The sequence below is a fragment of the Poecilia mexicana genome, unplaced genomic scaffold (genome assembly GCF_051168715.1).
Source record: "Poecilia mexicana isolate PSO_F unplaced genomic scaffold, ASM5116871v1 scaffold_10, whole genome shotgun sequence".
In the NCBI taxonomy this organism is placed as follows: domain Eukaryota; kingdom Metazoa; phylum Chordata; class Actinopteri; order Cyprinodontiformes; family Poeciliidae; genus Poecilia; species Poecilia mexicana.
The window spans coordinates 24,521,826-24,630,865 of NW_028263379.1; the positions used below are offsets into that span (position 1 = coordinate 24,521,826).

The 109,040-nt window shown below is 41.4% G+C and overlaps 5 protein-coding genes across 8 annotated transcripts; 1 reads left to right on the plus strand and 4 right to left on the minus strand.

Moving 5' to 3' along the window:
- Positions 1–41,767: 41,767 nt before the first annotated feature.
- On the minus strand, positions 41,768–51,772 carry LOC148157123 (uncharacterized). The gene is made up of 2 exons (XM_088009702.1): positions 50,911–51,772; positions 41,768–50,476 (listed from the first exon to the last, which is right to left on the minus strand). Exon 2 carries the CDS (start codon positions 50,400–50,402, stop codon positions 42,264–42,266), a length of 8,139 nt encoding a protein of 2,712 aa, XP_087865828.1. The 5' UTR covers positions 50,403–50,476; positions 50,911–51,772; the 3' UTR covers positions 41,768–42,263.
- Positions 51,773–52,842: 1,070 nt separating this feature from the next.
- Positions 52,843–60,025, plus strand: rmnd5b (required for meiotic nuclear division 5 homolog B). 2 transcript variants are annotated; one of them, XM_014972341.2, is made up of 10 exons: positions 52,843–52,940; positions 54,549–54,720; positions 54,883–55,028; positions 55,107–55,244; positions 56,724–56,824; positions 56,914–57,080; positions 57,273–57,438; positions 57,663–57,765; positions 57,851–58,005; positions 59,092–60,025. In XM_014972341.2, exons 2-10 carry the CDS (start codon positions 54,582–54,584, stop codon positions 59,153–59,155), a joined length of 1,179 nt encoding a protein of 392 aa, XP_014827827.1. In that variant the 5' UTR covers positions 52,843–52,940; positions 54,549–54,581; the 3' UTR covers positions 59,156–60,025. The 2 variants fall into 2 exon arrangements, with proteins under 2 accessions (XP_014827827.1, XP_014827828.1); XM_014972342.2 differs by having other exon boundaries at positions 54,886–55,028.
- Positions 60,026–61,845: 1,820 nt separating this feature from the next.
- n4bp3 (NEDD4 binding protein 3) lies at positions 61,846–91,376 on the minus strand. 3 transcript variants are annotated; one of them, XM_088009704.1, is made up of 10 exons: positions 91,152–91,376; positions 69,377–69,657; positions 69,142–69,295; positions 67,971–68,183; positions 67,657–67,778; positions 67,322–67,517; positions 66,003–66,095; positions 65,653–65,904; positions 64,772–65,015; positions 61,846–64,574 (listed from the first exon to the last, which is right to left on the minus strand). In XM_088009704.1, exons 2-10 carry the CDS (start codon positions 69,622–69,624, stop codon positions 64,189–64,191), a joined length of 1,908 nt encoding a protein of 635 aa, XP_087865830.1. In that variant the 5' UTR covers positions 69,625–69,657; positions 91,152–91,376; the 3' UTR covers positions 61,846–64,188. The 3 variants fall into 3 exon arrangements, with proteins under 3 accessions (XP_087865830.1, XP_087865829.1, XP_014827825.2); XM_088009703.1 differs by lacking the exon at positions 91,152–91,376 and adding an exon at positions 81,625–83,067; XM_014972339.2 differs by lacking the exon at positions 91,152–91,376 and adding an exon at positions 71,210–71,883.
- A 1,100-nt stretch (positions 91,377–92,476) lies between these two features.
- LOC106933371 (platelet-derived growth factor receptor-like protein) lies at positions 92,477–96,930 on the minus strand. The gene is made up of 7 exons (XM_015012571.2): positions 96,707–96,930; positions 96,381–96,517; positions 96,146–96,285; positions 95,919–96,070; positions 95,231–95,524; positions 94,700–94,839; positions 92,477–92,911 (listed from the first exon to the last, which is right to left on the minus strand). Exons 1-7 carry the CDS (start codon positions 96,786–96,788, stop codon positions 92,705–92,707), a joined length of 1,152 nt encoding a protein of 383 aa, XP_014868057.2. The 5' UTR covers positions 96,789–96,930; the 3' UTR covers positions 92,477–92,704.
- Positions 96,931–97,960: 1,030 nt separating this feature from the next.
- On the minus strand, positions 97,961–105,909 carry LOC106933380 (cationic amino acid transporter 2-like). The gene is made up of 11 exons (XM_015012585.2): positions 104,751–105,909; positions 104,091–104,246; positions 103,839–104,004; positions 102,108–102,244; positions 101,507–101,729; positions 100,465–100,601; positions 100,267–100,369; positions 99,740–99,873; positions 99,487–99,653; positions 99,033–99,141; positions 97,961–98,929 (listed from the first exon to the last, which is right to left on the minus strand). The coding sequence occupies exons 1-11, from the start codon at positions 105,118–105,120 to the stop codon at positions 98,799–98,801; spliced, it is 1,833 nt and encodes a 610-aa protein (XP_014868071.2). The 5' UTR covers positions 105,121–105,909; the 3' UTR covers positions 97,961–98,798.
- Between the last annotated feature and the right edge of the window lie 3,131 nt (positions 105,910–109,040).

Sequence of the window (109,040 nt, forward strand, 5' to 3'; positions counted from 1 at the left end):
GCTTCACGCACTTCATTACTCACACAGGCAAACAGCTGGTGTGTTCAAAGAGTTGCATAGCGTAACATCAGGAGGCCCAGAACGCCAAATCGGTTCAGAAAGACCGCGGAGGGCAAGTACCAGCAGCCGGTGTAGCTTTTTTCGCTTGCCTGCATTTAACAGAGGTAGGGATGGAAAAAAAAAAAAAAAAAGAAAGAAAGAAAGAAAAAAGCCCCAGCTGGACTCAAACGAAGCCAAAGTTTAGTCATCCCTTGAAGTCAAGTCATCTCCTACACGGATGTTGTTACACCGGTGCTGCTGTGTGTGCGTAATTTTGTGTGTGAGCGGGAATGCCTCAGCTCTGACTCTGTGTGGTTTGCTTGGGTTAACCAAATCATTAAAGGCAAAAAGAATTCACCGTAAAGCATGCATGTTTACCAGCTGATGCTCTTCAGGCCTGTTTGTTGGTTGGTTTGACTGCATGCTTTCTATGTTTTAGTGAATAAACAAGACACTCAACCCCAATGGTTGCTCTGGTTGTTGTAGTTAAAAGCAGACGTTCAGCCTGACCGAGGGTGTGGCACCTGATTTAAGATGTAACTTTCGTCATAGCATCTGTTGAGAAATCAAAAAATAGAAGTTCGGCTTGGTTTCTTTCCTGGGAAAAAAAAAATAGCCCAAAAGCTTTTGAGTTTTGTTTTTTTTGAAAACACATGGAAAAAAAAGCACATATGTCTTTGCCAGTACTTTTAGGTTGGATAGAACTTCTCAAAATGATTCACACCCCCTTCAACCTGTTTGAAATCCATCACATTTCATCCACAACCTTTCAATGTCACAATGTTTTTTATTTTACATCTTATGCAATAGACCAGCAGAAAGTAGTGCATACTGCAATCCAAAAGGTAAAGTATAAGTTTTGAATTTTCTATTTTCAGAAGATTGAAGATAAGACAAAGCTTGGTATACTGTTCTAACAAATTATACTTATAAAGTGCTTTTTAGGACACTCAAAAACATTTTCCGAGGCAAGGAAATTACAAACAAGATAAACAAATTGCTGCAAAGTAAATGTGGGAATTCTGCTTTATCACATGAAATAAAAAAGAAAGACCCTGATGTTTTTGTTTTTTAAAAGTTGCACTGTGACAGTTGCCTTTTGCACAGGACTGTATGTGTGTATTTACAAGGCACACACGCACCCACGCATGCACACGCACGCACACACACACACACACACGCACACACACACACACACACACACACGCACGCACGCACGCACGCATTTTACAGTAGTGAAGCCACCTAATCCAGGCCTCTCAATGTCAAGTAGCAGAACGCCCAGAAATAGTGATGTAGAGTCATGCTCACATAGCTGCTATTCCCGGGGCTGATGGTCACTGAAGAGCTAGAATGCTGAGCGAAAACTGGGAGTTCACTGCCCACTCTTCCTGGGACGACTGGTGACTCTGAGCCAGGAAATCAAGCCGGACACAATATGCCATTTTCCTACTTGTAGGTTTGGCTCCACGGAGTCTAAATATGTGGTTTGCACTCACCTTCTTGGTGTTTTCCAGCGTTCCTAGAGAGAGAGAGAGAGAGAGAGAGAGAGAGAGAGAGAGAGAGAGAGAGAGAGAGAGAGAGAGAGAGAGAGGCTCAGAGGGGATATTTTCTCAGCTTGGGAGGCATTTCCTTACAGGTTGTCCAAAATTCATTGGAAAGAGCGAGATTCATTGTGTGCCTGAAGCCTTTGGGACGTAACAGTCAAACTGGCATCGGTTCATTTCTGTTTCAGGATGGTAAACAATATGCTACCAACAGAAAGACTACAGGGAAATGTAAAAATAGTAAACAAAAGACATTTAGAAAAGCCGCATCTCTTTACCACCATCTGAATCCATTAGTGTTCAATTGATATAATGGCAAATAGAGTGCAGTGGTCAGGCCCAGCAGCACTTGTAATACGTTGCATTAGTGTAAGGAGGTTGTGCTTGTTGTGAAAGGTGCTTCCTGTCCCGCTGAGAAGCAACAATGGGTAGTTTCCACCCTGACACGGAAGTGCGCACGCCAACAGTTGCAAATATAATCATGCCTTTACCGGATCTCATAAACGGGAGCGCGTTATTACCTGGAATCAACAAATGTGTGTGTATGTAGATGTGTGTGTTTCAGAATCAGCCTGAAAAGCTCAAGGATACAGTTTAGTACTCAAGTGAGTCAAGTGAGTTTGTGTGATGCGCCCACAAGCTATGATCGGCCTTTGCGACAGTTAACGTCGGTGCACCACTGAGGCCTGATTGATGAGGTGGTGACAGAAACTCAAACATTGTCGCATGACAACTGGGAGGCTACGATGGATGAGTGTGTTGCGTGGCATCTGTGCGACCCCCGTTTGCACAAAGGCAAACCGCAGGGGAGGAGGGCGGGGTGCGGAGGGCGACAGGACCCCGCCGAATGAGTGAAAGGTCAAAAAGGTAACACGAGAGGGAGGAGAGCCAGATGAAGAGAGGAGGATGGAGAAGGGGTCAAGGTGAGAACCTCTAGTTTGTGGGGTGCTGACTTGTCTTCACTCACGTTAAATAAAAAAGAGATTAAAGTGTCAGAGCACTCTGTCGGTAGCTATTATAGCCCTCCGTCTTCCGCTTTCTGGCCTTTACCCTCCTCTTTCCTGTGAATTAGCTGCTCGCTTTCCTCATTCCGGCCCTGAATGACTCCCGTATTCTCTCCCCATTTCCACATCCGTTTCCTGTCTTCTCTCACTTTACCTTTTCTACAACTGAAGAGACAGTATGGTCATAGTAGTGCATGAGGAAGTTATGAAAGGCTAAATCGGCTACTGAATTGAAATGAAAAGATGCATCTCATTCAGTTTTGTGGTTCCTCTATTCACCACCAAACCATCTTCCTTACCACAGCGTCAACTGCTTCAAAGACACGAACTGCTGTTCATTGCCATTGCTTCAGAGTAATAACAACAAGGCTTCTGTTTTTAGTACTCAAGACTTTAAGTTGATGATCTCTTATTTCTCAAATGGTCAAAATGTTGTTTATTATAGTAAATTAGAAGCTTTCTGCTGTTTTTTGTTCTTTCTTAATTTCTTGCACACCTTGGTTAACAGTAGGACTTGTGAAAAAGCACTCGTTTACTTTATGAAGTTAATTTAAGAATTCAGTAATTGTTCCCTGTGTTGGCCTCAAATGTAATTCATCATTTTAGTGATCTCCTACAACTTCTTCATGAGCTTCAATGTTTATAGTTTATTGTATACATCCCACAGCTCTGTTTTTAGATCATTTGTCTACTAAATATATTTATCTGCAAAAGTAAATGGCAAAAGCACTTTTGATTTTGATCGGAGTATTTGTCGCCTGCTCTCAACAACACATCAGAGTCGAAGGCAAGAGGAGGGCATGTTCTCTTTTATTACGCGGTCTCACTGATTTGAAGACCAGCAGATAAAGGCCCTTCGGTTTCTGTTTGTAAAAACAGGTCAATAAAGGCGATTGCAGTTCTCTGTGCGTGTGGTGCAGCCGCTCTCACTGCGTGAGCAGAACAGAGTCCAGTATCAAATGCGCAGCGGCAGCAACTGGGTGTGAGAACGAGGGGAGCCGGTTCTGTGTGATGAAAGTAAAAGTGTTTTACCTTCTTTCCGTCTTATTTTCTTTAACATATTATTAAGTTTGTGAAAAGTAGAAATAGGTAACGTTGAAGAACTGTGATAAAAATACTAATCAATTTCACAAAAAAAAAGAGAAGCATTTTAACTATGGTGGCTAGAACCAAGAGTTGGGAAAATAAAAGTAACCTAAACAGAAGAATATGAGTTTATTTTATCCCAAGTCTACTAGAATGAGTAAGTGACTTGTATCCAGAAACAAACAAGAAAGAACCTGCAGCTTCACAAGGAAAGGATCCCCTGCAAATGTGCTTCATCACTGCGCAGTTTTGAACGAGTTTTACACACGTCAAGACCTTTCAAGTGGACATTTTTACGATTTCAAGCGAAACGCAAAGCAAGGCTGTCAAAGCTCAGGTTTTTGCCCGAGTCCCCTCGCTTTTCTGATGGCTGTGTTGTGTCTGACGGCGTTGCTGAAAAAGCATCTCCGCTTGCTCCCGAAGCCAAGAGCAGCTGGGCCGGGATGCCAACAGATTCCCCGTTGCTGATGTCACCCTGCTGGGCAGACACTTGTTATGTATCATGGTCACACTATTAAATTCTCACTGGAGTCTATTTAGGCCCTACTGAGCCCGACGGCTGCATCATGTTACTTACTCTGTAAAACGAGAGGACCGAGGGACTGGAGCTGGGTTTAAAAGGGAAAGCAGGCAGGTGATCAGAGGGCAAGGGAGAAGAAAAAAAAATAAACTGAGAGGACAGAGAGAACTTATTTAGCCAATCTGGTCTGACATGCACTCAAACACAATGAAGAAAATCATTTAAACTACAATATCCCGGAAAGTAGACAGGAAGGTGTGATGACTCTACGCTTGACTCATCTGTTTTCCCCACTCCTTACAATATAGCCTGCGGTTCTGTGTTAAAAAAAAATCCTCTCATATCCGCCCAGGGTGCACATGCGTGTGGAGGAGCAGGGGGATTCTGGTGGTTTTAGAGGATCAGCCGAACGCGTGCAGGCCGGCTGAGTTGGCCGACACCGCAGCTTATGACAAAGGAGGGGCCGTCGGATGTGAGGGGCAGGCAGCAGGCTCCGGTTACCTCAAGGAACGAGCTTCACGCTTGTTCCTCTTCATTGTGTTTCCTTTGCGGTTGAGCTGTGTTTGTAACTCCGTAACTCTTTGACACCGTTCCTCACTCCCACGGCAAACACTCTTAAGAAATCTTCATTGTCTTGCTTTGATCCCGAGAGGACTGCAGAAAAACAAAAAGTTCAGGGATTTTCCCTGTGGAGAAATACATCTTCATACCTGAGCTGTGACTTTACCAAAAGGCAAACTCAACTTGCCTCGTTCCATGCAAAACAATGATTAGCTAGACTACTTGGAAGGCTTATACTTCTTACCCTTGTTCATTAAAATACTTATTTCTTCTGCGTAATAGGCTGACCTTTTGACTTCAGTTGCATTTTCACATGTAAAGTTGACAGTTTGGGGTAAAATAGTAGCACCACAACAGATATAGCCTTAAGAACATATTTATTCAACCAATAAGTTTGTTTCCTACAGGAAATGAAATGGGCATTTGTGGTTTTTTTTTCTTATGTGCCTTTAGATGACACATGTTGTATTTTAGAACCATATAAATAAACTTAATTGAATTGAAATGTAACCAGCTTATTTAAAAAGGTAAGCTATTGAAAAATAGTATTGCTTAGTTTTAGTACTTTATTTGAAAATGTCATGTCTAAATTTAATATTTACAAATTTTTCAATCAGAAATCAAATCCTTCTTTTGGCACTAGCAGCCTTTATTTGACAGGTAAGTGGATAATGAGAGAGGGGGGAAGATATGCAGCAAGGGTCACCAAGGCTGGGAATCGAGCCTGCGATGGCTGTGTCAGGGACTAGGGCCTCCATATGTGGGATGTGCTTGACCCCTGCACCACCACAGCACACCCCAAAATAAAATGCTTTTAATAACTTCTGATCAACTTGGGTGATGATTTCCAAGTCTGAGGTTGGAAGACGTTCTGGCCGCCATCTGAGTAATGTTGGTCTTAACTATAATTGTAAAAAAACAAAACAGTCAATTTTGGTTAAATGACACTAAACAGGAGTAGCAATGCTTCAAAATTCACATTTGGCTCAGTATTTTCAAACTACTGAAAGTTTTTCTTCTTTTTCTTTTTAAAAAAAAAAAAAATAATACAAAATACAATTTGTTATTCTGATTAAATTACATGCATCCCTCATAGATGAAAAGTAAACAATTCAAAATATTGTCCCAGGAGGATTATAATTATTTAATAAAAGTAACTTACTGACAACATCTGGTAATTGTGGGAAGTTATATCAAAACTTTTATAAATCATCTTCCTCAGGTAACGATTGAGGACACAAATGAAAGGTTTGAACAGTTTATTAAATTTGCTCTGTGTTGTGGGTGCGACTCCAGATCTCTAAAGACAAGAGGTAAGTGGTTATTGAAGACACAGTGATGTGTTCGGCACATGGACATATGCTGGCAGAGTTTCCAAGAAGGAAGTGTCAATCAGAGCTGCAGATTTACCCGACATGCTAAAACTTAGAGAGTGAGGGGAGAAAGTAGTCAACGTTGTCATCTCAGTGTTCACCTATTGTATATCACAAGCACAGGTTTCCTGAATAGCACACAGCGCTGGTCAGTGCTCTTATATTTCCAAAGAACCGTTAAAATCTGCAGTGTTGTGTCATTGCTTCTCAAAACAAACTACGTCACTGCAGAGAGTCTGACAATTCTCAAAAAACAAGAAAAAGTGCACTTGACAGATTTGCTGGATGTTCGGCTGACTTTTGCTCATTACGTGATTGAACCAAGAGCCAGCCACATGATTTTAAGCTCTTTGAACTTCTCATCCATTTGCATTCATCCCTCTGACTCTGACAGATTTATACTCCCCCCCTAACCCGCCTAAGCGGCCCACAGACTATTAGAGGTCTGTGACCTCAGCGAGACTTCTCCCTCTGCTGCTCCCTGTCTAAACATCTACTCACTGAAACTCTGTGTGCTGCTTCTTTCTCGCTGTGGCCTTGGGACAGTGTGGGAGCTGTTCAGAGAGCTGGAATGCAGAAGGAGTGCTCAGCTTCTGGAGCAGAGAAAGGCTGAAAAGGGGGATTTTCTTTTTCCCTTGGATGAGATCATGGATGATGGCGCTCCCAGAGTGGGAGCTGAGCTTGTGGCAGACGCGCCCCTGACCTCCCTCTGCACACACACACACACACGCACAGAAGGAACACACACATACACATTATTACATGTCCTCACAGGGAATATGCAGCGACTCCCATTCATGTTTAGTTAATTTCCACTAACCCTATCTAACACTTAAACTCAATTCATATCTCACTCCTAAACCTAACCCATAACCCCCCAAAAAGCACTTTTTCTTTGGGGCCTATAACGGGCAGTCAGTTCTCACAAAGTATATATTAGGAAAATGGTCCTTACGCTGTGGCAACACACACACACGGACACACACACACACACACGGACACACACGTATAGAGGGGATGAGCACGGTTCATGGAAGCAGAGAGACGACATCTAGTTTTCATCTCTGCCCATTACACCCACAGCTAATCTCAAAATCCAGATTGTCCTGTCTTTATCAACACACCACACACTGCGGCTTTGCAAAAGTCCCCAGTGGACCACTTTAGTGGGCTCAGCCATGCGAGGAGCTCTGCTATAATCTACCCCATTACTGGCAGAGAGATGGAGGTGATTAGTAAACCACGACAATTAGCCCGCTCAGCACCCATATGCTGACACAGCGGAGTCGACGGCAGCACTGTCTCATCTTGAGGAGTGGTCTGTTATGTGGTGCTAAACTAAGTGGATGAGGAGTCTGTGTTCACGCAACGGCAGTCGAGACGGCAGGATGATGCTTATTGTGATTCGTCAGTCCCTTGTTACCCGTGTGTGAGTCACGGAGACCGGCACTCATGGCTTTGTACCTCGGTGTGAAAAATATCTCTCTTTCCTGAGCCCTTCTCTCTCTCTCTCCCTCTCCCTCTCTCTCCAAACGTGACTTTTGGGAATTTGACAAACCAAAGCTCTGACAGGGGACATGAGCCTTGGTCTAATTGTGACACATCGCTGTGGGAGCATTTGTTGTTTTTATAGATCCTCTAATCATTCCTCTATGAGCTGGAATAACTGGAACCAGTGTTAGTGCTTGATTACAGCACCGAAGAGGAATAAGCTCAGTGTCTAAGCTGACACATAAAAAAGCAACAGTTTACTCTTCTGCAGTATGTTGTTGACTCGCCGCGGTCCTGATTGTTGACAGTTAGCGAGGTTTGTCTGTCACTGCTCTGTGGCCACAGAGGACTGGCGTTATGATGACAAATCCTTTTCGCACGACAGTGGATTTCACTGAAAAGTCCATGGTTGGATAAACGACCCAGTCATTTTCTGTTGAACTCCTCTGTGATGCAATGCCACTCGAAACACAGGAGTAAGCATCACATGTGGCGCTGGCCAACCAACGTAAGTGAGCCTCTATGCAGATGATAACGCACTGAACCAGAAAAATCAGACTAGATTGCTACGTGGCGTGTAGTTGACGCCTGCATATTTTTTTTTATGTAAGAAAACTGAGTCTACATTTTAACAAACAGCAATGTGATTATGTTCATGTTTTTTTGCTTTTTCAGCTTTCAGTATTGTTTTCGATCTCACCTCGCCGCTAACTCTTCGTTGGAAAACTGTTTCCTGATAACAACAACAAAACAAAGCCACCAAAAGCAGTTTCATCAGATTATTTGTTTGCCAAACAAGTTTGTGTTTTATTAAATTTGTCTATTTGACATCAGCTAAAGCCAGCTGTGCTGCTCTGATTGACATTATCAAGATTGGCCTTTCGGGCTTCAGTTGAAGGCAAACAAACAAGACAGTACTTTGCATTGTATTTTTTCCTGGCATTTGAATCTTCTCTCTCACACTCCTCAGACACCTGCCTTGGTTTCTTCTTCTGTAAGACAGCTAAATGACTGGTTCACAATGCAGGTTTGTTGGCTGCCGTGTGAGTTCCTTTGCACTAATTATAGACGCCAGCCTGACATCTTTATCGTCACTAAATTCTGTTCCGCCTGAAATGCCCCGATGGTATTTCTGTTGTTGTCTAAATTTGCTCTCAGCTCAGAGGCTGTGGAGCAGCTATGCGTCAGTGCAGGAAAGGCCTGGGAAAAGAATGAGTTTGGTAAACCACTGAGCTGCGGCCCAACTGACCTTAACATCCTCCTGCTTCTGTGCGCATTAAAGTTGTGCTTTCCAACTTGCAGTGGGGTACAGCGTCACCCTCTTGGCTACCAACAAAGACCCCACATCAGTCAGAAGGAAAGGCTGCCAGGAAGTGACGCCACCACATCAGTAGTCCTTGTTTTAAAAGCATTAGATCACCGTGAGCCCGTTTCAGTAGGAGTTGAGATTAATGAGAAGGAGAATAATGCAAAGTGAGTAAGTATTAACTGCTGTCCACAGCGAATTTCCTGTAACAGACAGGAACTGTGGGTTTGAGAGGCTACAAAGAGGCTTCACTGCAACTCCTTATATAGTGACACATAAAGGGAAACTTGAAGTTTACAACGGTCAAAGTTTTCGTCCTTTACTGTAACACATGAGCTCAATGTTTTTCTCTAGAATTAGTGCCCGGCCGCTCTGTCCATCTCTATAGTAACTGCAAGCAATGCCAGGCGGGGAAAACAACATCATAAAAGCTGACTGCAGTGCTTCACAGTCATTATTGGATACTATAGTGGCGTTGGGTGGGAGTAATTGATTACAGATGTTAGTGAGAGAATGTTTGTGTGCATGTATGTTGTCGGTGTTGTTATATAGCTGACAGTAGAGATGCGTTATGGGTTTTTACTCAAAGTTAGTCCATCGTCCTCTGGAGCTCCAACATCATAGTTCCAGCAGTTTTCATTTTCTTGTTGATGTTATGAGGGGGGAAAAAAGTCTACTATTACTAGCACAGATAGTTTTTGGTATACATTTTGTATTGTTATTGCACAGTGACAAAAACATTGCAATACCTAGGTACAAAAATTGAAACTGTTCCAGAGAAGAAGCACTAATCTTCTTGACACTCTTCTTGACAATTATACAATTATACATAATAAATCTGTGAATACATACATTTAGTCAAGAGGTTCCGGCTCCAAAAGGTCTTCAACAACCTTTATCTCTAGTGAGAAAACACTGAGAAATACATTCTCAGCCAACAGATCTAGACCCAGAGCTGTTAGGCTCTGACCACAGAGCAAATTATGCTAACTTGATGCTAACTTGATGCTAATTGATGCTAACTTATTTTCAGACATGCAACGAGTAAGTTACCAAAATGTTTGGTTTGGCATGCAAGTGTACCCAGTGATTATAACAACTTTAATGATTAGTTGAGCGGACCCCAGCTATTTGCAGGTTCAATGTTTGCAGATTAACCTATTTGCAGATTTTTTCCTGTGGAATTTAACACAAAATAATTGTGAAAAAAGTATTCGAAAGAAAATGCAGCTTGGGAAGCTGCAGTAAAGCACAGCGCTACGTGGCATGCTTATTTGCTGGCCTTTGCGAAGCTGCCAATTCTCTGCACTGATTGGCTGCATTCTCAAAAGTGGAGATGTGAAAGTGATGTGATCCGTTTTAACTCAGTAAAATTGGAAAGCTTTCTAATCAACCCTCCTCTCAAAGTTACGGCTGTTGTACGTATAAAATGAGATGATGCCTGCAGGAATTACATGTTTTTATGAAATTCAACTTTATAATCTTCAGTAGTTTAATTCCATAAAATGCAGTGAAGTATTTTAATATCTTCTTTTTGGTTGATGTTCGAGGTTAGCTGTGAACATATTCACTCATATTGTAAATTAACATCAGTGCAGGGTTCATCTCAGCTCCAGCTGAAGGAGTCAAATGTTTCCTAATGATTGAGCTTTAGAAGACATGTTGTATTTTTGGATAATTAGACATGTTCTTTAAAATGACACTTAACTACCTAAATAGTGTCACTGACTATCATAAATGAATGTGAAGTTGCTGATTTATTAAAACAATTCATGACACAGTTGCTATAACGATACCTTCAAATTTATTTATTTTTTTGTTTCGTGACATTTGCGTTGCCCCTCTGCACTTCTTGACTTGCACATTCCTACATTTTGTCTTTTTTTTTTTTACATAGTTTTCCATTCTCTTATCTTGGCATCCAGTTCTCTAAAAATAACCCTTTTATCGAGACCATTGTGCCTATTTATGTCACAGAAAGGAGCCCAACAATGTGTCTCACACTTACTCCTTTCTTTTGCTTTTTATTAGCTTCTTCCTGGTATTTTTTTCTGCTTTTGCAATCTAAACTCTGCACATTGTTGTCTGTGAGCTGTAAATGACACAGCAAAAGAGAAAAAAAGGGAAAGATCTATGTTTATGTGATTTGGAAGCTTTCGTATGCGACACTGGGTGGATCCTCAGGCAACGGGAGATACGCTGTCTGCACTTAAACAGACTTTTCCCCCTGGCTGATTACCCCAGAGTCATAAACGGAAACCCAGAGCGGGACACCAATGCACAGACAGACACAGACGGAAGCCTACAAACTTGACGACACACCGCTGACCCTCACACACCCAAGAAAAGGCCGGTCTTGCATAAACACTAAGATTGTTCATTGTTTTCCTTATTTTTCCAGCCGGCCTTGTCGTCACTCAGGGTTTTCTTCCACTTGTCTGTCAGTTTGGTTATTTTCAGAAACTTTCTGCTGAAATGGGTGTTTGTGGCCTCAACTTTGTTGAACACGCTAAATATATAATTTTCTCATAGAGTTAAAAATAAGTAAAAAAAAAAAAAAAAAGGGGGAAGCAGAAGAAAATGAGGATGTGCAGGAATAGCAACAAATGTCTGAACATTGCTTAGAATTAGTGGTACAAGATGCCGTCTAGGTTTGCATGCAACGAAGCACACAGGACTCTTTAAGCGATAAAAGCTGCCGCCTTCAGTAGTTTAAACTTTTTAAAGGATTTCTCTAATATGCATGTAAGAACCAAGGCGACGCTCAACATATGTTTTGATGAGGGAATAACATTCTAACATGACATAAAGCTCTGTTTACAGTCATAAACTTTGCGTTATTTAACTGAGATTTTATGTTAGTTACTAGTGAAATGCTTAAGTGAAAGAAAAATGGCACAAGTTCTTCAACATTAAGCGATTGAAAATCTAAAAATGTGCGGCTCTGACACCACTAAATAAAATCCAGCACAACCGATTGCATTTAGAGGTAAATTATTTATTTAACAGAGGTCAACCACATGTAATTTATTCTCAGCGTGTACACAGCTCTTATGAGAAGTCCTCTGGTGTTTGTTCAGAAATATAAGGTGAGAAAAAGCATCTTGAAGACCAATCAACACAGCTGATAAGTAGGAAGAAAGTTGTGGAGAAGTGTAAGTGTTTTAGATTCTGAAACAATTTCCCAAGAGTGGCAAGATTACAGCTCTTAAGCTCACAAGACATCTTCTTGTTTTATGCTGCCACTGACCATGTAGGAAGAAGGTACTCTGTGACCAGAATGTTTCCCTGCAACACGATAATGTAATTAGTTAAAGGAAAAAGACTTTGAAGAGCTGTATCAACATTTCCTTCCTTCTTGGTTACAACATTAAAATAACTGCCGTTGTATAATTTTTTTTTTTTGCCAAACTCTAGAGGTGTTGTAAGATTGCTATTTAGAAATAGTAACCAACTCTCAGCACTTCTGAGACAACACTGCTTTTTGACATACGGTAGTCCCCTCTCCCTCTCTCTCTCAGCCAGTGGAGCTGAGGAATGAATTATGGGCCTCTTTACGAGCTCCGTTTTTATTGAGGTAGGAGGCCAGTTCCTGTAGACGTTTCAATAGAGATTTATCGTCTGTAAATTGATCAGCTTTTATCTTCCACACATTCTTTCCAGGTGCAAACACAGGGTGTGTCAGTATTTGTTAACAGGGTCAGCCAGAGTTCCCGTGGTGATAATAGGATAGTTTACTTTAATATTTATATTATATAACTGAACATGTTCGTGTATTACAATTTAACATGTTAAGCAGTGTGACCACCAACAGGAGTACGCGAGGATACATTTTTGAACTTTTTTTATTTTTTTGCTGCAAAAGGGCAATATTTCGTAAACTACACAACAGCTTTGAGAAAGAGGATGAGATTTACAGAAAATGAATTTGTTTACACTCAATGTAGGTGAAAAAAAGTCAGTGTTTTTCTGGCTTAAAAATGATGTCAATGTTTTGTAGGAATAATTTTGGCAACTGCGACAGGGTTGCTCATGAGAGTACATCCTGACCAATGTTTACTGTAAACTTTCAAACTTGCACATGTTGACCTCTCAGACTGACGAGTCTGAGAGGTCAACTGAATGAAATCAGCTTCCTCTTGGCTCATGACACACCGGTTTCTGGACAGGAAGAGGTTTGTACCTGCAGATTTCTTGATTATGTTCCTGTTCATGAGTAACTGCGTTGAGGTTTAAAATATTACAACTCTGAACTCTCACACCATCCGTCTCAAACGGTGCATGAGTCCAGACTGCAAAAAAAAAACAAAAAAAAAAACTTCAAAACTGATTCACTGTGCCACCTTCTGACCTATATTACTCAGAAAAATGACATCTGGGAATGGACAACACATTGACCACTTCCCTTCTTTATTTGAAGCACTGCGGTCAGATCACCATCTTGATTTTCTTTGCAGCGATGATGTCTGTAGCTAATGTGGTTTTCTCTTTTTAATTCTTTCGTATTTTGATGTCAAAAGTCCCCCCACTGACACATTTCTGCCTCCGCTGCAATTATTTCTCACAGCTTTCTTTTTTGTCTGATTTGGCTGAGTGTGTGTGGGCGCTCTCGGCTTTGTCACCGCATTCCTCCCAGACCAGGACCTGGAACGATGCCCTCAAAGCAGAAAAGAAGAGCTGAAGGCTGAAAGCGGCCAAAGTGACAAAACGGAGCGACGTCAGGGTGGCCCTGTGAGGTCACCCCTTCCAGTGATGGCATGGGGAACGTGGCAGACCACCCCAACAAGGTGCTGCAGGAAAATTCAGACCTACAAAAGCACACAAACGTGACACGGTCAGTGTTTACAGTCTCTCTGAGTTAATAGCAGAGTGCGGTTTGAGAGGATGTGGCCTCGCCAGCTCACGAGTAAACAGTGGATCTTCAGGTCGTCCTCGACAAACAGCGAGAAGCTGAAACAACAGTGTTTGAAGCTCATGAGGAAACGCGTTGAGAGGACGAAAGGGAAGCGAAGAGGCGGGGAGGAGAGGGGGGGCGGAGGAAGATGCTTCAGATTTTTCTCCGCTGGGTCACTTTCAGAAGACGTTTGTGTGAGAGTCCGGTCAAATAAATAAGTGGGGGAAAATGAAAGACGTGCAGCAAAACAAAACCACGCTGAGAATGCCACTGTGGTGAACGTTTCACATTTTCACATTACTATCTTGGGTTTGGTCACACCTGACGGAAATTAGGCTGTGATGAGGCTACCTCAGCTTTATATCTGTTCTCACCAAACATACTTCCTGCTTGCTCCTGGATTACAAAAAAATAAATAAATAAAGTGAATAAATAAAAGCTATTTTCCCACCTTCATGTTTATGAGCCGGGCCTGTTTCTAAAACATGTCTTGGTTTTTTTATGACCTGCTTTGTTTCTGTGGAATGCTTATAAAACCTCACAACAAGTTTACTATACTCTGAAGTATGCGCCCGCCTCATCTGCTGACATGGAAGCTCTTACTAAGCTGCATCGCTATTTACCATTTCAACGGGAGACATTTGGGCACCTGGCCTTTTAAAGACAGATAAAAATGATTTGCAGTGGTCGATCACTCGTGCATTTGGAAGCAGTTATGGAGGAGCTTTAGAGACCAGGCAGTGGAAGAAATGTAATGGACAGCATTAAGCAGCAGCATCAGAGGTGAAGCAACGCTCCCCATTAGTGTTTCGTGACTTATAGATTTAAAAGCGTATTTTGATGCTCCGCTTAGAAGAATGAGAAATAAATAAGTAGAAAGTGTGTGGGTTTTGTTTACTCAAGAAACTAAAGTCTTTTTCCTTTAACTACTCGAGCTGGGCCGGGCAGAAAAGCTTGTTCTTCAAGTGGTTGACGGGGAAAAGAGAAATCTAGTTTTGCTGCCCATCAATCCCAATGCTTTTACGCCTAATAACATCCACTCTAAAGACAGATTGGGATCTTTGGTTTGTTTTCTGTAATTAGCTGCTGGAAAGTCTGTTTCTCAAGAAATGTTTGTGAAGAGATGAGGCTGTTCCAGTAAAAAGCTTTCATTTGATGCAAAAAACAAACAAACAAAGGATGCAACAAAAAAATCTTAAAATCCATTTAAATACAGTTCATAATAAAAATGTGAAAATAGTAATAGAAATTAAATAGCATAATAGCGAAATAGCTATACAACTTATGTATTTTTTTCTCAGCATATGCTGTTGGAATATATCTGTTAAAATAAATAATCTTTTTTTTTATTTAAAATTAAATCTGCTTAGGTCTCTTGTTGGTATGTATCAATCAATAAATCAGTCAGTCAAGTTTATTACCATACTACACTTCAACAACAAGGTATTTCAAAGTGTTTTACATCATGAAAACATAAAAACATCAAATTGTCACCAATTGTGAAAACCAGTAACAGACATTTCATTTTGTCAAAACCATCAATACACATCAAGGTGCAATCAGAGGAGTAATTCTAAGCAGGCGGGTTTTTGTCTAGATGTAAAGGAAGTCAGTGTTTCAGATGTTTTACAGGTTTCTGGAAGTTTGTTCCAGATGTGTGATGCATTAGAAGCTGAATGCTGCTTCTCAGTGGTTCTGGGGATGCAGAGCAGAACCAGAACCAGAAGACCTTAGGGGTCTGGAAAATTGTCACAACAACAAATCTTTAATGTGTTTTGGTAGTAAGCCATCCAGTGATTTATAAACTAACAACAGTATGTCCTGTCTATTTTCAGTCTATTTTCTGAGCTGCAGGGAGTCAGGGTAGGGACTTTAGAGCTGGGCTTTAGTGGTTTTAGTGAGAACGCAGAGTTCTGGAACAGTTGCAGCTGTTGGATTTGTTAGACAGACCTATGAAGATGATGTTGCAAGAATCTGCTTGGGTTTATAATTCTCTAGATCTTTCTGGGACATTTGTCCTTTAATCCTGAAAATGTTCTTCATGCGATAGAAGGCTGACTTTGTGACTATCTTTATGTGTCCCTTAAGGTTCAGGACTGAGTCCATCAGTAAACCCAGACTTCAGGTCCTGGCTGTAATAACAGATGTGCTTCATAAAGCACATCAAGTCTCTCTGTGTTTCAATTAAGTCGTCAGGAAAGCACAAGATGGAGCTGAGGCGTGTGGTGGTGGTTGTGCACCAATCGGAGGAAGGGCAGCAGGCGAAGTGTGCCAAGTGTAGCCTGGAGCCACCTTCTGCTGTCTATATTGAGTCAAAGCGTGCTTTACAAAAGCAGGTCTGACTCACAGACATGATACTGTATTACAACAATTTGTGCTCTCTCTTCACCGAGGGCCCGGTAGAGCCAGCTGGAGGAACCTGAGTAAACCTATAAAAAGGCAACAGCGCTCAGGTGACTTCAAAGCGCCGTTAACAAAGGTATCACTTAGCACTGATGGAATGCTTCTCTTCCAAAGAAAAGCTTTCATGAGCTTTCAGGCTGAAGATGACAGAGAAACGTTTGATCGCTGCTTAAACGTTGGATGCGGACTGAAACAAAGGTCAGAGCAGGAGTCTGTTGTCCTTATGCTGAGATTTACAAAGACCTGATCTCAAGGTCGCCACAAAATTTCCATACAAAATCCCCTACCTTTCCTGTGTCAGTTTTCTTCCCCCTCCCCCCACTTTCTTTTTATGACATACTTGACATTCCCAGACAAAAATCTTCATCTTGTTTCATTTTTAGCCAAGTGAAACATGGAAGATATTAAGTTATCTGAGATAAATGGAGATCCTTTAAATCGTACGGGTCCAGTTTGAAACTTAGAACTTTTCAATTTTTAATGAGTCAGTATTTATCTAAGAAGCAAAAATAATCATTCATTTGACTGAAGATTTGATGAGGCAAAGCAAAAATGCTCTCAGCATATAAATCAAACTACCAACACAGATTTTTTTTTTTAAATAACTGAATAATAAGACATAAAGTCTTAGAAATCAATCCCCCCCTCCCCCGTTCATTTTCTTTTTTCTATTACTATCCAGATGTGGAAAAAAAATGATTAAATGCTTTTCCATACTTTTCAAGACTCTCAACTCTGTGATCTCCCTCTGCAGCACCTGGTTAGTGTGGAAGGAGCCTGCAGTTAACCACACCGTTCACATGCACTCCCAGCGAGAAACCACTGACGTTTTTTTTTTTTTTTTAAATGGTTGGAATGTTTAGGCAGTTTCACATCATTCCCGTATGCAAGAGCAGGAGAATCCGTAAATTATCCAGATGGTTTCCAGTCTACGCGTTTGCCTTGTCATTACAAATGTATGTCAAAAATGACAGATACTCGCAACACTGAACCATGAACCCTGGTCGCGCTTGCAAACAGCGTGTCGTTACACAACCGGAGAGAGAGGGAAAGTGAAGATGATGCAAGGCTGTGACATCTTGGCTTCTACTGACTTTGCAATAAAACTAATCTGATGCAAACCTGTGAAACTGAAAATGTTCAATAATGCTTCCTGCTTTCTGAAACAGAGTGATGCAAATATCTGACAAATACTTTTAACTGTTGAATTTTGCAACATTGTTATGGTACAGGCATTTAGTTAAAATATTTGGAGACCCACACAGAGATATGGACACGATGCTCACGTTCTCTTTAAAACAAATTAAATTTTACCTTAGAATAAACTGCTTTAAACACAAACTTAAAAGAGTTAACTTTCTTTCTATAAGTCAAAAATCCTTCTGAAGATTCGCAGTAAATCCCTTGCATTTTATTTTCTAAAGCGAATGGAGGTCGTACAATTGTGAATGGCATGTTCATGCTGACTAGCAGGTCGAAGCGCTGATTTGACTCTGACAGCTGGCGCATAAAGCTGTCTTCACCTTGTGTTTTATAAGGTTTCCGTTTAGGGTTGGGCCCAGCTGAGCAGGATGGCCCAGTGCTGCAGGTAACTTACACAAATCAAAACTTGTTCAAGAACCATTTATCATCTATACCTAGAAAAATGAGAGGAAAAATAGTCACGATAAGAAGCATAGACAAAGCTACAATAGCAGCAAAAGTATTCATAAACTTTAGACTTTCACACTTTGCCACTAGCCTTTGTCCATTTTCTTGGAAGTCGACATAATATTTCAACAAAAAAGTAACCCACAATATGAGGTGAATAGAAATTCTGTGAAAATGTTTGGCATTCTTTTAAATTCAGCCTATTTTACACCAACATCATTAAATAAAATCAGAGCAACTGAATTAGAGTGTAGTGTGTACATTTAAACTAAATCCTGCAGCTCTGTGAAGACCTCGGTGATCTGTGGTTGTGCCGAAATGGACACAGCAAACATGGGGAAGAGATCGGTCTGGTCAGATGAGACCAACAGAAAAAAAAAAAAAAAAAAAGGTGAAGAGTGTGACTTTAAATTGCCATGTGGGAGAAAACATATGCATTGCTTTACTGTTTACTGGTGTGCATTTGTATTTAGCTCCAAAAGTCAATGTTTGTGGAACCTTCTTTTGCTGCAACCATTTTTTTTAAGGGATGATGGGAGTTGTAGGCTTTGTCGGCTAACATCAGTGACTCGAATTTGATGCTAGCAGCAAATGGTAGCCAGTTGAGCTTAATACGTGAAGAGAATTAATGACATTTATTTTATTTAGGGTTTCCATTTGACTATTATCCACTATCTTTGTGGGTTCTTCATACAGGTTCCCATTGAAAGTTGTGGATGTAGTGTTACGAAATGCGAAAAAAGTTCAAGGAATATCACTGGTTCTGCTCGGCAGACTAGAATAATTTTCGTCATTCACAATATTTTGATATAAATTCTAGTCAGTGATTTACACAGACTCTGCCTCTCTCTGCAATATCATGGGTACCGGCTGCTTTTATGACCTGTTATCTGATCTCCGGTCAGTTGTCTAAGTTGATGGTAGATTTCCTCATGGTTTCCACTCTTGGAAGTTGAGTTTCGGGTCACGCAAGCCTCCCACCCTTTCACTTTAATTGAAAAGGATAATAGGCAGTTTGTGTTTGCTGTGCATGGGTGGGCCATTTTGAGAAGATGTGCCCTGCGTAAAGGAGTCATTGTTAAACTGTGTCCCAGCCGTTTATCTTTGATCAGCATGTAGTCTCAGAACGATGAGGACCCATGTAGTCACCGTCTACCCAGCAGCTCCACACAGAGGCACACACCCATCATGAAACGCAGCGTCACACTCTCTGGCTTTATCTCAAGTTTCTCTGTAACAGGATCTGTCTGTTTACCGCTTTTGGGGAAAAGGTGAGCAGCACAAAAGTAGACATCCGTATTGAAGCCTCTGCTGAGCTTTCAACAATACTCCTTTTGAAACTAAAGTTCTAGGAGGACCAGTGGATATGTGTGTGATTGTGCATGTTTTTTTTTTGTTTTTTTTTGTGGTCTAATAGGGGGACAAGACACTTTTTTGAACAACCTCAGCAATTTACTGGTGGATTTTTCCAACAATCAGCTGGTTTTATTTACTCCTTCACAAACTTATTATAGAACAGTGTGTGTGTGTGTGTGTGCGTGTGTGTGTTTGTGTGTGTTCTGATGAACCTTGCATGCATTTGAAAGGAAAAATGAGTAAAAAAGCATAAAGTCTGAGGTCTGTCTGCCTCAGTTTCCCTGACGAAGCGTTGCCTGCCGTGATGAAAGGCCTTGTTTATTTTTCTGTCACGTACCGCACTCCCGTCCTACAGGGAGGGAATATGCAGACGGCCCTCAGCTGCGCCTCATGGATTATGTGAAATATGCAGGGGATGTGTGGGAGACAGACACATTCAGTCTGATACTGGAAATAAAACCAATCTGAGCAGACAGGCAGTCTGATGACACCGCTGACACACAGCATCTGAGCGGCAACATGGCTTTCCTGCGAGTGAGTGAGAGTTCAGTCAAATCTCAGATCACATCAGGACTTGTGTTTGTCTATCCGGACATGTAGACTTTTGTGGCTTTGGCGTGTTAGGTGGAACAAGAGCTCTTTCGAGAAGTGAAAAGGTAGTTTGAACTTTTGTCGTACATCTACAAACCAGCAGCCAGGCGCTTCACCGCTTTGCAACCTGAATATAAGAAGAGTTAAACTGCTGCTGCCTAAATTGTATGCAGCATTGATTTAGGAATCAAATCTTCCCCCAAAAAACACAACAATACGGCCAAAACAAAGATCCAGTCCCGGCCGTCTATTTTTGGGTTTGCTTACAACAAATACTCTTTTATAGTGAGGTGAAAAAAAATGATGCGAGGATTAACTCCACAAAACGTTGGGCGTCCTTTGGGTGCTTTTACAATACTTTGACTTACTTCTCATTTTTCTATGCAAATACCTACGTCAAATCAGGGAAAAAGGCAAATTTAAGGGATGTGCATGCAAACTGAGGAGGAACACACGTGGCGAAATGCAGGAGAAAGGAACTAGTGGAGACCAAAGGAACAAATGCAGACAATTCAACAAATAACAAGGGGACGGAAAGACACCAGAAAGGAAGCGACTGGCCTCCAAAGCAAACAAATATGTAAACGATCAAGACAGTGCCTTCGGGAAAAATGGTACCAAATATATTCTGCTGGTTTTGGAGAGAAAAATAACACTATTCGTCGACACAAACACTAAAATGAATTCCAACTGTGAAGCACGGTGGAGGAAGCATCAGCTGAGGGTCTTTCTGTGATGAATTTGAACATTCTGCCTGTCTGTGTCGCCTCTCTTCCATTTTGCTCATGTCTTTTGAGATTGCACAGCTTTGATTACTGAATATTGTTCAAGTAAACACCCCTTGAGACATGTCATCACTTCCTCTCTTACAGCAGATAAGAGCGGAATGAAATAGTTTGTTCCCCTCAACTCTTTCAATTCCTTTATTTGCAGTTCATTCAGGGATAAAGTACTGATTCTTCTTTTGTGCAACGCCACAGAAAAAAAAAAAATATAATAAAAGCACACCACTGGAGTAAAATCACAGTAAACTGCCTGGTCATTGATTGTCTTCATCTCCACAAATTCTTGGCTCGCGTGAAGTTTTTATTTAGGGAATGTTGTTTACATGCTCACCATTTAATCAGTGTTCATAACCTGCTTAGAAACTTCCTGTTTGCTATCTGTGCTGCATTCACTGTCTAAAAGAAATGTTCGTCTTAATTGTGTGGAAAATAAGAACAAAAACAAACAAAAATCAACAGCAAGTGGTTGGATTTCTAAATTAGAAAAGATATGCTCTATCTTTACATATACATATTCTACTGATAGAGCATATCTTTTAATTAAAGCAATTTGTTTATAAGAAAAAGCTCTCAGGAAGGCAAAATACGCCAGCAAAAGAGTTTCAGGATCCCATTTCTGAGTTAGAGTGGATATGCAGCACACATAGTCAGCAAATCAAGGATAGATTTTTCTCTTGGTAAACATCATCGCAGTTCTCTATTGTGCAGTTTTGCAACAGAACTTCTGTTTCTGAGCGGAAGGATGGGAGTGTAACGTAAAGGACGATTAGTAACAATAACTGAAGGAGGAAGAGAGGAAAACAGAAAGCCTCCATGATTTCGAAACTGCCTCCAATCTGGGCATTATGCTGCAGAGCTGCCCAATGAAAGACAAAAAAAAAACAGTTGAGGGCTATATTATTATATTATTTTATTTTTTTTAAGTCTGTGCCATGAGTTTGCTGGAAAGAAAACGGGGACAGTTCTAGAGATGAATCTTATTTGTTTTTCATTCATTATCTACAAAAAACAACAAACCTGAGATTTATTATTGTGTTACTTCCGAGACAGTTTCTACCTTATGATACGAGTCAGTGGCCTTGAAGTGCCTTGCAAAATCGTTTTTTTCTCCCAGACCTTTCCCACATGTTGCAACAGTGTATCTTATTGGTATTTGTGCGTGAATCTAACACACACCAGGATGTGAGTATGAAGTAGAAGGAAATGTTGCAAGGTTTTCAAAATTTAAAAAGTGTTTCTTGTATTTGTATTCAACTGCACTCAACTGCTTTCAGAAATCTCTTATTTAGAAAAAAAAAAGGATTTGCTTATTTTAATTTAATCTCGGCATGAATACATCTGTTTTGCCAAGACCTCACATGTATGAAAGCATGAAAATAGTTCCGAATCTACTAGTTTCGCTTGTCCAGCTAAAGTGACCAGCTGGAGGTGGGCTCCCCGGCTCCCCTGTGGCTCAAACACACCCCCAGCCAGTCTTGTCTGCATCGTCAGGGAGGTGGAGCATGAGTGTGTGTGGCACGACCCCATAGATGGTAAACTATGCATAATGGAGAGCATAATGCAGACGAGCAACCAGGAGACTCATGCCAGCTCCTAAGGAGCTGCAGAAATGCACAACTCAGGTTGGTGAGTAGTTGTCACTTGCAGACCAAATATTTTTAATCAAGACAACAATGAACCTTATGCAAGAGTAACAGGGCCATTGTTGAAGGTAAGCGGTGAGAAGTCTAGTTTGTGGTTTTCTATGAGTCACATCGAGGAAACAGCAAAAACCAGACAGAATTTGCTGTGGAACCAAAACTGAGGTTTGTGGCTGCCAGAAAAAGACAGAAGCCACAGGAAGCTAACCGCTATTAACATGCCCTTTCTAAAACATGGCGGTGGCAGCATCATGCTTTGAGAAAGCAATTCTGTAAAAAAAAAAAAAAGAAAAAAAAGAAAGACTATGATGTAAAAAAAGGAGTGAGATGTTAGAAAAGACTTAAGACGGGGGGAAGAAGTTTGCTGTCCAGCAGGAGAACGACCCCGAGCATTCAACCAGAGCTGCAATGGATATAAATCAGAGTGTGGTAAAATAGTCAAGAAACATACTAAGAGACATTCATACTCACAGGTGCTACACGTCCATTTCGACTGCATTTGAGCTACTTTGAAGAATGTGCAAAACATTTTCCCTCTGGATGTGCAAAGATGTTGGAATCATAATAATTCAATGCCCTACCTGCAATGAAAGGTAGATGAATAACAGTTTCTAGATTTTCATCCCAATAAATGTTGAAAATCATGTAAATGGGTTAAATCTTATGCTTCACATTCATATTCTACCATCTGTTTGTCTATCGCATAACATCCCTGTAAAACATAGTGAAATTGTGATTGTAACATTAAAAAAAAAATACTAAAAAAGTTGAATGAACGTGAAAATGTCTGCAGGCACCGTCTCTGTTGCATTTACAAACCAGCAGGTTTCAAACTCATCACTCCCTCAGGATAAAGGTTGCCCTGCAACCCTAACCCTCCCGGTCATGAATATGTGTGAATAATGGATGTGATACTGTAAAACATCCGATTTCTGCAGCGAAGCAGTTGAATGTTATTCCAAACTGAGAAGCTGTTTCACAAAATATTCAGCAGCGAAACTGGAACCAATTCAACTGATGTGAAAGATTAAAAAAAAAAAAAAAAAAATGATTCAGACACACGGAGAGAAAAACACTGAAGTTATGAGTGTCAAGTGGTTTACACCTTAAACGCAGAATAAGATCTTTTTGAGTGGTCAAACATAACTGGACTTGTTATGTATGTCAAATCTAGACTTGTTTATTGCCCTTCCACGTGAAAATGTTGACTAAATCTGAGAAGTCGCAGTCACAGATTTGCTTCTTTCCTAACCATGGCCGTAAGGGAGTTGAGAAACAGTGGTCTTATCACATAGCGGATGTAAAGAGAATAAAATGTACCTGCCAGGTAAAGGTGTGCTGTCAAAATGTCGACACCGCTCTCCGCCTGGACATGTACCTGAGCCGATTATGACATCACGCCAAGTGATTACACTCAGGAATGCGACGCAGGCTTTCCTGACTTGCCAGAGGCTGCTTGTGGTAGTTTTCCAAAAGAGAAGTGGAGTGCTTTTCCAAAATAACAAACTTAATACTGATCTATTTTTACGTGTCAGTTGGTTTTGTGGTGGAACCTTGTGCTTCTTCTCCCCCTTTTGGTTTTGTTGTGAGATAGTGTGGCTTCATCAATATTGCACAAACCTTACACACCTCACAGGTTACAGCTATCAGTGCTTGCATGATTTATGGCACCTCTCTCTCTCTCTGTGCCACTGCATCTGCAGTCTATGTGCGCAGCACAGAGGTCATTAAACTCAGAGTGAGGAGACTAGTGCGTACGTGATCTCAGTTTACTGCCTTGGGTATTTGTTGTCTTGGACTTGTATCCAGGAAACGCTGAAAATCAGGTGTTCACCAAGGGTCCTACATTGTTTGATATCTAAGTGTTCATAATCCACCAGAGCACTTAAACTTTTTCTTTTGAAAACGCTGAAATTATGAATGGAAAATTTGCATAAAATCTAGAGAGATTTCTACCGAAATCAGGCTTCAATACACAATTAGCTAAAAGCAACTGTAAGGTGTACGATGCGCACAACTCACAAAAGGTTAGGGATATTTGATTTCCTGTGTGATTTCCTCATCTCAACCAATGTAATGAGGCAAAAGCCAACAGCAGTGGCGGATATGCCACAACAAAACAATATCAGTGTCTCAATAATGTGTCATGTGCCCTGGAGCATCAATCACAGCTCACCAACGATGCCTCATGCTGTTCACAAGTTGACTTATTGTCTGCTGAGGCAGAGCGTCCCACTTTTCTTGAAGTGTGGCCCTCAGGACGTTGGTGTTCTGGGGTGCAAAACTACAAGCCTCAGCTGAACTCCGGAGGTTTTCAATGGGATTCAAGTCGCCACTCCATTCGAGGCGCCCCAGTCTCCAGCAGCCATCCCCTAACGACACAACATCGATGAGCCGGAGCATTTCTGTTCGTGAAGATGAAATTAGAACGCAGACCATGTTGTTGTAAATGGTTTGGAATGGTCCAATTTTTATGTGCTCAGACAGCAACCTTTACATTTTTGCACCTGCCTGCAGACATTAATACTTTTCAAGTATTAATGTCTGCAGACAAAGTTTGGTGGGCTCTCTGTGAACGTTACTTAAAAGCGAAATAGAAAATCCAGGGAGGGAGTGGAAACCCCGGTGGGTGAGACGTGATGAATACTGAAGTCCCCCCAGGTGGTCTGCAGCGTTGTATGAAAGGTGTGTGTGCGTGCGTGTGTGTGTGTGAAAACAAATGATCTGCAACCTCACGATGGAGGGTTGACTGTTCAGCTTGTTACCTTTGAGCAAAAGCACAGAGTAAGAAGGCAAACGTACAGGAATTAAAAATAGTATACATTGCAGTGAGTATGCATTGCCAGCATTCTGCCCATCCTTCCTCTCTATATAGCAGCTGACGACCCCTGCACCCTCAACTCCATGACAAGGATCTTCAGATCAACATGACCTCATCATTTAAGAAGCTCTTGTGTCCACATGATTGGGGTGACGGTTGGGTAGCCAGGGGTGTTCATTTACAATTTTGCATGATGTCATTAAACTAGTCACAGACACAATCTTTTCGTGGCTCAGTATTAACACCCATCTGTCTAAGAACTGTTTTTATTATTATTATTCAGAGGTAAGTGAAAATGATACTTTACAACTTTCATCGACCCGAGAGCTTGCTTGAACTCACAGCTTTTTAATACGTGGCTTGCTGTCAGTCCTTATTATTTGTTGGATGTGGAAGTGTTTATGGGTTTGTGTTATTTATACCCCAAAGGGAGTGAGATGGGGAGATTTGGGAGGCTTCTAGTGTTTCAGAGCTCACAGGCAAATATCCCTACATGGAGAGTTTCATTGAACAAGTTAAGAACTGGACCGTCTTAACTAAAAATGCAACCCCAGTGCACCATGGCCATCAGTGCAACCTGCAGAATCCTTATCAAGGGTAAGTACACACGGACATATTCGGCGGCTGGCTCTCGTTGCAGATGTTGGACAAAATCTAGGAGCTGAATATAAAGCAAACTTGTGACTGGAGTGTCAAGAGTTTGCTATGAACATGCTGCAGGTCCCCAGAGAGGCCATTAAACTCAACATAGAGTGGATGACAACAACTGTCAACCACCTCAACAATGTGGTAAACAAAGTACCTAACCTTGGACTAGCATACTAAGACGAAAGTTCAATCAGCAGCAAATTCAGCATCGTTTGGCGGTTCATTGAAATGAAGCAAAAACAAAGAGCGCTTCTTTAGACTTTCTTTGACCAAGTAAATGAATTGCAAGAATATTAGCTCTAAATATGCACAAAAGGCACGGCTTTGTTAAACAGAGCTGTTGCAGGCAGCTAGTTCTACAAGATATTCAATGTGCAAAAATGCTTTTTTTTCCTGCAAAATTGATTAGATGCATGCACGCTTTGGTTTGCTGAACTGAATACGCAACACCACAGTCTTGAGCAGTGATGCAGCAGGTCTGTTTATCTGCCACTCCCTGACCTTGTCCATCTGTCTGTCTGCTTGAACTTGCTCGTCTGGTCAGCTATTTGCAGAAACGGACTGTCTATGCCACTTGTATTGACAGTTGACATGATGTCATTCAGGTGTAGGGTGCCAATACAGAAAGCCCAGGAGTCACCATCAGCTGTTTCTTCTCCATCTTTTTCTATTCTGTTGCTGGACAAACTGGACAACTGCGCGACCTGCATGACTTGTTTTGAGTCTCTGCTGTTTTGAAAAAAAAAAAATCGGTGCACAAAGAGACACTTTACAGTATTTTGCAAAAGCATTTATACCCTTTGAACATTTCTACTGTGTTCAATGTATTTTTGGTGGGAATTTATGTGATAACTAACTCAAGCATCTGGAAGCAATAGGTATCCAGCTCCCTCTAGTCTGTTACCCTTAGATAAAATTCAATACAACCAATTACCTTTTTAACGGTAATGCTATTCAGGATGTTAACCCTGCAAATCACCCTGAACACAGCATCCCCGGTCCCCAAAGTGAAGCATGGCAATGGCACCATTATGCAGAGGGAAGTCAGTTTTACATAAATAGTCTCTGGATGATTATTTTACAATATTTAGAAACAAACCGCATTTTTTCTGCATGTGTCTCGCATCTTTTCCCTGTACATGCCCGGGTTTGGTTCAGGTCCTCCGTCTTCCTCTCATGCTTGAAAAACATGCAGGTGAGGTCAGTTAGTCTCTCCCAGGTGGAAGTGAGTGTGTTCACGCACAGTTGTTTGTCCCGTGTGTCTCTGTGTTGCAAAATTGTGTTGGGTTTTTAAATAGGCAACCCCTGAGACCGGACTGTGGTGACGGATGGGCTACACGTTCCCTTCCTCGCGCTCTGGCTGTCTATGTGCTTTCACACCACCGTGATGGATACCCATCCTTCTGTAAATATAGCCTTACCCCAGCTAGTTAGCATGGCTGGCATGTTCCAGGGCTGTGGTCACTAGCTAAATATACGTCCAAAAATAAATACTTCCAGATTTGATTCTCAACGGTTGTTTAGACTGCCCGTTGCATAAATCCCAAAGAAAACGAGCAAAAAGAACAATTCAGAAAGAGGCGAAATCCTTGGTCCAGTGCTCCAAAACCACAGAGCGATGCATTTTTAGAGACCGTTGGAGGGTTCTGTAAAAGCCGACTGGAGCTTTGCCCGGTGCTGTGGTGACTGTGGCAGCGAGTCACTGCTGCGGTCACAAGTCATTACCATGGTTTCCATCCAAACTCAACGTTTGCCCTTCAAATGCACTGATGCTGCGGCGTGGATGCTGTGGGCCTGCAAACGAAAACGGCCACCATGCAGCGAACCACATGCGGTGACGCAAATCCGGAGGCCGTGATGTTTGTTTGTCGCTGAAGTTTTCAATCAGGTATGAACAGAAAGGGACAACCACTCCCCTCACAAAGCTGTCCCATGATGCCGAAGCAATTATGACAAAAACAACTAAATGTAACAGATGACTTTAGAAAATGTATTAAGTTTTATCATTTATCCAAATGCTTGTCATGAACTTTGATGTGTCCTACTGAAATTTTTACAGCATAGAGCTCTGCTAATATAACTGCACATTTTTTTCCTGTGGTTTCTCTATCAGCTTTGTAAATGTAGAGCCTGAAGGGTTTATTTGCCCATTCGTCTCAGTTAAAAAGTTCAAGCTCACTCAGGTTAGATGGAGGTCGTCTGTGTGAGGAGCAATTTTCAAATTTTCCATTTACTTTCAAATTGATTCATGTCTGTGAATCAGTTTGACTGGAAAATACTGTAATCCAGCCAATTTTAATGCAAAAACTGAAAGCGTGGGATATCGCTTACCACGAAGCCCTGCCTTAAAACTCACAGGTAGTGGCGCAAAAAGTGGGTATGCGCTGTATGCAACGCAAAGGGGCGCTGCACTAGAGGAGGCGCAAAAACAATGAGGGGAATTTTTTTTCTCATCAGCATTTTATGTACTTAACAGCAGTTTGTGTATGAAATGATCGATAACAGAGGAACAGCACTGACTAGGCGCCGCTCCCCTCCTGCCAGCCGCTCTGCCCTCCCATACAGGTAGCCTGGTTCTCCCTTCGAGATCCAAACTCTTCCGTTTTCTTTCTTTTAAATTTGAATTGCAGCGCACTCGACAACAGGGAGCTAAAGATGGGGCGGCAGAAAACGGAAGAGGGGGAGAATAAAGATGTTGGAGAGACGAAGAAAAGATTTTCAAAGTGGTTGAAAGGTGTATATTTTACTACGGAGCCCCCCAGGGGACATGGGGAATTTTTTTTCTTTTGCGTTCCCTCGCAAAACTTTTGCGTTCCCTCGCAATAATCTACTGATCAGTTCATGCGGCATAATTGATACTATAAGCCTTTTTTACGGTGGAAGCCGTACTTTCTGCTTTAATACAAGCTTATAAGGTTTTTCCATGGACTATTGAGTTATTATCGCGGGGTAATAAGTCATCTGATTGTGTCTCTATTGTGTTCGTGTCTGAATGGTTTAAAGGGCTGCTTTCTGTGCCGTTCCATCTGAGCCTTAACAGACATAAACATGCAGTAAATAAATCGATTTTCAATCAGTTTTTTGCACCAAAGCGTTAATAATAATAAACACGTTTTCACTGAGGCTCTATAAGAGCAATATGAATGAAATAAGTAATTATTGATATGACAGGAGCAGCGGCTTTGACACCTGGTGGTGGGCGTGTCGATGTGGGAGTGACTGTCATGAAGTATGAATGGGAAGGTGACGCTGCTGGCTCGGTGTGTGAGGCAGCGGGTGAGCTGGGGGGTCAGTCCTCGCAAAGTTTGGAGCATAATAAAAATTTAAAAAATCGATAATTGTGACAGAACAAAGAAGAGGTTAGGAGTTGATTGATACACGGACAGATGAGATTCCCCGAGTTAATCCAGTGCGGCCGTCTACCACCATTAGTTTGCTGTGTTTTATAATAATAAAACGTGTTTATTATTATTAACGCTTTGGTGCAAAAAACTGATTGAAAATCGATTTATTTACTGCATGTTTATGTCTGTTAAGGCTCAGATGGAACGGCACAGAAAGCAGCCCCTTAAACCATTCAGACACGAACACAATAGAGACACAATCAGATGACTTATTACCCCCCCGATAATAACTCAATAGTCCATGGAAAAACCTTATAAGCTTGTATTAAAGCAGAAAGTACGGCTTCCACCGTAAAAAAGGCTTATAGTATCAATTATGCCGCATGAACTGATCAGTAGATTATTGCGAGGGAACGCAAAAGTTTTGCGAGGGAACGCAAAAGTATTGCGAGGGAACGCAAAACCTTTTGCGAGGGAACGCAAAACCTTTTGCGAGGGAACGCAAAAGTATTGCGAGTGAACGCAAAAGTTTTGCGAGGGAACGCAAAAGAAAAAAAATTCCCCATGTCCCCTGGGGGGCTCCGTAGTAATATTTGGCACTATTACAAGTTTTATAATAATTTAATACAGAAATCCTCATTAGCTCATCGGAGCCACCTGCTTTCCTCCCGCTGCAAGGCGGAGATCAGCTCCTCACCACCACAATCGCAGCTTTCCTCCCACCGCGCATTTTCTTGAAGTCTCAGAAAAAAAAACAATCAGGCCATAAAAAAAAAAAAAAAAAAAAAAAAAAAGCTCAAAAGAAGAAGAAATACGTCTGTAGTTGAAAAGCCCATTTCCGCCTCCTGCTCTTATCTGCAGTCGCTCCAACTCACGTGACATGGCGTTCCAGCTTCAGCCTGTCATGTGATTCACCTTGCTGACGTCAGCTGGCTTGGGCCTACGCAACATACGCAGTGGCGTGGCTAGATAAGTAAACTGTCCTATGACGTCACAGAGGGGTATGTAAGATCTCTGTTGTTTCTATTCAGCTTCCTTCACCAAGTGCGAGCCTCTGGTACGTTTCAGACATTTTTTGAGAAAAAATTAACAAAATGAGTTTTTTACAAAGAGTTACCACCTGGATCGGAGCTGGATTGGGACTCCATGATCTTAATAGACAAGTCTTGAGAAAAAGCTATAAGATAGAGACCTTCAGAGACAACAGAACTCTGCAAAAAACTGGAATACTGTCCTCCTTCTGCCCCAAACTGGATCTGGTGAAGAAAACCAGCAGATTCTGCACAGGAGTCCCATTGTCGGCCGCAGAGCTTATGAAGTCATTACATCTCCCAACTGAAGTTGAGTCGTCGGCAACACAAACACCCGATAGCGAATTCAGATATGGCAACATACCTTTGCTGCCGCTGCCAGACTTTGGGGGAGGGAGGCCCAGAAGTCCTTAATAATGCCCTGGAAAGGACTGTTAAAACATCTATCCTCTTGAACTTTGTGAGGCTTTCTCTAAGGTTTTCACAGAAAAAATTGTAGCTCTTAGAGGCTCGAATACCCCGATAGATTCAGATTCCCATGAAATGCCACAATGCATAGCTATTCTTGAGCATTTTTAGCCAGTTTCTTTAGATGAACTGACCTCAGTTATTAAGCATCTGCGGCCGTCAAATTGCACCACAAATTTGGAACAAACTTCCAGAAAACTGTAAAACAGCTGAAACACTGAGAACCTTTGAATCTCAACTTAAAACCCACCTGTTTAGAGTTTCTTATGGCTAAATTAAGATTAGAGTGTGGGTTTTGATGTCTTTGATGTTTTTAATGTTTTTATCTTTACTTTTCATCTAGTTATTAACTTTTTATTTCTCTGTCACACTGTCTATGTAAAGCCCCCCTCACCCCCTCCCGGAAAACGTCCCAGGTCAACGAATCTATATCTAGGGGTGTGAGAATCCTTGTTAAATGACGTTTAACTAAAGTCCTACGGGGTTTAGAGTCCCAGTTGACGGCGTTTCAACTAAAAACCTAGAGGTTGGAGTCCTTGTCAAACGGTGTTTTTGACTAAAGTCCCAGAGGGTTAGAGCCGCAGTTAAACGACATTTAACTGAAGTCCTAAAAGGGGTTTTAATGTTTTTATCTTTTTTAATCTTTTTCAAAATGTCTTTCTCTTTCTCACTGTTTATTCAATGTCACATGCTGTTTTTATTTTAATTATGTAAAGCACTTTGAAATGCCTTGCTGCTGAAATGTGCTATACAAATAAAATTTGATTGATTGATTGATTGATTGATTGATTGATTGATTGATAAAATATTGGCCTTTTTTGTTTCACTCATTTTTAATTGCTGCAATTTATCCATACATCAGGAAGGAATAGGAACATTAGGAAGGCAACAAAAACCTAAAAACCATGATGGTTTGAATTGAATTTCTGTATTTTATAAGTGCACGATTAGGGGAGAGCTGTATGGACATATTCAACCAGGGGGGGGGGGGGGGGGGCGCCGATGACATGTTCGCATACACCTCAGAAAGCATGCGGTTGCACCCCTGATCACAGGTTTTCTATATTTACTCATTAGGTGACATCTGCTGGCAGCTGAACGATTAGACTGATGGAAAACAGCAGAGGGAGACTTTGTTATGACTAAAAACAAGACAAGTTCACACAGGTATAGAGGGAGACTGAAGGGGGGGAAAAAGAACCTGTAGAAATAGAAAACAAACCTAGAAGCGCGGAATAAACCGAACCTGAACGCCAAATTTTATTTAAATAAAATAAAATCACAGTCTAGGATTCAATGCGTTGCCGCTATCATCTGAAACTCGTTTCTCGATGAAGCCAATTAATGTGTCACACACACGAGGGTGTGCAGTAATTGTCTCTTAATGGACTGACAGAGGCGGTGATGCGATGGATAAAGTTTTCTCAGCGGTGCTGTGTGAAATCTGCCAGAACTAAAAACCGATGTATCACATTTGCCTGCTGTCAGCAGTTGATCATAATCACCTCAACAACAGCTGTTTCTGTATTGTAAAGTAATCTGACGACCTGTCGACACAGATTCCCGTCACGTCAAGCTGCAGTTGCTGCATTGCATTCGCGGGGCCTTGGACTCTGTGCCTCCACCGGCTCTGTGTGAGCCGTTTGTCTGGAAGCACGCCACGGCGGTATTGGGGAAGTAACTTCAATCTATCAGGCCAGGACAACGGATTCTTTGAGATTGGTTCGGAGGAAGCTTATCAGAGCGCTGCCTGTGTGACCACACTGGAATCTGCCACTGTGAGACTATTCTCCGCGCAACAATAGAGGGCCTTCTCTGTCTGCTAGCTCAGGCTGACACTCAGAGCTATAATCATCCAAGCATGCCTTCTGTGATTCACCCTTTTGGTTTTCTACTAAGGTTAGACATTAATCATTATGAATAGCTGATGGGGCCTCTCTTCCTACGTCAGCTCAGTGGTTCATTTTGTGCCTGGTTTTGGCCATATGTTTTCATCATTATCCTGTGGAGCGACTCGTTAACAACTCAGCTTTGGTCCATTGATAAAGTCCAGCAGATTTGAAAATTCGAGTTTAGGTATCTTGAAGAGCTATGCTGCGCTCTAGCAAGGTTTCCACGACTCTTATGATTTGTTGATCTTTAAAGTCAAAGTTGTGTTTTGCAAACGCAACACGTTAATAGTTGAATTAGGACAGAAAGCATTTGTTTTTTTTTTTACTGAATTACCTCTGAGAGAACCAGTTGGCAAATAGGTGGCGTCTCTTTATTATGGACACATGGCGACCTTGACATGTTAATCTTTGATGCAGTTGTCTAACAGTGACATTTGATCAATTTCAACCCTCCTTCAGCTTTTCAGCAAAAGAGATTATGAACGAGGATTCTGTATCCCTTAATATTTGTAGCCAAAGAAAACAGGAAATAGTAGAAAAATAATTAAAGTTTCCTACATAAAAAAGGCAGAAAAAAAATATATATCAAAATTAGGATTATGCTACTACAATAAAAGTGGATTTATTTTAACAGTTTTTGAACATCTTTACTAATAATTGAGGGCGACGACGTATTTGAGAATATGTAATGTAGGTCTGCCTTCATGCTAATCTGTGCTACGTAGCTTTTCTGCTGCTTCAGTAGTTCAGATATCATCTCCCAATTAGCAGAATGATGTCAGAAAGTGCTATGTGTCAGACTTGAAGCATCTCTGGACTGTAGGAGGAACTCCATGTAGCTCTGACAAACGTTTTAGCTCCGCTAATAAAGAGGATAGCTTGTTCTTACAGCTACCACTTAGTGACACTTAATGTAGTTACCAGTGTACGTTGTCCAGATAAAAGCCTTTGGCCTTTATCTGGTTATTTCTTGTTGGAGGACAATACGTTCTGCAAGAAAGGTATTTTGAAAATATTTGTGTTGACTGGTAACTATCAGTTGTAAGTAGTTTTTTTTCTTTTTTTTTTTTTGGACTTGGTGTTTGTTTTCCTTAGCTGGCAACGAACGTTTTGTGTCATTTCCCAGCGATGCAAGACTGCATCCATGATAAAAGTTTATCTGTTATCAAAACGCTCCCCCGCCCATTAACGTCTGAACTGTGTTAGTCTCCGCGTGTTTATTGGTTCTTGGAAAAAAAAAATAAAAATACTGATAAGTCAAGTGGAATGCTTTGGTTGATGGAGAATAAAGGAATAACAAAACAGGCTTTTCTTTGTTTTTCTTCAACAGCACCAGCATGGACTTGGATGAAAAATGTCACATAGCAACTGCCTGCATTTTTCACAAGCAATCGGGGAGCAAAGACCTTTATGATAAATGATAAATGACAAGTCACTGAATGGACAAAACCATTAAGTTGCACTGACTGTTTGCACCTCTTCCCACTTGTCTAGTCTCGTCTTTGTCATGGTCGCCGTGATGGATGGGATCACACCTCTGTGAGCTGATTCAAATAACTCACACCTGCAATTTGTTCTAAATAAGACGCACCAAGCAAAGGCAATGACTCACGCAGGTGGTTATTGTGAAAGAATATAATTATTTATTGCATGGTGCACGTCAAAGTGTTTTCCAAAACAACAACATTTTTCAGTGCTATTTCCGTCCTGTATTCTGAAAGTAAAGATTGTGGCTTCTTAGAGATTATCAGCATTAGATGTCTTATCTAAAGCGCATCTGTGTGCCTCACAAAACTGCAAAAAGTGCTTCTGACCAAACTGCCCCTTACCAACACAAAACCTGAAAGCTTTCCAGATGTCTTCATCATTTTCTCTACCATGTAGGTCTTCATCTTCTCTGTCTGACTTGTAAGAGTAGTACAATAACAGGTTTTATTGTGGGACAGATGTGTGGTTATAACATCTGCTGCCTTTGTACATTGAGAATCGGTCAACATCTGCTTGTTTTGAAAGTAGGAACTGTACTCCACAAAACTGTCATGGTGAGCTGTGCACATGGCGCTTTTGGTCTGAAAAGCGGCATGTGCTGCTGACACTTTTGCCTTTAGATTCTTATTGACATGCAACGCTGTGGTTTTTAGTAGAATAGCTCATGTGGGCCCACAGTCAGTGACCACAAATGCACCACTAAAAACCCATGTTAGATCACAGAAAGTGTTGACTTTTCTTGGTAATTGACTGATCGTTATCAAGTACAACTGATAACAATCTGGTTTGACTCAGATTGTTACCATTGCAAAGTAGTTTCAATTTCCATTACGTGTGGAATAATTTCTTAAAATGGACTGTGGCTCAATGTGCTGTGTTCTGTGTAAATAACCACATTTCCATGTCATTTGACCCCTAAGATGCAACTGCGATGGAAGTGTTTGAATGAGGAGTGAGGAAAATCATTTGCAACAATCATTTGTAAGTAATTAACTGTTTCTAAAAATAGCTAAATAGCAGAGGTAAGACACTGATGGCTGATGACTACAAAATCCAGGTCGGATTTCAAAATATCCAACCTCTTCTTCTATTTCTTCAGTTTTGGTTCCCACAAATTAACCAACACACGGATCTGCTGTGGTGGCGCAGGGGTTAAAGCACAACCCACATATGGAGGCCTTAGTCCTCGACGTGGCCGTCGCAGGTTCAATTTCCGACCTGGCGACCTTTGCCGCATCCCTTCTCTCATTTCACACTTTTCTGTCAATTAACCATCAAATAAAGGTCACCAGAGCCAATAAAAGCCTTAAAAAAAAACATGGATCTCCTTGACAACAAAACAATGTTATTGTTTTGCCTGATTAGAATAAAATTCATCCCATTTTGGAAGTCATTCACAACCCCATCAGTGCTGTTAACAGCTCTTCTATCAATAACCACTGACAGGATTTCCCAGACTGGCAAAAGTCCACGAGTTTCATAGTTTATTGCATATGCCTGATTAAGATAATTATCTGTACGCCGAGTTGGTCATGCAAACCTTTAATAGCATCACATCATGGAGGTGCAAGGTCCACACAAACTAATTTACCAACTTTGAATTTATGCAAATTCAGAAGGACTAATTTAAAAAAAAATCAAAGGAAACTGAGTGAGAAGCAGAAGGCATACTTTTGTATCTAAATCAAATTATTAAAAGTCCATAAAAAAAAGAGCTGTTAAATATACAAAGCCTTGCAAGTATTCACACGTCTTAAACATTTTAGAGCGTTTATCGCACAAACTTTACACCTTACATTTAGATTTTTTTGATGCACACAACTCCCCATTCATAGCATATAGCTGTCAATAGGAAGTGACATACATTTATAAGTCATTTTAAATCCACTTCAACACAAAAATATTTTGATCAAAACCATCCTGTTGGAACTCTGAGTGTAGATTTGGAGTTTTTTGAACCTTCCTGCAGCCTGCATTTAACTCCACTCATCTTTCCACCAACCCTGACCAGCTTCCCTTTCTCTGTTGAAAAAGAACACAACAACCATATTTCTTTTAGCTCCAGCAGCCTTTATTTGATAATTAATTGACAGGAAAGTGGGTAATGAAAGACATGCAGCAAAGGTCGCCAAGGCCGGGAATCAAACCTGCAACAAGGACCAAGGCCTCTAATGTGGGTTGTGCTTAACCCCTGCACCACCACAGCACACCCCACAACAACCATATTTCACGTGCAGGTTAATGATTTTAAAACAATTGTTTTGCATTTCAGTCTTTCCAAGCAGAGTATCATCCACAAATCCCCTACGTTGTCAGGAGTCAACTGCAGAGGGGACATCCTGCATCACTCTGTTCACAGATAACAGAATAGAATCAGCAAAAACCATTAAGCAAACACACAACAGGAAGTGGATTCCTAAATTCAAAACACAGAATTCAGCTCAGATATTGGAACGGTCTCACTTTGAGTTGATTGACAGTCAGGTCAAAGCAATGTCCAGAAGTCCAAAAATTGATGAAAAAGAAAAAAAAAAAAAAAAAACTTGCTCTTTAAGCAGAACCTGTTGGTACTGTTCACTGAAAAACCAAAATGTACCTTCTCATCGACAGGTGCAGAGACCCAGCTTCAGCAGGGCTCTGGAAATGGACGGCAAAAAGATTTTGTACAGCCAGGTTCCTTTCCCAGGGGTACTCAAACTCTGCAAAGAAGAGTCTTTACAGATTTTAAAATATTTTTATAAACCTCATCTGAATTAATTAAAATGTGCCTTGTTACGGTTTGAAGTAAGTCTAGTTTCCTGAAATAAAGGAGTCGTGGGCGTCCTCTCATTTAGGAAAAAATACGGAAAAAAAAAAGAATATATATATATATATATATATATATACATATATATATATATATATATATATATATATATATATATATATATATATATATATATATATATATATATATATATATATATTAAGCTCCACTGTCAGTAGACATTTAATTCAACTCTCTTAACTTGTAGGTTACTCTTAAGTTTCAGCTTCCAATAATCAGTATTACGTTCAGTCTGATGTAATTGATTGTAGAAATGACAATTAAACTTCTACAACAGAGAAATTTGCTCTGTTGTAGCTTTTAAATACTTGAACCATTTATGGAATCAGGTTCACCGGCTGCTGCTGAAGTCTGTAAACTTTCACCCACATAATCGTCAAATACCACATGTACAAAGTCCACGGCTAACACTTACCTGACCTGTTAATATTTGCATGATAAAGTATCGCCATGTGTCCGTGGTGCTTGGTGCTATGTCCAGGTCAGCTGTTTGACACTTCTTTGGAGTTGACCGGGTAACAATGACATTGGCTGTCTTGGCAATGGGATTCCACACACACACAGTGATGTAGCCACCAATGAGACTCATTAGGAGTGGAAGATAAAAACAAGTCTGCTTTCAACATGGAGAAATAAGGAGAGTAATACATTATATTTGCAGGCTCTAAATTTACAAGGTGTAATGACCAATGTCTGTGTGGTCAGGGCTGTCCTAATTTGACTCATAGCTTTGCATCATGCCATTCAGTGCATACCACCTCGGAGCGAACACGTGGACTGAAACCAAACTGAAGGCGGATTCTCTGGAGATTCCCTCCTGTTAATGTTTGCCAGACCTCTCTGCAGGCGATCCGAGCCCTTATTGGGCCGGCCGCCAAAATACGAAGAGAATATTTGACACGGCGCGGCATCAATAAAAGTTCAGACATGTAATCAGCAACGAGCGACTCAGGATCGGAGACAGCCAAGAACTTGATCCTGCCAATAACTGTTGTCGTCTCAGTAGCCACACACACACACACACCCCTCACACACACACCCATAAACACAGAAGTTTGTATTTCTACCCATATTAGGACATGTGTTGACTTCCATTCATTTTAGTAGCTGGATTCATGTCTAACACAGATATTCTCCCTAACCCTATTCATTACTATTGTGTACCGAGCCCCTAACTTTTACTAAAGCCTAATTCACACCTTAACCCAGCGGTTTATTGGTACTACCAGTCCAAACCTAACCCTAAGCCTAACCTAAACTCAATAGATTGATAGATAGAAACTTTATTAATTCCTTTGGGACTTTCCCTCAGGGAAATTGTAGAAACTGTAGTACTAATGTGCTTCAATCTAACCCTTAATGACAAAAACAGCACTTCTTCTTATGGGGCCCAGGCTTTGGGACCTATAAGGAACAGTTGGCCCTTGCAATGTGGTAGTTGTTGTAAAAAATGGGGGGAAAAAAATTGCTAAACACACACACAGACACACACAGACTCCTGTCATTCCTTCCATTCCCATTGATCCACAGCCCAGCTCCTTGTTGGAAGAGGTGAAGGACAGCGGGTAAAGTGATCCGGCTATGACATCACTCCCAGACTGCTTCATTTTCAAACTCTCATAACTTTTGTAGAAAGGATGACAGACTCATAGCATAAAGCAACAATTTCCTGCCTGGACATGAGGGGTCCTGGGACACTCGGATGACTAGACAGGTCTAGATGAATAATTTCCACTATTAACAAAAAAAAAAACCCAACAAACAACCCTTTTTGAGCTGGCTTCAGGTTTGCTTCATGCTCTCTGCATAATGTAGCACCCGGTAAAGATCAATAACCTTGAAGACGTTTGCCGATTTCTAAACAGATGAGTCAGGCTGCGCTTGCTGGACGAAAAGGATGAAGCAACTACCGGGGCGTGACAGGTAGGCACGCACCACCTGGTGGAGGGAAGGAAGTCTGTATGACACACGAGTGTAAACACAGTTGTAAGGATTTTTACAACCCTCGGCAGTTATTGTGCCCTGGTGTTGCCAGGCAACAAAATGAACGCACGGTCTCAGGTGTTCCCTCGCGTCTCAGATAGCTGCTGGCTGTTGCTTCTGTCGTTCTCCTCCCCCAGTCGGGATGAGCTCACAACACGCAGACAAACACCCACTCGCAGTTTGTCCGCCTCTGCTGGGTCGAAAGGAAAGCCTTTTAAGGGTATGGGCGTGAGTGTTCAGGTGACTCCACCGAAGGTGCAAGAGTGACATTTTATTCTGCTTTTTTCCCCCCCTTTAATATACATCTTCACCAAATGTTATAAGGTTTAAGAGGGGGTGACAGAGAGATCAATAAAAATAATAAAAAAAAATGTTTTTGCCGAAGGCCTGAAATCACATTGTGTCATAGTTCAAAGTTATGAAAAAGCAACACAAATATAGTCCTTTTCAATAAATTAGAAGATCATTGGAATGCTTGTTAATTTCAACATAAAGTGAAACATATATATAAATAAAATAAAACTAATTAAAATGCAACTTATAATGAACTGATGTGCTTGTTTAATTGTTTTTTTGGGGGGGGGTTTTAAAGTCAGGGATAAACATGAGGCAGCAGTAGTTCTGAGCTGACGCCGCATGGTGAGAAGTAGCATTTTTATTGTAAAAGAGTGGGTTTTATTTTAATACTAAATCTTACTATTGGTGTTCTTAGATAACTCAAACTTTCTTGGAGCCCTCCCATCAAAGGAGGCCATTCAGGCAGGAGTTATGAGCACGAATGTCTGGCAGGGGACTGAAATGCCCCCATGACCTAACTTCTTCCCCTTTTAATACATGCACTTACAGTCAAAGGGATAATAAAATCAGCCTTTCACTTCTGAGCAACACAGCCGTTAAAGCCAACAATTTCACTTTTACAGACAATGGAGATCTAATCTCTTGTAGCACAAGTTACTGGAAAATGTAAGGAAGCATCTATCCAGCCTACTGTTACCTAAAGGTCTGTCCTATCTAGCTGCCAAGCCCATGCCACCCACTCCTCTTTTTCAACAGTCCTGATATTGAACAATGCGGAGAGGAGTTTTTTCCAGTGAATAATCAGCTGTGCTGTTGGTCCACATCAAACGTGGCTCCAGGGTGGGTCGATCTCTCACCCACACGTTCCTGGGCGTGCCGTGCCTTACAGACCTCCTGGGGTCGACACCTTTCAATACAGAGAACAGAAACAGAGCGAAAAACAGACACTGATGGAAAGAGACCAGTGGCCAACTGATGATCTCATGGTGTGTTTTGTGTGTTTGATTGAAATGTGATGTGGAGGATGTGCATGGAAACTACGTGTCCTCCACATGACAGCCTTTCTTTTTAAAAACTCAATCTTATAAACATTACTGTTGTCATGATATCTTCCGGAAAGTACTGGGTTCTTTAAAGACAGTTCGCAAACTTCTTGAAAGAAAAAAAAAAAAAAGCGTTTGTTGGATAATCTGGAAAGAAAATGCTGCAGAGCTGGTTGTTTCAGCTCAGATTTAATTGGATTATAGGACACACTACACTGTAAAAACTACTGGGGCAGATCAAAGTCAAATGGAAACATGTGGATTTGTCTAATAGTCATTTTGAAAAAAGGCGTGTCAAGAGGTTTACACAGATTAGTGTGCTTTTCCAAGGTGTGCCTTTCATCATTCTACAGGTTGTGAAAATGTAGGTGTATGACAATAAACGTAGAAATTTAATTGACACTTGCAGAAGTTAAAAGATGCAAGTCTAGGCGGGGGCTTGTGTTCTGTCAATGATTAATATATATTGTGAATGTTGCTATGTAGTCATAACACACTTATTAGTTTGCCAGACAGCTATTAAAAGTTGTCACATTTACATAATCATTAGTTAATTTATACTACTCTGTGGTGATAATGGTAGTTTCCGGTTCAGTTGTTATAATCAAGCTAACTCTCATGCTATTTCGTCTCCATATGAGAATGTGTATGCTTTAATCTTATCCCCCCCCCAACCTGGCAGTCACGTGTACACAAGAAGCCACCTGCAGACCATAAACTTGATCGTCGACCACATTAAAGAATGTGGTGGGTACTTACAAGTGAGCTCCTGGACATAGTTAATGGGTGCAGGTTTAAGAAGCGAAGTCGTAAAACTGTCTTCATGTGGTTGGTTCTACTTACACAGAGTAAGTAGGTTCTGTGTAACTTCCTGGCATGATCTGTTTTTCTACCTCCGGTCAAGGGGTCCCCCTTGTGGTCACACTGTGCTTCTGCAGAACATTGCATGCTTGTTTTTCTTTGTTTAAATAAAATCTGACAGCTTAAAGTTATAATTTCCTTTCAATAAGCACTATATTATCAGACTCAAAAGTAACTCATGGGTCTTCAAATCTAGTCCTCGAAATCTACTGCCCGGAAGGTTTTGGATAGATATACATCTGAATCAAATGAATGTTACCAGACGTTTGCCAAACTGCGGCATGGTGAAGAGGTAATTCAGTCATTACATTAAGACAGGTTGGTGCAAGGATGCATCTACAACCTGCAGGACAGTAGACGTAGAGGACAAGGTTTTGAGACCCCTTACTTAACCACTCTCAACATTATGTCGTTATTTGGTGTTGCACAGTGACCTCTAGTGGTTTAAAATGAAATACGTTTCATATCGACAAAAAATATGTTTCTGCGGTCATCTTCAGAACTTAAGAAGAAACCACTAGTAATCATCATATTTAAGCAATTATTAGAGATCATACATGTTTTCATATATCCATTTATAATTTTCTAGAGTATTTAACTAGTTTTATGACGTAAACAAATTTTCTTTAATAATTAAAGTGTCATGCACTTTCTCTTAGAGTAAATGACATCATTGTTTAGTTGTAAAAAAGCTTTAAAACATAAACCTATTTAAGAATTCAAAGTAACATCTTGTAAGACTAAACTAGAGTAGTATAGTTAAAATTTTGTCTCATTAAAAGTGCATTTATTAGGGAAGAAAGACTAAAGAGAGGAAATTTGACGTTTGACATTTTATTGAGAGTGCTGCATTGTGTTGCAGACATTGTGTGCACAAACTCACTCAACCTGTGTAAATGCATTATTAAAATGAATATGAGGTCTTTTCATATTGCATTTTCAAGTTTCTGTGGACATTTACAGACTAAAAACACATCAGTAAATTAATAATCCCACAGATGTTTTTGCTCCTGTGCATCCCTTTAATCATCTTACATATATAAAAGTTCAGGTAATAGTTTAATGAACAGCTCATAGAAAAGGCCCACACACATAGATATTTCTGAAGACACCAACCTAAAAATCTTTTTTGTAAAAGCAGCTCAGCAAAAAAAGTATAGCAGCATCAGCAAATAAACAACAACTAAAGAATTGCTTTCTTCAGCTGCAGTGTCAAAACTCAAATAACATCACAGACTAACTTTAGCCACCCCATTTATACATAGTGTATTTTAAACTCCACAGGCTCCAGGAAGGCGGCCTCTGCCCTCTATTTCAGGACCTTTTCCCCCCAGTCGTGGGTAAGTTAGAAGGATGCCTGTGGTAATAGTCAGGTGGGGTGGTATTTGGGCTTGCATTTATCACACTTGGGACATAATACATATTCTCAAGGTACCTTTGGTCCAATGGTGGGTGGTTTTTAGGCTCTGGCTTTGATCCCTGTCCTGACGGATTCCTGTAGCTGACCCCAGGCCCACTTGGATGCAATGGAGGTGCAGCAGACGCCTCAGGATATTGGGGTGGCTGAGGTTGAACCTGAGGGTGGGCTAATGGGGGAGGAGCAGCACAGGGCATGTATTGAGGAGCCGGGGCATAGATGCTGTGGTTGTGGAGAGGTTGGAAGTGGGGTCCAGCAGGAGGGTACAGGCCTGAATGTGACATCGCCTGCTGTGGGATGAGCACTTCCACATACTGACCAGTCTCTGGGTCGAACAACATTTTCCTAAGGGGCTGCACAGGCACCTCGATATAAAAATACTTCCCTGTCTCAGGATCCAGGAGTACTCTACGTGGTGGCTGGGCATAGCTACTTTCTGAATACACGCTGGAGCTATCGCCGCCATATTCTGAACCATAGGAGGGACCCATGCTTTGGGGGCCACATAGGTACTGAGGATCTATAGGAGGCAGGACGGGAGAGTGGCTGTGGCCTGGATCACTGTAAGGAGCCCCAGTCAGATTTGGTGGCTGCTGATGGGGAGATCTGTGAACAGGAGGCCGTCGAGCTCCAATATGTTGCTGTGGCAGCAGAGAGCGGTCAGCAGGGCAGGCCTGCATGAGTGAAGGAAGGGGAACGCAGGCAGCGGAGGGATGGAGAGGCTGGTACATGGATTGTGGTTGGTTTGGACCAAGAGGGCTTGATTTTGGAGATCTCGGTTGGTAACCCAATGGCTGCGTTTCAGGTCTGCAGTGGTGAGCATGCAGAGGGGGCTGAGCCACTTGGTAAGGTAGAGCCTGACCCGGAGAGTGTGGCAAACCAGGTGGGGTAAGGTTATGGGGACTGCGATGCTGATGAGGAGAGGTAGGACCACAGTGAGAGGGGTAGCCAGCTGTGCAGGAACAGGGAGGATGGGATGAGGGTTGATACCGATTTGACCTCGCTGAAGTCATATCAGGAAGCAAGAGCGGACTGAAACTCTCTCTTTCATCATAGCTTGGAGGGTCATCTGAGGTATAAAAATGTTGCTCGTCTATCCTTTGGGCATGCTCATTGGAGACTGTTCTTCTGTATGGTTGATGGGTGTACTTTTGAGTTGTGGAAACAGCAGGCGCTTGCTTCAGATTGTTGGAGCTAACAGGCACAGTTTGCTCATGAGCACATGCCGCCCGAGAACACTGTTGACCCTCTGGGTCCGTTGAAGTTGATTGGTCAACTTCAGATAGAGTAGATCCAGCATTTTGATATGGATTTGGTTGTGGAACAAGTTGTTGGGCTACATCTAAACTGGTGTCTGATGTTGCAGTTAGGGATTCAGGTTTCCTAGCATGCCTAGAGCTTAGAGGCGAAGCAGCAGATTGTTGGTGCTGACCTTGGTCAGCAACTGCCTCTGTGTCTGAACATGCTGTTGACATGTTAGAGATGCTGGGAACATTGGCTGCTGTTGTTCTGTGAGGTGGTGGTTTAATGTTTGACACAGCAGATACAGCAAGCTTTCTTGAATGATTTGATGCAGAGGCAGACTCATTGGAAATCTTCCTGTAGACTGTAGGCGAGCTCACTACAATTGTCTGCGGTCTCTCCTCGTTTCGTTGTTTCCCACTAGAGGAGGTTGTTGATGATCTCTGTGCTTCATTTGTCACATTTCCCAAATCTCCAGGCTTAAATTTGCAGTTTGGTTTCGGAGGCACTGCTGGTTTTTGAGAGGTTTTAGCTATAGATTTCACTTCAATCATTTGAGGTCTGTGGCTTCCCAAAGACGGTGAGGGGATTTCTTTTTTCTCTGTTTCTTTTGATGGTGACCTGGTCTCACCTGGCTGTGGTTTGAATCTCCGTACTGCAGGAGACCTGGGGGGGAAGGTAGGATCTAGCCTTTTGACTGCTTCAAAATCTCCTATAGTGTCAGTTTGTTTGGTGGTTATTAGTGTTTGGTCCATTGTGTTCCTTTTTGTTGTTTCTGTATCTTTCTTTGGGGGTTTAATACTAACTCCCTCCTCTACTTTGGGCTTTTCCAGGACATCCACACTTTCAGTCATTGCTGAGGGGCCAGAGGTGGTGGAGGACGAGGAGAAGGTTCTCCCTCTGTGAGATTCAGGACAAACTTTTTCTGAAGGAGGAATGGTCTGAAGAGGGATCTCCAAAGAGTTCACATGCTTACAAGTAGGTCCTTTACATCTAGTTAAGTTCTGACCATCGCTCACCACTGCGCCAATGTCAGCCTGATAACCTTTCTCCTTTAAAAGCATTGAAACTGAGTGGCCAACACTACCACCAGATGCACCGCCAGAAACAGTGGGGGCAGGTGAGAGAGAAGCAGGAGCTATGATTTGGGAAGAAGTCTCTTCTTGACTTAAAGATGCAGACATGTTGGATTTATTTGATTTCTCTCTTATTAAAACTACAGCAGTGGACACCTCCCTCTCCTTACTTGGCTGTTTAGGGAGGCTTCCGAGCATGGGGGGTTTTCGGTCTGTTCTAGCCAATGTGGGTTTGTCCTCACTGTCTGGCACTTTGTGGATTTCTATCGCATTCTTTTTCTTTTCTGCTGCGATACTAACATCATGTTCACCAAGCTTTGGGATCATCTTCTCTTCCGTCATGTGTTTTAGTCTGCTTGCTTTCGAGTTTGCATCTGGGGAAGACAACAAAGGGCTTTGGTTTTTATCGCCCAAGTCTTTCCTCATGCTTGGTATTTTATTTTTGTCATCTTTCCAACAAACAGCCTTGCATTTGATTTGCATTGGCTGTGGACCAGATGGAGAATTTCTTTTATTCTGAGTTGAATGAAGTGATATTTGATTTGTTGAATCTTTTGCTTCATCTTTCTCTTCAGGTGTTCTGAACTCTTCTCTTTCCTCTTTCCTCTCTTCTCTGCTAGCCTCCTTTAATTTATTTATTTTCTCCTCAACTGGCACCTCCTCTCTTGTTTCCCCATTGCAGTTTTCTTCATTGACGCCTGATTGGTTAAAAGGACTAACTGCCTTGAAGGACAAGTTGTATGTATTTTTTACAAGCCGCCTTACATCTCTAACTTTGTGAATGGGAGCCTTAATGCTATCATCCCCGTCCCCTTCATCCCGTATTTTGTCTTCTGCTTTGGTCTTAGTATTTTCTTCCTTCTCTGTAGCAGATCCATCTGGTGGAAAAGATTTGCTTTCTGCCTCCGGAGTGAGACAGACATTTAGTGAGGCCTTTTTCTTTTCCACAGCCTTGAGTTTGATCTCCTGTGTTTTAGATGTGTAGGGATCTTTGTCTCCTTGTGGAAGTTGTCTGCGTTGATCTTTGTTTTCAACTTTTTGATCTCTGTTTGTTCCTCTTGCTAGTGTGTTGCCAGAAGGACGTTCTGAGGGAGCAGCTGTGTCCCAAGCAGGTGCTTTCACTGGTGTGCCTACCACAGTTTCATGTGTTTGCCAGGACTGTAAACCACTTCTTTTACCTTCAAACGGTATACCGCAGTTGGATTTTATCTCTGAAGCTGATGATTTAGTACTTCGAGTTTGGGAATCAGCTTCTTCGCTGTCGGTCTGGGAGAAGGTGACACTTCTGCCACTGCTGGATGAACTTGGTCTATAACTAGATTTTAATCCATAGTCCTTAGGTAGGGTGGCTTGATCCTTCATGCCTGTTTCTCCCCTCAATGAAAGTCTCTCAGATGAAAGGCTGTGATCTGACTGAAGACTGGAACTCAGATTACAAGAGTCAAGTTTCGGTGATTCTTCCCATGGTGCTACGGCACTCTCTGTTGGTGGGCTCGCTTCTTCACTTGCTTGCTCATCAGGCTGTCTGTCAACACCTTGCATCTTCTTTGACAACACGTTTTTGATGAGGCATGATGCAATCTTGGTTTTAGAGTATGTTTCATCCATAGAAGCAGATTTCTGGAGTTTGGACTGTCTTTCATTTTGCTGTGAGAGCTCAGAGCTGCTCTCGCTTGGGGGAGTTTCTTGCATTGCTGCTGGCGTACTGTGTTGCCTCACAAAGATACCTCTAGGGTGAGTCTCTTGAGAGGGGCTTTCCACCATCACTGGTAGCCCAGGACTGCTATTTTCACTGCTCTCATCCTGCTTCCCTTCTGTGTTATTCCTTCTCTTCAATTGGATCTGTCTTTTTGGCACTCCTCTTCTTACTTTCCTGCAGTCCTCTCTTTCCACAGCTACGTCTATGCACTCAAAGCTTCCTAACTCGCATCTTCTGGCTGGATCTAGGCAATCTAAAGTGTGAGGATATTGCTGATGAGAGGAGAGTTCATCAAGGTCAAGCTTTGGTGCAGAACCTCTGAAGTCAGCATAGGACAGGCAGGCAGCATTGACCCCAGCTGGACTGTCATGGGTAGATGGTTGAGAAATGTTTGTAGATGAACAGTGGCTGGAGTTGTACATTTCAAGGTAATCTACTTCGGGACTTGACAGGCTGCGGAAAGCCACATCTGTAAGCCACTTCACCTCATGGTCTGCTTCATCAAGTTCACTCCCCATACTGGAGCTGGAGCTCTGACACGGCCTGCTCGTGGACACGCGTCGAGGCACACTTCGCCTGTCCTGAGATGTGGGAGGTTTAAGTCTTCTGCTGGCACTGCATCCGCTGGGGTCTGGCTGAGGCGCAAGTTTAAGCAGACCCTGTTGTTGCTGTAGCTGTCTTGTCGCAGGGAGACTCTCTGAATAAGAATGTGCTGTTGGCAGTCCCTGGCGCGTCTCTCTGGTTGTGGAAGCTGCACTGCGACTCACAGGTCCTTTTCTATTCCTGGCATTGAATGACAGCTCAACCTGTTCCCCTCTGTAACTGGCAACCCCCTGCCACCCCTCTTCTCTTTCAGGAGCTTGCTCCTCCCTCTTTCTCTCTCTGTCTATCTCCCTACTCATTTGCCTCTCCATACCTACATCCCTCTCCTGCTCCAATGGCATTTCTCTGTCCATCTCCAGTTGCTTTCCAATTCTGACCCAATGGGCCTGGCTATTATTGTCAACAGGGTCAACATTGGGGTTTTCCCTACTTGTCGCTGCTTCCTTTAAATTACCACACAGTGAGGATGCTACAACTTCAGAGGGGCTATTGCTTCTGTTTTGCCACTTTCTGTGTGGTTTCTGAGGGGCTATAATGTGAACAGGTGTAAACCTGGTAAGAGGTGGAGAAGGAGTGCGCCGTCTGTTTATATGACGGGACATGTCCCCTGCCAGCCTCTCCTTGTCGTCTTGTATAATTTTGGGTAGCAGCTGTCTTCTTGAGTTCTGAGGTGTGCAAGTCGAACCTGGTGGATAAATATTACTGTCAAAATTCAGGGAGTTAGAGGCAACCAGAGGATGGAGCTTTTCCTGTCTTTGCACAAACTCCTTGGATGCAGCTCTATGAACTCTGTGGCTTGTAATATCGTGGGAAGGAGACTTGACTTCTTCCTGAGAAAGCGGGGTTTGGGTGTTATGTTTTTCCTGAGTGGAGATGGCTACACTTGATATTTCTTGACAGTGTCCTTTCTTTCTTGTCTCTCTTCTTTCTGTGACGAGTTGTATCTGTGAATTGTACGAATTTTTATCTGACGAGACAGATATCGGAGTGCAAACTTCCACCACTGAAGAGTTTCTCTTTATTTCAGTAGCACCAGTTTCCAGTCTCTTCTCTAATTTAAATGAAGGTGACACAGCTTTCTTTGCCAGATGTGTAGGTGATGGTATTACTGTGACACCGGCAGTAATGGTCTCTGTCTGAAGCTCAGATGTGAGAGGAACAGGTGTTGTATACGGGGGGTTGAATTCTGTAGACTGTGCTGTTAGTGATTCCTGGAATATTCTCTCTGTAAATGGAGTTACAGGTGATGAATGCTGGTGCTGAGATGAATGGCTTTGGCAGTCGTCTGGTGAGCAGGTTATGGATCTTGGTTCAGGTGAAGGTGTGAAATAGTTTGGGTGAGGAGAAGGCGTTTGGTTTTTGAGCTGAGACGGTGAGACTGAACTTTGGATGTCTGATAAACGCGGAGAGTTTCTCTGACTACCAGCGGACTGTGCTACTCCGGTGTCAACACTGTCTTTACCAGACTCGGAGGACACAAGAAAATGAGTTGGGTCTGGGGAGGAGGTATGAGAAAGTTCTGGAAATGGGGAACTTGTCCTGCCCTCAGCCTGAACAACAGAATAGGACACCCCTGTGATTTGAGGGGAGAAAGAGAAGCTTCTTGGTGACACAGAGACAGCTTGTTGCTCCGTGAGAGAAGACTCTGAAACCTCTTTGACTTGACAGGGCCACTCTTTCCTGATTAGATCTGGAGGGGGTGTAACAGCACCTATCTCAGGCGTCTGAGAAGTATATTTTTCCTCTAAAGGTGAGCTGTTCTGGTGCAGTCCAGGTGATGGAGCTACTTGAGAGTGTTGTTGTTTCCTTCTGAGCTCTGGAGAGGAGGAGAAAATCCTTACTTCAGGGGATGGAGAATTGTACCTTTCCTCTAAAGGTGAGACTCTCTGATGAAGTTCGGGTGATGGGTTTACTTGAGAGCTATGCTTGTTTCTGAGGTCAGGCGAACTGCTCTGCTGCACTTCAGGTAATGGAGAAAAACTATTACTGACCACAAGTGAAGACACTTGCCTCCTGATTTCAGACAGTGTCAAATGGTTTTGTACTGTAGGCGAAAGAGCAGGTGATGGACTTCTTGACCCAGTGTTGGTTAGAAAGGCAGGGGCAGGCAAGTGAGGGGAGGCTGTTACGTTCTTTATTCCAGCTGGAACTCTATCCTCCACAAGCCCGGGAGACGTGGCTAGTGAAATGACAGGAGAAGGGGGCGTAAACCTAGGGCCTGGTGTGGAAACAGAGCTGCCTGGTCCAGTTGATAATCCTGTGTCCTGGCTCTGTGGAGTAGTCGTGATCTCTCTTCCAGCAATAGAAAGATCTGAAATAAGTTCAGTGGCATTGGCAGAATCTTTTATATCAGGCGTGGATTCTCTGCTAAAGAGATCAGGTACAGAGACCCTCCCTCCTGTCTCCTCAGAGACAGGAGGTAATGTTTGAGTGGTGGGGGAAGGATAGCTATTTCTGAGCTCAGGGGAGGCTACCCACGCTTCTGAGGCAGATTCTGAATCGACACCATGGAGTATAGACGATGAAAAATTGATTCTAGATTTAATGTCTGTATAATCCTGAGAAAGGTCGGTGGGAGTCTCAGGTGATGACCTGCTGTTTTGATTTAACTGGCTGGCTTCTGGCTCAGCTAAATTGTGTGGAAGTGATGGACTTAAAGATTGATTTGAAGGATTACACTGTCTGTCTTTGGATGAAGGGTTTATTGTACTTGATTCAGTGTCTCTGTACGATTCTTGAATGTCAGGCGATAGAGGTGAAAGTCTTTTCTCAGCGGAGGAGGAAGACAGTGACGACAGCCTCCCTTCTGGATTGAAGGAACTGGGGCTGTTATATCCAGGTGAAGGTGTTGTCTCACCGCTGTTGAGGCCTTGATACGATGGGGTGAGAGATGATGGGGTACTTGTATTGTGCAGAAGCTCCGGGGTTGCGGTTTTTTGTTCAAAACTTGCAATGCTATCCTCGGCAACTTCTGGATGTTTTAAATGTAATCCTTTTTCATCTAATTCCCTCCCATCTGAACACTCTTTTTGCCAAGCAGGGCTGTAACACCCTTCTCTTAAGTCATCAATCCCCTCCTCTCCCTCACTCGATCCAGGCGCAGTGTGATAGCTGCCAGAAGAGTCGTTCAAATCATCCACCTGCGGTGTGGTGACAGCTCTTCCTTCCAACTCTGTCTGGGAAGGTACAGAGGGCCCTGCAGCAGGGCTACTCGAGAGGGACGCCGACTCACCGTCGTCTCCAAAAATGTCACACAGGCAGGTGGTCTCAGAGATGACACTCCGCTGAGTGGGGATGTTGATAATGTCGAAGATTTCAACGTGGTTAGGGGTACCCTCACGATGGCACAGGGAAAATGTGCGGGGCGCGCTGCGCATGAAGGAGTAGCTGTCCCCCTGGAGAGTCCAACTGTCCATCGCTACACCATGTGCTCCAAAGATTCACTGTGGCCAGTCCTGCCCGCTCCTCCTGTGGGCTTTTGGCTGGGTTCCTGCAAAAAAAGCACAACAAAACAACCCCAAAAAGATCACCTGGAGGGCATATTCATTTTACTACAAGTAGATTAGATAAAAAATGATTAAGTTAGTAATAACAAATATTGATTTGCACTATTTAAGTTTCCTTTGGACTTTAAAATGTCAGAAAAACAAAAATGAACTAAGTTACCATTTCCTTATAAGCAATGACACTCAGTTGTATCTGATTAAAAAAAAGAAAAAAAGATTATTTGGTTTTATGACATTTACAAAATCAAATTTTACTCTTTAAATTATTCATATAAAATAATAGTTTTATGTCATTTCACATTATCTTTGCAAATGTGGATCCCTTACTTAATCTCACATGTTGTAATAACCACAGAAACACACATGTTCATGCTTCATTATATGCAAGAAGAGAAACTCTGACTGACTTGTACTGTACCTGCTTTTTCTGATGGTTCTGAGCTCTTTAGTAGTGAAAAATCCAACCTTCATTCAAAAAAAAAAAAAAAAAAAAAAAAAAAAGCTCTCTCAAGTCTGCAGTAGACTCCAAGGTAAAAAAGATCTTGTTCATCTCCAGGACCAAACAGCTCAACATCTCTGACTGACAGAGCCAGAGTGACTGGCTAACCTCAGAATATGGAGAGCACTGCCATCCATTAGACTTGAATAGAAAAAGAAAAGAGGAGGAACCTCCTTAGACATATTAATTCCCCTAATACTCATATCGCCATTTCTGCCCCGCCCCTCTGGTCTGGCAGCAGGGAAAGAGCTTACAGCAAGTAGCTCATATAATTTTTTTTTCTTCTTCTCCAGAGTGAGGTTTGCATGGGCATTGGCTTTCCAGTGTAAGCTGGGGTGGCGTACCTCATGGGGTGGGTGGGTTTATAGTTAGCAGCAGATGCTGATCAGGCCGGGACCAACAAGTGCGCCTGGAATCTGACACTTACAGCCAGCTCAGTCACATTGCTTCTCTATATATAGACCTACATTATCAGGGCCAGAAAGACATAGCTTTAGTTCTTTGAGTGGGTGTGCTGGTGGGGAAAGAAAGAGTAAATACTGTCCTCGAAGAATGGCATATTCATTGTTCACTTTGACACAACTTTTAATGGGGGTATTTAACGCAGAGGGTGCAGTAAATCTAACTTTGCATGTAGGTGTAAATGAGGCTCTGCAGAGGAATGGCTATTGAGGGAGGTCAAAGGTTGACACAGGCTATCCAACATGGTCTCACATGAAACACTCAGTGCTGAGCTGGCAGCACTTGTATGGTAAGGTGAAGTAACATATTTTAAGCCACGTTTTGCCCTGCAATGTCTGCAAATGGCGTTTTTCAAAAAACAAATTGCTCAATAAATTTTAAAATCCTAATCTCATAAAGCAATCCCACTCGAAGCAGGTGATGATGTCATTTTACTATACTTATCCAAAAGTAGTACAATAGCAAGGCCTAATCATGCTATACTGAGGGAGTCTAGACATGTATGACGGGGGCGAAGTTAGATAAGCCCCCTATTCCTATTGTAATACCTCATGTCATTACCAATTATTCTCAGTCATTAAGTCATTCATCGGCAGCCAGTGGAAAAATCTCTGAACAAAAGGTTCCAGTTTTATCAGATCTCACTGGTAGAACAACGTGCTATTTTTACTTTCTATGAAGACCTTCAAATGGCACGCCTGATTTGAGCTGTCCGTGTAGACATGAATCTTGCTTCAAACACTTTGGATGTTTAGGTTTTTACTTTTGCTGGGATTCATTTTCCAAATGTGATGACATTTATTTTGTCATAAAATATAGACAAGGGGTTAGGTTGAAGTTAACCAAACCCCTTATCTATAACTGGTTTACTGCATTGGTTTTTATTTTACAACTGCCCATTATTATAGTTGTGAGCTTTTAGTATTAGTATATGATATCAAAAATTTAGAGGGTCTTTCCAGACATTGCAAAATTCATGTACAGCCCTTTTTACAATACTTCATTACTATTTTGTTTTTATTTTAATACAAAATTAACAATTAAGGTAACAAAAACAGGACTAATATGACAAATACCTGAGCTTTCACAAGAATCAGTCTTGTTTGTATAAGAAACTTGTATAAGACTATTTTATTAATTTACACATAAAGAAATTCAATTAATTTTAATGTATTGGCTGATACCTTTTTCACACCCTCTGCTCAACTTAATAAAGAAAACATGCAGGTAAAGCAAAAAAAATATCTTTACTTGAAGCCTGATGACAACCCCAGTTATGAAATCTGAAGGCAATTGGTAGTTTCAAAGCAAACTTAGCTGCCAGTGAGGATGAAGACCTGGAACAGCTTTTGATGAAAAATAAGACTTTTATTTTGGAATCTGCAGCTAACGCAGAATGCGACGCAGGAAGTTCCGCATTACGACTGCGGATGAAGATAACAGACAAGTGGCTAAGGCTAATGTTTGCTAACTAATTAGCAGGATAGGTGAGTGTTTTCAGCTCAAACTTTGCCTCTCTGTTTATTTGACCTGTTGTAGATGTTTTGGGTGCTGCATCGATGCCAAACGATGAACACCAGCGTGTTGTCATTGTGTTCCCAGGTTGTTTGGGCCTTGTCAGTCGGCAGCAGGCTAACACCGAACACTAGCTGCTCTCCTCTCGTTTGTTTACGTTAGCTCTGCGGCTCGTCATTTTTCCAAGTTATCTCACAAAATGAAAATACAAGGTTCCCAACTTTTGGGACGACACAGACAAGCTATTATAAATATTTCAAACTTCACATGAAATGAGCTACGTTTGTCTTTAAAATGTAATAATCCGTTGGAGCTCTTGTAGCTGGTTAGCCATGAAACAGGTGGACATTTTCTGCACTCTGCTTTTAAGCCGTGAGCTACAGCAAGTATACATCTAACAACGGGTATAGCAGATTTAACTAACACATTTTAATATTTATGTGCTATATCACTAACCATAACAGAAGTCCTAAAGTAGGAAATAAGTTACGTTTTATTTCCTTTTTTGGATGATTTTATTCCTCTCCTTTTTATGGGGATGTTTCGTTAGTAAACAGAAGGCCGCAGGATACTCTGACTCCTTTTAGGAGTGTTCGGGCCCTGTTTGTTGTCAGAACTATACATAGATACTTTACAAGGAAACTATGCAACTATACTTTTAATTTGGGGGACATTGTCTATGAAAAAATTACTTCCATTTTCATCATCACACATAGAGTTTAAGTATTCAAAAGCATAAACAGCAAATTTGCTGCAATATGTTCTCATTCCTGTTTTCTGTTGCTATCTAAAAGTAGCACCCAAAAGAAACAGCTGACATGCCTGAATACTTCCCCGTCCCCACCCCATCTGTTTACTTCTAATTAATTTAATTTACAAATGACTCGTGTCTTAATTTTCCAAAAGCTAACTGATACTAAAAACTACCAAGATTGCATCCTCGAGAATGCCTGTGTTGCTTGATGGTGTGTTCACTGATTGGAGAAAAGATTGGACATTTAGTTTGTGATTGTGACCTACTGATAATAAATCAGGCCAGGTGAAGTTTAAAATGATCTTTTTTTTTCTGGTTTCCAAAAAAAATCTCCTCTGTTAGAAAGATTTTGTAAACAAGACCAATTCATCTGTTTAAATACTGAAAATGTAAAAGTCTTTAATTTTCTGTTCATTGTTTAGATTGTGATTACTGTTGACTACTAAATAGGATAAGTCTTTTTTTCACCAAACAAAAAAAAATCATTACTAAGTTATTTTATTTTAGAAATAATTTGAAATGAAAATGTAACAACATATATATATATTTTTTTAAATATTTCAATTCTCATAACTGTATACATAAAAAAATCTAAATGTTCTTCTTGATATTTAAAATAAGGGGTTTGGGCAATAATAATAATAATGATAATAATAATAACAATGAGAAATGGCAGAAAGGACAAATGAAATGGGAAATGAAAATCAGTACCATCATTTTATATCTAATCATTGATTAATCAGATAGAATTGAGTCTTGTGCTGAAATAAAACCGCCCTCCAGACTTTGGATTAATTTTTTGTGGTCCCGCTCCTCTTAATTTCAGGTCTTTGCCATCGTGTGTGTTCCAGCCTCAACCATGGAACAGTGCGCATGTGTGGAGCGGGAGCTGGAGAAAGTGCTCCACCGCTTCGTAATGTACGGCCACCAGTCTGAGGAGAGGCTAGATGAACTTCTACGCAGTGTCTGTGAGATACGTGCACAACTAGTTGCTTTTGGTGAGGAAAACACGGGTACAAACGGGGGTGAAAACTGTAACTTTGGAAGATGCACTAGTTCCGGCATTTTAAAATTTTGACAGGAAATCCAAATCCGCTTCATCCTTATTCATTGTGTAAGGTGTATACTTGGATTCTGATCTCATTTCTTTTTCTGTCCAGCAGGAGTACAAGATGCAGACCTATCAGTCCTATCCCAGAATATGGCCCAGTGTTGTAAGAATATTAAAGAAACAGTGCAGATGCTGGCATCTCGACATAAAGACATTCATGGCAGTGTGTCAAAAGTTGGCAAAGCCATCGACAGGGTAAGAAGAGAAAATGTTATCCTGTAAGAATAAAAGTTTTGCATGCGTTTGTTTCACTTTTTCGCTACGCCTCTGTAGAATTTTGATGCAGAGATCAGTGCTGTGGTGGCAGAGACGGTGTGGGATACTCCAGAAAGACAGAAATACCTTAGTGAGTCCATTGTGGAGCACTTGTACCGACAAGGGATGCTCAGTGTGGCAGAGGATCTTTGTCAGGTAAGTGAAAATCAGCAAAGTTTAGTCTGTATCGTGGCTTGAAGGTCTTTGAGATGTTTCCTTTGCCAGTTGTCTAATGCAACTCAATTTACACAAAATTCTATGTATACAATTTAGAGAAAACATAATATTCCCATCTGCTAATTGTCACTGGTAGTTATCTTCTTATTTTGTTAAAAAATAAATTGCTTGAGATATTGTCGAAAAAAGAAATACTTAGATTTTTTTTTTTATTAAAAAAGGAGCCTGGTATGGCACTGGTGTGTTGCATTGTGTTATTTTGAGCTTGGATTCCCCATTTCCAGGTCAGGTCACAAGTGAAAATGAATCAAGAAATGTTGCAGTGACAAATCTAGAGACAGTGATGTTGGTAATAGTGCTACTGTAGCTGTGGATCCAGATCTATAATATATATATATATATATATATACACACACACATATAAAATCACAGGTAAAATCACAGGTAAAATTCTAATGTTTTGTTTAACCAGTGCGCTGTGGTTTGCACTGACTCATTGTGTAGCTAAAAATTACTGACATCTAGTGGTTAATTGGAGAAAGATACTGCCAAGCTAAAATCTTGCAATGTATTGCATCTACATTATTTGGCTAATTTACTTTTCATTAAATAAAACAACTCTTTAATATCTTTAATGTTTTTTATTTTCCTTTATTCTGTGGTCATATTTTCTGCCAAAATGTGGTGTATTTTTGTTTTGCCTCTTCATGTTTGTGTTTTATTTTCTTAAGTGTTCAGGCCGTCCTGGTCATTTCACACCTTTTTCGTTTCGTTCTTTGTCAGTTTTGGTTTTTCAAAATGAAATCTTTACCTATTGGGCTGTTTTGAACCAGCCATGTGTTACAAAGGTGCTTTGTAACTACTTTTACAACCAATTAATTGTAGCAATTTCCTAAAATTAGCTCATAATGAACGGTAAGAGTCTGGTTTTGTTATTTAAGTAAATACTGCTTATCATCATTGGAGGTCGTGTCGTTTGGATTTATCATATTTCAGAAGAATTGGCTGTCCTGAACATTGAACAGGATCACAAACAAGCACAGTGTGATATAAAGTCTGAAGAAAATAAAATTCATTTTAGAGTTTTATGTACATTTACCTCCATGATTCATCAAAAAACTTCATCAAATGAAAATCAGCGATTAAGTTAGCAAAGGAATGTTTGCAAGAAGCTTCTTGCTTACTTTTAAAATAAAAACAAAAAGTTGCTCCTTCAGCAAAAACACCTGCTAGTAAAGTGGTGTTGCAACCTTGGCATCATTTCATTGTAACAAATAAGTTAATTGTATTTAGGGAACTATTTTCTGCTGTATTTGCTTACAGCTTTGCCTACATTGCTCCAATTTTAGATACAAAAAAAACATAACCGATGGGATAAAAAAAAAAAAATACAAATAACGTGTTCCTCTGAATTAATAGAGCACAGATGAAATGAAGTACACATTTGTGTTTTTTCAGGAGTCCGGTGTAGTTATTGACATGAGTATGAAGCAGCCTTTCCTGGAACTAAACAGGATCCTCGAAGCTCTGAGGATGCAGGACCTCAGGCCGGCATTAGAGTATGGAAACCACTCAGACACCAAAGTGATTCGCTGCTGCGTTCCGTACTTAACCGCGGCGGTCTCGCTCTCGTGTGCATTTCTTGTAGGTGGGCCGTCTCAAATCGCCAGCGTCTTCTTGAACTGAACAGCAGCTTAGAGTTCAAGTTGCACCGTTTGTACTTCATAAGTTTGCTCAGTGGAGGAATCGGCAACCAGATGGACGCCCTGCAGTACGCCAGGCACTTCCAGCCATTCGCATCCCAACACCAGAGAGGTCAGCAGCTGGATGAGATTATGCAAGATGAGCTTTTGCCAGATGTTGATTTACCTTTTATGTAAACAGCTGAAAGTAGCTTTGAAAAACTTAATTTAGACTTCGGTAGCTATTTTTTTAATATACTCTGTAGAAATAAGGTTGCATTTTGGAATTAATGTTTTTGTAATGCTGTCCTCCATTCATTTGCAGATATTCAGATCTTGATGGGCAGCCTGGTCTATCTACGTCACGGCATTGAAAACTCTCCGTATCGCAGCCTGTTGGAGACAAATCAGTGGGCTGAGATCTGTAACATCTTTACCAGAGATGCCTGTGCTCTACTGGGCCTCTCTGTAGAGTCTCCACTAAGTGTTAGGTGAGTAGGAGATGGGTTGTATGATACACACAGATCCACTTTTTCCTCCTTCTTACTAATTAAGAGCAGCCCTAGAAAGGCAGTGCAACAATGAGTTTTTGGCTTAATCTTTTGTTTTTGCTCTAACTCCATTTAGAGTGACGGTAAAAGCAGCTAGTGTTTTATAACTACACAGTCCGATTAAAAATGCATTTCTGAGACATTGCCAATATTTTTCGTTTTAGTTTTGCGTCAGGATGCATGGCCTTACCGGTGCTGATGAACATCAAGCAGGTGATCGAACAGAGACAATGCAGCGGAGTGTGGACGCACAAAGACGAGCTCCCTGTAAGTCACATTTTAACTTGATTCATCGCCATGCCTTTATCCTGAGTGGGCTATCGGTTATTTCTCTTTCTCTCTCCACATGAAGATTGAAATTGACCTGGGTAAGAAGTGCTGGTACCACTCTGTGTTCGCCTGCCCCATCCTTCGGCAGCAGACCTCGGAGAGCAATCCCCCCATGAAGCTCATCTGTGGCCATGTCATCTCCAGAGATGCACTCAACAAACTCACCAATGCTGGGAAGTGAGTCGAAATGAAGCGTTGAACCACTTTGGCTTGTTCTACGTTTTCTCGCTTTGCAGCGTCAGCCTTTAATGTATTTAATTTCTTGGAATAGACCAAAACAACGTAATGCGTAATTAGAAGAAATATGTTTAGTAGTTCTTTATTCAAAAACAGAAAAGTGTTGCATAAATTTATATTCTGCTGTCGTTAATCAGAACTTTGCAGAATAACTCTTTGCTTCAAGTGTTTCTCTTTACCAGCTTTACATGCTAACAAACTCCTTTGTCAAATAGCTGAAGCTTATTCAGATTGTATTTAGGTCTGGAAATTGGCTGAATTTTTCTAACATGTAGAAGTGATTTGACCTAAATCATTCCATAGTGGTTTAATGTTGACTTGCTGGAAGGTGAGTTCTTGCCACTGTTTCAAGACTTTTGCAGACTCTTGTTGGGTTTTGTTGCTCCGACCTTCTCTTAACACAAGCTTTCCTTTTGCCGTTCTTCCACAAAGTCCACATTTTTCCGAGTTTATCCTTTCTAACCCCTCCGACAGCTAAGGTGGGCATCATGGAGTCTTTGCTGGTTTATTTTAACGCTCTGCTTTCTCACTCAGTCAGTTTAGATGGACGACTCTGTCCAGAGTTTCCATTTTCAGATGATTTGTTGAACGACCCTTTGGTTGGATGTTCAAAGCTTTAGAAATTATTTTATCACATAAACTTGCTTTAAACCCTTTAACCCTGACCGTTTTGCTGTGTTCTTCATGATGCTGTTTGTTCATTAATATTTCCACCAAACATCTATTCTCAGCATGAAAACAGTTGCTTTCATGCTGAGACCACAACTTGACCACGTTTACTTTTTAAATTGACCTGAGAATTGCTGTAACTTTATCTTTCTGCCTCACAACTATGCGCTACTTTGAGTTGGCGTATAGTGGACAATTTCATCAGTATGCAATGAATCCAGAGTTTGTAATGAGTCAAAATGTCTGAAAGTTCACTGGGATGTGAAATATTTCTGCAGCGCACTCTGACTTGCTTGAAAAGATGAAGTTGATCACTGAGCGTTGCTAATTAAACATGCTGCTGTTCTCGCCCTGCAGGTTGAAATGCCCTTACTGCCCCATGGAGCAGAACCCGTCACATGCCAAGCAGATCTACTTTTGATACCATACACTCTCCTCGTCAAGGATGAAGTTACCTGGAGCTCTCTGAATGTCCAGGACCCTTTGCTCTGGCCCCTGTCCTCTATCCCTGGCCTCTCGGCCTGTTTATTGTAAAAGCATTAAGGTTTTACCCCAGTGCTCCTCCGGACGGCCTCGGCAGTCCCGTAACCCAACTCGGACCCTCTGACTTTGCATAGCATTCAAGTCCTGCACGGTTGGTTGAACGAAAGCTTGTAGTAGAGTGAAGAGTCGATCGGGTCGTCTTCATGAAGAAGAGCCTCCGAAAAGATCATAGAAATTCATTTACAAATGCCTGCAGAGTAATAGGCTTATCATATGTATTACTTTCTGTTGTTTAATTTTTTTTTCTTTGCTTTTTTGACTTTTGGGTTGAACAAGTTGGGGTTTTTTTTCTTTTTATTTGAAAGCAGAGGGATAATTATAAATTTGTTTAGTGTTTTGAGTAAATGGTATAGGTAGGCAGAGTCTGCTTTCAGGACGGCGATAAGCTTGTATTACTTAAGAGATAACCCACAGAGTAGCAAACTCCACTGAACGCTGACAACATCCTGGTTAAGGGGGAGTACAAGTGTGGCGATCTCCCTTTAATTGAACTCTTGATTGTGGCTCCTCCATGTTGTACTAAAGGCTTGAAAGCCACTGATGATTGATGAGTAAAAACGACAAATTCCTCAGCGGTTGGAACAGCTTTCTTTTTCTTTTTTCTTGTTCTGTTTTTGTTTCCTTCTGTGACTGACTGCACCAGCAAGATTTTTTCCTCATTCTAGAAGCCATTTGTCTTGTCCTGTGTGTGTATTTAACAAAAGTGACAAAAAAGCAAACAAAAAATATACAGTGTACTACTGTGAAATGTGTTCTGCTCCTATTTTTCCTTCACCACCACCTCATATGAAGTAGTTACCTTGCACAGCGACACACTTAATCGGCACGATTGCGCGACGTTAAAGATGATAGTGACTCAAAAGCCTACTCCACTCGTGCCATCGCTTCAGTCTGTGTATCCTAAGCTAGCACGCCATGTGATTTGGAGATGTAAATTGGTGTGATGGTAGCCTTATAGTATGACTTGCAGTGACTGTGGGCTTGTGAAGTTTTACTTGTGGTGGGTGGGTAAGTCTTCTTGTGGGTCATTGTGGCAGTTGTTTCATATATAAATATATATATATATATATATATATATATATATATATATATATATATATATATATATATATATATATATATATATATATATACACTCAAAAATGCCTCTGTTTGAGTCGGGAAAGTGGCAGTAAGATCTTCACAGTTCCTCAGGGTTCATGTTAGTAACTCATACCACACTTTACATTTAGTATTTAAAAAGAAAAGTGCATTTATATAAGGAGACATGTATTACATTTGACACAGTCGAAGCGAACGGTTTGGCTGTGGGAGTTCCTGGAGTTTGTACATACTCTGTGTTTCATGCGTCAGGTTGAACTTGGAGGAGGTGTGAAGGCGGCTGGATGCTCAGCGCAGTTTGTGCAGAGCTGACGCAGGTTCCCCGGACATGTATGGTGATGTCACCTCACGTTCCCGTGAGGCAAGTTTCTTCAGCAAACTAATGCACCAGCATCGCTTCCCCCCTACCCAGCCCCACCCCACACCGATGGTGCACCGTTAATCTCCGTTTCAGAAACAACTTTATATCCTGTTTTTTTTTTTTATTTTATTCCCTCACTTGGTTGACAGTCGTTCACCGCTTCTCTCAGTCTCCCTCCGGACAGAATGCGAGCGTGTTGTGTACTCCTTATCCTCTTAATTTTTTTGCTAAATGTTTTTGCATTTCCTGCTTTTGTGTGTTATGCAACTTTTACTGTACATATTTATCCGCTAACATGTTTCATATATTTGCATCTGATATTCAAAAATAATAATAATAAAAAAATATACTCCAGTCAGTTTTGTAGGACTGCTTCTACGGTGAAATACCATAAACATTAATTTGTCTTTTATCGCCACTCGGTGGCGCTGGTGCTGCATTTTCACATCTAGCTAAAAAAAAAAAAAACTGTCTTGAAATTTGAGAATTTTTGGACCGTCAGCCGGAGCAGAACTACGTTTTTGCTGATGAGAAATATTCCCACAGATCTGACCATCATTTTAAGTTTTTGGATAAACAGCAGCGACGGAGTCCAGCACAGCAACACTCCCACAGAGTGGAAAACATGCGAGATAAGAGTCTTTTCTCATCCCACTTCAGTAAATCACTCAGCCTCTCTGGAGCTGTGCAGTTATAATAATCCCCAGTTTATATAATGCTTTAAATGCCGGGCTAAGGGCCACGTGAGTCAGCGGAGCTTGTATCTGTTCAGATTACGACCCTGCATAAAACAAACCTGCATTACCAACTCGCCCATGCTCTCTTGTGCTATTTTTTTATTTCTTGTGCTATCCACAACACATTTGGATTAGGAATAAAGTCTTAAAACTGTTGTTTCTCGCATGATTTTTGTGGTGTTAGGCTCTTAATTTGCATGGGATTTCCGTTTCAGCTGACCTTCCACCTCTTTCTACCAAAAGATGCTACGCGAGAAGACATTATCCAAGATTTGGCGTCTTAAAACTTGAATTAATCCAAAATACCAAAGATACTCGATAGAATTGGAGGCCCTTGATTCTTTAACCAGAATGAATGCAAAACAAAGATTTGTTTATTCTGTACAGTTTTAATTCCAGTAATTTGACAAGTCACAGTATATTCAAAGATTAACAGAGAGCTGGCTTGTGATTATTTATAGTTAAGAAAGAATACAACTTTTTTTTTTTTTACGTCAGTCATGCACTTGGGAGGACTAATTTAGCCTTTATTTACAGCTAGCGGTTGCTTTTTACTGCAATCAAACAATGTGGAAGTTGACAGATTTCACAGTTTTAAGACAACAGTCTCTTTGGAGTACAACTACAGAAGGTGAATCGAACTGAAAGTGCAGGTATGTACAAAATTTGTGTGTCTCACCTGAAAGGAGACCCAACGAGGTTGAAATATGTTCAAGAGATGTGCACCAGACGGATATGTGGGGGGGGTTCTGCACCAAAACCAGAAAAGCAGCGTTTTTACATGAACTCAGCTGAAAGACGAGTGCAGTGATGTTTCTGTTCTGCAAACATTAATCAGGCCCCAGAATCATAAGTGGAAATGCGCCCATGAGAGTTTCGTGTCCAATTTCCGTTCTCTGGGTTTTGCAAACCTTTGACCGCAACTAAAAATTTGACTGTTTCAGTTTATGTGAAGAGCCATAACTGAATTGGCGTTGAAAATATTTCTTCCGTGCCTTCCTGCCGTAAGCGACCCTAATTTATACCAGCAGGTAAAGTCCTTCTGCCTGGGTTTTTAGTAATTTAATCATTGGCTTTACCATCTTTAATCCGGACTTTCACTTTACCAGTTTGTTGTGTCATAAATACAAAGCAATAAAACCCAGTCTAATGCATTAGAACCCCTTGAAGGATTCATGTAAGTTATTCTGTTTTTGGAAAGTTTAGATTTTCAACCCCGTATTTGGAAAACTTACAGAAAAGTTTCTCACCAACTCTGACCTCAAAATCCAACATGGTTGCCTTGAATATAAACCTATTGAGATCCATAGTAACAACATGCTTATTAACCCATGACAACTCTCTCGCACACGTTGCACAGTTGGACTTTTGTAATGGTTTTCTCCACTGTGTCCAGGCCAGAGATCAGTGTGCTTGAAAAAACAAAAAAGGTTCCAACTAGCTCTACATCACTGTCATGTAATTCATTCATGTATTTGTTGTTTGCAGATGAGTAGGCTGGGGATTTCTTGAGTTCATCTAAATAAAGCCACAGTTTAAAAACCCACACACGCCTACTTCATTCTGAGGTTTTTAAAGGCAGCCAAGTTTTCTAAAGCAACATATTGAGCCTTCATGGTATCTGGTGAAGATGTGCTTATGGTCAACTGTCTCCTCTGTGAGTTGAACAAAAACGTTCCCATGGTGGGAATAACCTAACGTGGCAGATGGGCTCCTTTTCCTTTCTGAAAAGTTGGGTGTAAAGCAACAAAAGCTGCAGAAGTAGGAGCAGCAAAAATGCTCCTTTATTAAACGATTTTGATCCTAAAAGTAGTCAACTATAAACCTTCTTCACTCAGTAACAACATCCACAGCAAAGAGTGAACTATCTAGTTTCCAACCAGCCAGTGAAGCTGATTCCAGTCAACAGCTAGTTGCTTGTTGGGTCACTATTTGAATGCTTTGGTTATCGTCACCAATAAGATCATTTTGAACGAGTCTCAGGCAGCGCTTTTACAGTTTGCAGTTATTCTGCTGAGGATAAACGTGGCACAACAGACGAGCGTCGGCGTGAAAACGTCCAGAAGGATGTGATCGTTCCCGGACTCTCACAGGAAAAGGGCAATATAATACAATCAAGGTGCAGAAGCAGTGCGGGGGTCAGATGGGAATCTAGGAAGCTCTTTTTTTGTACCACAAAAGCACATGAGAAATTATATAATAGGTACCCATTTCAAGATTGTCAGTCAGAAGTTTCACATTGACGTTTTTTTTTTCTTTGTTCTGACTGAGCTGTTTTTGTTTTAAGATTTTTTTCATTCCCAAATTTCACAATTTACAAGCTTTGTTTAGGTAAATCAACACATAATTTGTACTTTTTTTTTTTTTAAAGTGTCTCCAATGATGGTCAAAGGTTTAGCACAGTTTAATTACTATTATTATTTATGTCAACCTTTTTTTTTAATTTTTTTAGGTCTACTACTTCTGACTTTATATTTTTTTAATCTTGATTAAATGGTACCACAACTAATCCAGCAGCACATCCTTTCATCCTTTTCAGAGATTTAGTAAGTTGTGTAGGATTTTGATTTGGGAAATAATTTTTTTTTAAAATAATCTCTAAGTTTGTGTATTTTGTGTCTCTTTTTTTTTTTTTTCCCCAGGCAGACTTGCTCTTGCGTAGGTCCATGCTTTCGGAGAAAACAGTTTGCATTGCAAACAAGTGTGTCACATTCAAATTTCAGACGATTCAATCCTGTCTATCCACGGCAGACTCGAGGAAGGCGTGTCTTCTTGTTTTCCTGCTGCTCTGTCAGCTGTCGGCTCCTTCGCCTCCTTCTCAGTTGTCCCGTCTCTGCTTCCTCCTCCTCCGCCGCCTCCCCTTCCTTCCCGCGCCCCGCCCGCCCTCAGCTGCTGAAGCTCCCTCTCCAGGGCTTCGTTGCGGTGATACATCTCCAAGTAGCTGGCCTGCAGCTCCTTCTGGTAGCGGATGACCTTGTCTTTCTCCGTCTGCCACGTGTTCCTCTCCTCCTCGAAGGCCGTGGCCTGGGCCTCGCTCTGACGTCGCTCCAGCAGCAGCTCCGCTCGCAGACGCTCTTCTGTGGGACCCCCAGAGCTGCCTGCGAAAGAAAAAGTTCAAGTGGATTCAGCTGGAGTCCCCAAAAAAAAAAAAAAAAAAAAAAAAAAAAAACCATGAATGGAAGATTACGAAAGACACCAGCTTCTGGTAAATGCTCACAGCTCTGTACTCCTGACCTGGTTACACAGCTATAACCCGATTTTGGATCTAAAATTGGAAACACGAAGCCACAGATACCCGCTGATGGAGTCTCTTCGGCTCCTTTTCTGCTTTCTCCGGCGGAGGAACACCTGCCGCGCTGCGTCCCCTGCAGGATGATGTTCAGAGCGTCTATCTGGGCCTCCCTGTTGCGCAGCTCCGTCCGGGTTTCCCTCAGCTGCGTCTTCAGCTTGAAGATCTCGCTCAGCTTCTGGGTCACTTCTGCCTGGGAGTCCCTCACCTGCTGCTTCAGCAACGAGATCTCCCCTGACTTCTGACAAACCTGAGAAAGACAACAACATGACAAGTAAAATCATTGTTGAAAACTCTATAGGATTTTGACGTTTCTTTTTTGTTTTTTTAGAAAAAAAATAAAAGAGAGAAAGATTCAGAGTTGCACTGCAAAACCACACAATCTTACCAAGTATTTTTGGCCTAAGTTTCTGGTGCAAATATTTTAGTACACTTAGAAAAAAAGACAAGACTAACTAAGCTTATTTTAAGTCAATTACTCCTTAATATTGATGGGAAAAGTACCAGTTGTAACTTAAATAGCGGAACAAGACATTTTAGCTTATGATATGGGAAAAATGTCATGTTCCACTGGCAGATTATTTTACTTTTTCATCAGTGTTAAGGTATTACTGATTTAAAACAAGCTTGCTGAAAAATTAGTTTGTCTTATTTCAAGATTACTAAGATATTTGAACTAGAAACTAGTTTAAAAAATACATTTTGTGGTATATATTGCATTCCAGTGCAAAGTATTGAAAAGATGCATGATTTTCAAAAGTTTTTTCACCACAAAAAGAAAAAAAAAATCTGAAAAGTGTGGCATGCACCCTGGACATATCCCCCCACCCCCCAATGTGTAACATGGTGGTTGAAAGCGTCGCTCCTTTCGCCTGAACTCTTCTCACCTCCCACCGCGTCTCCTCCAGAGTCGGACTGGTCGCCTTTGGCGCGGCCGTGGCGTCCCGGCTCACGTCCTGCTTCAGGCCGTCGAGCTCCTCCTGCAGGCGGTTCTTCTCCTGCTGGGCCCTGAACAGCTCCAACTGCATGCTGCGCTGGGAGCGCTGGGCGTGCTGCGAGACCTGACGTAGCTTGGCGGCGTACAGGCGCTTCAGCTCCTCCACCTCCTTCTCCCACAGACGCTGCTTCCCTTCGAACACCTGCAGGTGGCGAGCAGATGGGGTCAGCGCGGACGGAAAATAAAAATAAAAATGTTTTTAAAAAATGAAGTGGCGTTCAGATCGAAAATGAGATTCACCTGAGCGATGGCGCCCTCGCTCTCGTCCAGGTTCCTCCTCATCTGTTTCAGTTCGTGTTCTTTTTCCACCAGGCGCTCCTCCAGATCCCGCACCTGGAAGACGCAGCGGCGCCAATAACTTACAGAGGTTGGCAAAAGTAAATACACCCCTAGAACCTTTCCTTATTTTGTCATGTTACTACAACAAACTTCTGTGTCTCAAAAAAAAAAAAAAGGACCATATGTGTGAAAATCTGACATTTTCACGCATTTCTTTTTTGCAAACTACGTCAGAGTAGATGAAGATCATCTGTGAACATTAACTTTCAGGTCTTCATACAGATTCTGGATTTATTCACTCTAAGACATGAACAAGCTTCGATTGTACAGTCGGACGGGGAAGCTCTGTACCATGCAGACCTCTAAGAGGTTTTCTTTCAGGACTTGCTCTATATTTGACCTCCCTCATCTGAAGAAAAGCTTCCCCACAAACCCAGCAGCCATCACCACGTCTCAGGGTACGGAAACATTTGTTCAAGCTTTGCTTTTCCACCAGATGTGTTTTGCACGAAGGAGAAAAGTTGTGTTTTTACACCGTTTGTGGTAGAATGACCTATTTTTCTGTTCACAATGGCTTTTTTTTTTTTTTTTTTTTTGCCACTTTTCCAGAAAGGACAGATTTGAGGAGTTACTAATAGTTACCACATGATGTCCCTTGGCTGCGTATGCGATTAATCCTCTCATTCACAAGTCATGTCACGATTGAAGTTGTGCTGTACTTTTCCTATTTTCCAACGACCGGACTGAACAGTTCTGCTGAAGACGTGCAAAGCTTGTTTTTATAACCAAAGCTTAGCATTGAACACGACTTTCTCTCTGACCTGTTTGTTCTCTAATGTTGGCTAATTCACCTCAGAGATCTTCACCAAATCGCAGTTGAACTGAGATTAAATTACACTGCTTCAGAAACTCCAGGAATTATTTTATTTTGGATTTATCAGATTAAAGGTGGGTAAATACCTGAGCATGCCACACTTTTCAGGCTTATATTTATGAAAAGAATCCGTAAAAATCATTTTCCTTTCACTTCACAATCTATAAAATAAATTACAGCAGCTCAGGAGGTAGGGGTTCGTTCTGTAAGCGGGGCGGCTTACAGGCGGCTGTGGCTACAATGTAGCTAACCACCAGCAGCGTGTGAATGGGTGAATGTAGTGTAAAGTGCTTTAGAGGCCTCTGATTTGATAAAGCACTACAGGTCATTTGTCTTAAACGTTGGTGGCTTTACCACGAAGCAAAAGTTTCAAATCAGTCATTAAGTTGGGCTCATTATCCCTTACCACGTCCTCCACCGAGAGGGACAGCGTCCATTCATAAGGAGGCGGAGCCTCGCTGCCGTAGGGGGTCAGGCGGTTCAGGGTGGCCATGCTTCGGCATGCTACCTCCCCCATAGCCACGCCCCCCGACCCGGTGGCCTTCAGGCCCTGAGAGGTCCGATCCAACGAGCCGATGGTGTTGATGTGGCCCATGGAAGCGCTGGGGAAAGGAGAGGAAACCACAGAAGCTGTTAAAATCTCGTTACTTTTCACGATCCACACAGTCAGGAAAAACAACGAAAAACCACATCTGTGGAACTCAAAGATCAGCGGAGAAGACATTGGATGTAGCGGCCGACCTGATGTGAGACAGATGTGGACGGAACGGAGGGCGGTACGGCGGCAGACTGCTCATGGAGTTATGGCCCGAGTCTGACAGGTTGTCATCCTCGTGGCTCATCACTTGCACCGAGGAGACGGCCTGCAAAGTCAGAATTTATATGGTGGTTCAGCTTATGTGGAGCGTGATTGCAGCCTTTGACGGAAATGCTTGAAAATAAAAAGGTAATCCGTGGCGCAACATGCCTGGATCATGCATCTAACGAGTGATTAATTCGGCAAATTTCTAGCTAACGACAGAAGACGCTAAGCTAATAAAGCCGGATCAGGATACCTTGTTACCACATGATGTCGGTCCTCCATGACGGGAGGGAGAGGAAGATGAAGATGAGGTGGAGACGGTCTTGGAGATGTGGCCGTACGCTCTGTGCAGTCCATTAGAAAGGCCGTGATCCATGTCCTCCGACTTGGAGGAGGGGTAGAGGTTTTGCATGGAGCTGAAGTTTTTAGGGGTGACGGGTTTGAATGCAGAAGACCTGAACCGAACCTAAGAAAAAATGGCAAACAAAGGTACAAAGAGGCGTAAGCAGCAATGATAGCTGGGTTACGTAACATGAGTCGCAATGTTCTGATGAAATCAATGCTACTACACCCTCTGTGTTTTCAGCATTGATCAATTTACCCTAACCCTAAAAAAGAAGAAGAGAGATCTGATCACCGCAATAAATTCAGAGCACTTGCAAGTGGCGGATTTTTCAATCGGTGCTGCTGAGGTGGATCACATCTGCGACTGATTTATGCTCCTAAAAGGATTCGAGGGTGTTGCATCATACTGCAGGAAATATATGAAAGTGTTGCTAATCAATTTACCACGACCCCAAGGAGCCTTTTCACTGGCTGTGAATCATTTGTACAAAGAGTACTTGTAGTAAAACTGATAACTTGTATTACTAATCTAATAACGCATACGTTTTCCAGAAAACAGTTTAATACGGTACCTTGCTGAAGTAATTTCATGCCTTGAGTATGTTTACATGTTGTCCCACTGCAACTGTAAGCTGCAGTGTGATTTATTAGTATTTTATGTGATCGATAAAGATGAAGAAAAATGTTACTTTTTTATTTTTTTACAAATGAAAATGTATAACGCTTATGTTCAGTCCCCCTTAATAAAATACCTCTAAATACTATCCTGGGGATAACATGGCCTAGTTAAAGTCTGGATCTAAATCTAACTAGATCTAATTAAAAATAATTATTCTGAAATAAAAAAACCCTGACCAACATATTCTACTTTGATTTGATCATTGATTTGATCATTGATTAGAGATATGGCCGTATTGATTTGAAACATTTTGTGTTTCTATGGGAAGTGTTTGTTGCGGTAATTCTACAAAACGTGGAAAAAGTTCTAGGTTTTCCATGATGTAGCACAACTGATGCTCATGTAAAGACATTCTTTTTTATTTTTTTTAAATATACAGCGTAAATTCTCGTACATTCACCTTTTCGTACTTGCCCCCGCTCGGCAGTGAGCTTTTAGTCAGGTCTATTTCAGTGCCATCTTTACTGTAGACTTTGGCGAAAACGTCATCCTCCACCAGGCCTCCGATGACGTCCCTCTTGCCGTCGCCGCTCGGCCCCGCTTTGGGCTCTTTTCTGTTGGGAAGCGCAGGAAGTCAGGCGACATCTCAACGAAACGTCCCGCAGAGGTACCTGCTGCTCTGCGGCAGAACCCACCTGGTGATGTTGAGGTAGTTCAGTAGCTCTCTCTGGGTCAGGCCTTTCTTCAGCAGGCCGTTGGTTTGTCTAGGTCTCACCTGAGGCACCGCGCGGTTACCTTTAGTCGGCGACACATCCGGCTTCTCCACCAGGCTCCCTACGCTTCCCATGCCGCAGAGTGAGGAGAGGGGGGAGGTGGGGAAAGGGCTGCGGAAGTTTTGGGTGGGACCACGCGTCACGGGAAGAGTTTGGACCGAGGTTGCCATTGATTACGAGAGGCTGAGGGGAGGTAAAGAGACCTGTGAAAGGAAGATAAAAACAGGTCGATCACAAGAGTAGGTGGGACTGGCAAAGGTGAACAATTGGACCTTGACGATGTCTTGGTTCAAAGATAGCATCATGAACCTCCTGCCGAGGCATGCTTGGCTTCTTTGGAAACAAATTACATGCCTCGAGTTTGATGATTCAGAACATTACAGAGCTACAGTAGAAGATTATAATCAGTAAAGGAGAGACAAACAGAAATCTGTTTGGGAAAGAGCTTCTCAGACAAAACTACGAACCTGTTATTAGATTCTGAAATGTTCTCAGCCAGAGATTGAAATCGCTCAATTTTCCCCTCGATTGCCTTCAACTTAGTTCGATCAGCAGATCAAATACTTAGAATTCAGGAAATTTCCAGTTCATGCCGATGCATAAATTGAAGAGCAATCTGCATTTCCAGTTTATGAACACACAAATAATGGAATTAAGACATAACCTTAAAGATATGATCTTATAATCCAATATGGCTGCCACGTGTTATTTGGACTTACTTTACGAAATCAATCTAGCAGACATTATCGTGCAAAAATCTTTTTGTGAACATGCTTCATGTCCAAATTCAGACAAATATTTCTTGGCTTGCTAATCACTAAGTCACTAAGCTCACAGTTTTTCTTTGTCTTGCACCATGAAAACTGTTGGATTAGTTTCTACTAAAGATGGCAAATCTCTACAGTCATCTTTTCCTCTTTCCAAACTGTTGCTCACCTTTGCTTTTGTGCAGACAGTTGTCAAACCAGCACACGAGCCCTGAGCATGAAGCTGCAGATCCCTGATAAGGACGTAGCAGCCTACAACAACAATGGCACTTTTTCAGTGTTTCTTTTTGGAGCCTGTATGTTTTTGCTTGGCACTGTTACCATTGAGCTTTAGCGATGGACACACAAAAAAAAAGATTAAAATATAAGAGATTTGAAGAAAATGTTGAGAAAAATGTGAGTTACAACTTTCTGTGGAGAATAATTAGCAATGTTCAAGGTGTGTCCCATGAAATGTCCCTTCAATGGGACAATAAAAGGTCCGGCTGCATGGAGCGGACACACCTGATGTTGTGCACTACCAGTCAGCAGGCTGAAAGGAGGGCGCTACACTTTCCCTTAAAAAAATAAATGTACATTTTTGGAGAAGATTTTAGCCGTGCAGCACACAGAGTTTTAGTGTGAAAATCTAAGGCGTGCCAACAATCACATTTATATATGGCAAACTTTAAGCTCCATCTCTGCTAAGCAGCCAAACCAATATGAGCTTGTTAGATGTGTGTTACTCATTCCAGGCGCAGTTCTTTTCCATAATTTATTTGAATGTATCAGAATACCTACAAAAATTTTGCGACATAAATACCTCTAGTCGGTATTTCACCACATTTGTAGCTCTAGCGATGATTGTAAACGGTAGTAAACATGATAAATGTGCAAGTTCACAAAGCCGTGGAGGCACTTTAAAGAAACCTGAAAGGTTACGACACACAATAACAACGAAACAAACATTATTCCTTCCTTCTCCGCCGAAATAAACTCCCCTGCTTACCCCGCCGACAGTATGTGTGGACGTCTGTCCCCGGAGGACAAAGGTGAGCTGACATGCGTCTCCTTCAGCTGTGTTTGTCTCTGCAGTCAGCTGTCTCACAGCACAACAACAACAACTCAGCAGGACCAACCCACACATCCTGACCGCCATGCAAATGCCATGATGGAAGAACAAATAAATGCAAAATATCTCCTATCAAACGAGGCTGAGGTAGCTGCAGTGCTTGACGAGCCTTTCTTTACCTGAAGCAAATCAAAAGAGCACAGGATCATGTGAGGTAGCGGCACTGCAGGGTCATGTTGTTGTTGTTGGTTTGTTTTTTTTTTCATGACAAATCTGTTACGTAACTCGGATCCAACTGGGTTACTACAACTCAATTTTTTTTCCCTCCAAAGGACATAAACTCCACATTTTAATCAAGTGCTGAAGCACAGTTTTCTAAAGTCTCTGGGGGAAAAAAATCAAATAAAAAATCACCGATAAACCATTCGGTGTGTCTCAAGACGTCGAGCCCGGCATCAGAAAAGCTCCAGCTGAGTGTGAACATTTTGTAATGTAAGCGAACAATGAGCAATTTCTGCAGAATTTTTATGAAACTAAACCAGCTGCCAAGCGATTCAAACACCCACCTGAAGGCCCTAAGAGCCTCTTCACCCCCCACACACCATGCACTGTTTCCTCCCTTCACCCCTCTGATTCCTCTCACTTTCTGATCACCCACACGTCCCCTCCTCCCCTTCTTTTCAGTCAACCTCATTAAGGTGCACTATTGATTTTATCCTTATGACCCTCTCTGTTCCCGTGCATCAACACCGCCAGCAGTCATAAACTACTGGAGACCATAAAACACGCACTGGCACACAGCTCTATTTCCGACTATAAATATGACTGAGGGTGGAAACAAAGGTCTCCGTTCAGGTTGATGCCCAGAGAGCAACCGTGGCGCAAACTGTGCCTTGGGTTAGTTCCCTAATACTGGTGGCAAAAAGTGTAGAGAGACATTGTTTTTGGAGGTTGAGGAGAAACCTATAGTCTCTTCTGTAGCTTTTATTTTGATTTGCTCAACCACTTTTTCTTTATGCTTGGTGTCTGTATGTTCACCTCATCCTTGGTCTGTGTTGCCAGTGAGTGGCTTCGTCCTAATCCCGCTTAAAAAGGTCGTTTTCAGCGCCAAAACAATACATTTTCTGTTCACAGATACAGACAGTTACAAACTTTCAGAGACTATGGTAGCAAATTTTTGCTACCATAGGCCTTAAAAAGCCGTTTTATGTAAGAAAAATGCACTTTTAAGTTTCTCGCTTTCTTTCAAACATATGTTGATTTACGTTCAAACATATTTACAATTTGAGGCTGTAAAATGCTCTGATTCAGAAAGCAAGTGTGCATCTTAGTCTAAAGGCTGTATCTTTGCAAAGCAAATACATCGGAAAAGTTTGGAACAAGAACAGGGGAGGACATGAGGCAAATGTTCAAATATCGAGCAGTCACTTTGGACTTTGCACCCATGTGTCCTGTGCTATGTAGTCGTTTCACACAGTAATAAGCACCACGTGCATTTCAGGGATTCTTTTATTCAGAAGCTTTGCTGGAATCGTAATCTAACCAAATATTTTATTTCCTGCATAAAAGATGAAGAAGGAAAAAAATTAGAAAATGAAAAGCCCTTCTGATGTTTGGAAACTTGTTAGCAGCAGAGAGTAGATTATGGCCATTACTTTCATCTTGAACCTCTAAAAGACGGTCAAGGATGCTTAGGCAGTTTTCTCTGTGCATCAAAGATCATAAGTGGGCTCATCCCAAGCAACGAGCAGGCCGTCCTGCCGCCCGCCTGAAGGCACTTTGGCTCAGTGAACACAAACTAACGCTAACAACACACTCGCTTAGCTAAAGCTGCTCCGCTCTTTCGTACACAAAGCTCTTGTTTTGGATCTCCTCTCATTTGCAGCACAATCCACTTTTATTGAGCACCTCACACTGCTGGCCAGGACAGTTATAGCAATTATGTAAATGGTTAAAATAGGTAGGTAGAGAGAGAGAGAGAGAGAGAGAGAGAGAGAGAGAGAGAGAGAGAGAGAGAGAGAGCTGTGCAACTCCAGCCCACTCTATTCAGGGCTCTCAGCCAGGCCCAGATCAAAGCAGCCCAAGCTGCTCATGTTTATATGCATGAGGTCCCATTTCCTCCCTGATATGAAACTTTCTGCTGAAGCATCCGGCTACTAATAAGCCAGTAAAATAAAGACCAAGCCTCATAATCAATGATAAGGTTTATAATAGGATATTGTACGACACTAAGGGAGAACGAGTGCTCCCTCTTTTTTGGTGCAGCTGATTTATCAAATCCTTTTGTGTCCAAGTAAGACGTGTTAAAAGTAAGTGTGGGTCAGATCTTGCTGAGTGTGCACGAATCAATGCGTTTGATTTCAAGTAAATAAATAATGAGCGTGAAAAGCCTAATCCCCCCCACCCCACCCCCCGGTCAAGGTATTCTTAGTCTCATTTCTTTACTAAGTTTGTTCGTTGTGCAAAACGCACCCAAGAAGTCAATCGATGCTCGACGGGAAGCTGAGCTCGGAGCCGAGGTGGATCGAGGCGAAGCCATGTTCGTTTTGGGTATACGGACAGAGCGGCGATCCATTTAGGCTGCGGCCACAAATCCTGCGGGACTGAAGAAATCTCGCATCCCGGTTGTTTTTTTCCCGTAATTGCCTTCAAGTTTACGGGCCCAGAGTACACCAGGAGACGCAGCAAGATTTACAGCCCCGGCCCAGACCAGACGAGGGGCCACCCCCACCCGAGATGCAACACACCTCCTTAAAACTCACACTTTGATCTGTGCACACGTGCACAGATCAAAGCGATGCCAGCCTCGAACAGTTACGGTCTAATTGAAAAGTGTTGTGTGTGCGTGTGTGTGTGTGTTTATTCCGTCCTCCTTAGAGCTCCGATGAGCTGGTTTGGAAGTGAGAATAGCGTTTCGAACCGAGCACTTTTCCTTCCATCTTCTGAAAAATATATGTTTCAAACTTTCATCAAAGACGTTTTGTTGAATACAGAGCAGAGGCATCAGCGACTGCAACTCCTCTCCAAAGCTGCAAAATCACCACTTAACTTAAGCGCACAAGAAGAACAAAGCCCTCACGCTGAGGGCTTCGGGGACAGTCTCTTTATGTATTGCAACCAGGTCTCTCTCATCGAGAAAGGGAACCTTTCAGTGAACCACTTCAGTGTGAAGAGGGAATATTAAAACCCTCGTGGACAACCGGTTCAGGACGCAGAAACCAAATTCCAGAGATGCCTGACGGGAACACAAGCTGTGGCTCGTCGGTTTGTAATGCTGGAAATACTCCCAGCCCCACGGAGGAGCCGGTCACTCAGCGCCATCCTGGTGAAAACAGTATTTACAGTTAGCAGCACCTGATCCTGCGCCCCGCTGCTCTGTTCTCCGAGCGCGCGCGATCAAGGTTTGTTTCGACTCGGATACGTCGCGAGCTGCAGCTCGTGCTCCCACGCAGCAGTGCTCGCTGTTGCGTTGCATAAGCTCGATGAAAAGCCAGCCCGGCTCACTGGGTTTTCACAGCTGGTGGTTGTGGAAAACGCCCGTGTGTCGGTACCAAATTTCAAACGGCCAAAATACAGAAAAGTACAACATGCGACTGGATTGACACCATGCATTTTGCTAATGCTAAACTCATAAAGCTAATTAGAGACGATAAGCTAATATTGACGGCAGCCGGCAAGGGAAGCTTACTCTACATCTTGTTTTCACCATTTTCAGATTATTCATGAAGGACAGATTAAGCTGGGACTAATTAATCATATAAAATGAGCATTTAAGGTAATAGAACTCCATGGCATGATGCTGCCACCACCATGCTTGACAGTTCTCGTGTTTTCAAGTCTCACCGTGACTCCTCCAAATGCACTTATTTTACATATTAGCACTGGAAATATTCCTTTAAACATGTTTGAGCCCACCTTACTGGATGATCGGTCAATATTAATATGGTACTCTATACTGTCACAAACCTAAAAGTCATCATAACCTCCACGTCAGATGAAAACTAGTGACACGAGTCCATTATTAATACATGAGGAAAATGTTTTCAACTTTTAATTGATACTGGTGTGAGGGTTTTTACTTTCCAAGTCAAAGAATGGTGAAATATCCTGTATTCTGGTACTCTGTCAAAGAAATACAGTCAAAGGATTTAAAAAGGAAAACCTACATGTTAGGGAATCGGCCGGTACACGTTTCAATAAAATGAGAGCAAGTAGAACTTTCCTTCGATGTGACCGAGCTTTAAGCTGCTCCAGAGGCCATATCAAGACGGATCTTCACTACATTTAGGTTAAAGGAGAGCTCCACTGCGTTACTATACATGTCAGGACGTAAGGAGTGGAAGTGTCTGTGGCTACAGGGCTTGGCAGCCCCAGACGAGAGCTGTTTGTAATTGTTAGCAGGTTATTTATTACGGAAAGGAGGGGATCAGGCAGACTTTGTTTCTCTTAGCAAATCCTGAGGCCGCAGAAGAGAAACATGTTGAAATCGGGGTCATTAAGTGCTGCTCCTTCTGATATTTATCACCCTGTATCAGTGCAGCAAGGCTGGATTCAAGTTCAACTTAAACGCGGAGCAGTTCGTCAAAGCTTTTCTGCAAATTCTTGCCGTCTGTTTGCCGACTGAGAGCAGACAGAGCGTTCTGCATTGCCTGAAAGGTCAACTTGAGAGGACAAGGAGCGCTCCAGTGAGACGTGGGTCATAATTCAGTGGCGGCTGGACACGACGGCGATACGGCTAAAGGGGCCGTGTTCAGCCTCACACTGTCTCTATTGATGACGACGGCCCCAGACTTTATGGAGGTTGAAGGTTATATTTAGTCAGTGCTGCAGATACAGGGTGCCTTTGAGAAGACAGACAAAGCAGAGGCTTCACTCTGGAAGTTCTGACAATACTATGCAATTAGAGCCACTTATTCCTCATTACCACCAGACTGCACGTTTCCACGTTACAGGAATAAGACTGAATCTCAGTTTACCAGGAAACAAGTCGGGGGTCCAATTTTTCATGCGCAACAGTGTAAATGTCTGAATTTATTCAGCATTTTTCAAAGACAAGAACACTTTAAACAGCCTGTTAAAGAGAAACGGAAATTGGTCCAAAAGTCTGCTTTGCACCTCAATAAAATAAAAAATAAAAAATGGAGTACAATAAAACAAATGCCGTTAGCGTAACAATCAAAAAAAAAATAAAAATGGAAGTATATTTTAAAATAACAATTGAATAAGGGTTCTGCATGTTTTGCATCAAACATGTAGAAATCTTCTTATCAGAAAACCTAATTATTACCTGAGAGCAATCTTTCTGCATCAATTAAAGATTGTCATTAATTTCAATACTAAGTTTAATGGCATTGAAGTCGATATAGCCAAAAATGTGAAAACGTGTAAAAGTGTCTGCATTGGAGCCCCGTTAGAAAATGAGTTGAAAGATAAACTTTAATCGAAACTAATCTTCACGTCAGGACAAAAAGCCCAAACTTTTATTCTGATAATCAAAATAAAAGGTTTTTGATGTTGTCTGAACTCAGGAGTAAAATATATTGAGGAAAAAAGAGAAAGCCAAACAAATATAAACCCTGGGGAAACAGTGAAGTTCCTCACTAATGAGAGAAAGTGATGATTTTTAAAATTTACAAAAGGGAATATGTCAGATTTTTTTTTCCGTTTTGTTATTAGTGCCTTACACAAAGCACCATTGATTACTTGAGTATGAATGCAGCCAGAGAAATGATCAAGCTTGCCGTACTTTTACATATTTCATAGATATCACATTGCCTTACTCTTTAAACTGTCAAGCTTTCTTTCCACTGTGGCAGAGCGGCTGAGGTGGGTTTCCTCATCAGGGAAGTTGGAACTGTATATTTAGGCTTTTACAGCCGTGTTGACTGGACAGTATTGTATTTCTGCCCAGCATTCAATTACTGGTCCTGATTAGAGTAGCCAGAGGTTATCTGGAGCGGCTGGTTTCACTGCAGCTTCATGAAACCCCATTGATCTGGATCTGGCTGATGTTACATAAGACAGCACCCAGGGGAGAGCGCATTCACATGGGCCTCCTCTTTCACCTAAATCGATCACCAAGACATGTTATTTTTAAATTATGAAAAACAATCCCGCTATATTGCCCCTTTAGAAATAAATCTGTGAAAAAAGAAAAACAATATTTTATTTCCAAACCTCAAATTTGTCAAGTCCGACAGCAGTTTAGTGGAATAATCCCAAACTTTGTATAGATTAATGCCGGTGCTGATCCCTCTGTCAGGACGGGGGTTCAGCGAGCGGGTTCGCTCGTGTGCATTTGCGAGATAAAAAGAGATTAGTACACGCAGCATATGGATACGGGCCCGACCTCGGTGTTGTTTTAAGTGAAATCCCTTTGCCCTCTACACAAACACACACAAACACACATTGTGTTAAGTCTTCCTATCCATCCACCTGGATACAAAGGTGAAAAGTCTGCCTTTGTGATGTAAAATTGGGGGATTTTTTTTTTTTTTGCTGTCCTGTGTCAGTCAAGGATGATTTATTAAAGAAATAGGCTCAAATACTTGCTCATCATAACCTGTAATATATTAATAATTGCTAATATTGATCAGAAATACAATTACTTTCCAATTATATCTCCTTAGATGTCATTTCCTTGCTTTACCCCATTAAATACATGCAAATCTTTCAACATTCAAACGAGTCCCACCTTTTCCATTGCAGCTCAGCCGTGATGAAGCTGCTGGCCTACAAGCAGTTCTTGTTCAAACATTGCGTTGCTACACTATGCTTTGCACAATGGCAGGAGGTATGATGTTGGGATTAGTAAAAACCAGTCGTGAAGACAAAACAGACAGAAGATCAACATTGCAAGGTTGACTTTAAGGCTGAATGGGCTTTAGACGCTACTCTCTGCTACATTCCCCCAGTTGATTGATAATCCGTTCAATTAAGCTGTCAATCATTGTTATTAAGAGCTAATAAAGTTGCAAGTATAAGATAAAAACTTTGCTCCTACTCTAAATACCAGACATAAGCCACGCTTCCTATCATAGTTTGGCTGGTGATGCATCTTATAGCCAGGTGCGACTTATATGTAGTTTTTTTTCCCTCCTCGTGAAGCATTTTGTGACTGATGTGTTAAATATTAATTTATAGTGACGGACATGAACCACGCATTAAGCATTGCCGTCGGCAGCCGTCAGGAAAGCTAACTGTGGGCTGAAAGCCAGAGCCGGAGGGCTGACTGGTTGGGTAAATATAGAACGTGCTACTTGTATTATGATGATCTGTGGTACATCGTCAGGTTTACCTACAGTAGCCCGTCTAGATGGCTATGTCGATCTGTCGATGCTACCTTTCGAAATTGCTTTTACATCTGTTGAGGCTTGTGAGTGGTGCAGCTATGCCTCCACGCCCCGATGTTTGCCAAGGAGGTGAATATGAATTACTTTGCAGGCAGACCCTCTTGGTGTTGCAACGAAACCGCCTCCCCAGTCACCCCGGATTTACACCGCATGCGTCTCTCTCTTTTTCCCTCTTTGTGACTCAGTTTTCAACTGATGCAACTTATAGTCCAGGAAATACTGTAATTGGTTTTTAGTCTGCAACTCAGTTAAAGGGATAGTTTAAGATTTGCAAAGTGTGGTGCTGTTGAAAGACGATGTTTACATCAGGTAGCTCTACTTGGTGTTGTCATCCGATTCAAACGTAGCAGTGGCTTAGACGTTCGTCAAATGACGCTGACATAAACAACCACAGTTACTGGGTCTGGAGCTGTTTTAAGTCTGAATCTGGACTTCCATTCTGAACTACCTCTTTAAAGGTAGAAATAAATGAGCTATGATGTCACTAACTCCTTATCTTGACCTTTGAACTAACAAAAAAAAAACATACGCATATGTTTAGTTAAACTGAGGTAATGTGCAGGAGCTAAATCCCCTACACAACTTTAATTTGTCGCCTTGTTTTCCAGTAAAGCAGGATGCTTGCACATTTCTAGATGGTTAAAATAAAAGTGTGGATTTTTTTTTTTTACTGTTACATGAATTGACAAGATTAGATTCATGTCAGGATTTTAGTAGGAAGCTATGACAGGCTCTAATATCAGATTGAGACTTGGTGTCTGTCGATACTTCCTCCTAAATACCTCATATGAGTATCACAAAACATCTTCAGTAAATAAAAAGCTGCAAGCTGAACTAAGATAAAGACACCTCCCATGTGCAAAGTATGCTTAACACCACATAAGGATTTCCACCACTGTGTGAGTTTATTACAGAGCATTTGTGCCTAGAATCATGTTGGACCATCACACTAACTTTTGGTTGTTAGTGTGATTTTTTTTTTATTTGCAATAAATAAAAGCAACACCATGCTGAAAATTCTCCCTACGTAGCTTTACAGGAATTTGTGAGAAAAGCAAACAGCCAAATGTCATTCTGTCCACCTTGTTAGTAGGCGAAGCCTGCAAAGTGTTTGCCAGCTGCTGCTATCAGCAGAGCTGAACTTCAGCGAGAGCCATGCGAGGAAAACACACATTCCTTGCATTTCTCGCTGGGTAATTATTAATGTACCATCACACAACGCATGTCGACCTGACAAGTTCTGGTAACGCTCAAAAGGAACGGTTAGCTCTGCTGCAGGACCTGATGTGCGGCAAGACGACTTTTTCTTTTTTGTTTTTGTCCGTTATCCAAAGCTCATTAGTTCCCACGAGAACCTCGTTGAGAACAATGTAACGACTGATCATTTAGCCTCATAATCACAGTGTTGGTCAAATCGGTGGTAAACTGAGCCAATAAAGACCAAGAGCACAAGAAAGCCAGCGTCTTATTAGATTCTTTACAGCCTGTGGGGGTTCACTTAAAGCACAGACCTCTTTGTTTCCTGGAGCGCTACGTGTGAGACTCGCCGCTCTGTGATTACACAGCTTCCCACATCGATCCATAACCGAACAGATTTCCCTGAACATCTCCACTGAGTGTCCATGCATCCATCCAAACACCCTGCCGATAAGCCCACACTCAGCACAAACTGGACAGGGCTGAACATTGATTAGGATTCAGCAGCAGAGATTGGATGCATTGACCATGCACAGAATGTGTTTTAAAAGAAATTAATAATAATGCTTTCCAGGTCAGATGTAAATGAAGAGAGCATACCATCAGATGCTTTACTGATTACAAACCAGGCAGCTTTTGTTGGATCATAACATAAAACGGAGGAAACAATTAGGCAGCGCGTCAAATGGTAAATACAGACGATGACACATGCTGTCTGCCCTGTCAGGAGATCAGCACTTTTCTTCCGCCTCTGGTTTCAGTGTAAACACAGAGATTGTTTGTTGTTCCTCGGAAAATCAGCTTGTTCAGCCAGAAGAGTTTCAGTCAGGCTGCGTCGAGTTAACAAATCCAATAAAGGAAGGAGAAATTCCAGTGAAATGTTGCTGGCGCTTTGTCTTGAAGTCAGCTTAATAAAATTATTGCTTGGAAGGAAAAAAAACAAAAACAAAAAAAACAACTTAAATAGTTCTCAGGGGGAAATCCAGGACCAAAAATAGACCAGAAGGATAAATATTAAATGCAAAAGGAAAAAACAACTTAGTGGAAAAAAATCGTGGACATCGACTGGTGCTAAGCAAAATAAAAATAAAAAGTTACTAACAAATTCCCCCCATAATATCCCTTGCGATGAGATCCCAGACAAAGTGAGAGTAATATCTGACTGTATGAAGGCTCGAGTTAAGGTAGTGCTGCCCCTCCTCCACCTGTTGCTGCACACTCTGCAAAACTGGCTGCAAAGGAGCTGCTACACTTTGAGCTCACGTAGAAGAAAAACAAACTCGTCGGTGAGGAAACATTTCCAGTCATAAACAACATAGACAGTCACAGTGTGAAAATGAAAGCAGTGCCATCTACCACTCTTATTAACACAGCTTGAAAAGTAAAATTCGTAAGATATGAGCAGCATGTTGATTAAGCAGCCGACGAATGAATCAGCAAATAGTTTGTTTTATTTATATATATATATAGATATATATATAGATATATATATATATATATAGATATATATAGATATAGATATATATATATATACATATATCTATATATATATATATATATATATATATATATATATATATATATATATATATATATATAGATATATGTATATATATAGATATATCTATATATATATCTATATATATATAGATATATCTATATATATATATGTCTAATTCACATGTTGATGCATCAGACTTTCCCTCATAAAGCACATGGATGAGAATCAGATTACAATCTCAACAGCTGCTGCGGTAAACGATTCACACGATCTGAGGATGTCTAGAAAGAATAAGTCTCTACCTGTGTTTGTCCGCCAGAGATTTCACCTCTCCTCCTCTGATCTCATCCTCCTTGAACTTCTCGGTACTCCTGACTCACCGTCGCGCTAAAGATGATCAAACCGCACGGCTTCCTGTTTCTCAGTGTTTCACGGCGAATGGGAGGTGCGCGGATGAAGAGGAAACTCCCTGAACAGCTGACCTGTAGGATGACTTTGCGCTGATTTGAAAGTTCGATTAAGCCGATATAAGTTTCTCCAAGAGGGCCGTTTCGGTGGAGATTGTGGCTAAAAAGGAGAAAACATTTCCTTGTCACCTTTAAGCCAGTTTTAACTCATCCGGGATGGTTTTGCAGCTTTTGCTCATCTTTCTGTGTACTCTAAGCTGTCTTCATTTGCCAGTGTGGTCCGACTTGTTCCTCCAGTTCAAAACACACAAAGCCCCGCATGTGAATCGGCATCGAGGCATTCAGTTCAGACCCTACAATGAAGCACAGAGAGCCAGCTTCAGGGAACAAATAAATACAGCAGCAGCAGCTCAGTGTGCCCTGTTTGCTCACAAGTGAGAGCACAATAACCAGGGGATTAGTCTGGGGTTAAAATGCAGACGGTGGAAAAGCAGAAAAGCAAGATGAGGGAAGGGAAAAACAAGCAAGAAGTGAAGGAGGAAGAAGCAGAAAACAAAGACAAGTGGGGGCTGAGAGAAAGTTTCTCTTTTCGAGGCTGGGTAACTGGACGGGTTCTGCACCGTATCCAATTACATAATTCAAACAGGAGACGCTAGCATCTGAGGAGGGAGAAGAGAGACGACATTGTTCTCTGCTGCGCAACCAGAGGAGAGCGACTTTCTCCCGCCGTCACCACGTGACGGCCCAGCCCGGCCCGGCCGCTGAGCGGAGGGACGTCAAGGACTCCTTAAGGCTGGCACCGATGGGTGGCCACGCAAAAATCCCAGCTAATAAAAAATCTTGCCACTCACAGGTGCACTATGTGGAGACTGGCGAGCTATTAAAGACATTCCAGAGAAAGAATGCAGCACTGCCCTTTGGTCTCTGCAGTGGACGAAAATAAGTTAAAAAGAAAAAAAAAAAATGAAAAGAGGGAATAACCCCATCAAAGCTACACGGCCTAATTTAACGCTAGAGCAGGTGCCACTGTTCCCTTGTTATTATGTCTGGGCCCCTCGGGCATATCCAGTCTCAGCTTCCACAGAAATGTACTCTGGGAGAGTCTCTGGGCTTGTTTTTTTTTTTAAAACAGCTTCACTAGCTATCCCAGAGGAAACAGGAGAAATGGGTAAGAGGAGGCAGTGTACGAAAAATGCCGATAAAACAGGAGATGGACATAAACCTGGGTCCAATCAAAGCTACTGAACCTGTTGTACTGGCCAACTAGGCGGGACGGCCGTTCGAGCTCGACTCATTTCCTCCGCTTAAGCTTCTCTGGACAATAACATTACAAGAAACGACGATGACACACACACGTTGGCAGCCTGGTGAAACACCCTGGTCCTGTGTTCGGCAGCCACCTGATCTCAGCCCGGATGTCTTGAGGATAAGTGTTACAAGGCATTTTGCAATCCTGTTGTAAGGATTTTACAATGCACAAACCCAAAATATTTGATTGGAATTTCATTCACACGATGAACCAATGGAGTGAATTATTTTGAAGCTAAACTTTTTCTCAGCTCCTCCGAGTCGATGCTCTGTAGAACTACCTTATTACGCTTTAGTTACAACTCTGTGGGGGTTATAGCTACTAACAGACTATTTTTTTAATACATTTTTATCATGAAAATAACTCAAGCTCAGTGAAACTGGGTGGATATCATTTCGGGAGAGAAATGCTCTAATTCTGCCAAAGCTGCTCAGACCGATTCATGTCTGGAGATTGACTGGGTCATATATTAACATATGACTGAGCTTTGATGTAAGCCATTCTACTGAGCTCTGGCCGTTCAGGGTCGCTGTCCTGCTGGAATCACATCTTTTGACCTCTAGAGATGAGAGTCGCAACTAAAACATGCCGGACATTGGGGCCTGAGGATCTGGGTTGAGGATGGACCATTGTCCTACATTTAGCGAAGAGGCTATGTGGGGTCAAGCTATTTCAAATTTCATGTCATGCCACAGATTTAGGTGTGAAGAACATCTCTGTGTATCTGGCTGTACGTTTAGGATTGTAAGGTGAATCTCTGCCTCAGTCTCTCGTCCATTTCTGCCTCTAACAACATCGGTCTGCATTTGGTTCCATCGACGCCCCATTAGTTTTGTCTAGTTGACTCTGATAGTAGAGAAAAGCATCTCCACAGCATGACGCAGCCACCACTATGTTTCGCCACGAGGATGACGATGTTGGCAGTGTCAGGGTTAGTGTCGTCTTTGTGCCAAGGCAACATTTTGCGTTCAAGTTCAACTTTTGGCCTCGTCTGACCAGAAAACCTTCTTCAACAAATTCCCTGTGCTCCCTACATGGTATGTGGCAAACTGCAACCTGGACACCAGTTTCTTTCTCACCAAACATACCCTAACGTCTCCACAACTTTCTCCCTGACATTTCTGCTGTGTTTCCAGGTCTGCATTATGCTGTTTGCTCACCGATGTTTTCAAACAGACCTCCAAAGCCTTCGCAGTACAGATGGATTTATAGAGAGATTACTTTAAACACAGGTGTTACATTTTTATCAAAACTGAACCTTTTTTTGCAGAGCAGCGCAGAAGCGTTCGCCTGTTTCCATCTCTGTGTCTGCATGTCTTTTTCTTTTAATGACAAAAGAAGCTAGTCGTAAATCTTTAACCACTGCTTTTAGTTTTCCACCTGTGTGACCTCACGGAGGCATGTGCAGGTCACATTCATTGACCCTAACCTTTAAAATCGCCATATAAGTTTCATGGAAAAGCACAGGATGTGACGGCCAACCTGAAACGCTGCCGGAGAAAGCAGAGTCGATATAAATACAACAGTGCCCACTCACAGAGGAGGGCGTTGACTTCTGGCCTTCTGTTCTGCAACACTGCGACTCGTCCGACTAAATAAGAGACAAGGGCCGGATGCTCCGCGTGCACACGCACACGGAGGGTAACCGCTGCTGCCAATGTCTATAAAAAAACCAGTGAGTGCAGGCGGTCCTCGCAGCAAGATAAGTCCGATCAATAAAACGCGAGGAAAGGATAAGGATGAGGTGAGGTGAATACAACACAGTTGAATTACTCACGTTTGTTACCAAAACAAAACAAAATTCCCAGGACGAGATAATGACACGTTGAGCAGCACACAATAGCTTTTTGTGGGGGCTGCCTGACTTGGTAATGTTCACAGATATGGGATGATGCTCGCCCAGACTCACAGACATTAAGATCCTTCCCTGCGAATGACAGAGGGTTCCTTCAGTCTCAATACAGCTGAAGAACTCAGCATTTCTGCAAACGAATCAAGCGACAATACAGTCACTGCTACAGATACATCGGATATGAAATACAGCGTGTACCATGTCTTGACAGACTTGCTGATTGACAGAAACGAGTGTGTGGGCCACTGAGCCACCTCCTCTGCATGTGCAAATCCACCCGTGCTCTCTCGCACTCGCACTTCAACCTGTTACACATCATGGATCTGATCTGGCGTTCGGACCTTTACATTTGCCATGCTGTGAAAACTGCGAGGGAGAAACTGGCAGAAAACGTCGGCTGACTTTGGAGTCAATGAACAAAAATATCACCGCGCTTAAGTCGCAATGCACTCTTCTTAAACGCAGACGAATCCAGGAGCATCTTTAAGTGCAGAGGAGGAACCTAGCTCACTTTACTAGTTTACCGAAGGAAAATTCAACAGAGATCGCCCAGACACTGGAGCTGCTGGGAACACTGGTATGTTTGAGTAAACATGCATGGTACATACTGTTACATTTCCTTTACGGTACAGAAATTTACACAGAATTACAGATTAATAACCGAGCAATTTTTCCATGAAAAACTGATTTGTTTGTTTTTCTTCAGAAAACAACAGTGGGTTATGAAAGTTGCAAGCAGACTACCAAGTGGACTGTTATCATTTTAGACGACATTTGGTCCTTCTGTTTGTTTCTTGCTTCTTCACATCCGGATACATGGAAGCACATCAATCTAGAGGTGCAAAGTGATTTTACCTGATCAGTGCGAGGCAAAGTTTGGGTCCCGGATTCTGTTCAAGATTTTTAGCTCGGACTCTGAATCATTGCTAACTTTTAAACACTTTTGTACCAATTAAGTTGTAAGCTGAAATAAAACTTCTTGCGACATCTATGTAGTTAAAATTGCTTTGTTCTTACCTTTTAATTGGCCTGCAGAAGCACAGATGTTGACACAGTGTTGATGACAACCTTTGGAAGGAGGAAACAATGCCACCTGTGGATAATGATTAACTTGGGTGTGTTCATTGTTTGGAAATAACCCAGTTCAGGGTTGGAGGTTCACTGTGTGTCAACAACTAAAGGCACGTGGGTGATAGTCCAAACAAAAAAGTAGGGCATTAACGTGACAGGTATAGGAAATCATGCGTGATATAAAAACAATTATGTATTAAAAATAAAAAATCACACCCTTATTTGTACTTAGCCTCCTTTATTCTGACATCCCTAAATACAATACAGTGCAATGAGTTGCCTCATTAGTAGGGTCTACCTGTGTGTAATTTAATCTTTGAATGTCACCTTTAACACCATCCCCACTGTGAAACATGGCAGTGGCAGAATCATACTGTGGGTATGCTTTTCTTCAGCAGTGACAGGAAAACTGGTCGGAGTTTATGAAACCTAAACTCAAGCTAACTCTGGTAGCCTGTGGTATAACAGAATGGTCTACATAAAAGCACATTTATGTATTAAAATGGCCCAGTCAAAGTCCAGACCGCGGATCCAATCGAGAACCTGAAGACCAATTAATATTTATATAAGTTCTGAATCCTTTCCGACAAATCTTTAGCCATTTCCCAAAGAAGAACAGGCATGAGATGTACCTAGAAAGATGAAATCATGTGACAGCTAGTCCTTCAAAGTACTAATGCATAGAGGATAAACACAAATGAATAAATTATCCTTGTAATAAATACTTCAAAGCCATGCAACCTTCTCATTCCACGTCATAAATGTGCAGCATATCTGTTCCTCTGTCACATAAAATCGTAATAAACACTTGCGGTTTGGAACTCGATGAAAAGCTCAAGAGCGACAAAAAGTTCTGCAGGAGAACATTTTGTTTACTTGGGCTACCTCGAGATATTTCCTCTTGATGACGCTGACAACAGATCAATACACAATGTTTCCCTTTTTACACTGAATGTATGGAGCTGTGAAATCTAAGCAGCCTCATTAACAGCTGCACGTCCGGCCTGGCTGCAGTCAGAGCGGCAGACGGCTCAGAGAGCGGATCAGCCCGGTCACAGGACGAGAAAAGGCAAAGAGTTTAAGTGTAAGAGCATGACACACTCTCCTTGGAACAACCAGACGTGGAATTAACCACGTTATAAGAGAACCGAGGGAGAGAATATGGGAGAAGGTTGAGCTAATGATTTGAAGTATAGAGGGAAATTGGATAAAAGTGAAGCAAGACAGACTTCGGGAGACAAAAAGCAATCAGCTAATGCTTTTTTGTGTTCGTGATTGGACGGCTGAGCTGAAGGGAAATGTCTGTCAAGGAGCACGGCGTTGTCACAAAAGTGCTCTAGCCCACTGCACCATCTGTCAGATTGTGCATGCATGACCAACCTGCAGCAGAAGACAGTAGATTGAGACTTTTAGCATGTCAGTGGTGGATTCATTTACCTGCCACTTGAGCCCGACATTTAGGAGCATCTGCAGAATGTGCAGCAAACAAAATGTGCAGCAGCATGAAAGTGGGCTTCACTCAAACATCACAGAGCTTGACGGACCAGAATTTATGTGCTTTAATCTTTGGGATGGGCAACACTAAGCAAATGGTCAGCAGACAGCTGACGGTCAGCAGAATTAGTGTTTCATCAGCTGCCAAGGTTTTAAGAACGCACATCCACATGCACTCACCGAGGAGAGAGTCAAGCCCCCAGAGGGCTCAAACAGCTGATTGAAGATATCACATCAGCTGTCAGGCCAACTCCACTGAGAGACAGAGACAAACTGGGCCAACACCACACAGTCTAATAACATTACCTAGCACATATTCAAGTTACAGATCCTGTAGGGTTGCAATTAAGAAGCACATAGTTGTTGGTAACAATGTCACATTTCATTGTAAATTGAAGATATCTGAAAGAAAAGGGGTTAACTTTCTCTACAAGTTGGACGGTATAGACATTTCTTTTGAACTGATAATATATCAATACGATAAGCCTAGCCCAAAACAGCTCAACCATTTTTACAAGCTCTAAGAGAAGATTATTTTCCCAATTCGAATACATTTTGAAGTCTACAGACTTTTGGCTGCTATCCTCTGTTAAATTTGACTATTTTATTTTCTCCTTTTTTGCCGATGATCCCATCAGTTGCTGCTTGTCTGTGGGGCGTGTTGACGTCAGGACTGTCGTCTTCAGTAAATGAAAAGTGTGTTCCCTTCAAATTTACAACTGGAACGACATTTTTTTTTTCCTTCTCAATCCAGAATCAATCAAAAACACCAGCGCTACAGTTATACGGAGAGCCAGACAGGACAAAACCACTATTCTACCACCACCATGTTTGATAGATGATCTCTTTTGAATTTCCACTTATTCAAATAATCTTGTTTCAAAGTAAATATATATTGCTTTTCTTTAACTGTATCGGTGGATTTTAGTTTTGTAGTTTTATATAATTTTTTTTTTATGGAGACAAGATTGCTTGGGATGCTGACAGGATATTTCATATCCCTCCAAATGTTTTGGTACAGCTAACCTCAACTTAATGTTTGTTCTTATCACAAGCATACCGATAATTGCTCTCATCTCTTCGAAGGATTTTGCTATCTTTCTGTTGGGTCTGTTTTGTTTCTCTGTCAAATGTCAGTCTATTTCTCCTGATTCAGCGTGTTCTGGACTGCATCCAGAGTTTCAAGCTTAAAAATTACAAACTTAACATTCCAGAACAACTTTGGACTTCTTATCTCTCACTGTACTTTCTTCAACAAATAACGTCGTATTGTACGGCAGCGCCCTGTTCTACAGAACTACTTTGACAAACCAGATGGTTTATTTCAAAAGTAATCTTTGGAAGTGGACGGAGTCTCTGTCTAGTAAAGTCACAATTAAACTTCCACCAAACCAATCATTCAGGATAAAACAGGTTTCAGTAAATAAAGGGCCAACACAGCTGAATTTTGGCCCCCAAAATGAGACACAAGCAGATTTATGGCATTGGTGCACAGTACTGATTTATACTTGATATTAATCAGGCTGATACTTTGTTTCAAATGGGCTTCAAAGTAAATAACCTCGTTCAATCTTATCCTTTGGCTTGGAAAAGTATTGCCTTAAACTGCTTCACAGCTTGTCACATTACAACCATAAACTTCTGCATGATTTATTTTGGTTTTAATCTGATAAACCAACAAAAAAGTCATAAAAAAAAACGTTGAGTGGGAGGAAAATGATACATGACTTTACATTTTTTACTAATAACAACCTGAAATGTGCAGAGTGCCTGACCTACTCTGATTTCACCAAATGAAATCCGTCCATCCGTCTGTCTGTCCTCAGAGTTAGGGGAAATGACTTTCATAAAAGTACAAATAGATGCAGTACAAGACGTTGCTCTGCTTCAGCACACCTGGCTCCAATATTAGGTCATTAGCAGAGCTCTGTAAAGCTTGACTGCAGGCTACTGAGGCAATTTAGCCCTTTAAATAAAGTGTGTAGGATGAGGGACAGAGCTGCACGTTGCAAAACTCTGGCCATGGAGGAGTGCAGTTTGAGACCGCTGACCAGAAGGTAAAGAAGTGCTAAGATGGTCAAGAAGCAACAACTTTTTTGTTTATTGTTATTATATTAGCACTTCACAAATCTTGGCTTTTTTGAAAAATGGCAAGCAGAAAATCATACGCCATTTTTTTTTTTTTTTTTACCTTTGTTCATAATGTAAAACAGCCTTAAGAGTCTTGAAAGACGCTTACAGATAAAATGTATCCTTATTATACGGAGTCTTAAGTTTGCCAAGTGTCGTACGTTCATATTGGGAACACAACAAACATGTTTAAGAGCGCACTCTGGTTAGACTGCCTCCAAATTGAACGTTTTTGCCCTACATGCAAAAAGCACGGTGGCGGCAGCATCATGCCGTGGCAAGAGACAGGGAAGGTTGTCAAGAGCGTATAGCAAGATGGAAAAAGTCAAACACACAACCAACTGAGAATCTATGACAAGACAGTAAATTTGCTGATCTCCATCCAGCCTGACCGAGTTTGAGCTACACTGATGTTTGTGGTTGAAGCGTTACCAAATATGAAAAAAATAACAATTTTAAGTGGTATGAAAGCATTTGCTTGGCACTGTCAAATATAAGAACTGGCTCACATTTTAAGTGCAAAGTCTATTTAAACAAGCAAGTGTGGGTTCAACATGCTAAATAGTTAGAGGTGTTAGGAGAAGAGGTGTTATGTAGAGAGAGATGCTGCAATGAAAAGTGCCCAAGATAAACATCAGGGGCGGTTAGACGTCAAAATTCCCCAAATTCAAAGAAGCTCCAAGTATCTCTATAAAAACAGAAAGAATATATTTAAAGCCAAACTCAATTTGACTTGCTTGGTAAAAAAAAAAAGCGTGTAGACGGTTAGTAACGTAAAACCTTTGCCCAAGAAATCGAGCCGCTCCAATCTCACCTCAAATCCACGCGTGATGTGAGGTGGATGTGATGGAAAAGTGCATTTCTGTGGCGTGACTTAAACTCAAAGCAATATTTAAGCTGTCTATGTGATTGCAGTGCAGTAATAAGCACTCACTCACAGCTCGGAGTCAGGAGTATCATCTGACAATCAGCACCTCCGAGCTTCTCCATTCCTAAATTAGGGGAATGGCTGCAGCACCGACTCCAGCAAGTGGTTGCAGGCCCATTGTCTCTCCATTGTCAGGTCCGCTCCGACACTTACGTCAGCAGACGCCCTTATCCACCGAGCTCAAAGGAGTCTTCTTGCAACGCTCCATGAGTCCTCAGGTCAGAGGTCACCTGTGGCCTCTGGTCTCCAGGACGACAGCCTGGCAGTCCCGTGGACCCTCTTCCCTCGCACAAATCCTAAAGAAGCAGCTTTTGTCCCCAAATATCTCCTGTGCATTTGAAGGAGTGTAAGTTTCAGCCCAAACATTTACAGCCAAACTCCTTTCATGGGGAGAGCAGGAGGCACCCAGAGCTGCAGAGCTGAAAGCCAAACCTAAATGTTTCATATCTTTCAAAGATAAACATGCTCGCCACACTTGCTTCATCCTAAAACAACCTGCCCTCCTGGCAGCATCACTGTGAAACTGGTTAAAGTCCTGCGCTCCGGTGTGCATAAAGTTAGCCAGACCCCCACACACCAAGCACTAACACCCCCTCTGCTGCAGGGGCTGCATGTGGACGGAGATCAGAAAAACTCACCATGCTCTCTGTGCAGGACATCTCATTGATCAACACTGGCACTCTGCTGCAGTTTTCTGTGCTCGCTGCGTGGATTAAATAAAATCAAAACAAACGCAGTCGACGGGGCTGCGCAGGATATTTTTCCCCAAACCCCGCCGGACCTCAGGGCCGAACAGCGGACGAAGATCAGTCTGTGAGCCGAGAGAGAGAGCAGCAGACTGGGACTGTTTCTTTTCCCTCCCGGACGTTTGAAAAGAGGAGAGAGAGAGAGAGAGAGAGAGAGAGAGAGAGAGAGAGAGAGAGAGAGAGTGGTCTGCCCCAAGTTGATTGCACAGACACGCTTAGAGATAAGAGGAAATACAGCGACATCTATCGGCCTATCGGCCGGGTGAGAAAGTGCGTCGATGTAGCCTTTGCAGGCTACATTTTTACCGTCTTAATAATAATTTTAATGTAGAACTTATTTAATTAACGCAAAATCAATTGTTAAATTGTAATAGATTAAATGAATATTATTCCGTGATTCTTTTAAAATATGATTAAAATATGTCTGCTGACCAGGAGTGAAAACTGAATTATTACTCGCTGATTTACTTACAGTTAGTGTGAAAAAACAAACAAACAAAATTTTCCTTGTTCAGGTAGCAGAAATTAATATGTTATCTATAAAACATGACTTTGTGAACACAACTTTTAAACTACATTTGCCAAATTGTCTTGTATAAATCCTCTTTGGGCCCCAAATCCAGCAGATGATCCTAAGCAGTTGAAGTTTACTAGGTCAGCCATCATTTCTACAACAAAGTCAGCTTTAAAATTACATTTTGTGGTTCCAGTCAAATATTTTTTCGGAGTGAAGCTTGGTTTCATCTTATTTTCTCTTTACAAATAATACAAAGAACATTAATAACAATCCTGTTATGGGTGTAAATTTTAAATTTAAATAATTTCTTTAGATTAATTGAGACTAGACATGTTCCAAAAGCAAAAAAGAACATTTTAAAAACTGAAGTTTAGAAGTGTATATTTGTTATTAATATGTTGATAAAGTATTATTATCTTATATCTTAATTTGGATTTGCGTTTCTGTATAAAGTAGCGTCTTAACGTACACAATGCAACAAATATTAATATTCCATGCACAACAAAGTAATGTGGGTATGGAGAACTTGGATAGAACAGAGTAAGTTATAAAAAGCTGTAAAACATTTAAAAAAAAAAACTTGCTTTGCACACATATCCTGACATGAGTTGCAAGAGGACAAGGATTCTGTTCGGCTTTTTTCTGTTCAACTTTTTGTTCATTTTTATACATAAGAAAGAAGTTAGGAAATGGACACACATTTCTTTTGGTGTAAAATGTTTTATTATTTATTATCCGACCTCGAGCAATTGATACTCATCTAGCATCTATGTTGCACCATGATTTCATCACTCACAGCCTCCAAAGGAGAACGTTGTGGTTTATGTTTCTCCGTTTTTGACTAATTCACTTCTCATTCTCTGACAGGGTAAGACACGGCTGTGATCTACAGTCCCTGTCCCCCTCAGCGATGCCGTCCAGCTGGGCGTCACACCGGCAGTTTCTTAATTTTGGGGACAACTTTGACAGTGGTGGACACCGAGTTGGCTCCCTGAAGGTTCTGGGCAGTGCAGGTGTACGTCCCCTGGTCCACGTCCCTCACCTCATCCACCTGGAGAACGGACTGAAACTGCTGCCGAGATGCTTCTCCGCGGACCAGGATCGCCGTCTCCTCTGTGTACAGAGGCCTCCCGATCTGCAACCAGGGGAAAAAAACCCCCCAAAAAAAAAACCTCCATTCAGCAACAACTGTGAACAAAGATCCAAACTGAGTTACATATGTTTAAAGAGTCAAATCATAGTGTAATTAACCCTGTCATGCATAGTGGTGACTACAGTGAACACCTGTCTAAAAGCCATTTTCTTGTGCTTCTTGTGGATTTTTATGTTATAAATGCAGACAGACCACTGAAGTGGACACTAATGCATCATAAAATACACCATCAACTTCTGACCATCAGCTGCAAATGCAAGAAATTATTTTTGTTAAATCCAAAATGGCAGACAGACAAAAAAAAAGCATGCCGACCCGGTCCCTCCTTCTACTGTGGACGACTCTTGCAGGTAAAAAAAAAAAAATCAGATGTTTGTGGTTGAAGTGTTACCAAATATGAAAAAAAAAAATAAATTTCGGGGTTATCAGATAACCCCTAAAGAACAATACTACTGATGTATTTTCCAAATAACAACTTTGTATTTGGAGAAAATTACAATTGTTCACCTAAAAAAAAGAAATAATAAAAAAAATGTTCCTACCTTTTTTATGCCTTAAGAAAATAAACAAAAATTTTAAGAAAAAAAATCCTGACACAAAGGATCATAATTCATGCATGAAAGGGTTCATATCAAATGCACCAATAGATGAGTTGTTGGGGTGATCAAGCTCATACCTAAAACTCTTTTCTGTGTCTCAACTTACATGTTTTCATTGTGTAACACAAGGTAAAATGCAAAGATACAGAACAAAGAGACATTAGATCCATGTGATCAATCATAAATGTTGTTTGCTGTGGACACTCTAGTCCCACTGGTGATGGATATTGATCACACTTTGTTTCCTAACGTGCTGATCTCAGATATTTCAATCACACTTTTCACGACCTTATATTTATGACGGTGTTCTTGGAGAAAATGGTAAATACTTAGATTCAACTTAGACAGAAAATAACTTTACACAGGAGTTTGCATGGCTATGCTTCACCATAGCCATGACAGAGGAATCAGTGCATGTCAGACAGACAGTTAGTTAATCAATAATAAAATCTTACCACTATTCTTCTATTTCCATCTGCCCTTGACTTGTTTTGACAGAAATGCTTTCTTTGCCTCCTTTTCTTTCACAGTGCCAATGTCTTGGTCTCATTGTGCATGCAGATGGACTCACACCAGCCTGCTGTCAATGCAAGCTCTGCACTGGTGGCAACATAAAACTGCAGCATGCCCCTCAGGATATTATGACCCTCGGATGTTATAAAAGCTTCTCTGCTATTGAATGCACAAACTGTTTTGTTCTTTCGGGTGTAATCTTACTATTACAAATTTACTTATGTGTGATTTTATTTGGTAAAATTAAAGCGATGGCATATGCTTCTTTGGAAGTAAACCTTTGAAAACAATGATTTCAGTCAGGATATCTGGCAACCATTAATTGAACTCATGATATCTGATGGACTCTTTCATCGTTTCACTTTTTCTTATAATATTTTCTACCAATGAATTCAAGTCAATGACTTGCAAAAGTACCATGAAAGTCGTATATTTTTTTAAAGTAAGCTTTTAAGCTCATGCAGCCATTCACAGTAAATTGTGGCTTTGATTAATTTGCATAGTAATCTAAAAAAATAAACGGTTACCACAAAAAGTGGCGTCATTTGTAAAAAAAAAAGAAAAAAAGTAACATTTTCATATCTAGCCAATTATTTTTCTGCCACACTGCTATGTGTAGCGTAAGTCAGTGTAAAGTCTTCAGAGCAGATCTGCTGACCTGCTGTCCTGGGTATTCCCAGCTGAACTCTATGAAAACGTCCCGTTCTCCCACTGCACTGCAGGCCACACGCAGGTTGTCCCCCACAGCCACCGAGCCTGATGATGCCTGGATCACTGGAGCAGGAGGAGCCATGGGGTCTAATGGTATGGATAGAAAATGTACCATTAGTACACTCAAAACAAGACGAAGCAAGCTTTTCAGTAAGTTATAGGAGCCTGTTTTAAGTCGATAATTCCTTAATGCTAATGGGGGGAAAAAAATCTATACTAGTTCCGACTACTGAATGTATTTTCTGACAGTTTCAGGCTATAGTGTTTGATCTAGAAGAGGTACACGTCGATTCATAGGAGTAAAATTAGACATCCTGAATGGTATACCATTGTAGAAATCCTGACCTCTATGCCAGTTCGCTTTGTTTAAAGTTGCTGAACAGACAGAAAATGAGCCGAGTTTTATCCGATCAGTTTCATGCAGCCATCAAATATTCAGTGAAACACCTTGTGGACGAAAACTCGTTGACAAACTCACAGTTGACATAGATGAGGATGTACTTGGTGGAGCTCTGCCTCAGGTTTCCCAGAGCAGCCACACAGTGCAACACTCCGGCGTGATGCGGCCGCGGCCGATGGATGGTGAAGCCCTTCCTGTTGCTGAAGGAGATCTCCGTCCCATCCACCGACACTTCCCCCGGTGGGAACTCGCGGTGCAGGGTGACTTTCGCCTCAGGCGATGTCACCTGGCAGGGGAGGACTGTTGGCCAGTTGCTTCTCAGCTGGATCATTTCGTAGTGGCTGGATGACGGGATGAATAACTCTCGTGGGTCTGGTTTGAAAGACGAGAGCGGTCGATTATAGGATTAGTTAGGTTCGGCTGAAGAACCTTAATCGGTCATTGTCCTGAACATCTTTTTACCTTGCTGTCACAGTTCCAGCTGTATATTTTACTATTTTACTCTCACCGTTTGGCAGTTTTTGCCAAGTTGCTCTTTCCTTCTTAGAAATTTCCTCCACATATGAAGATCAACACAAATTTACCTTACATGTATATCATCCTGTCTTGTATTTCATGTATTTCCGCTGAATAAATATATTCAGAGTAAAGGTTGAATGTTGCAATGACATTTCCTTGTGGGATTATGGTATTGCAATCAATTTGGGATTTTACACATATTTACCAGGGCAAAAAATGTACAGAAGAAAATGTTTTTCTATTGTACCTGGGAAGAAGATGAAGACTTTGATAGCTTTGCTGTACTCCCTCCTGCAGTCTTTGTCTTCACAATACATGGGAAAACAGATGTACTCCCCTGTGTCCGCAACAGTTGTGTTGACTAATGTCAGGAGGCTAAAGCGTTCTTGTTGGACAATCCTGCAGATTGAAAAGAAGAAACAGATTTGTGCACATCCCATTTCCTATCTTCAGATTTATGAACATGTGTCTTACACAAGCCGTCCGTCGTCCTCCTCCACGTACGGGGGGACGCTCCACTGCACAGGTTTGCCCCTGCACCTCAGGCTCAGTGTGTCTCCTGTCTGCACGCTCAGGGTCTCTCCCACTTTCTTAAAAACACCTCTGCCAAGAACCTTAATGCAGAAAGTACATAATCATTTTTAAAGTAGGACAATTTCGACAGCATAAGAGAGATGCACGACTCCCTCTGTAAGATGCTGTTTCCTACTTGTGTGAGTGACGTCTTGGTGTGAGCTGCAGCTGCAGTTTTGATCTTTTCTTTAACCATCTCAGCTCTTTGCCTTTTATTTGTTGCTTTCTTTGGTGTGGACGTTCTTCCACGAGTCGTTTTCTCTTCTTTGGCATCTTTTTAACCAGTGCAAAACCCAGCGTGCAGGCAAAATAACAGTTAGCACAGGGGAGACCGCTTGATGCCATGAACCTGTCGTTTAATCATGTGTCTGCTTTTGAAATAAGCCAACAGAAAAGTTGCATTCTTGGCATTTCCAGAAGCGCATGTACAGAAGTGCAAAGTGAAGGAATGAATTCACTTACCCGACTCAAAGACTACAGCGCAAACAAGGAGGGCGCTCAGCACCAGCCTCCACTTCCACTCAGATAACTTCAGCAAAGTCATCACTGATCTGCTGACGTCCAAAGTGGTTTGTAAACTCTTAGTTCAGGTAGTTCAGGACAGAGAAAGCTCTGCAGAAACAAGAAGACGACTTGCAGAAGAAGCGAGAGCAGACGCGCAAAATCACACAAATTCCTTCAGCTGAGGGCAGATCAGGAGCACCACAAATTCCTCTGGAGTCCCTGGACCAATAAGGGCCCAGGGCCTGTTTGTTTAGCTGCAGGACTGGAATGGTGCCATGGCAGCACAAGCCTGGCCCTCACAGATGCTGCCCAGAAAACTGACTGCGGGTGCAGAGTCAAAAACATTTGGTGACCAACAAACTCTGTGGTCTGCATTCACAAACTCAGGTCAAATGAAATACAACTACGGTTGGCTTTTAAATTAGTCATCCAATCACACTTAAAAATATGCTAATAATGTTTATGTTTTGTGTATTTTTCCATGTATAACTTACGGTTCTTGATAGTTCACACAACGATTCAGCTGCTTCAAAACCTCTGACTCATTTTCACAGTTCCCTGAACTATGAAAAACAAATCAACTTCTTTAATGGCAGCCGTCCTGTTTCAGGGAATGCACATATAATAAATAATTTGCAATGTTTAAACATATGATTATTGGTGCTTTCTTATTTTTTTCATTTTTTTTTTGTAATATGGGAGTTATGATGAGGTTTGGGATTTACACAGTTTAATTGTAAAATTCACTTCTTATAACATTATATGTTATTCAAAAATATGTTTTTTGGATGTTTAATCATTGGATTCATTATATACTGTATTAATTATTGATATTACATAAAATGTGGTTTCAAACAGAGTTTTATGATGTCACCCCGATACATTTTGTTTAAAAATCACTTTTGAGTTCAACACAGCTTAACTTCAGAGTTAAATCGAAAGATTAAAACGTTAGTTTGAACTTCAATAGTCAGTAATTTGTTAATATCAAACGATTTTTTTGTCATTTTTTAGTAAATTCAACCTCATCAAATCCACACTTGAGTCATCTGATCGCCCTTCTTTACCCCCACAAACAGCCTCCCAGACAATGGTTTAAAACAACATCTTACTCCATATTAGCAACATTTTAAAATGATTTTTAAATCACAGATAGTCTTCGTTTGTTCTCCGTTTCCTGTGGCTAAACAGACATTTCTGAGAAAACGGTGGTGATATTTATCATTTTATTTCACTTTCAGTCAACCTGCGACAAAAGTAACTCCAGGTTACAATTAAATGTTGTGTTTTTTTTTTTCCTTTTCCTTTTTAAATTAAGGAATACATTTACATAATTTGAGCAAATATGCAAAATGTTCATATTTACATGTAAAAACACAATGCAATTTTTAGCAAAGTTATGTTTAAACAACAAAAAAGGACAAACCAAATATGATGTTACACAAAATAGCATTTTGTTTAAAGCACATCTGCTTCTGCCAAAAAGCAAAAAACAAAAAAACAAAAAGAAAGACAAAACATGCAGCTTAAAATCATTATCGCTATAACAAAATGGCAACAATTTTAGAGGTAAATACAATATTCTTCAATTTAATGTATCAAAATGTTACAAAATAAGGATCATTTTGTTTATTAGCCTTTTTCATTTCATAACAACAGCGTGAGAGGCAACATAAATACACAAATATGTTAAATAATTTATTTTACTTTAAAATATTTGTTTCCCTCCGAGGCCTTTTAGGAAGTACAGTAAATTTCTCTGAACCTAAACATGCTGATTATGCAGTGACGTGTTACACAGCACAAATATCTGACTGGGAAGATGCAACTCAGTTTCAGATAAGGAAAAAAACACAACAAAAAAAAGCTCCCCCTATTTGGACATTTCTTTCCAAATGTTCTGCAAAACCTGCTTACTGGCACTTTTGGTCAATAAAACCCACAAAAGTAGATACTAAATGATGCATGTAGAAGGATTTAGTTACACAGTTCTTACATAGTAACTCTATGTAACATCTCAGTGTATCTTGTCTTCACCCCCCTTTGGGGCTCAAAACTTCTCCTCTGTAATTACGTGCGTGTCTGTTTTGCTGCTGACTGTTTCGACGTTGGTCCGGTCGGTCCTGAGTCGCTTCCTCTGAACGCTGTTGCGGACTCCGTAGGCAAAATAGATAACTAACCCTGCAGAGGGGAGAAGGAGGGGGAGCGTTGTTCAAGATCATAAATGATGATTATGATAAAGTTTCTAAATGACTGAAGCTACAGAAAAGTGACTAAATCTTACCCACTAACATCCAGATAGCGTATCGCAGCCATGTGGCTGAACCCAACTGCACCATCAGGTAGACGTTGATGAGCGTGCTCACTACAGGTAGAGGTGGCAGAAATGGCACCTAAGATGAAAATCTGAGTTAGAAGAGGTTTTTTTTTTTTTTTTTTAAATGATGTTCTTTACAAAGTGAACTTCAATTTAGGCACGGGCCTTTATAAGATTATAACAGAGTTCACATTTTTTCTCATTTCTTTTGTTTGAAACAGAAAATCAAAGCGTTTGCTGGAGCTGGCCATGAGTCTTTTTGACTGATGTGGAGAAATTCTGGTTCACTCTTCATTAATAAAGTAGGTCCAACAGACTGAGCTATACAAATAAAAGAAAACCTCCCGGTCACTAACTTTGAGCCAGTGTGATGAAAGCAGCTGCAACCATCCCATACCAACGTGACTTTAGCTGCCCTTACCATGAAAGTTGCCTTTGTGGGATTCTGTGGTTGGATCCAGATGAAGATTAAAATGAGAAGCAGGAGGAAGGAGAAGATGCAAACGAGCACCACGCTCCATGCCTCTACGTTTACCAGAGCGTCTATGGCCTGGGTCAAGGTGATGCACAGAGCAACCACACACACAACTGCACAGAGACAAATAAAGAGCAACGATCACACCATGAACCGGAGAGGGAACGTTGTTTCTACGAAAAACTCTGGCATCTCTTACCAGAACTTATAGTTAGGATTGTGACTCTTCGTGCTGTGACAGAGTTGGGAGACGAGGGAGGCTTCAGGAACCGAAACTTGGGGTTTGGTTCTTTGACCTGCAGGTCCATGTCTTCGGATGGGGCAGCCTGGTACCTTACGCACACAAAAAGGACACATGTGCTGTGAGTTTTCATTTTGATTTTAGGAACTGAGATTTATGAGTTTAAGAAGCAGAGATATGGAGAGATATGAATCAGATTATTTACTTAATCTAAACTAACTTTTAGAAATCTCTGAATTAGGGTTATGATCTGCGTTTTCTAAAGAAAGCACACAGAAACAGTATTTTTTTTTAATAATACTTTGCTAAACATGCTAGTCACCAATATAAGATGCTCAAACTAATTAACACACATGGTGTCACACCACCTTTTTTCCAAATATACATATAATTTATGACTACTTGCAGCCTTTTATGATTGTTTTTAAAGCAGAAGCAGAATCAACTCGATTTGGGATCAAACATTCAGAAACAGAAAAACGTACCTCAGTATCAGGATGCATATTGCCACAAGTGTGTAGGCGAACAGAGTACCAATGGACATAATTTCCACCAGGGCTTTCAGGTCAAACAGGAGACTCATAATGGCTGAATATACAAAAGTAAAGAGACACATAATGTCACTTTGAGCTCAAGTCACAAACGCCAGTGCAGACTTTTTCAAACAGCCTGAATTTCTGTACCTGCCACGACTCCGGACGATATGGTGGCTATGGCGGGACTGCCCTTGGCAGTGACTTTGGTCAAAGGCTGGAAAAGCAGGCCGTCTCTTGCCATGGCGAAGAGAACCCGAGGCATCGGGAACATGGAGCCCAGCAGGCTGCAGAAACAAAAAGTGCAATCGGGGTCAAACAACACCACCATTATGGCTGTTTGGGCCTCACAGACAGAAAGACTGATTGTTCCCATTGATTTCACTTGATTTAAATAAAAGTTACTCGGTCAGCATTCTTTTTCTTGACCCCTGAGCAAACTGATATGAGCGGTGGCCATTGTTTCAGCTCTCACTACGTTTCTACCGTTTCTTTTAGCATCTTCTGTCAATGGTTGTCCCAAAAAACATAACGTTTGAATTGATTGTTAACACAAACCTGGGTCTTGATTTTTTTTTCAGCCTCATGAATACATAATATTTATGCCTGGATTACTTAAAACAAATAATGCATTCAGCCTGACTTTGGAAATCAAATTACTCGGTCTGAGAATGTCCCCCTAAGTCTGACATCAACTCCAAGTTCATGTACACATGAAACATCCTGAAACTTGCAGGAATTATTTGCACTGATGATGATTATTATTTTTTTTTATCACATTGGAGCAGACACAGTACTTCACTGTTTTGGATTTTGTCCTTCAGTGTTTGACTGTATAAAACGGGTGAGAAACACATTATTATCAGCTCCTCTTGCGTACTGTAGTTAACTTGGTCACTAATCACAAAAAAAAAAAAAGTGGAAACTCCACAAGTTTTTTTCAACATGCTGAACTCAGCTGGATGTCGTCTTCAGGGCAGAGTCGGGGCTACTGAGGCACGTCAAATGCAACATTAGCCTGCAAACACGTCCAATGGTCACGTTTAATTAAAGATTTTGCAGGGCAAGGCTCAACCAATCAGGATTTATTTTACTTATTTATTTTATTTATTTATTTATTTATTTTTACTGCATAATCCATGGACGCTCTCTAGCTTTGTTACTGACAAGTATGTTCTGTGAGGATCCAGACCTGGTGGACAGGGCACACAACGATCCCACGGCCACGGCGTATTTGGCGGGTCCCCAGCCAACGTATTCGAAGGCCACTGGCAGAGGGCTCTTCTCGTTGAGCATGTAGTAGGGCATCATCAAGGTGAGGGCGGCAGACACCGCGAAGTAGGCCAGGAAGCATATCAGGAGAGAAGCCACAATGCCCACAGGGATAGATTTCTGAGGGTTTTTCACCTCCTCACCTGAAAAAGGAAGAAGCGATCTTTGATAGATACAGAAGCTCCACTGCTGCAGATCCTTTCTGGGAGTTATCTTTTGTAAACCAAGCAGGTAACTGCAGTGCAATTTTAAGGGCTTTATAGCTTAATAGGTTGTAAGTGTATTATATGATCATGCAGGCCTACTAAAGTGTCTTATCACAGTTTCAGAAAATTGTCTTGCTCATACACTCTATTGCCTTGTTTGTACAACTTTACGACATCATTCAAAAGGCATCAGCGGTGCTGATGGTAGACGTAATGCTTTGTTTTATTGCGTTAAAAATATAATTGTCTGTATTTTACTCGTATCTTAGTTATCAAATGTTCCGATGGTCACAAGAGGAAGAACGCTCCGTTTACCTGTCGTAGCGATGCAGTCAAATCCGACGAAGGCATAGAAACACGTTGCAGCTCCTGCCAATGTGCCGCTGAAGCCATAAGGAAAAAATCCCCCGGCTCCGTATTTGCTCGTTACGTTGAGGGTGTCGCTCAGGTTGCTGCATGAAGACGGGGCAGGATTTTATGTTTACTGACAGTCAGATAAATAGGACTCTGTCACTCATTTCTTTACAATTGGTTTACTGTTCACTGCGGTTATTTTCAACCCATTTTCAGTCCAGTATTTGACTATTTCAGACAGTCATTTGTTTTGTTTGTTTGTCCTTGTCTTTCTTTCTTTCTTTCTTTCTTACTTACTTACTTACTTACTTTCTTTTACATTTTGGTTCTTCAACTCAGAATTGTAAATTATTTAAGAATGAAATTGTGACTAAACTTAAAGGGAAACACAGTTTGTATATATATTTTTTCCCCAATTTTTCTAAGCACAAACTTTATGTTGTCATGGTCAGCTAATATTACAGGACAGAAAAAATGAGTGGAATAGTCCAAAACTAAACTGGTGAAATAAAATGTATGAATAGCTTTCATAAGCTATTCATCAAGAGCTTATGAAAATATTGGCTTTGAGAAAAATGTTGGTGTTTTGAAATTTTGCACAGTCCTAACTGATGGGTATTTGGAAAGAAGTCGTGCGGCTTGGACCAAATATCGGGTGAAAAGTTGAACCAGTTTGTTGCATAAGAGTAAAAACTAGAGGCAGCCACTTTAAACTACACACCAACCTCATCAGATTCCACAGAAGGATGTAAGAAATGTTGACATGGCAAATTATACTTTAGAATAATTTTAATGAAGTCATGTTTGTTTAATGAAGAGAACATTAGCCTTTTAGCATCTTAAGTAATTAACTCAAACATAATATTTAACATTCCCACTTTGTCCAAATAATTGCACATAAAATCAATATGCACAGAGACTTATTAGGATTATTATTGAACATTGCTGGTTGCTATTCCTTTAGCTCTTTTGCAGTTTTGATGTCTTTTGCCCAACCTTTCCAGGTATGAAGTGGTGAAATCTTCGTTCTAACCAGGCGTAATCTAACCTTTTACCTGCCAAGCTGGACATTTTGTATCCTTCTTTGGCAGCCGACGACTTAGAGTTAATTTCTGTATTCATAGTCCAGTGTAAAAAAAATATTGTCATATGAATAAATGCTGATGCCAGTTTGCGGTTGGAGTTGTTTTTGTTCGATAAGGGGTCACAACTATAAATTATAATTGATTGGACAATTGGTCTATCAGACATCAATCATTTGAGAAATTTGTCCTTATAGTTCATCAAAATGTAAACACTTTGGTTAAGGTACTGAGTTTTTAAACATCTTGTTTACATATATGAAATTGATACAAGCAAGGACAAACTGGTTAGGTATGGATGAGTGAGCAACTTTAACTCCAAGCTTGTGTTTTGTTGTCTTAATTTGTTGAGCACAAGTGTAAAATGATCAATTTTAATCACAATATTACTTGTTCAGTAATCCAGATTATGGATTATTCTTTTTGATCTCAAAAACCACATCTTTTGTGGCTTCAGACATAAGTCACTCGGGTTGAAACTTAACCCAGAACCCATGGCTCAACCCTAAAGTGTAAAGTTAAAGAAAAATGATGATTGCACCCAACTGACCCAGGATTTAGTCAGTAAAAAAAATAAAAAAATAAAACACAAGTTGGGTTTCGCTCTTACTTGAATTGTGCTGTGGCGTTTATCAGATCCTCTTTGCTGATCTGCCAGTTGGAGAGGTTCCCTTTGATAAACCCAGAGATGATCACAAACAGCAGCACTAAGATGTTGACCGCCGTGAAGATCTTGTTGATGGTCGTTGACTCTTTCACCCCAAACGCCAGTATGCCTTCACGTAAAGCAGATTTTATTTTTTGATGCGCTCAAACTGACGTGCAGCTTTCTTGCGTTAATCGAGGACGCATCAATTTGTACCCGAGAGCAGCAAGATGAGTCCAGCTGCAAAGACATCTGGGTAAGGCGCCAGTCCAGGAAGGCCCATGGCTGCATTTTTCTCGAAGTACCTGGATATGACCCCCCCAATCAGGTCATCGAACGTCCCGCTCCACGCCAGAGCAACGCTTGATGTTCCTGAGCAGAAAAGAGGGCCATAAAATTGTAATTCTGAGTCACCATTTTAGTGCTGTCATAAACAGAAAATTTGAATGGAAACATTTCCTTTCTTCGGTGATCATTAAAGCACTTCTGCTTAATCAAGTGGGGAAAAATAAATATATATATATATTTCCTGCAAGATAAGCTTATGAGAATTTGCTTTTCAGGAGTAAAAGATCGAAGAAAAACATCACAGAGAACTTTCCTTTATCTTTTATAGGTTCATTTAAGCGTCCTTAGAGAGTACGTCAAAATAATGATAATCTGTTTTTGAAATTAAAAGGCTAAGCATTGATGGAAATTAACAGGTGAAGAGTCAGCAAATAACATAAATATATCCTACCAGCACAGGTAAAAAGATAAACCAACGTTAATTTTGGACAAATGAATATAAAAAGAACATTTTTTCTTCTAAATTAACTTTTATAAAGTTATTTTTACTTAAAAAAAAAAACTTTCAGTAAAGAATGTGATACTTGCCTATGACATAGGAGAGCAGCAGATTCCAGCCGGTGATAAAAGCCAGCAGCTCACCAACCGTCACGTAGCTGTAAAGGTAAGCCGAGCCCGTTTTGGGGACCCTGGCTCCAAACTCTGCGTAGCAAAGTCCGGCAAATATAGATGCCAAGGCAGCAATGAAGAAGGAGATGATAATGCTGGGTCCTGCGGTGTCTCTGGCCACCTCTCCGGAGAGCACATAGACACCGGCTCCCAGGGTGCTGCCCACGCCCAGGGCGATCAGGTCCAGGGTGGTCAGGCATCGGTTAAAGGTGGACTCTTCCCCATCGGGCTCGATGGGCTTCCTGCGAGAAAGACTCACCAGAAAGGACTTGACCGCACCGCACGGCATGCTTCTGCCTGGGGTTCGGATCAGAAGAGTGAGGGGATTATGCAAGAGCCCACAGGCGGGAGAGAGCAGGTTGATGTTGTGGAGACGGGCAGAGCAAATTTGTGAAAGATCGAGGGGAGAGGAGAAGAACAGGAAGGGCAGACCAGGGGATGTGTCAGTAAATGATTGCCAGGTCAGCTCTCCCTATCAAGAAACATCACTGGCTTCAGAGAATGGTGTTCCTTTTTCACTGGAAAAATGTGGGATGAATCTACAGAAAAAAAGCAAGTAAAAGTCCAGTTTCCCGAGAACTCCACAACAGAACACGTCAGAGAGTGAGACGAGGAAAACTGAACACTCACGTCTTTGTAGGTCTCTGCCTCACAGGTGTGTTGAGAGGATCTGTCATCCCCTTAAAACTATATATTTATTTCATATGTGACCTCCTTTATCTCCCCAAGATATGATTGTGCTGATGCCTGGAATTTCCTTTGCAGTCCACAGGACAGAAAACTACGCCCTGATTACCGATTGCCCTTTTATCAGTCATTGGTTATATGTGCTTTACTTTGTTGAGTAGCTTTTCTAAAAAAAATTAATAAATAAATAAAATGCAGTGGTCTTACAAAGTGGTCTCAGTCCACTCAGGCAGTTATCACGTCAGAGAGAGTGTAGCTGTTCAGGATCAACGTTTCAGGTCCTAATCAGTCAATTCTGAAAACAAATGAGAAAAAAAACAAGGAATCAAAGGCAAACAGAGGTCAAAAGAGGTTGAATGCATGTCTTTTCATTTGATTTTTGTAAGTCTTGGAGTAAAAAAAATAACTTGAGTGTTAAAGTGTTTGAAAAGTAAGCAGAAATCTGATAAACATGTTAGATCAGGAATATGTCAGAATCAGAGCTTAAGGACAGAGAATAACGACTTTATTCATAGGAAGAGAAGCAGAAACGGGTGACACTTTCCCCCCATTTCCTGGTGGATATTTGCAGTTGTGCTGTTGTTGAGATTTGTAGCTTTGATAAACTTCTGATGATAATGCCTTCCAGATAATTCGATACTTCAAGGTCCACATATCTGTAAGACTTTGTCTCCTTGGAAAAGAACAAGAAAGGGGACGGCAGATTCCCAGCATTTGCCTGTCTTTGATTAGGTTTGCAAGACCTGCATCGTATCTCCTGAACATGTCGTTTGCTCCTTGCCTCTCAAGATCCGGACTTTCATCAGCAACCTAAAGAAACTGAGCGTACCAGGCTTTCAGCCCCTCAAAGTTTTTTGTTTTTTCTTTTCTTTTAGTGGAGGACAAAGCAGCTTTCATGGCTCATGTATGCGGCGGGCCATGGAGCTGCTCTCTGAGAGGTAGCATTTACCTTCTCGTCTCCCATCATGAGATTTCAGATCACCTAATCCCTCCTGGCATTCACTTCAACAGGCAGAAAGCGGGCGAGCAGGAAGGCGGCCGGCACGGATGGTCAAAGTACCTGTGACCGAATCCGCGCTCGGGCCGGATCTCTCCAGCTGAGATACCATTTCCAGAGAGACAAGGGGTAATGCTTAACTAAATAACAGCGTCCACACACGTGATCTGCAGCTTTATGATCACGCGGCTAATCACGACCCTGTTGATCCTCAGCTAATGTTCACTAATGCAAAATTTTATGGCTCCTTCTTATGCGTTAAAAGCAAATCTTATCAGAGACGGTTCGTCAGTAGGACACGCTCATTCATGTTGATGCCGAGGTTTTAAATCTGATTTTCTTTTGCAGACACGCAAGCTCTTTACCTTTATCTCCGGTCCTACGAGGGGTCAACCAGTGGTCTGTGCTGGCGCGACAAAGACAACACAAATATCCGTGCTGGTGACTCGGGTGAGGGAAACATTGCTGCCATATATACAGGACTGGCCTGCATGACCCTCCTACTCAATGGAGTTACTCACAAAGTAGCCTTTCTCACTCCCGACCAGTTTGGGTCATAATGTGCTCATTATTGCACGGAGGCCGACTGAGAACTGTAGACTGTAAATCCTTCTCAGAATAACCCCTAATGATTGAGTGTCCATGTATTCATCTGGTGTGTTTTCATGGGTTTTCTTTAAGAAGGTGTTCATTTGTACTGGAGCGAGGACTTTCGCCAAACATCGGGGATTTAATCTCCATTAACTGCTCGCTCTCAGTGTTTATTATAATATGAAATCAAAGCTTAAACATGTGCAACAAAGCAAAAAAAAAAAAAAAAAAAGGGTACGAGGCCGACATGAAACTTTTACGGTTACTCAAGAAATCTGCTTGTCTTTAATCTGAATTACAAATATGATTTCAGAGCGTCATTAAATTACTCTTAACATTTTTCACATCTGGCTGAATTGAGCTCTTGCTCCCCTGCTTCAAAAGTGCAGTGCATGTTGAAAGCAGAAGAGGTCAGTATACAACTAAAGCTTTTCATCACCAGAGCTCCCGTCTCAGTCAGCTTTTCCCAAACATGGTTGATTTTAGCACTGCTAGAAGGGAAAGGAAATATAAATCAGACACATGAATCGGGAGTGCATTTCATTTTTTGTTTTTTATTTCATTGACTTCTGACCCCACATTTACATTTCAGGTCTACAAGCCCGGGGAAATATACTGCTCAAAAAAATAAAGGGAACATTTCACTTTAATTTTGTGTGTGGCTCCAAATCCAGGCCTCCATTGGTTAATAAATTTGATTTCCATTGATGATTTTTGTGTGATTTTGTTGTCAGCACATTCAACTTTGTACAGAACAAAGTATTCAATGAGAATATTTCATTCATTCAGATCTAGGATGTGTTATTTGAGTGTTGACTTTATTTTTTTGAGCAGTGTAGATTGAATAATGATTCATGTTCACTGGCTACATACATTTCTGTTAATTCCATGATAATGCTGGATATTTAACGCCCACTTGAGCTGTCAATAGCAATAAGGGGCCAATCTTATTACACCCAGTAAATATTGTGAAGACATTATTTGTTTTCACTTTCACGCTCAGCTCCTGTTTAAAGCTTTTGACGTTGCCGATTAGAATTAAGCCGAAAAAATATATTTTTTACTCTTTTTTTTAATCATTCTTAATACGCCTATGCTGTGTTGTGATATTAATCGTTGCTGCACCGAAACCACATGTCTGCTGCAGCATTAGAGGGGACTCACAGAAAATGTTTGTAAACCACTGTAGGTTCAGTGATCTAATCAGAATGTGAAGTAAATGAGTCACTAGGATGAAAGTGGCTGTTCAAAGACAAAGTGAAAAGAGAATAGATTAATTTGTTTAAAAACTGAGTAATTGTGGAGGGTAAAAATGGAACATGTCATATGAACGTCAATGCAAAGTCAAAAGAAAAGTGAACAAAATGGTTGTGCTTCAGTTGGCTGATAAAAGTGTAAATACCCGATAAATGGTAAGGTTAAGAATTGCAATAAATAAATAACAAATGACTTTATCTCCTCCATTATTGACAAATGACTTGAGGTCTCTGCACTGACATCTGCTGGCGCTACGTGAGAATGCGGAGCTCCGCCTGGATCAATTTTGGGGCCACTTTTATTAGTGATTCTGTTTCCTGTAAATTTTGCTCAAGTTTGTTTTCTATGAGAAATGTTTCTTTACTAATGGCTGAAACTGATGTAGGTCTTGAAGGTGTTTCCAATTCTAATATAAACAAACATGTGAGTCTACCTTTAGTCCACCTTTCACTGAATCTGGAGAGGCTTGGTAGTAGAATAGCTGTCGAGTACATCAACTGCGGTTTTGTGCAAAAATACTCAGAGCAGAAATTTAGCTAATGACTGTTTCCTGTTTATTATGCTTCAAGGAGGCAGAAAGTAGCAGATGTATAAATTAATTAGTGACTACATCAAATTTACCAACCCTCAGTCGGTTGTGTAGACGCACATCCACTGAAGCGGTTCTGAATACGAGC

What these genes read in the sequence shown, in the direction of transcription:
- LOC148157123 (XM_088009702.1), bottom strand. Translation starts at nt 50,402, where the DNA reads ATGGACAGTTGGACTCTCCAGGGGGACAGCTACTCCTTCATGCGCAGC.
- rmnd5b (XM_014972341.2), top strand. Translation starts at nt 54,582, where the DNA reads ATGGAACAGTGCGCATGTGTGGAGCGGGAGCTGGAGAAAGTGCTCCAC. An exon ending in TGCACAACTAGTTGCTTTTG is followed by an intron (nt 54,721 to 54,882) that starts GTGAGGAAAACA and finishes TTTTCTGTCCAG; the next exon opens with CAGGAGTACAAGATGCAGAC. An exon ending in GAGTCTCCACTAAGTGTTAG is followed by an intron (nt 57,439 to 57,662) that starts GTGAGTAGGAGA and finishes TTTTCGTTTTAG; the next exon opens with TTTTGCGTCAGGATGCATGG.
- n4bp3 (XM_088009704.1), bottom strand. Translation starts at nt 69,624, where the DNA reads ATGGCAACCTCGGTCCAAACTCTTCCCGTGACGCGTGGTCCCACCCAA. An exon ending in AACTACCTCAACATCACCAG is followed by an intron (nt 69,296 to 69,376) that starts GTGGGTTCTGCC and finishes GCTTCCCAACAG; the next exon opens with AAAAGAGCCCAAAGCGGGGC. An exon ending in CGACATCATGTGGTAACAAG is followed by an intron (nt 67,779 to 67,970) that starts GTATCCTGATCC and finishes CTGACTTTGCAG; the next exon opens with GCCGTCTCCTCGGTGCAAGT.
- LOC106933371 (XM_015012571.2), bottom strand. Translation starts at nt 96,788, where the DNA reads ATGACTTTGCTGAAGTTATCTGAGTGGAAGTGGAGGCTGGTGCTGAGC. An exon ending in CCAAGACGTCACTCACACAA is followed by an intron (nt 96,286 to 96,380) that starts GTAGGAAACAGC and finishes TTCTGCATTAAG; the next exon opens with GTTCTTGGCAGAGGTGTTTT. An exon ending in GGGAATACCCAGGACAGCAG is followed by an intron (nt 92,912 to 94,699) that starts GTCAGCAGATCT and finishes CCCTGGTTGCAG; the next exon opens with ATCGGGAGGCCTCTGTACAC.
- LOC106933380 (XM_015012585.2), bottom strand. Translation starts at nt 105,120, where the DNA reads ATGCCGTGCGGTGCGGTCAAGTCCTTTCTGGTGAGTCTTTCTCGCAGG. An exon ending in AACGCCACAGCACAATTCAA is followed by an intron (nt 102,245 to 103,838) that starts GTAAGAGCGAAA and finishes GTCTTCATGCAG; the next exon opens with CAACCTGAGCGACACCCTCA. An exon ending in TTGTGTGCCCTGTCCACCAG is followed by an intron (nt 100,602 to 101,506) that starts GTCTGGATCCTC and finishes TTGTTTCTGCAG; the next exon opens with CCTGCTGGGCTCCATGTTCC.